Here is a 144,179-nt window from a genome sequence, read left to right as displayed (position 1 = left end):
TATACCAGTCATTATGTATTATACCCATCTACATGGCTGTCTACATCCATATTGTCAGGTATGGTACACAAGTTTTGCACTAAGGCCTTATGTGTATAACTCTTGACTGTATAGAGTGTGTTAGAATTTCCACATATATTGGCCAATATCTCTGCTGCAGTCCACATGGGCATTATGTGCTAACAGTGGTACTTTACAGTAATGTCCTTAGGTTGTCTGTCAGTAGCCAACGGAACACATGTTATAAGCAGATATGACCTCCCACACACACCATGTCTGTGAAGACAATCCCAGTGACAGTAGCAATAGTCTAGTAATATACCTGCTATATATACCTGACATCCCCTTGCACTGTGACTTTGGGACTATAGGGGCTGGGGTAGGGCTACACTCCATGTCCAGGACACATGGTGGAAATATATGTACATATACTTATCCAGGTAGCCATAGATATATATATATATATATATATATATATATATATATATATATATATATATATATATATATATATATATATATATATGATTACACATGTGTAGTACTTCCAATTACCACTGCCATGGCAACCACCCACTATAAATCCCTACATCATGTGGGCGTGTTCCCTTTACATTTCCTGTGTGATGGACATCCTTCCTGTGTTTGGACATCAGTGTTACAGACAACAGGAAGCAATACCTCTTGCAGGAAATCCGACACACTCACGGCCGCCACATATTAGTAGGAGGATCAGGAACTACAGACACGCCTCACAGCGAGACCTTCTCCGGTTTGATTCTTGGCTGGGGTGCCTTCTGTGCGGAGTCTGCATGTCCTCTCTGTGGTTGCGTGGGTTTCCTCCGGGTGCTCCGGTTTCCTCCCACATCCCAAAGACATGCAGTAGGTAGATTGGACACTCTAAATTGGCCCTAGGTGTGAGTGTGTGCATGTGTGTGCCTTCTGTGGAAGGTTGGGTGCCGGGCTGGCAACTCAACACCGTAAAACTCCAATGCCAATCATGAGCGGACAGATGATCCGCTGTGGCGACCCCTAACTGGGAAAAGCCGAAAGAAGAAGAAGAAGATCAGGAACTACAGATAGACGGTGAATAGAGTTGTGTTATGCTTTGTATAGTAGTGGTGTTACAGGGTGTGTGTGTGTGTGTGTGTACATACTAGTTTACCTTGGAAGGCATTCTGTCTGCATAGCTCACAACTGCGGGCCTATCCTTTTGCTGCCAGAGGTATGCCTATCATGTTTTGTCTGTCCACCACACAGTTCCTGTGTCAAATATTACACTGGCAGTGTGTGTGTTGAGTGCTATCAGTACAAGGCTACATCCATTTCTGTTTCTAACCTCAGCTCCCTGACTAAGGGCATGTTGCAGACTATCCTGTAACACCAGCAACTTGCTTAGTGTATGGCAACAGTTGTCCACAAATGTGCCTGTGTTCCAGCCTCTGTCCTCCACCTACATAGCAAGCTTTGCACATATGTCATGCTGTTGGAGGTTGTTCTGTAGTGGGCTGTGAGTATATCACACTGCCATTGCTGCCATCAGTCCACTGCTGTTGTATCCCCCACACATATGGTTGGGCTGGGGCCATATATGTGTGGGCATCATCTACACAATACATGTGTGCCCTTATGCACTCCAAAGACCAGTGTATGTAACGGTGGTATATGGCCCTGTATTATTGAGTCTGGGGGGAGCACCATAAATGACCTAGGCTGTTACAAAATGTGGGGGATCGGGGGTGAACTGCCTTAAGGTATATGGATGTACAGTACCGTATACTTCACCTATATTTACATTGCTTACATTAATTGTTGGGAGGGTGGCCTAATGGTTAAGGTGTTTGCCTTAAAAACACACAGCACAGGGTTTGAGTCTCACAGGGGATAATTGACTAGGCTTAAAATGGCTTACAAGGGCAATTAGCCTAGTACTAACCTATGAACCTAATTGGGTTAATGCAAGCCTCCTGCCGTACAGACTGTTCTGTTTGTCGGTGTCAGTTATACCTTGTTACGTAACAGTTACAACCCATGTGGTCACATGACGTCTTTACCACCTACTGCATTTGTACAGAGTGTAGATAGAGGCTGCTGAACTATACACCTGCATTACATACTGTTGATTGTTTGGTATCCTGTGGCCCAGTCTGTCTTCATTATTGAACAATTTGAAGTGCTTGGCCTGGACAACAACAGTTGTGAACCTTTCCAGACTACTGTATTAGTGTAACTGTTTCACAGTTGCATTACTCTGTTTATATGGTTGTCAGTGTCTGAGCAGCTATCTGACATGGCATATCGAACTGTAATAGTACACAATTAAAGGTTTTCCATTTCTGCAAACCTGTGTGTGATGTTTTTCCTATGACCTCTTTGTGGGTATATGTTGCAGGCAACGATTGTCATTTGTATTGGTGGCCCATACAGTGTCCAGTTGTTCAGATGTTAACTGTAGGCATAGTGGCTGTTCCGTATTGTGTGCACCTTCTACATATGTATCTTACTGTACATATATCTGCGTGTGTATGTGTAGTCACACATATATATATATATATATATATATATATATATATATCCTGGGTTTGCATGTATATATGTTCATATATATTGATATATATATGTATATTGTTTTAGAAATATATAGATAGATATGTTGCATCTGTTTAGATATTAATATATTTTCACACATACATCTAGATGTTGGTATACATTCTCTGTACTGTTGCATGACTGGACTGGATGATATGTTTCTGTAAACATTGGATTAATTTGTACCTGGCATAGCTTAGTGGTAAATCAATTTGTCTATGGTGTGCAGGGTCCTGGGTTTGAGCCTTGCAGGAGCTGTTTATTTTGTTTCGGAGCAGAACACAGCCCGTTGGATACAGAGTGATTAAGGTACTTTTGAGCTGTTGTAAGCAGGTTTGCATCGGGGTTAGCACTGCCTACACAGGTTAAGCAATATAGAAGCTAACTGAGTGTAAGAGACTGTAACTGGAAGTTAGCAGTGCTTAGCTCCATGCAAACCCATGCAAACCCGCTTACAACTGCTTTAAAGTGCCTTAATCACTCTGTATCCAACTGCCGGTGTCCAATCCAGCAACAAAATAAGCAGCCTCTGGAATGCTCAAGCCCAGGACCCTGCAAACCATAGACAAAGTAAATTATCACTAAGCTATAGTAGACATACATAAATCTGATGGTTTCAGAAGCATTTCTTCCAGCACAATCATTCAACAGTACAGAAAATGTACTTTAATATCTAGATGTGTGTGTGTGTGTGTGTGTGTGTGTGTGTGTGTGTGTGTGTGTGTGTGTGTGTGTGTTTATGTGTGTATATATATATATATATATATATATATATATATATATATATATATATATATAACTAAATATATATATATACCTCTCTCTCTCCATGCATACATCTACACAAATATGTCTATATATGTATGTCAATATATATATATGTATATATATATATATATATATATATATATATATATACACTATCTCTCTCTCTCTGTATATATATATATATATATATATATATATATATATATATCACTATATATCACTATATATATATATATATATATATGTGTGTGTGTGTGTGTGTGTGTGTGTGTGTGTGTGTGTTAGTGTGTGTGTGTGTGTGTGTGTGTGTGTGTGTGTGTGTGTGTGTGTGTGTGTGTGTGTGTGTATATACAGCTATATATCTATAGATATAATAGAGAACATAACAAAGACATATATAAACACAGCCACTATTAATGGGGGTGAGGGGGCTCAAGCAACATATGTCTTACACATATTGATATCCTCCCCTGCAATACAATACCAACTGTTGCAAATACCATAACCAGGACCTGACAATACATGACCAGAAGATGGTAACAGTAAGCCATCCCACCTGTATTATGTCAGGCAGGTACTGATAACATATCATGCAGTACAGTCTGGCTACCATAGTGAATGTACAATGTGTAAGCAATAAACAGTCCTATGATACCTATACACAGACACATGTATGCAGATACTCATATATATATATATATATATATATATATATATATATATATATATATATATATATATATATATATATATATATATATATATATATATATATATATATATATATATATATATATATATATATATATATATATATGTATATGTATATATATATATATATATATATATATATATATATATATATATATATATATATATATAGATATATACAGACATATATATATAGATATATATGTAACTACACATACACACACAGAGGTATGTCTAGGAAGATACATAATCAGAGGGTGCTTGCCATACTGAACAGCCAGTATCCCTACAGTTGCAACCTCATCCGTTGGACAGTGTATCAGTCGTCCATACCACAGACAATTGTTGCCTGACACATATACCCACAAACAAGTCAACAGATGTAACACAACACACAGGTTTGTATACATAGGAAAGGTTCAGTTGTGTACTTTTACAGTTGTATATGCCATGTCATACAGCTGATTATGCTTTGATATACATGCAAACAGAGTAATGCAACACTCAGATCATTTATTATAGTAATCCAGTAACACCACTTCTGTTGGTGTCCATGCCAAGACCTTCAAGTAGTACAACAGGAAAGACAGACTTGGCCACAGCATAGCAAGCAATCCACAGTATGTAATGCAGATGTATAGCCCAGCTGCCTCTAAATACACTCTGCATACAATCCCTAGTGGTAAAGACCTGGGCTGACACTATGGGTGGTATCTGTCACATAACAATGCATAAGTGAAATCATCACAATCACACTGATGGCAGTAAGCAGTAGGCCAGCACTGCTCACAAGGTGAAATGTATGGTAATGTGCATCTGCATACCTTAAGGCAGCTTACTACTTGTAGTCTTTACATGCTGTAACACCCTGGGATGCTTATGGTGCATACTCCCCATACACTGCCTTACAGGGGCATAGCACACGGTGACATACACTGACCTCTACACTGCAAAGGTGCACACATGTGTTGTGCAAATGAAGCCCACATATGTATGGTGCATATCGTCTGTACACCATTAGTTATTGACATCATACCTGGTAACAAGCCAGTCCGATCACAGACTGCTTGACATGGTGTGTGTAGTAGGGGCTGTTTCTGAGGACATTACTTGGACATTCAGTGTTTTTGTGTACAGTACTGTGGTCTGTGTATGTAGGGCAGGGTTCTGCAGCCTTCACTATCCAAAGAGCCATTCCTGACCCCTCACCCACCGAACTAATTTCATCGGAAGGCACAACAGCAGTCAGACTCCTACAATGAAGATAGCAGAGCATATATGGTTTCATATATAGTTATACTAAATATAATATAACTAAGTGTATAAGAACAATACCTAACATATGTCCATAATTGTGCTCCTGTGTTGGGATTGCTTGATGTGTGTGTGTGTGTGTGTGCGTGTGTGTGTGTGTGTGTGTGTGTGTGTGTGTGTGTGTGTGTGTGTGTGTGTGTGTGTGTGTTGTGCGGTAGAGTGTCCATTAATCCTCAGAGGTACAAGGAGCCTCTACAGCAGGGTTGAAGAGACACATGTAGCTCCAGTGCTGCAGGTTGCAGACCCCTGAGTTAGAATGATTGACGACTGTATGTGTATTGCACTTACGAACCATGAGCTGTGTACAGACTGTGGTAGATGCCATTCTAACTAACTTCTGGTTACAGTGTCTTACACTCAGTCAGCATCTAAATTGCTTAACCTGTGTAGGCAGTGCTTACCCCTGTGCAAACAGGCTTAAGCCTGATTACTGCTGCTTAAAAGTGCTTACTGCCGCTTATCCCTGCACTAATTTCTTTAAAAGAAAAGAAAAAAGGGTTGATAGGAAAGTGTGAAAAAGAGGCACAAAGAGGGAAAGACAATAGGGAAAATAGCTAGGGATGTGCAGGAAGGGTGTAGGGAAAGTCCATAGCTGCCCATTTCATCTACAGCAACAGCTGTGCATATACACTGAATTTGGAGGTAGATTTGGACACTCAAACCCCTGGGAGAGGTGTGAGGACAACATAAATTTGTTGCGATGCCAATTAGACCAGATTACATGTGTCCGGTGGGCATGTGTGTGAAATAGACAGCTATGTATGGGGCGAGATTTTTTGTGGGAACAGATTGCCCTTTTTTTTTCAGGTGGGAGTATGTTGGGGAAGGGTAGTAGGTATATTTGGGGAGGTAGGTTGGGTAGGTTAAGAGACAAGGCACACAAGATGCTTACAGGGGCAGTATATGACACACGTGGGGGGTAAACACCTTGATGGGGAGGGGTGTTGGGATATCAGAAGCCCACAAGCCCCCTAGTGGTAAAAGTGGGACTGAGGTCCCCACCCATGGGACATTACCACTGCACCTTCACAGCCCCGAAGGTGGCTGTGCTGGGGGCTGTGCCGCAGAGCCAAGCTGACTCTCTAATCATGATACACAGCCCTCAAGCTGGTGTAGATGATCACAGACCTGGGCGTTGTTCGCTCTACTCACCACGACCCTGACCTGGTGAAGGGTGACAGGTGCCTGTCTGCACCCACTCCCAGGGGGTGGTGAGCCCCATCCCCTGAGGTGGTTTCACCCATAGGTGGTGCAGGACCAAAGGACAGGGAGGTGTGGGGTTGGACCCCAGACATGCTGGTGCCCGGTGCCTCGGCCAACTGAGGTGGGACAAGTGGGTTCGCTGGGACTGGCCTTCCCAAGTGTGCTATAGTGTTTAGATTTCAACATCATATATGGGTTAGTAATAGTCAACACATTCCAGGGTTAGGTATAACAGCATGCATAAATATTCCAATTAACCCAGACACCAGATACGGAACAGTTGCATAGCAAACAGAACACATGCAGATATGAGACCACAGTAGTAATAAGAACAGCATGCAGGTACGTTGATGGCACCATGCCATCAATACTGGACTAATTCAATATGGCACATGCATAGGAACCATTAGAATATTTATCAAATGACTGGCCATTTTCAGAGTCAATACATACCATTTGGGGTGGGTATGTTGATTATTGTTGGAGATAAGGTGGGGGGAGAGAAGATGTCAATTAACAAGTAGTATATTCCTGTACTCCGCATTGCTTTCCTAGTCAGTGCTGTTATCTGTACCTTACAAGTCTTACTACACTACCGTATAGACCTATATTGGACACTGATATGACTGTCAACATCATTATACATGAACCGGTTTTACCTGTAGTATACACCTCTTATCTGGTATACCTGTGGAGAGAATGTTTGTTAACACTGACTATCTGTTTCTACACATACGGCTGGATTCCAGGTTGATGTTTTGCACTATGCTATCCACCTCTTTCTGCACAGACTCTGGCCATGTGTTGACCGCATGCTGGTATGCCTGGTCATATCTAGAATATTGCCGTCTTCCACCTTTATTGACCTGACACCCACATATATATGCTTTTCTACACAGGTATTTTATGTAGCACAGTGTGGGTGACAGTGACCAGTGATACTTTATTATTCAGAGAAACTGCAACACTCACAATCCCTTACAATACCAGAGTGGGCGATATTAGTTCAGGTTATATTGGTCTGTATTTCACAGCACAGTGTTTGTATCCAACGTACCTGTGGGAGCAATGTTTGTTAGCACTACCTGACTGTTTCCACGTAAGGTTCCAGATTACACATTAGTATTATGCACATACATCTCACTCTGTTACTGTACACACTCTAACCACAGCTTAACAGGTTGGGGTGTAAATGGGACATACATGGCTTCCTAGTCATATAAGGTATTGGGGAGTTGCTAGTGTGCCAGGTTTGTTGTCATAGATGTATGTCAATCAGTTGTATTTCCTGTTTGCTGCCTATAAATCTGGGATCACCCCACTGATTTCCTGGGGGGACAGGTTGATAGGCATTAGATATGGGCCACTTTATTAGACAGTCTGGACATATCTGTACAGTTGTGGTGTATAATTCTGTGTGCAGACTACTACCACTAGCAGGATTCAAACCATGGCTGTGTGTGCTAATAAAACAACAGTTCACATATCAGTTGCATGTGCTATTCAGGTTTTGTTGTCTGTATTTCCCCATTTACTGTCTATGTGTCTTTCAGTTGTACTAAAACTAAATGGCCTCTGGGGATTACACCTGTCATATACAGGCATTCCTGCACATTCACGTTATGGTGCATGGTGTGGATAATAGTGCTTAATATACAGTACTATTACATGATTGCAAATCTACATTACCATGTGATACCAGACTATACACATACAGTCCATCAGTTAGACCTGTTTTGTCAGGGTATTACACTTTTATTGCCATACTAACAATATGAGACTCTTTCTGCCATATTCTCTAGTGTATGAAGTACTTGCCTTGGACAATACAGGTTTTATACTAGCAATTACTTTACTACTACTTTTATTTTTATTTCCTATGACAGTAAAAGCATGAGAATTACTGACCTGTCTCACGTTGCAACCGTGCCATGCAGCAGATGTGGGCCTCCTGGTTCACTTCCTGCTCCATTGCAGCTGTGGGGGACATAAGAGAAATATTTAGCTATACCTATCCATGATATATCTGAGCTGGCAATTATTAAAGAGGTAGTGGCTTGATACTTACACATGGCTGGGACATCCCCTGATGCTCTAGCCTCTTGGAGCCACTCCTCCAAGAGGTCCCCCTTCCACCATTTCAGGTCAGCATAGTGGTGCCTGACGTGCTCACCATTTCGGGGTATGCCAATGGCATTGGTGAGGTCACGGACGAGACGGTCCTAGGCCTCTGCCTTATATTGGGAGCCCTGGTACCGGCTGAGCAGCAGTCTCTGTGTATGGTCTTTAACTAGGAGTTCCGCCATGACATTAGACTCCTGGATGCACCAGTGCTGCACCCAGAAGCACACTCCTTCTCCCCTTATTGACATAGTGCCTGCAAGGGGAAGCTACAACCAGTTATGAGCTGTATTCTTGCCTCTTGAGTTTATGTAGGGTCGATTTCCTGCACTTTTCCATGATTGGCCAGTTTTGAAAAGGCTGAGCTATGGGCAAACCTGCTTACCTAAGGTTGGCATTGTTTAAAGGGGTATACCACTGGGCACAAAGTGTTAGCTGGTGTACACATTGCTCACACTTCCTACGCTGGCCTGTGCAATGTTTGGTGTTGCCTACAGTTCACATTCATTATAATGCCTTTTTGGCATTGTGTTATTATTCATTACACCTTATATGTATGTCTTGTATACCTGATTGATGTGTATGTACACTTTGTGGGGTCTTTGTGTTTTATTAGGGACTTCGACACTCTATTACAAGTACACCTCACTTCTGGGCTTACTGATGTACTCCAGTTCACACATTTATGTTATGTCATCGGTTATGGCACATATGACTTTATACCAATGCCTTTCACAGGTTCAGTTTGGTTATACTATGGTAAGGACATGTTTACTACTTCCTCATTCTTCTGTACTTCTGTGATGCCTTGGTGGATAGCTACTGGGACTATGGTGTATAGGGTCCTGGGTTTGATACCTGCATGGCTGTTTATTTTGTTGCTGGACAGAACAAGGCCCATTGGATGCAGAGTGATTAAGGCACTTTAAAGCAGTTGTAAGCGGGTTTGCACTGGTTTGCGCAGAGGTAAGCATTGCTAACTTCTGATCATAGTTTCTTACACCCAGTTAGCTTCTCCTTTGCTTAATCTGTGTAGGCAGTGCTTACCCCATGCAAATGCACTTAAACATGCTTACTAGTGCTTACATATGCTTACTACTGCTTATCTGTGCTTACACCTGCTCACTACTGCCTTATTCATTATGATACTGACTCTTCACATGTGCATTTCCTGCAGTACTCCACTTCATAAATATATCTTATTTAGTGGGTTTTGCAATAAAAATATTGTTTATACTATGCTTTGCCATGTAAAATAGACTGCACTGCAGTGGGACTCGAACTGGGAATGCCTGCTTGTTAGGCGAATGCTCTACCCACTACACTATTGCTGTGTTGCTTCATTTGCATATATCTTCCTTGTTATCCTCTTCAGCCTTTTAAGCTGCTTTAACCATAGCTAAGCAATGGACACACCCGCACACCTACGGTTAGCTGCACTCGGAGTTTTAAAAAGAATAAAGGGGTTTCTTCTTTTGATTGTTTTGTCCTTTTGCTGTTGTACACATGGGGGACTGTTGGTGGGGATATGTGGATACCTATGAGCCAACTCGCTCATTTATTTCCACTTTGTGCTGTTCTACATTGCAGGGGCGTGTTTATTCTGAGAGCTGTGCACTCGTATACGCTCCATGTAAGCCTAGGAGGTCAGGCAGTGTGCCTTCATTAATATGCATGACGCTCTGCCATCCTCCTCCAACACAGGCACTTCCATGCAGGACTAAGTTAGTTCTGCATGGAGGATTAGTGAATCCAGGGGCTTGTAAGCACTATATTTAGAAATCTGGGCTGAGGAAGCACAGACCTCTCCAAGGAGAAGAGGGAGCATACTCCCTACAAAAAATGCACATACATACACACACACACACACACACACACACACACACACACACACACACACACACATATATATATATATATATATATATATATATATATATATATTGCTTATAGGAATTTATGATTTTTGACATTGCAGTTCTGACAGGTTGCAAGAAAGTGGGCCTATCAGATATTCAAATTGACCAAAAACTATAAATTCCCATAACAGTGAAAACTGAGGGGTTTTACAGTTTTACAGGGTCCTATGATAATAGAGACAGTAAAGTTAGAAGCTGGGATAATATATGAAAAGACAAAACCCCAGTGGGGGGGGGGTGCAAAAGGTTTAGCTATTCTGTATATTTTTTTTAAATCTCCATTGTTCCAGTTATAGGACTTTAGTATTCTGGTTCTCAATTCCAATAGGTTTCAGAAGCTGTCAACATTTTGCATTTGAAATTATCAATACTGAAGAGCTGACATGAAAGGCAAACTATAAATCTTATACAGAGTCTTCAGCAAAGGCACTTGCAGACTTACTCATCTTAGTGATGATAAGCAAGCAGAATATTCACCAGTGCTTCTGGCAAGCCACATTTCAATAGATACAATTTAGACATGGAGGTGGGTAGAAATTCTCTCTCTCTCTAATGGCTTCACACTCTCTCTCTCTCTCTCTCTCTCCCATGTGACAACTCCTATGTTTAAGCCTACAGACCCTTGCATACTGATACCAGTGCTATAACTGAAAGGAAGAAACTTCACATCTTTCAGAAAAGTTGTCGCTAAAGTAGAAGCTGGCTGACTGTCCTGAGTTTTATTCAGTCTCCATTTGGAAAATGATTAGAGGCAGTATAAAATACAAACAGACCTTTAATCAATCTGATATGTTGCCAGGACCCCACCTTTTATGCTGAACAGGAAGCAAATAGACTATTAGTAGATAAGTGGGTTCATAGTAAAGAAAGCTCTTTTGCTGGGGATGTGGATGAATATTAAAGCTGCCTAGATGCTTATCTCTTTCTAGAATGTTTTTTTTTTTCCTTGGGTGTTCCATGCTTTGGGGTTTCATCCAGATGATCCTATATATTTCAAAAGAATCCTTGATAATGTTCTGCTCATGATAACAGTATTCATTCTTTTTTCACTAATGTGTTTTAAAGGCACTATAATTCATACTTGTGGGTTAATTACAGCAGACATTTAGCCATAAGCAACATATGGTATAGATCACTGCATTGTGTGAAGGAGTTGTATACACGTTGTTTTATACACAGACTTAAATTAGGTATCAACACACCTAAACTCAACAACAATATTATAAATAACTTACCTATGGACCTAATGGCTAACCCATGATTTTCTCTAGAAGATTTGACATTCCTGATAAATTAAAAGAACTGGCTCAGAAATTCACTCAGCAGCCTGTATATTATGGCCATGACTATCTTATGATCAGATCTGCTGGCCATATATTAAAATGTTGCAGATAAAGATAAAAGTTACTATAACTTTAGGTGATGATTCAATTTACCGAATATAGTTTGGGGCTATTAAGTGGTCTTGAGTGCAATTATGACATGATGAGTAGACCAGGTCAAAGCTAAGAAGAAATAAAAGTAGTATAGGTTTGCTCATTATGCATGTACCTACTTATGCAACTTCTCTCCATAGGTCCATATTCAATTTTACCGTTCTCATCTCTGAACTCAAACTCTGTTTGAAAATAAAGATTCTGCAAACACCATTTTTAGGAAAAAAATGATTCCAAAATGACTATATGAAAAGATGCAATTCTATGTAATAGAAAAGTGCTCATTCATTAAAGCAGGCTCTGCATCAGTCTCATATTGTCATTTTTATTTACATGCCTCTATAAAGTCATAGTTATCATCTGTGATACCCCAACACACATTCCAGAGATGTCTACTATATTTATTTCCTGTATCTGAGACTATGGTAAACTCATGTACACTAAACTTCAGTGATCTGTGCTATTTCCAGATCCATAAACAGAACACTATAAAACTGGCACTCTGAGGTTATTTGTTTTATTCATTAAAGAAAAGTGTGTGCCTCGGGGAGAAAATTATTTTATTAGTTTATATGATCACAAGTAAAAAATGATCTAGAAGATTAATTACAGTCAAGAAAAATGTCCGACCTAGGTAGCTTTTTAGAAAAATGCATATAAAGACTGTCAAAAACTAAAGCACACAAGTGGAAAGGCATATGAAATGATAACAAAAAACATAAAAAGTCACGGAAAATAATAAAATTACCTCTGACAACTTCTAGCCTGCTGATACTTGCGACAGACTGTGATAAACAAAATAAGCTCACAATGAAAAAATTGGGTAACCCGATTTCAGAAATCTCCAAAAGGATTAAGAATAATAAGAGATGATAGATTAGTTGCTTTCTTGCTACACATGCCAAGAGAAAAATGTATAATATACATATACATATACATATATCTATATATATATATATATATATATATATATATATATATATATATATCTATATATATATACATATATACATACATATATATATATATATATATATATATATATATATATATATATATATATATATAAAAGGTTTACTATCAAAATGTCGATCACCCCTTGCCGACACCACTAACGTGAACTCCGAACTGTGACTGTTGATAATGTCGATATTCCGAAATGCAAAATCTTGCCCCCCTTTTGACCCATTGTAGCACTTGTTTTGTGGTGTGGAGCGGTTGGAAATGTCGACGTTCGGTGTTTTTTCGATATTTCGAGGAATCGGCATTACGGATTTTGCATAAAGGAGTCGACAGTATATACATTCGACGATGGGTGATTGACATTTTGATAGTAAACCTATATAAATATGTGCATATATATATATATATATATTTTTTTTTATATATATATATATATATATATATATATATATATATATATATATATATACATAAATAAAGACATACCAGGACCAGATGACAGATTCTGAAATGTGTTACATAAAATAAAAAAATCACTCTGAGCCCAAGTCAAGTGAAGAATATAAAATATGTAAGTCTGATGCTTTATCCTCTGGGCTACGGCAACATTAGTTAATCAGTTCTAGAAAGAAAGAACTGAAGCAACAGAGGTACATGTAGGCCAAAGTAATAGTTAGAAATGAGGGATAGTATAAGTCAGCACAAAAACACACCGAAGGACACTATTGAGGTAGCTAGGAATATACACACAACCCCACAGCAATCAAACACTGGACTTGTATATGTAAAATATAAGTGTTGCTCACAGAACATTGAAAATGCCGTTGGTAAAGCACCTATATACATAGTGTAAATAGTTATGTTTTCTGGCCTGCCTTTTACTATCTATACTGTAATGTATGCTATCTATATATGTGCCATGTTATAAGAGTTGGAATGTATGTGTTTTATATATATGTAAAATGAAAATAAAAATTATTGAAAAAAAAAGGGACAGTATTCATAAACCCCATGTAAAGTTACATATGTTTGGTACATGGTGAAAAAGAAAATCCTCAGCTCAACACAATGCACAAAAGTTTATTTAGATAGTTAGTTAGTCAGTCAGTTAACACTTGGTCTACAAAAGCCAATTTCAGCTAACAGCATATTTGAAAGAGTCCAGGTACAGAGGATGTAGGCAAATAAAGCATCATCATGCATGAATTATAAATGTACACATTATGAAGTATAATGTGCAAGGGCACACAGAATTTATAGGGGTACAAGTGCAAATTACCTGCACCTACAACATGCCAGACATACCTGATGTCCCAAGAAAACTGATTTTGTATTCAGCAGATCATGACTGAGCAATAACTTCAGCATAGAATTATGAAGGGTCACTTAAAAGTAATAGCAGATGCACTGATGCATCAGAGCTTCTGTCTGTAGGCATATCCGACAAATACATCAGAATCTGCTTGGTTCATAGGGGCACCACTGTTCCTCAACCAATGGAATTAAAGCAGTAAAATATCCACTCATTCATACATTGTGATGATAAAGCAGTCTGTAAGTTTAAAAAACACACATGGCCAAGATGAAGGTGCTAGCAGTATCCTCTTTATCATCACTGTTTACCTGCGCCATACCAAAAGTATACAGTTGTTATAGTGTTATAAATGACTGGCATGGCCACACTTCATTAGTAAAAGAACACAGGTGCATGTAAATGGAGGTCACTGCAGCAGAGACTCCCAGCCAGTTTGCTGCATTGCGAGATACCCTTACTATGATCACACCTCTTAACTGTCCAGAATTTTGCAGAATATCCAGATGTTTGCCTCATGCTTTTGGTGCAGTTTCTTGTAAAATATGAGACTTTCTGGTAAAACATTGAGGATTACAGTCATTAATTAATTGTAGACATTTGAGTTTCAGACTTTATATCTTTCTGAATATACATACAAATCTGAATCTTTTTAAAATACCTTTCTAAGTTTGTAAGAGCAATATTTTAAATCTGTTCATTATTTTCTTCTCTTGTCTCTCTCTTATGTTTGGCTTCATCCAGAATTCCTGAGCAAAGGAAATGAGATGTATACCTATTATCACCATTGACCATTCCCTCCATGGTCATCTGTGGTCCAGCATCAGCCACCAGGAACAGAGTTGGGGGTTGAACAAAAATGGCCTCTCAGATGATCAGATACAACAGCATGGCCAGGTGCAGACTGCTCCTTTTCTTGAAGACATGGTCTCACCTAAATTACCAAAAATGGAATATAATGTATATACCTTTGGGGAAGATATCACTTCCCTCTATCTTATACTGATTATATTGCACCCAAAACAGACACAATTAAGTTAAATTAGGGTACCTATGTTGATAATTTTTTTTCTTTTGATTACCATGTCTCCACTGTGATTAGGAAGTGCTTCTGCATTGTTTAGCTGATATTTATGGGCATGCCCCCTATAGAGTTACAGATAGGTCATATGGCACACTGGACACTTCACAGTTCTCCAGACCGGCACCTCCCTTGCAACCCAAAATTGAGGCCCAAAAAAATGGCTTCTACTCTGAACTGTAACTATAGCAAGCTGCTTGCTGCAACTATTGCACCTACTACAGTTGCTAACATGCTAACATATTGATCTCTTCCTCTAAATGGAAACACAGTGTCAGCATTCATTTAAAATGCCACAATATCATCCATCATTTTGTAAATGAATGTTGGGTATTCCCTTGTACCACATCAACTGTAGATCATGCTAAATATATGCTTACACCCATGGCTTCTGCCCCATTTGCCATGACCTACATATGGATCACCTCCTCTAGGACCAGTCTCAGTCCCTCTATAGACTCCTCAACAAGATCAGCAGCACCAGCTGTCATCATATATTTGTAGTAATCATGTCAATCAGGTGACAATGGCATCACGTGCTGATCCATCTGGCTGAAACAAGTCAAGAATAGTTTTGCTTTTTTTTCAGGGAGCCCTGCACTCCTTGTGTGAGGGGAAGCAGCTCATACCCATAAACATAAATATACCTACTCTAAGGTTGCATGACAGTGGAGCAAAAAGAGAACTACACTGAGTCACCCAAATTTCCTTGATTGTTCTGTACTTGCTGAAAGTGCTGTTGACTGAGTGGCATGCACCTTATTTATAATCTATTATGCATTCCCTGTCTTTGCAATAAACTCCCTCTACATGTCAAATAAAATAACATCGGTTCTACTTTCTATAGCAGATATAATGATGGCTAGGAGACTGTACATTTATACCAGAGGTATGGGTATGAGGAAATAATCTTCTTATCAGGGGCAACCAATACACTCTGTCAATACAAGGGGTGCCGTAGCTAAACCTGTTGTTGGCCCTTCATTCTTAAGTTCAGTATGTGTGTGTGTGTGTGTGTGTAAAATATTATATATATATATATATATATATATATATATATATATATATATAGATTTATATAGACACACACACTACAAACACTAAATATGTATATATAGATATATGGATAGATATAGATAATATAGATATAGATATACAGATTGAAATAGGTGTACAGTTCAAAATAGATATGGATACTGTGTGATATACATATATATATATATATATATATATATATATATATATATATATATATATATACATATATATATATATATATATATATTTATATATATAGGACAGTTGCAGAGGGGAAAATAAGCTTGTCAATGATATGTATACATTCCATATTAAGAAACAAATGAATGGAAACTTGTAATTGGCAAGCAAACTGCAAAGGAGTGTAAGTGAAAAGCCATGGTAATATTATAAAAGAAGGATGAGGAGGTACAGTGTTGCATCAGCCACTAAAATGTAATCACAGTAAACAACTGTTCAAGGCAAACTCACAACAAGCCTATACATATCAGGCAGAATACCCTGAATGCAGATGACAATGGGACTGTATAAGCTAAGCTAATTATTACATACCTCAAAAGAAAGAGAAGACTACATACCCCAAACAAACAGAGGAAGTGAAAATTACAGTTTGTATTTTGGAATGAACAATACTCAATGAATTCTGAGAAATTCATCCTTTATCTCATATTGAGATATATATCTGTGACCTGCTTACAGCGGAGTTGTGGCTCACTGATGAAAATTTCCATGAGAAGGCCCCCTGTTTGTTAGCTTTATATGATCCATGCCAAAGGCAGATCTGCCTCCTGTCATAGAATGATGCCACTGGTGTTTGTATTAATAACCAGGATGAGTGATGCAATGTATAATACCATATAGAGAATACTGGTGAAATCACTGACAGGATGGAATTTCAATCAACATCAACATGTATGATGCCACATTTTGAGAGATTGGTGATTAACGCCATCCTGTCCATCTTCCTCATTTCAGTGCCAAATGGTGACCTGTTTTCCTTTAGTCAGATAATATGAGTAGGTGTAAAAATGTTGACTGCTGCTTCTGGTCATGACATCGCACGGTTCATAACAAAACTCAAACATTCAGTTGCTCATGCTTCTTTATCAGCAGATGACGTTCCTGGTGTTCTTAAACAGCTTAAGATTGATGGGTTAGACAATGTATCCGACCCCTGTGTTGCTCCAGGATCATGACCGTATTCATAGTACAATCCCAAAGTACAGGAATGAATACTTCAACAAACTGGCATCCTCCAAAAATCCCATTTTTATATGGAATATTAGTGAGCTTAATGATGCACGTCTTCCTTGCAGCCAGCATTCAGTGGAGGCTTAGCTCACATGATGAGAAGGATTTTTAGACTATACTATATTAGTGTAAATAAATTACTGGAGTTCATACAATGTGGGGTGGAAATAAACTGATAATGTCTATGAGGGATTTATAAGGTGCATGTCAAGTTCACTGAAAAGCAGGAGTCAGCTGCCGAGGAAGTTTGGGATAAAGGCATTCTTGGAGAAAAAAATAATATTCTATTACCATGTGTGCTGTGGATATTAGCTAAACACATTAATCATATTAGCACATTCCCTTACAAATCCAATTAAGTAACGCTGTCGGATTTTCATATTTTGTTATAGATTCATTTAATGTAGGCACTACTTAAATTCCTCAGCACGTTATGTATTCCATATCCATGTTCATTCTCTACTGTGTGATAATGACAACTGGCAATTGTAATTTTCTCCTATTAAAATAACCATATTGTCAGTGCTAAGAAAATAATGTTCTTAATAATTACTTCTGTGGCATATGATACTAGGTAGACTGTTTTATTTGACAAATGAAAATTTCTGTGACAATGTACAAAAAATGGACTGGAAATCTCAACTGTGTGTAGTCAAAAAGATAGCTACATGGCTGCATGACAAACTAAGGGCTGAACTGGAAGAAATAAGGTGCAAGCAGTCAAACTGGCTACATTTCTTAAAAAGGTTTGTGTCTACTTATACAAGTCATTAATGGGAAAGGAAAACCACAACTGATTTTATGACTTGAAGTGATATAATGGAGGTAAATGACATAAGGACAATGATGCTCTGGATTTTTAATCATATAACCCTGAAGATGATCGTCATTGTTATTCATAATGGGTCAGGATATATAGGCTAACAAGAGAGAAATAAGTAATAGAGTTTATACCAGTCTGTAGTATATTATGTTATCCATATAAGAAACCTTGAGATTTTTAGGATATATATATATATATATATATATATATATATATATATATATATATATATATATATAGATATATATATATATATATATATATCTATATGCTAACTCCAGGATCTCACTACAGTAGGGAAAAGGGCATATACCTTTTACTTGCCCTACAGTACTCTACACGGTGCCAGTACTTCACTTCAGTAATTTGAGCTTTCAGCGATTTGGTCAGGGTGAATTCAAATTCAGTGAAATGATCTTTCAATGAAATAAAGTAGACTCATGTATATATATATATATATATATATATATATATATATATATATATATATATGGGAAGATGTCAGTAGATCGACAAGTTAGACGATCGACATCCACTTCACCGACACATGAAATAATCGACACCACAAATCACGGACATTTAACAGGTAAGAAATTTAAATTTCGCTAATCATGCCTACCATGTTTTAGTAAGTGTGGCAGTGTTATGCATGTGTGGTAGGCATGATTAACGAAATTTAAATTTCTTACCTGTTAAATGTCCGTGATTTGCGGTGTCGATTATTTCATGTGTCGGTGAAGTGGATGTCGATCGTCTAACTTGTCGAGCTACTGACATGTACCCATATATATATATATATATATATATATATATATATATATATATGGATCTACTACTTTTGATTGACAGCACATTTGATCGAAACTTATTTGATCGACAGCACATTTGATCGAAAACCAGTATTCATGGCAATTAACAGGGATTTGTCCCCCTCCCCAAAGTCGTGCGACCCTGGAGTTGATATATAAAGGTGGGGGGCACATTGGGTGGTGTGGGGGGTGAAGCCCCCCACCTAATTTCCTTTAAAAGAAGAAAATAAAAGAAAATTTATATATTTTAAATGAAATATATATTTAAACGAAAATAGGTGGGTGCTTCACCTCCCACACCCCCCAATGTGGGGGGCTGTGCCCCCCCCCACACACCCCTACCTTTATATATCAACTCCAGGGTCACACGACTTTGGGGAGGGGGACAAATCCCTGTTAATTGCCATGAATTCTGTTTTTTGATCAAATGTGCTGTCGATCAAATGAGTTTTGATTAAAAGTGCTGTCGATCAAAAGTAGTAGATCCATATATATATATATATATATATATATATATATGTAAATAGCTAGAGATACAAAAATAGATACAGATATTTTAACCTTCTTTACAAATAGGTCAGTCTGAATCTGATATATGAATAATTATTTTTTGTACTGATGGCATCAGAGAAACACCTTAATAAGCTACTTCAGTAGTAACAGCACCTTACTAAATAATTGTTGTCATCAGCTGTTTATGAATTGTTACACAGTTAGGCAAGCCCTGCAAAAAAACTTATAAATATTGAAAACCTTGCACATTCCGACACAAATACATTAGTGGTACTCTGAGAAGAAGATGTAGCTGTGTTTTATGCTTGACAGTTCTGATGAATATTTTTTTTTGAAAACTGGATACTTCTCTGGAAAGCTTCGCATCAAATAAAGTGCAATGGCCACAATCTCTTTGCCTCTTAGTGTGACAGTGACATGTATTATTCATTCTGAGAAAATATCACCCATTTTTTAGAACTTTATAATTTCAAGTGTTTACAATAAATTACATTGGTTGTACATATTTCCATAAAACAACTGCATCAGTTTGCTACTCAAGACAATTGTGATGGTTATCATATCTTGTTCCGTCATGTCAGAAGTATCTTGTTTTTTCCTTCATAATATAAATTTATCTTGCCTAATTCTACTTCTGACTTTCTTGTACTTGGTCCTTTTTGCAGGATGAAAAAGACATAATTTTCTGCTTTGAGCGAACAGCTTAAAAATAAGTATCTCAATTTTAAAATATAAAATAGGCATTCATGGCTAATGATCCATGACTCCTTCACCCACTGTTTCACTATCTGTGTTGACCTTTAAAATTGTCTATTTAGCTGTGCAAAATTGGGACTCAAAGTAATTTGGAAGAAATCACATTTCTCTGACAAGCTCACGTTTGATGCAGACCATGGTCCAACAATGCAAAAATCAGGAATTTTATGCTTCCAATGCAGCCCATGGCACCTTCTGTTTTAACATTATCTAATTGTATTCACAACTTCAAAAAATTCCAGTAGTAGTTGACATATTAAAGGCAGATGTTGTCCCAATAATGTTAGAGATCTGTACATCCTTGGATGATGTTTTACATAGAATTGAATGTGGCATCATTTTGTCCAGTGGATTTTGTTAAATTGTACACAAGCTATTCTATCTGCACAGCCATTCCTGATTTAGAGACTTCCAAAATGGAAATCATACATTCTATCCATTTCCTTACTTAATTAATTATCAGCTTTCTGTTTTAAACAACAAAATTATCGCCTCTTTAAGTGAAAACAAGGTTACATTTCTTTCTTAATGGATTTTTTTTTTCGTTTGGACAATCTTCATGTATACTTTGAGCATACTTATCTCTGGATGTTGCACAGAACATCACTATGTTATCATCTCTAGAGCCAAATAGTTCCAATAAAAGAACATTTTTGTCTCAACATTAATGTTTTAAAATTCTGTCTACTCCGGTGGCATAGAGAGATAAAGTCCTGACTACTGCTAAGTTGACCTGGGTTCAATTATCAGCTTGGGTAATTGACACAATGACAGAGGAGGGATGAGCATGCCCACCCTGGAGGTTGTGCAGTTCTTGGGAATTATCTGCAGAGATCCCTGCTGGAGGCTGGGGTTGCTGCATTGAGGAAGTGTAGCTCATCTCCAGGGATAGGATGGTGGACATGGCTGAGCTGCCACACAGGCAGAGAGGTATGCTGCATACCCCCCATTACATGCCTGCCCTTTGAGCATCACCACATTATCCCATCCCATTGGGAAGGTAGACAGTGTTGTGTAGGGCATACTGAAAAAAAAATCCTGGTGGAATGCCTTATGTAAAATTTAATGAAACTAATCCGAGATGGCTTTGGTAACCTCAGTTTGATCTTTTTTTCCATAATTAGACTTGTTACACTTTTCATTGCCATATTTATTTACAAAGCAGTACTTTTCTGATTTGAGCATATATTTAGTAAGTAAATGCTATCAGGCAATGCATAATTGTTTTCTCTTCTTACAAAATCATTTAACTAGTACTATTCAGACTATCACCAGTATATAATGTCACTTGCTAACTTATTATAAATTCTTCAGTATAAATATTAGTGTCTAGTTTCCGAATAAATAAGCTTTTTAAAAAAGGCACTTTTACTTCTCATCACTTCAGTGCCATGCCACATTCAGTTTCAATAAATTCCTTAATCCCATTCTCCCATACAATAGCTGGAGGTAGAGTTGAAGTAAATGTTGAAAATATAGCTGCATGATCAAAAATCTTATACATGTTTATTTTTTCACAGGCCATGGTGACTGTAGTTGAAGTAAATGTTGAAAATATAGCTGCATGATCAAAAATCTTATACATGTTTATTTTTTCACAGGCCATGGTGACTGTAGTAGACACTTCACATTTTAAGCCTTCTGGGTTCAAGCATTATGTGCATTCTCAATAAATGGTTTTATCTCACAGATGCAAGGTGCATAGTTAGATTCTGACCTCTGGTTATTGGCTAGGTTTGTAATAGTCTTCAGACTGATAGGCAGGTATTTACCTGTTAAATGAATGAATCTTGTGCAATGTTTCTTTCTGTTTACACCTCAAATAAGCATTTAAATGAAGATGTAATAGTACTATTATGCCATTAAATCATCTGTACAACTTATTTCTGAAGCAGTTCAGGGGATAACAAAATACCAAATGGAAAACAAAATGATCTGTATATTCCTACAGTCATATTAAAGATAGACAGCTTTGCTTTATAGCTAACTTTATCCTAGAATATCATTTACAAAGTGAAATGTTTTGCATTTCAACAATATGAAGTGGATAATGTTCTGTCTTTATAACTGTATTCAGGTCTCTCAGACCAACAGATTGAAATGTTTTTTTTTTTTTTTTTTTTATCTACAGTAACCATACTCTTCAATAGGCCCAGTCCATTTTCTTACTGACATCCACGTCCTTCATGCTGTCCACGTCTCTTCTTTTTTTTTTTTTTTTTTTGTTTTTTTAATCTTAGTACTGCTAAAACTTTATCAGAATATTTATGACTGGCAATATGACAAAATCGATCTAAATAGAATGTGTCCTGGCAAACATCTTAAATAGTAAATAAATGTTCGTAATTTTAAAGTAAGTCATTACACTTCAGATTCATGTCATAATTTTTTTTTTATTTCATTATTTTCATCATTCTTTTTGGCATAAAAAGGACTCAATACTGAATCTGAATCTTGCATTTCTTATTCTTATAATCACAAGTAATTAATTTCTGATCCAATGATAGCAACTTTTATACTCAGTAAATAGACAACTTACACATCGAAGATTTCAATTTGTTTATTTCAGCCTCAGTAATTCTGGCATTTGACAATGTATTAAGTTATACACCACACCACAGTTGAGTTTAAACATCTCACTCTGAGTATCATGAGTTTATTTTATTTTTCTTAAAATTTTATTATGTTTTTGGACTTTTATTAGCGCATGCATGAACTTGTCAACTAGGGTGCCTTTTCAGTTGTGTTCTGCTTAGAAAATAAAAAAAAGGATGGGAAAATATGAAATGCACTGAGAAACAAGGTAAAATACATAATAAATATAGCTGACAAGCAAGTTGAACTGAACAAATAAAATATGCAATTAATGGTATTATACAAAAAGTTGGCACAACTATTTATGTGGAATGTTAGTATTGCTCAGTAGAGATATGCTCCAGGTAATACTGAATGGCAGAGGGATAACAGTAAAGGAGTAAAGGGGTTTAATATGATAAATAACTAAAGAGCAGGTAGGAAAATTTAGAATTCAGACAAATCACAGCTACATCCACTCTGTTACTGAAGGGAAGACTCAAGGAGCAAGGTAAGGAGTTCTAAATGGAGGTCCAAGTTGGAAGAAAGCTCTATCTGTATGGATAAGGGAATGAAAGAAGAAATAAGTATTAGAGCAGAGGCAACAGAAAATGAGAGAGAATAAAATGCTGTCTGATAGAGACAAGCCATTCTGAGGCTGTACACTGGCCAAATGGAAAACCATGTAAGCGAATGTGCTAATAAGGAGGGTGTCTTTGGGGGAAATGGAAACAAGCTGTTCACCTTCATGGCAGTGGCATAGCTTTATTCCTAAACTAATGATATAATGACAGCAGTAACTCCTCATTGTTTGCAATTTCTGAGAATTTCTGGAGGAGATGGAACCTAGGATAGAAAGGAGTATTTGTCAATGAACAATGGTAGTCCTTTGCCAATAAGTATGACCTAATTACTAGACTGGATACTGACTGGCATTTGTAGAACATTAATGTAATTTTTTTATGCGTGATGTGGATATGCATGGTGAAGTGAAATAATGAGTCTAGCCTGAACCCATAATATTTTATTTCATCAATTATTTTCAGAGTCTTACCACCAGTGCATTAGGGTTCCAACTGTCATGGTATGAAATGAGGCCTTTTGACTGCCAAATACCAAAGCAGTGGTTTTACTTGGGTTGATATTAAACTCTGTAATTCACAGGATTACATAGCACAGACACTGTAGCATTAAGAGTTGTACATATTTTAACAAAAAAAAAAATAGCAGACTCCCAGGACACAATGCCATCAGCATAAATTAAGATGATATGGTTTTTAAGGGACAAAATGAGGACATTAATGTAAATTTTATACAGAAACAACCCAAACAGAGCACTGGGCAGCACTAAGCACACACACAACAAGAGTCTTAAAGCATATACCATTCAGATAGTCAGAAAAACAATTTAATGAGATAGTCTGGAGACTATAGAGGGAGAGAGAGAAAGCTGTGTGATATGAGATGAATAAGCCACCAATTCAAAGGCCTCAGAGGGGTTAGTGAAAATGGCTGTTGTGAGGATTCCTGCATTCATTGAGGAATTTATCTGTCCAGACCTCTAAAGGACCAGTTCAGAGTTTCACATTCTTATGTACTATGCAGGCTTTCCATACCTTACAGTGACCACAAATAAATAATTTCCATGGTGTTAGTCCACTAAAGGAATTTTTGTTTGCAAACATGTCCTGACTGAAATTATATCCTTGGCCACAACTTTTATTTAATTTAACCAATGCAAGGCATTCCCTTTTTAAGTTTGTGACACATGATACAAAAAAATCCATCAGAGACACATTTAACATGCTTCTCATTAATCATTTTCACTATGTTCTTAACACATTTATTTTCTTTGCCTTCATGTGCAGTTTTATCTAATTGTAAGCAGTCTTTCAGCTTCTCCCATTAGGGGTCACCATAAATGATCACCAGTCTGCAGATTGACTGACAGTGGAGTTTTTATGGTGTTGAGTTGATAGCCCGGCGAGTTGATAGCCCAGCACCCAGCCTACACACACACACACACACACACACACACACACACACACACACACACACACACGCACACACGCACACACACACACACACACACACACACACACACACACACACACATACACACACACACTGCATGGCTTTAAAGCTCATGCAGCCACAGAGAGGACATGCAGACTCTGCACAGAAGGCACTCCAGCTGAGAATCGAAATGGAGAACTTCTTGCTGTGAGCTGACAACACTAACTGCTGCACCACCACCGTCTAATTCTATATTTTTATTAGCTCCTTAACTTGATTTGAAGTAACTTTGCTGGTTCTGAATATATCTACTTCTCTGTCTCACATTAAATCTGGTTCTCACAATAGTCTGTCTCTTGTTTCATCATGTTACATGCCACACATAGTTATATCTCCTAATAATGCATCATGCAATTTTACAAACATGCAGTCTTTGATTCAGTTCATTATTTCCTCACAACAGACATCAATACACTGTACTTCACACCCTTGTGAAGAACATGCAGTGGATATGCATATCTGGTTGTCTGATCAAGTCTCTGCAAAACATAGCAGGATGAACTTCGAGTCACCAAAGTGATACTTGTTGAAACCTCTTTTTTTCTTACCCATATTGCTATCTCAAATTAGTTATTTTAGTTGAGGGTTTCAACATGCCAAATCAGAGGTTATTTGAGTGCATGGAGGTGTGATATTTCTTTGCTCCCCTGTAAAAACATTTAATGAATGCTGCTTCACTAAATCAGTTTATTCCAATTAGGTTTCTCCGAAGTAGTTTCTAATGTTGTAAACCATATTTAGCGATATAAGGCAGATTTTTTTTCTTTCTCATGTCACAATAATTCTGAAATTTCTCTTTTACCACAGTTATTCTGCCTTTCTAAATGAAGCCCAAATGCATTCTACATTTTAATTGCTTTTTCCCTTGCTACATTTATTAATGGGGTACAGTGCGCATTCACAAACTTTTTGGCTATTCCCATTCAGAAATGAATCAAATTTCTAGATACACAGTATGAAGTTTTAGGTTAAACTACCTTGCAGGGAGCAATTTCTCCACAGTTGCAGCTGCATTGAATTTCCTATGAATAAGTGATTTGCCCTGCTTCATTTCTGATACCATGTACCATTTTGTCTCTATTGTAAGACAGACATGGACATGAGGTGATGCTGACAGTTCTATGACTTTACTTTCCAGGCAGTAATAATATAGTGAAACAAAACAGCATAACACAATGCATCCCAGCACTGGGATAGCTAGAAAAGTTCTAACCTTTTAAAGAAACATAATCCTATTTTACACAGATTCATGGCTCATTGCAGAAACCTAGAAGGACAGATCTCCAAATGTCAGAACAGAATATTGAATTTCACTCTATAGAAAGCACAGAAAACAAATCAAAACAACAGTTTGTTAAAACCATGCTAATGAAGTAGAGTGTAAGTAATACTTCTGTTAAGGCTTTACATTTAAGTGAAGTGTAATTCTAAGTTGGATCTCTACTACAAAAACAAAGAAATGTAGTATGCACCGACTTGTACCCAAACAGTCTTAAGCAAACGAAAGTGCTAATCATGTTTGAAAGGAAATAGAAAATGGAAGTTAAAAAAAAATAAATTTACCTTATGAATATAAAGCCAAGTAATCATATGTTGTATACCTCATATGTTGTATACCAGATAGATGGTCTCAGAAAATTAACTGTGTCTATATTTGGCTGTGGCACAGATAGAGATAAAGCCCAGACTGGGGTATAGTGTGTGGCTCTGGCACTGAGGGACCTGATGGAGCTGGAGTTGAGTGGCCAATGTAGGATCTCCCGTCCAGTGAGAAACAATGTCCAGCATGTAGCAACAGCAGGGAATGTCTGATGTGCAGGTTCAAAAATATAATTGCACTGAAGGGAAGTCTTGCAGGACCACACAGTAATGTGCTTGCAATTATCACCATGACTGAGAGTATGGCTAACTAGAAAATGCTCCTTATCAATAATAAATAAATAATATTCTTGCTAATCCTAAGAAACCCTTCATTTCTGGTGTTGATGGACTCTGTTGTACAGATTTTTAATTAACTGTTTAGTGCACAAATTGGAGGGAATAATAGAAGGGATACTGTGGTCAGAGTTCAACAGAAATTTGAGATGAAAATAGGTATTAGAAACTGGACAAAGTTTTTGATGATAACTGGAATACTGTTGTTGGAATGTTTGTATATATATATATATATATATATATATATATATATATATATATATATATATTGTACATTTATAAAATACCCATTGCCATTTTAAGACTGATGTATGGTGCTGCCCTTAGAAGAAATACATACCATAAAATCTATTGCAGATCTTATGTTTTAGTCAGTTGGTGCAAGATACTTAAAATGTCAACATCCTTTCTGCTGTGCTGCCATGTGGCTATGAATAAAAGGTACCTGTCTGACTATATGGACTGTGCATTCTGACATTTCTAACACAACCAACTAATATTACTGATAACTATTGGGGCACATTCTGATTTGGTCTCAGAAATGGGATCTTCTTAAAGAACAAAAAAAAATGCCTTACCATTTAAAAACATGACAAACCACCCTGAGTGAATCTGTGAGCTCTGAGTTTAATTTTATTACAGAATAAAATCAGTTTGACCTCATAAAGTCCTTATTTTACAAAATTCAAACCGTTAAGCCCACAAAAAAATTCAAAAATTACGATGTTTAACTCACCAGATCAATTTAACTTCTTAAAACATTTTTGATAGGTCTAGAGATAAATGTTCACACGATCTCAAGTGGTGACATAAATGAATACAGAAATAGAGGAAATCCAGGAAAATGCACTTCTCTATGCTATGGGCTATGAAATGGAGGCCATGTACAGCTCCTTTTCATTCACAGAGGTATATAGTATTACATATGAGCCAGTAATTAACAAGCTCAATGAGCATTTTGTGCCAAAAATAAATATAATACACAAAATGTTCAGTTTCCACAGATGTGTACATGTAAAATGTGAATGTGCTGAACTGCATATAAGGGGGATATATGAACCAGCAGAAAATTGTAGGGGCACAAAAACAGAAACAAGTATTGGGTATAATTACATAATTGAAATGGGTGATGTAGACGTATATCAGAAGTTTCAACTTAAAATCAATTTAACCTTAGGAAAAGCAATACAGGGGCCATGACCAAGATGGCTAACTGACAGTAACACTTTCACAGAGCTCTGCAGTATTTAAGGGGAAAAATTGATATAGAACTTTTTGTTTTTTGATAATGCTTCTTTATTATCTGGACTAACTGATTGCTAAAAAGTTTGGAAAACTTCAAATTTTTACGGTCACAATTTTCTGATGGAGACTTATCTACCAAACAATAGAGATGGATTCCTTCAACATGCACACTCAGATGTTTCCTCTATAAACAAAGACCTAAAGCAAGTAATATCTTGCATACATGGTCATTAGTTGAAGATGGGTGGAGGATTGGATTCCAGTAGAACCCAGCAAACATAAAAGAAAATGTTTTAAAACTGAACTTTTAAAAGAAATGATAACTAAACAATAAAGCAGGATCTCAGACATAGAAACAGTTTTTTCTCATATGGAGAAAGGATTAAAGGCAGAAGAACAAATCTTCTAAACCAGAGCACATGGCTACTTATTAACTGGAAGATTTAGAGACTATACATAGAAAGATTTCTGGCCACCCCTAAAAACTGAACATGATAATATGATTTCTCTCCTTTCTAGCTGGACTGCCAAATTTCTGAGTCTACAGGAAAACCTTTATTGTGGTATAGAAAGGTCACAGTGTTACTTTGTTAAGACCATTTCAGCTAATCTTCAGTCTAACCCAAGATCTATAGCAATATTTTCCTTTCTTATGTAAAGAACTAGATCTATGAACAGCCTGATCTAAATCTTCTTCAAAATATGGTCAATATTGATGATATGATAACGGTTACACTATCAAAACTATAGAAAAGAGAAAACATGTTGGTCAATAATAACCTTACTTAAACAAAATAACATTAGAACACAAATTATCTATTCTGTTATGATAAATATACTTCTTCAGAATGGTCCAGATACATTTAACAATCTTGAGGAAACTACTACATTTGATAAAAATAGTGGTATTGTTACACTTACTGAAGACATGGACTGGAATTCTGCATCTTTAAAAAGATATGCAGCTAAATCTTCCTACACTGAGACATCCAAGAAAGAACAAAGGACTAGCCAGCCTTAGGACTTGGTAACAAAAAATGCAAAGAAAACTTGAACTGAGCTTGAACTGAACTTAACAAAATTCTTATTTGGGAGCACTATTTTAATCTTTACCTGTTGGTATTTTATCCTTACTTGCCCTATTTAGGAAACATTTCAGATTCATTTACACATAAAGGCATTCAATGACTAATTTGAATAAGGTAAGCCGAATATAAATGGTCTGTATCCACTTATTTAACTCTGCTTTCAAAGGCATCTATACATTTAGTATGATTTTTCACATATACAAAATTCTAAATATTTCCCTTTTTTGTTTCTGATCTTTAAAATGGATAGAATTGGGATTTTTTTCCTTATCATTTTTTCTTTAATAAATGAGTAGTAACTATGGAAAAGAAAGAAAAGAAGAAAAGTAAAATGTAGGGAGTTCTACCATCTTGAAGTTTAAAGATTATTTGATCATCCACTTGTCATGGCATGCTTAGTTCTTTGCGCTCTGAATTCAAAGATGTTCTCAGTTACATGTTCTAGCTGCAGCTTTCTCGTGCTTGTTTATAATCAACAACTTGTGCATACCTTAATACTTGTGACTCTAAAATGTAGCTATATGAATGTAGGTTAGGACAGTGGCTTCCACAGTAAACTTAATTTAGTCATGTGTTTTCTTCCTGATAAATGATTCACTGTTGTGAATATTTTTAGCTTAGCAATTAGTTTTCAAATATTTTTGTATTTCCTACCTGGAGCTCAAGCATATAAACACCTTAACTTTTGTTGTGTATGTTATCTCAAAATAACAAAACATACACGTATGATTCTGTATACACAGCGGCATTTCAAAAGGATGGCGAAATGTCCTGCAGGAATTGGATTTTTCTAAATTTTAATATAATTTATTCCCAAAGATATGTACTTGGTGTTGTGTTCTGATAATTACTAACACACATGGCAACTTTAAACTAATGTTTTGGCCTCAATTTTTGTTGTCATTGTTTTGTTATAATGGCTCACAACTGCACAATTAACCTGCTTAATTCTATACTTTTGACAACTGTGTTCCTTCCTTTGCAGTAGTATGTGAAGGAAACTGGAGTTCCCCAGCTACATGCTTGTTACCGAATCTAATTGGCTAAAATATAGATCTTACCAGATAAACATTTAAATCATACTAGCAGTTTATATAAGCAATAGATTGTTATGAAAACTGAATGTCATATTAGTCTTTTAAACTACTGATGGGATAGATTTAAGTCAAAACTTATATTAGTGTCAATTTATTTCTCATTTCCTTTTAGTCATAAAAAACAAAATGTTTTCCAGAATAACACCAAATTTATGGCAACGAGTTAAGTTTAGATGCTGGAGGGTAAATGCAGGCACCTAATCACATATAATCCAGTGTAAAAGAAAGAAAATTTAGAAAGAAATGAAAAAGAGATGATGATATTTCTCAAGTTTTATGAAAAATATAATTCAAAATTCAGTCCTGCTTGTTATATTAAGAACAGCAGAGAATTTCTCATTGACAGACATATACGTTTGTCTGAATTAGTTTCAGATATAGTATATCTTGCATACTTATCTCTTTATTCTATGTAATCTATTTCAGCTATAAATATACTTTAATCACAGCTTTGCAAAAATATATATTTTCTAAATTTCTAACTCAATGTTAATGATAGGATATCAGCTTTTATGCCTAAAAAGAAAAGATGATACCTTAATAGAGTTTAAATCATGCCTATCTGCACTGAATTTTATTTCTCATTTTTTCTCATTGTAATATTTGCCTTATATTAAATCCTATTTATAAAAAAGAATGAGATGGTAATGTTCAGCACTATAAATAATGATATTATTTATGTTGAGAATTTATCACCTTTTTAATAGTTCTTTACTTTGTTAATCAGTATTAATATAATGCTTGGTTTTCATCTGCTTTTCTTCTTCATCTAGTGATTTGAGTTAGTGACTTCTTCAGAAAGATAACCTAGTTTTTGTCTACTTCTAGGTTAGAATTGTTTTAATTCCTTGCTTACTGTTATAATAATTACATATTAACACAAGTAACAGTATTTATTTTTTTATTCTTGTTTATGCATGTCAAGAACTTCAACTTATAACTTTTATCAACAGCTTAAGGGTGCTATTCAAAACAACTTACTGATTATTATACACACTGTACTAAACATCTAATTATCCTTTTCTACATTGTGTTATGGAATTATCACTTATCTCCTGGAATATTAATGACCTGAATAATGCAAAATTAATGGGATGCCTAGCAAACTATCTTAACATGCATATGTGCCCAGATAGTTTTCCTTCAAGATACCTATATTAAGCACTTTGATAAAAATGCATGGAATCTTTATCAATGTGAGATATTGTGTCAGTTAAGTTAGAAAGAGAGGTGACATGATCTTATGAAAAAGATTATTCTTATGCCTCAATTAATATATTGAGACAAAGACGATTTGCTCTCACTAGTAGTAACAAATGTTAAGAACAAAATATGGTCACTTGTCAAGCTGTACTAGTTTTGTGGGATGAAAGTCAGCTGAACTAAGAAGCATATGGGCATTATTTTGAGCACTAGTAAAAGGACACTAATAATGGGGAGGGACATATTTTGAGCACTAGTAAAAGGACACTAATAATGGGGAGGGACATTTGTTTACTAAATTACTTAAATTCAAGTTTTCCTATAAAATAAGATTAATCCCAGTAGCTAAACTTTAGAAAACTGGATTGATCTTAAAATATCTCACTCTTGGAGATATTCACTAATTACACAATTCTTAAAGAAAATAAAGACCCTCAATTCTGGTCTGCATATAACCCTATCTCACTACTAAATTATAATACAATATTTATGTGTATTTTCTCAGAAACTAAAAGAGATTTTTACCTTCCATAATTAACTCACAACAATCAAGTTTCATTTACAGAAAACAAACACAGGACAATATCAAAATAACTTTACCCTGATAGAAAACATAAGCAGTAAAATATAAAAGAAATCACCTTTTTATAAGCTTGGATATTGACAAAGCTTTTTATTCCTTAAACTGAGAACATTTACTTAAAGCACTGGAGCTGTTTGATTTCTCTTCTTTGTTTATCTCTTTGGGCCAGTTTCATTAACAAAAAGAATCAAAAAAGTTTGTCAAATGTCACGAGTTTTACTTTTGTCAGCAAAAAATGCTGGCAATCACAGATCAAATTTATTCATAAAAGGATTAGAGACTAATGAAGAACATGATTTCATGAGTATGTTCTTTGCAGATGATATTTTTCTTGTCCTATTAAACTTGGAAAACTCACTAAATGAATTAGTTACACCATTTAAGACATTTGAAAAAAAATATCTGGCTTATATTTTAATAATTCTAAATCTACATTTCTCCTGTTAAAAAGAAAACTCCTCAATATCACAATTAATCTTCTTTAGAGTAGAATCTTCATATAAAACATATTTAAGTGTGACTACTAAAATCAGTTGAATAAATCAGAGATGTCTATTTTCAAATAATAATGAATGACTTTTCTAAAATGATAACTGTGGGATAAATTATCCTTATCATTTGGAGATAGACTTAAATTAATAAAGGTGGTTCTATTTCAAAAGATTTTATATATTTTCCAAGTTTGGCTTTATCTCCAAACAAAGAACAATTAAAACAGCTCAATAAAATAGTTATAAATATTTTGTAGCTTCCCAATAAACCAAGATTAGCCTTCACTCACTATTTTAGATCACTGGAATTAGCAGCATCATCTTCCCAAACATACCAATTTATGCCAAAGCAGCTTCTCTTGAAGATGTTTTCAGCTAGTTAGACAATGTATATGTATAGACTTCCAACTGGAAAAAATGACATGTCTCTTTTTAATAAAATAAAGGTAATAATAATAATAATAATAATAATAATAATTTTCCTTTGAGGTGATTGAAAATGTGTATATCTTTATGCAGTTATATTCAGTATAACATTTAATCCTTAGCACAAATTATACTAACACTATTTAAAAAAATAAAACTACCATTTTTGGAAACAACTCAAAATTTGATTTGAAATTCTAATTCCATTTGTACTGTCTAGTTATTTTTAATGTCTTATTGTTGAAACTATCCCATTGGAACAATAGGAACTTTATAGGTTGGCTTAATTGTTTTGAAGAAATTAATTTAAAATCAGTCCAAATGCTGATTTTAAAATTTATCCTGGATTCACATGACTGGATACTTTTGCAAAATGTTACAAGTCATGCACAAGAAAAATAATCCATAAATCAAACCAATCTCTATATAAACAAATTCCTAAGCTAATGTTATTTGTACCTAACTTCTGCAATAAAGATATGAGCCCAAACTTTATAATCAATGCCTTGTATAAAATTCTTAGTTCTTATAATAATTTGAACAATAACTTCTAGAATTTTGTTATACCAGAAGTTAACTTAGAGCTATCTGAAAGTAACACACTTTGTTTACTAAAACCAATGCAAAATACTTTACTTATTTATTTTTATGAGTATATTCTTACATGGATATGCTTACATTGAGCCTTTTTAACTTGTTATAGATTATTAAATTTTAATAAAGTTAAACACATAGAATTTTTGGAGATGTAAGCAAGTGTCTAATACTGGCTGTTGTCATATGCTATCTGATTGCCCTTCTCTAAGTACTTTTTGATATAACATTTCTGATTTCTTTCAAGCATTTTGGACAGATACATTTTCACTAAATAGAGCTTTGATTGCATACAATATTACTATATCCTTTATATGAGCTCTAAAATAAATATCTGCTTTGGACAATACTGACAGTGGCTAGGAAAAATATTACAAGATACTGGAAGAAATATTCATCTACATTATTTGAATAATTTGTGTCTTTATTGGGGAATGCCATCTATAAACAGAAAAAATATAAAGAGAATGAGAACATCTTCAAGTAATCCTATCAAGAATCCATGGACTGAAGCTGTTTATTTCATAGTTTCATAGTTTCATAGTTTAGTACTAGGCTAGCTGCCCTGGGGCATTTGTAAGCCTAGTCATAGTAATGTGGCTTTTGCCACCCCATAACATGGTACAAAAATGCACAGAATAGATTTAGAATACTGTGCCTCTGTCTAGTAGTGACACAGTGAAGGTCCCCTTATATAATAGAATTAGTTTACTGTGCCCCTGTCTAGTAGTGACACAGATGTGACCCCTGGGGTAAACTTACAATCTCCCATCCACTCATCAAGATTTCTCTTGAAGAGAGTCAGTGAGGGGCTCTGCCTAACATGAACTGGGATCTTGTTCCAGAGCACGGGAAGCCTCTGGGTTATGAATCTATCCCTCCAGCATGTCCTATTCATACTTGTGCCGAGGTTTAAGTCTTTAGCTCTCATGGTTCTGATGGATTTGGATTTTTTGAGGTGGAGCATGTCCATCAGTTCCTGATTGGACATGGCCTTGTACGTCAGGCAGAGATCACCTCTGAGCAAGCAGTATGCTACTGAATAGAGCTGGAGTTTCTTTAGTCTGGCAGAATAAGACATATGTTGGAGACCATTGATCCTCTTGGTGAGGTACTTTTGTGGTCTCTCCAGCTGTTGCAAATGCCGGGTGAGGTACATACCAAATGGGGCATTGTACTCAATCATGGGTCTGATGAGGGAGGAGTATAGGGGTACAATGGCATCCTTGGATCTGGATGTGAATCCCTTCATGATAAGGTGTGCAAGGTAGAATGTTTTTCTAACCACTTTGGCAACGTGGGTGTCAAATGAGAGGTCACTGTCGACTTGGGTCCCTAGGTCTCTGATTACTTTTTCCATACTCAGTGGGTTGTTGTCTATGTGATAATTTGTGGGTACTTTGTTTTTCCCAAAGGGGATGACTATACATTTTTTGGCATTTAGTTTAAGGTATGACTCTGGCACCAGTTGTCCGTTTCTGTGAGGCCTTTTTGTAGGATGTATGTGTCCGCTGGTGTATCGACTATGGTGCCCAGTTTGCAGTCATCTGCAAACTTTGTCAGCCACAACCCTCCCATGTTTGCTTTAACATCTGAGAAATAAATGCCGAACAAGAGGGGTCCCAGGACAGATCCCTGTGGGACACCACTTGTGACTGGCTTTGAGTCTGACATTGCTCCAGCAATTTTAACTTTATGGGTTCTGTCCTTTAGCCAGTTTGCAACCCATCTAGTGACCTAAGGGTTTACATTTAAGCTGTTGAGCTTATCTATGATGCCTGAGTGGGGTATTGTGTCGAAGGCCTTAGCCAAGTCCAGGTAGGCTGTATGGACTGCTTTGCCCTCAACAATGGCTCTAGTGACTGTTTTGAAAAAGTCAACCAGGTTCAAAAGGCAGGATCTGCCCTTTACAAAGCCGAACTGGGTGGGGTCAAGTGTCTGTCGGTCCCCAATGTCTCTGTTTATGAGTTCCATAATGATTCTTTCCATAGCTTTGCAGACCAGGCTGTTTTAGCTTATGGGGCGGTAGTTCCCAGGGTCTGTAGAGGTGCCCCCTTTGTGGAGTGGGACTACTGTTGCTGTACGCCAGTGTTCAGGTACATATCCTGTAGTAAGGCTAAGGTTAAATAGCATTTTTATGTGCGGGTTTAACTCCTCTTGGAGTTCACATAGCACGCAACCCGGGATACCGTCAGGTCCCATTGATGCTGTTTTTTTTTATTTTTGCTGTGGGTGGCTCTCACCTGGACATCTGAGATGACAGGGAGATTACATTCAGCTGGGATAAGTATTTCTTCTTTTGGGGGTCAGGGAGGGGAGAAAATTGCACTGAACCTGTCAGCCAGAATGTTGGCAATATCTGTGGGTTCAGTGTATTTTTTGTTGTTGTGAACTAACTCTGAGCATATCTGAGGGTTTCCGCCCAGGTTTCTAACATAGCTGAAGAAGGCTTTGTGGTTATCTTTAGTGTCCTTAGCGATTTTTCTCTCAAAGTTGGCCTTGGATGTTTTTATGAGAGAACGTATTTTTCTGCTAGTGTTGATCAGAGATGTCTTCCCTTTATGGGATTTTGCTCTGTCATGCAGTAGCTTCCTTCTTTTGTTATTCAATTTGTGAAGGGCTGAGGTCCACCAGACAGGACGCTTGCCTTTGGTGGAGAGGGACTTGGATTTATTAGAGATTGCATGATCCATGCATTCTTGGAGATGTCCATAGAAAGCATTTGTGAAGGATTCAGCATTGTGGGATGTGGTATCCACTGGCCCAGTGGGCTTAAAGGATACCATTTCAGTCTTAAGAAGAGTGCAGTCTGCTTTTGAGAAGTTTTTCACTGTGGTCTTTTATGCTGGGGGTGGAGATGGGATATGTATATCCAGGGTGATTAGTTTGTGGTCAGATCTCAGTAGTGACGGGTATACCTCCGGTGTGGAGCATTTTGTCCCCTTGTTTGTGATGATCAGGTCTAGTATATTATCTCCCCTAGTGGGAGAGGTGACTAGTTGTTCCGGTGCATTTGAATTTATGAATTCCAGGAACCTTTGGGCTAGGGTGCTAGGGCTAGAATAATGTATCCAATCTATGTTAGGGTAGTTGAAGTCTCCCAGTATGATGGTATTTTGTGATACATTCATATCCTCCAATGTCTTCAGGAAGGCTGAGTGGGGTTCCAGAGATTGTGAGGGTGGTCTGTAACATGCTACCAGTTGTATAGCAGTTTTGCCTATGGTTAGTTGCACCTGTATGGTCTCCGATGCTTCATGTGTTGCTACTAACCTGGAGGTGTGGGTGTCCTTGATGAATATGGACACTCCCCCTCCCTTTGTGGCTCGGCCCGGGTTTTGGGGCCGAAAAGCATGATACGAGGTATAGCCTGGTAGTGCTGCGGTGCTCTCAGGAGCCTTGAACCAGGTTTCAGTTACTGCACAGAAGTCGATGTTCTCCATACTGAGGAGTGCATCGAGTGCCTGCATCTTGAGATTTAGACTTCTGGCGTTGAGCAGCATTACCCTTAGTTTTTTTCCATTTTTGTTTTCTAAGGAGGTGGGTTTGTCTTTTGAGCCTTGCCTAAAAAAGGCACTATGGGGGTGGCAAGAGCCTTAGCCAATATCCGGAAGCCCAGTGGAGACAGGTGCAATCCGTCCCTTGCGAAGCAGCGTGGCTTGTCCAACATGTCATCCCAGGCAGACAGACAATGGATCCCCTTAGAATGACACCAGTACTTGAGCCAATTATTAAAGCTGATCATCTTGTTTTTGTATTGTGGCATCATTCTTGGTGAGGGCAAGATGCTGCTCAAGGTCAGGGTCATACCAGCCTGGGCTACATAATCAGAGAGCTCCTCTATGTCTCTTTTCATGTAGCCCAGGGAGGTACGTCTCAGGTCATTCACGCCAGCATGGACAATGACGGAGTCATATTTGTACTTGCTTTGGAGTGACCTGAGTGCGTGTGTTATGTGGCGGATCCCAGCTCCCGATAGGCAGCTCACAGTCACCCTCTCCTTGTTCAGCTTGGTAAGCGGGATATCAGTGTGTCTGACTATAGAGTCACCTATTACTAGTGTTATCAGGCATGGTGCTTGGCCTTAAGGGCTGTGATTGATTGACACACTGATTTATTGAAGTATGTGTTGCATGTGTTTTGTTTTGAGGTGGTGGATTTTTGAATATCTGCTTTGGGAGCCTCTGTCGTTTTGGTAAGTTTTTTATTAGAGCCTCCGAGTATGTCTTTGTGTTTTTATGTGTTTGGTTTGCAGTTGTGGTAGGTCTATGTGGGACTGGGTTTGTTGTGTGTGTGGTTACCATCTCCTCCTGTCTGGTCATGCCAGCCCTGAGTTGAGAGAGTTCAGCCTCTAGTTTGGCTATATAGTTGCATCTCTCACATGTATTTGTGTTTGTTGGGAGGAGAAGAGGGTTGTCTGTGTACATGAGACAATTGTAGCATTGTCTCAAGATACTGTGAAATAAGTGCCAGGAAACGTTGATGCTCAGTCCATGCAGTTTATTCCACAAATAGTTAAAAACAAGTGAGACCAAAAGCAAACGTCAACTAAAATACTTGTATAACTTGTATTAACGCTCTTCAGTAACAGTTCAGTATGCGTTTTCGTCCTAATAATTGTCATAATTAAATAAAGTTGATTTACTATATAATGAAAGGAATTAAACATGGAGCTTTGTCTGATGAAGTCCTATTGTGAAGGACGAAAACGCATACTGAACTGTTACTGAAGAGCGTTAATACAAGTTATACAAGTATTTTAGTTGACGTTTGCTTTTGGTCTCACTTGTTTTTAACTATTTGTGGAATAAACTGCATGGACTGAGCATCAACGTTTCCTGGCACTTATTTCACAGTTTATTGGTTTCCAGAAGTGCTAGTGCCTTTTTTCTGTTATTGTCTCAAGATACCCAGATTAACCAGCTGAACTGGAGAGGACGCCAGTAATCTACCACTCGACATGCTAGAACAGTATAAGGGAGTGCTGTGCCTTTAAGGGAAGTGGATATTCACAGGGGTGGTAGGTGGATGTAGTGCTTACTTAGTATGAGAGTGCTTACTTAGTAGAGAAGTTTTGAGAACAAGTGCTAGGCTTATAATATAGCGAGTAGTCTGATTATACTAAGAGTAGAGCTTCCTTAAGGGAAAATTTGAAGAGCAGACTTGGAGGAGCCAGAAGAAGTTTAACTAATAAAAAATGAATTTTATTTAGAAAGCCTTCATATATGCAAAATGAGTAGATTTCATGTTACATTTGATAATTGTTTATCTGTTGTTTTTTTTTTTTATTTATTTACTGACATTTGTTTACCAGGAAAGTCAAAATAGGTAAGTACCCATTTTCGGCTGAGGCCCTAGGAGAAAAGCTTCAAAGCATTATGAAAACATTTTAAGAACAATACGTTTACAATCTTAAAAAAATAATACAAAAATGTCTACAGTTTAAATAAGTATACCAAATTAAACATAATATGAAAACATTGGTTAAGAATAAATACAACTTACATGAGAATGGTTTAATATTAAGAGAAATTTTACCCAGTTTAGACAAATGATAGATAAGTTAACATAACACACACAGGAATTAAAATATGAAATGAAAGAAAAAAAACAGGGTTATGGCATATTTAGATAGAGAATCAGGAGAAAGAGACTGATAGAAACAATGACCTGAGTGAAGAAGTGTGAATAAGGAGGTGTAAGGTATGAATAGGTATCCTTGCATATTTAGGGATATAGTTTTTCCTGAGGTGGGGCAAGAAATTAACCATATAGTTTATCCTGAAGATGAGCAAGAACAGAGATAGATTTTGGCTAGGAAGTCTCTCAGATTGGGTTTAAAGGACTGGTGGGAGGGTATTTACCTGGTGAATACAGGTTATGAGCTCTAAGTGTTAGCAACTTGGTATAAGTACAGACCATGCCCAGGAAGTTTGATATGCTTTTGTACACAGATGAGATTTTATTAATTAGATCATAATGACTGAGTGGGAGCATGATTAAGTAGAATGGTATCTAGTTCTAGACAAGGAGATGGCTGCTGGATAATTTTATAGGTGGTAAGAAGCTGCATATATGTTTGTTGAAGGGTAGTTCTAACCGATTTAAGCTTTTTAGTGCCATACAGTGGTGGGTTTATAAAGGTGTATTTGTTGCAGATTTCACCACTTTATTTTAGCATTGTTTAATCTGTTAATAAATGTTATTAACCCTTTTTATTTCTATTAATTTCTATTAATATTTTTCAAATTTTTATTTGTGAATTCATTTCTAAGCATGCAGTGTATATGTTTTAACTGCAATTTTTCCTTGTCTCTGTTTTTTACAGTGTTATATTTAAGCAATAACCAATGGTGTTGGTGTGGTATATTAATATTTACCTATGGTTGGTGTGGTTTAATCATGAGGGTGAAGCCTGAGTGATTAAATAAAGCCAACCGTGGTTAAATCTTAATATACCACACCATGAAGTCGGTTATTGCTATTATACAATGACATTATTTAAGAAAGTAATACTTACTTTTCTTAAATAATGTCTTTGTTTAATGGTGCCGTGCTGTCCTGTGCTGTGACTGGTATATATCCTGTTGGGTTTTTTTTAATATACTGAGCTTGCATATGGGGCTTGGGTTCCCATGCATACCCAGTGCATCAGTGCTTTGGAAAGAAAGCAATGGAGAAAAGAAGGTCTCTGTTGCTCCATTTTTGTTTTCTTTTTTTTTCTTTTTTTTTTTATTAAAAAAAAAAAGTTTCGGACAGTTTAGGGGTAGGAGACAGACAGGATGGAGGAAATACAAGGAAAATCAGGTACGTGTGTTTAGTTTTGAATAACATACCTGATTTTCCTGGTATTTTCTCTGTCCATTCTCTCTGCTATGTCCAGAGTCCGGATTACATGTCTTTTTTTTTTTTTTTCTTTTTTTAAATAAATAAAAGTTACAGTATATAGCAATGGAAAAAAGTTAGGGTGACCTGACCTTTTTCCATTGGCATATGCTAGGATTTACAATGGGCATGCTGATTAGATTGACCAATAAGTGTGTTTGTTTTGGAATATTAATGACCAGTCATTGTATAATTAAGCAATAACTGATGATGTGGTGTGGTATAGTGAAGATTTACCCATGGTTGGCATGGTTTAATCATGAGGGTGAAGTCCGAGTGATTAAATAAAGCCAACCGTGCATAAATTTCAATATACTACAAACATGGAGTTGGTTATTACTATTATACTATGACATTATTTAAGAAAAAAATACTTACTTTTCTTAAATAATTTCTTTGTATAATGGCACATTACTGTTCTTCCACCAGTGGTGGTATACTGCCTCCTTGTATTGATGTACTGCGCATGCTTATGAGATTTGCATTCCTATGCATACACAGTACATCAATGCTTTGAAATTGAAGCAACAGAGAAAAGAACGTCTCCGTTTTCTTTCTTTTTTCTTTTATTTATTTAAAAAAAAAAAAAAATGTTTTGGACACTTTATGCTAATGGAAAAAAGTCCGGGTGACCGGACCTTTTTCCATTGGTATATTGTGGGATTTACAACACGTATGCTAGCCAATCAGCATGCATGTTTTGAAATATTAATGGGGGGGTCATTGTATAATTCAAAATTGGATATATTTAGTATTCTAATAGCCTTGAACCAGGTTTCAGTTACTGCACAGACGTCGATGTTCTCCATACTGAGGAGTGCATCAAGTGCCTGCATCTTGAGATTTAGACTTCTGGCGTTGAGCAGCATTACCCTTAGTTTTTTTTCCATTTTTGTTTTCTAATGAGGTGGGTTTGTCTTTTGAACCTTGCCTAAAAAAGGCACTATGGGGGTGCCAAGAGCCTTAGCCAATATCCGGAAGCCCAGTGGTGACAGGTGCAAGCCGTCCCTTGCGAAGCAGCGTGGCTTGTCCAACATGTCATCCCAGGCAGACAGACAATGGATCCCCTTAGAATGACACCAGTACTTGAGCCAGTTATTAAAGCTGATCATCTTGTCTTTGTATTGTGGCATCATTCTTGGTGAGGGCAAGATGCTGCTCAGGGTCAGGGTCATACCAGCCTGGGCTACATAATCAGAGAGCTCCTCTATGTCTCTTTTCATGTAGTCCAGGGAGGTACGTCTCAGGTCATTCATGCCAGGATGGACAATGACGGAGTCATATTTGTACTTGCTTTGGAGTGACCTGAGTGCGTGTGTTATGTGGCGGATCCTAGCTCCCGATAGGCAGCTCACAGTCACCCTCTCCTTGTTCAGCCTGGTAAGCGGGACATCAGTGTGTCTGACTATAGAGTCACCTATTACTAGTGTTATCAGGCATGGTGCTTGGCCTTAAGGGCTGTGATTGATTGACACACTGATTTATTGAAGTATGTGTTGCATGTGTTTTGTTTTGAGGTGGTGGATTTTTGAATATCTGCTTTGGGAGCCTCTGTCGTTTTGGTAAGTTTTTTATTAGAGCCTCCGAGTATGTCTTTGTGTTTTTATGTGTTTGGTTTGCAGTTGCGGTAGGTCTATGTGGGACTGGGTTTGTTGTGTGTGTAGTTACCATCTCCTCCTGTCTGGTCATACCAGCCCTGAGTTGAGAGAGTTCAGCCTCCAGTTTGGCTATATAGTTGCATCTCTCACATGTATTTGTGTTTGTTGGGAGGAGAAGAGGGTTGTCTGTGTACATGAGACAATTGTAGCATTGTCTCAAGATACCCAGATTAACCAGCTGAACTGGAGAGGACACCAGTAATCTACCACTCGACATGCTAGAACAGTATAAGGGAGTGTTGTGCCTTTAAGGGAAGTGGAGATTCACAGGGGTGGTAGGTGGATGTAGTGCTTACTTAGTATGAGAGTGCTTACTTAGTTGAGAAGTTTTGAGAACAAGTGCTAGGCTTATAATATAGCGAGTAGTCTGATTATACTAAGAGTAGAGCTTCCTTAAGGGAAAATTTGAAGAGCAGACTTGGAGGAGCCAGAAGAAGTTTAACTAATAAAAAAAGAATTTTATTTAGAAAGCCTTCATATATGCAAAATGAGTAGATTTCATGTTACATTTGGTAATTGTTTATCTGTTGTTTTTTTTTTTAATTTATTTACTGACATTTGTTTACCAGGAAAATCAAAATAGGTAAGTACCCATTTTCGGCTGAGGCCCAAGGAGAAAAGCTTCAAACCATTATGAAAACATTTTAAGAACAATACGTTTACAATCTTAAAAAATAATACAAAAATGTCTACAGTTTAAATAAGTATACCAAATTAAATATAATATGAAAACATTGGTTAAGAATAAATACAACTTACATGAGAATGGTTTAATATTTAGAGAAATTTTACCCAGTTTAGACAAATGATAGATAAGTTAACATAACACACACAGGAATTAAAATATGAAATGAAAGAAAAAAAACAGGGTTATGGCATATTTAGATAGAGAATCAGGAGAAAGAGACTGATAGAAACAATGACCTGAGTGAAGAAGTGTGAATAAGGAGGTGTAAGGTATGAATAGGTATCCTTGCATATTTAGGGATATAGTTTTTCCTGAGGTGGGGCAAGAAATTAACCATATAGTTTATCCTGAAGATGAGCAAGAACAGAGATAGATTTTGGCTAGGATGTCTCTCAGATTGGGTTTAAAGGACTGGTGGGAGGGTATTTACCTGGTGGATACAGGTTATGAGCTCTAAGTGTTAGCAACTTGGTATGAGTACAGACCATGCCCAGGAAGTTTGATATGATTTTGTACACAGATGAGATTTTATTAATTAGATCATAATGACTGAGTGGGAGCATGATTGAGTAGAATGGCATCTAGTTCTAGACAAGGAGATGGCTGCTGGATAATTTTATAGGTGGTAAGAAGCTGCATACATGTTTGTTGAAGGGTAGTTCTAACCGATTTAAGCTTTTTAGTGCCATACAGTGGTGGGTTTATAAAGGTGTATTTATTGCAGATTTCACCAATTTATTTTAGCATTGTTTAATCTGTTAATAAATGTTATTAACCCTTTTTATTTCTATTAATTTCTATTAATATTTTTCAAATTTTTATTTGTGAATTCATTTCTAAGCATGCAGTGTATATGTTTTAACTGCAATTTTTCCTTGTCTCTGTTTTTTACAGTTATATTTAAGCAATAACCAATGGTGTTGGTGTGGTATATTAATATTTACCTATGGTTGGTGTGGTTTAATCATGAGGGTGAAGCCTGAGTGATTAAATAAAGCCGACCGTGGTTAAATCTTAATATACCACACCATGAAGTCGGTTATTGCTATTATACAATGACATTATTTAAGAAAGTAATACTTACTTTTCTTAAATAATGTCTTTGTTTAATGGTGCCGTGCTGTCCTGTGCTGTGACTGGTATATATCCTGTTGGTTTTTTTTTAATATACTGAGCTTGCATATGGGGCTTGGGTTCCCATGCATACCCAGTGCATCAGTGCTTTGGAAAGGAAGCAATGAAGAAAAGAAAGTCTCTGTTGCTCCACTTTTGTGTTCTTTTTTTTTTTTTTTTTTTATAAAAAAAAGTTTCGGACAGTTTAGGGGTAGGAGACAGACAGGATGGAGGAAATACAAGGAAAATCAGGTACGTGTGTTTAGTTTTGAATAACATACCTGATTTTCCTGGTATTTTCTCTGTCCAGTCTCTCTGCTATGTCCAGAGTCTGGATTACAGGTCTTTTTTTTTTTTTTAAATAAATAAAAGTTACAGTATATAGCAATGGAAAAAAGTTAGGGTGACCTGACCTTTTTCTATTGGCATATGCTAGGATTTACAATGGGCATGCTGATTAGATTGACCAATAAGTGTGTTTGTTTTGGAATATTAATGACCAGTCATTGTATAATTAAGCAATAACTGATGATGTGGTGTGGTATAGTGAAGATTTACCCATGGTTGGCATGGTTTAATCATGAGGGTGAAGTCCGAGTGATTAAATAAAGCCAACCGTGCGTAAATTTCAATATACTACAAACATGGAGTTGGTTATTACTATTATACTATGACATTATTTAAGAAAAAAATACTTACTTTTCTTAAATAATTTCTTTGTATAATGGCACATTGCTGTTCTTCCACCAGTGGTGGTATACTGCTTCCTTGTATTGATGTACTGCGCATGCTTATGGGATTTGCATTCCTATGCATACACAGTACATCAATGCTTTGAAATTGAAGCAATGGAGAAAAGAAAGTCTCCATTTTTTTTCTTTTTTCTTTTATTTATTTAAAAAAAAAAAATGTTTTAGACACTTTATGCTAATGGAAAAAAGTCTGGGTGACCGGACCTTTTTCCATTGGTATATTGTGGGATTTACAACACGTATGCTAGCCAATCAGCATGCATGTTTTGAAATATTAATGGGGGGGGGGGTCATTGTATAATTAAAAATTGGATATATTTAGTATTCTAATAGGACTGTATTTATATTATATACATTGCTGAACCTCACTAAAATAATGCAGACAAATCTATGCATATCACAGACTGGCATAATACATGGCAAAATGGCAAAATGCTAATTCAGACATTGGAATGATGAGTTGTTGTTTGTCTTTCATCTTTTCCCGGGGTTTCCACAGTGGAACTCTGGTCCACTAATGATTGGCAGTAGATTTTTACGGTGCTGAGTTGCCAGCTCGACACCCAACCTTTAACGAAGGCACACCCATTCATGCATGTCTTTTGGAATGCTACTTGACCGCAGGGAGGACATGCAGACTCCACACAGAAGGCACTCCCTGCACTCCAGCCAACATTGGAATAATGAGTATAAGGTGAAATTCAGACTTAATGGCAGGTTTCACAAGAGACTTAATACTGGCCAAATTAAATACATTTTCAAGAAGCAGAGAGAGATTAAACCTAACAAATGCAAAAGATGTAAATAAAAGCACTGTGCTACATGTGGCAGAAGTTGTAAGAGATGTAAGAGACTGGGTCATTTTGCTGTTGTTTGTTAAACAAAGCTATTTAAGGTGGTTGCTTCTGAAAATGAGATTTAAAATTATATGTATAATGCAGTTTTCCTGAACTGTGTCAGTTCCATGTCTGATGTAGAAACAGACTGTCAAGTTAAAATTCCTTTTCATGGAACTTCTGTGAGTTTCAAGATGTTAATACGATTGCATATGCTACATATCAAGGCTTTCCAATGTGTCAGCAGTTGCATGACATTATTACCTTAGTGTCAAAGTACCAATACTGCATCATGTTTAACCTATCACAGAAGTAAGAAGCACTTATGCCACCACCATTACCACAAGATCCAAAACAAATGGCTTATGTGAGTTTGAAGGGGAAAACTACATCATTGTCTTTGACTATTTCTCCACAGAAATAATACATTTACCAGTGACAATAATCCAACAAATAATAGCCAGATTCAAGACAACAGTTTATAGGTTCATAGGAGATTACTAGGCTAATGGCTTAAGGGCGCTTACAAGCCTACCCAATATAACCCTATTTTACCTAATATATGGCCACTAGGGCAACAGGATGGCATAGATTTGTGCCTGTGCACTGAGTATGTTACAGATTGCCTCTGGTCATAAGGGACTACTCCAGGTGCAACTTTGTGATTCCCCATCCATTGATCCAAATTGCATTCATAGAGGGCCAGGAAAGGGCTCTGCTTAATGTGAATAGGAAGCCTATTCCAAAGAAAGGACAGTCTCTGAGACACATATCTGTGTCTCCAACATTTTTTGTGTGAGTTGCTAAATTTATATCCCTAGACTGGGTGGCCCTTGTGCTGTCTGACTTGTGGATATGTAGCAGCACCATTAGGGCTGGATTTGTGAATGCCTTGTAGGTCAGGCATAGGTAACCCCTTAATAGTCAGTAGGAGACAGAGTAAATGAATAGGGCTTTAAGTTTATCTAAATAGTTTATATTGTTTACACCATGTATTTTCTTTGTGAGATACCTCTGAGTTCACTCCAGCTGCTGTAAGTGCCTAGTCAAGTACATGCCAGATGGTGAAATGTACTCTATTATTGGTCTAATAAGGGCTGAGTACAGCAGGAATATAATTTTCTTGGGTCTGGATGCCATAACTTTACTTATAAGTTGTGCTACATAAAAGGATTTCCTCACTCTGTAAGTGCCTAGTCAAGTACATGCCAAATGGTGAAAATGTACTCTATTATTGGTCTAAGGTCTGAGTACAGTGGGACTATAATTTCCTTGGATCTGGATGCTATACTTTTACTTATAATTTGTGCCACATAAAAGGATTTCCTCACCACTGTGTACACATGGCGGTCAAAGTTCATGCTACTATCTGTGTACCTAGATCTCTCACCTCTAAGTCTACTCTAAGGGTTGTGTTACTGATGTTGTAATTTGCAGGGGTAATTGACTTCCCAAAGGGTATGATAATGCATTTGTTTGCATTTAGTTTTAGGCCATGGTTCTGGCACCAATCATCCGTCTGATCTACACTCTGCCAAAATATATCTACATCACTGGGGGATTCAGTGTTTGCCCCCAGCTTGCAGTAGTTAGCAAACTTTGTCATCCAGAAGCCTTTCATAATTACTTCGACTTCAAAGTGAGAAATTGTGTCAAAAGCCTTGGCCAGGTTGAGGTAGACAGTATGTACTGTTTTATCGTCATCCATGGCCTTAGTGATATGCTCAAATAAATTCACCGCAGTCAGTAGGCATGACCTGCTCTTGACAAAGGCAAATTAGATTGAGTCCAGTGTTTTTAGGTCTCCTATGTCATTATTTATCAGGTACATGATTATTCTTTACATGACCTTACAAATAAGACTAGTCAAACTTGTGATTCTGTGTAATTTCATGAGTCAGTAGATGGTCCTCCTTTATGCAACGAGATGACTGTTTCTGTCATCCGCTGTATCAGGACAAAGCCAGTCCAGATGCTTTGGATAAATATAGATCCTAATGGGCCTGTTAAGTTCTGATTTAACCTGTTTAAGAGGTAACCAGGTATATTGTCAGGCCCCATTGTGTTTTCAGTTTTAGAGAGTTCAATGGTAACCTCTTCTTTAGCGATAATTGGCGGTGAAGTGGTGGAGGTATTTCTTGGGAGAGAACAAGGGGTGATGGGGAGTTGAAATTAAGATGAATTTGTCAGCCAGCAGATTTGCTATATCTTCTGACTGACTATAGCTGATGCCATCTGCAACTAATTCTGCACATTGTTGGGCATTGCCCTCAATATTGCAGACATAACTGAAAAATGGCTTATGGTTATCTTTAGCTTTGGAGGCTATTTTTACCTCAAAGTCTGCTTTCAGAGACTTGACTAGTTTCCTAATTTGCTTGTTTAGACTTATGTGGGACTTATTGCTCTGCTGTTGACACTCCCTCATATTGCAACAAGATTTTATTTCTTTAGTTGTACAACGTATTAAAACCAGGGGTCTACCAGGCTGCCCTGTTTTTGCAGTTTAACCTGGATTTATTTTGGTTTGGCAGTGCCATTTCTATGTAGTTCTTTATATGGTCATACATGACTTTTGTGTATGCCTCTGCATAGGTTTCTGTATTTCTGGATTTGCGGGACCTTGGAAATTAACTATACTATCCTTTAATAGGTGGTAATTTACCTTAGAGAAGTTCTTAAAGATGTTTGTGTTAGGTGGAGGTATTAGTTTTACCTTTATTTCGAGGGAGACCACTTTATCATATGATCTTACCAGTGAGGGCATAACACTAGAGGGGATGAAGCACTCTCCCCTATTTTTTATTTCATGGAGTTGGAAGTTGTAATGGAAAGTTTGAGAGGCAGAGACTTTAATAACAGAACTGAATCCATTGAAACTAGATGGATACTGGATTTACAGGCTGACAAACAACAATGATTAAATGAAATAGTACATTTAAAACTTCTTCTGAAAGGACAAAAATGAAGAAGATGATGTGGTCAGTTGTTTTTAATTTAATTACCTTTAAAGACCAGGGTTTTAAGTGTTTTGGAAGATCTGATGAAGCCATATAGATGAAAGCACTTATCTTCCGTATTTTATGATGATATGATTTTACAGACATTGTGCTTGATTTAGTAAAGTTTCAGTTTTTATGTTTTCCTTTTAAAATGGTGGTACAGTTTGACTTTGGAACCTTTGAATATCTGTGAGTACCACATCTAGGATATTCGTTCCCCTAGTGGGAGACCATACTTGCTGCTCCAAGGCATTTGAATTTACATAGTCAAGAATGCATGTTAGTGGTCATGTATGCTTCCCAATTAATGGAGGGGTAGTTAAATTCAGCCATGAATATAGTATTGGGTTGGATGGTGAGTGATTCTAGTAACTTCAGGTATGATGTATGGGTTTTCTGGTTCATAGCAGAATATAGTAATGGATTATTGACATGGTTAGTTGGACATGGAGTAGCTCAAGCATGTCATATTTTTTGATCAGCCTTGAGATGTGCTTATCCTTTATGTAGATAGATACACCTCCACCTTTTGCTCTTTCTTTTTCAGTGGGTGATCAGAATGTATAAAAAGCATTATTGCCATATACTGCTGGAGTGCTTTCCATGGCTTTGAGCCATGGTTCAATTACTGCAAATATATTAGCATTCTTCAGGGTGAGGAGAGCTTCCACGGAGGGAAGATTTTTGTTGTGGCTCGGCTCTTAGCATTGACCAGTGATACTTTTAGCTTGTCCTGAGCAGCTTTTGTTATGCTGGAAGATTTATCTGTTTGGCAATCCCTAAAAAAGGCACTATAGGGTTGGATAATGTTTTGGTCAATATCCAAAAACCTAGAGGTGACAGATGAAGACCATCCCTAGCAAAGCAATGTGCCCTATCAACCATGTCATTCCAAGATGACAAGTATTGGACCCCTTTGGAATGACACTAGTTACTAAGCCAATTGTTAAAATCGATAATTTTCTGCTTGTGATGTGGCATCATCTTTGGAGATGATAGAATGTTGCTAAGTCTCATATCTGCCTGCGTTACATATTCTGAGAGCTGAATCATGTCTCTCTTCATATAGTCCAAGGAGGTGCATCTGAAGTCTTTCACACCCACTTGGACTATGACTGAGTCATACTGATACTTAGAGGTAAGTGACCTCAATGTTTATGTGATCTGGTGAATCATAGCCCCTGACAGGCAACTGACTGGAACTTTCCCCTTATCCAACCTGATAAGAGGGCATAATTGTGTCCCACAATGGAGTCTCCCATGACCAGAATATTGATTTCTGGAGTGTTTCACATTATGGGCTTGGTAGCTGAGGCACAATAAGATGTGGCTTTATGTGTTGTAATGGGAATTGTCTTGTGTACATGCAGATTTTCTGAGGACTGCAGCTGAGAGGCTTTTGCGGTTTGGGTAAGTTACATGTGAGCACCTCTGCATAGCTGGGTCTATGTGTGTGGTCCTTAGTGAGTGCAATGAGTGATGTGAGTGAGTCGCTGACAGCCTTCTTGTTGCTTTTTGTGTCTGCATGTTTGAGTTTAGTCCCCAAAGTCAATGTGTAAATACATATCTCACATATTGTTTGAGAATTAAGTAGTAGTGTACATAAGGCAACTGTTACATTGCTTCAGGATATCCAAGTCCACCAATCTGGATGTAGAGCTAGAAGGAAAGTGCCCATCCTGGTTGCAGGTCCTAATGTATACTTGAAAGGAATAGGAGAGGAGGGTATTTGTAAATGGATGAGGGAAGGATCCTTATGTGGTATAATCTGCAGCTAACCTAACCAGTGATGCTGCCCAGCATCAAAATCAGATATTCTCTGAGTAGCGGTAGTCTTGGGTACTATAATAAGGTAACTAGCACATTAAACTTTCATGGTATAATGAAAATAAGCAACGTTTCCAGATGCTTGCTTCTGTGCAGGGCACTGGCACAGAAAGCAGCTCAGTTTAAATTTGCCAAATTTATACCAGCACTGGAAATACAGAAAACTGACTGAACCCTCTGGCCAATACAGCAACTACACTGAGAGACCTTTTGTGTGCTTCCCAACTCAGTTAGACCAGATAAACACCTACCGCCACTAGATGAGTAATCCCAGTCCTCCTAATGTAAAAGCATAGTAGAAGAATGTCCATAGTGAAATGCTACCAAAAACAAACTTAAAGCTTATAAAAGTTTGACTACTCAATAAACGTACTTCACTTTCTAGAAGTGAGTCAAGAGCCACTCAGCTATACAGAATTTATAAAGGCTATAAAAACAAAATAAGCTGATTAATAAGTCCTACTGCCAATAGAAGAACAGCATGCATGCCCAACCTATACAGACCAGGCTACCACCCAGCACCACTAGATGTAAAATCCGCTGATCTCATGATAAATAAACACAGAAATGTGATTGATAGAGTGTAAAAATGCACTGCTTTATCCAAAAGCTAGCAAGATATTGAATTCAGACCAAGTAAATGAGTAGAACATACGAGTGGCAGAAATGCACTTTTTTCACAACAAGCACAAGGAAAGGCAAATAAACAATGTGAGATATAAACAGCAGTGTAGAAAAGGAGGAGCTTGTAAAGCTCAATTTTCAGTAAGGGTGGACAGCTTAAAATCACCAAGTTTAAACAGCAGATTAAACAATAGGAGGACAGGTGGGAAAATAAATAGCATGTAGTCACCAACAGTGCTTGTAGTTTATGCAGGCTTTGAGTCTTATCAAAAAAAAAAAGACCAAGAAATTCCCTGTGTATTTGAGTATCACTCAAGAAACAAATTAACCAATGAAAAACCATGTGAAATGTGTAGCCTAGATAATTTAAGTGTCTATCTCCCACATAGAACAACAACACTAGATCAAGCAGATTTCTTAAAACAAAAAACAAAATGGAGTAGGTGAAAGAGAAAGGAGCTCTATCAGTTTAAGCAACTCACAGACAAAAAATATATGTTCATGTTCCACACCCAGCAGGGAGCCACCAGCAGTTCTTGTAGTTTTTGCAGGTTTAAAGTCTTATCAGGAAAGACAAAGACCCAGAAATGCCCTGTGTATTTAAGTATCTCTTAAGAAACAAATTAACCAATGGAAAAAAAAATGTGAAATGTTCAGCCTAGATAACTTAAGTGTCTATCTCCTACATATTACAAAAACACTAGGCCAAACAGATTTCTTAAAACAGAAAACAAAATGGAGCTGGTAATTTTAAATATATGGTTTACCTACTGAATGGGTTACAGAAGATGATATACAGTTTATGTCAAATGAGTTACAACAGATTGTTTCTAATTCCGGTTTCACCCATATTACAAGTCCTCATTATCTGCAATAAAATGTTAAAGCTGAAAAGCAGTACATACTAACTATGAAAAGGATAGTAAGACAGGCATATCCTCACAGAGCCTTCATGGCATATTCAATTAATCCATACTGTGCCACAGGAGTGAACCCTTCATAGCTAATACTTTGAAGACAAATACAAAATAATGCCTGTCAAAAACATATGAATGAAATGTTCCTTCTGTTGGATCTCAGTCTGTTAGCAGGTCTAGTATAAATGGTCCGCAATTTAAAAAGAGTAGTCAAGACATTTACATCCCAGAGCACTTTCAGAATTATGTCAGAGTCATTGGATGGTTAACTACATGCTAATAATGTATTTCTAAATATAAAGAATTGTGCTTATTTTATGTCTTAACCTAATGCTTTTGCATGATCATCCTCAAGTGGTAAATGCATGATTCACTGGTTGTGCATCATAATACTTTGCAATTTAAAAAATGATTTTTTTTTTCTCTTAAAGGGGGATACATGATAAGTGGAACAGAACAGCCAATTATTTCAATATAGTGTGCAGTTCATATGTAAATGTGTGTGCGTATGCATGTGTTTGTGCTGTGTATGCGTGTGTGTGTGTGTGTGTGTGTGTGTGTGTGTGTGTGTGTGTGTGTGAAGACTGAAAGTTCAAAAGGATGAAAATCAAAATATCTAAATCTCAAAATCTCAAAAATATTTTTAATATTTGGGGCAAGCCACTCCACACCCCTCATGTGGGGGGGGCTGCACCCCTTAACCCCCCTGCTAATTATTTATACCAACTTCAAGATTGCACAACAATGGAGAAAGGATAAATTCCACTTTCAATATTTTGAGATTTAGATATTTTGATTTTCAGTCTTTTGACCTTTCGATTTTCTGAAGGGGATCCGTGTGTGCGTGTGAGTGTTCATATATATATATATATATATATATATATATATATATATATATATATACATATATATATATATATATATATATATATATATATATATATATATATATATATATATATATATATATATATATATATATATATATATATATATATATATATATATATATATATATATATATATATATATATATATATGTATATATATATATATATATATATATATATATATATATATATATATATATATATATATATATAGATATCTATACATACACATACATATATATATGTATATCTATATATATATATATATATATATATATATAGATATATATATATATATATATATATAGGTTTACTATCAAAATGTTGAAATTCACATGGTCGACGTTCATAATGTCGAAACTCATTACACTGAATGTTCAAAATACCGAAAAAACATTTTTAAATTTAAATGGTTGAAAAACACCTGCAAACTAACACTAGTGTTTTTTGCAGGGGGGCTGTGACCCCTAGCATGTCCCACACCCCCTGCTACTTATATATTACAACTCTGAGATTGCACAACAGTGCAGACAATGGAAAATTCTTGCCCTGTTTGCAACATGTCGACAGGTAATTTGCATGCACTTTCTGTCGACCAAATGAACTATTTAATATTCATATGTCGACCATATGGGTCAATCATATGAACATTAGACCAAATGAATTTCAACATTTTTGGTAGTAAACTATACATATATATATATATATATATATATATATATATATATATATATATATATATATATATATATGTATATATGTATATATATATATATATATATATATATATATATATATATATATATATACACATACACACACACATACACACACACACACACACACACACACACACACACACACACACACACACACACACATAGGTTCATAGGTTCATAGGTTCATAGGTTCGTATTAGGCTATCTGCCCTAGGGCATTTATAAGCCTAGCCAGAGTGTATGTGGCTTATACTACCCCTTAGGATGAGAATACTACGCCCTTTTAGGGTTTAGTTTACTATGCCTCTGTCTAGTAGTGACACAGAGATGACCCCCAGGGTAAACCTACGATCTCCCATCCACTCGTCGAGATTTCTCTTGAATAGAGTCAGTGAGGGGCTCTGCCTAACATGGACTGGGATTCTGTTCCAGAGTGTAGGGAGCCTCTGGGTTATGAATCTGTCCCTCCAGCACATTCTATTTATTTCTGTGTTGAGGTTTAAGTCACTTGTTCTCGTGGCTCTGATGGATTTGGATTTTCTGAGGTGGAACATGTCCATTAATTCAGGATTGGACATGGCCTTGTACGTCAGGCACATATCACCTCTGAGTAGGCGGTATGCGACTGAATAGAGCTGGAGTTTTTTCAGTCGGGCAGCATATGACATATGTTTAAGACCCTTTATCCTCTTGGTGAGGAACTTTTGGGGTCTTTCCAACTGCTGCAGGTGTCAGGTGAGATACATCCCAAATGGGGCATTGTACTCAATCATTGGCCTGATAAGAGAAGAGTACAGGGGCACAATGACCTCTCTTGATCTAGATGTGAAACCCTTCATGATGAGGTGGGCAATATAGAAGGTCTTCCTAACCACTTTGGCAATGTGAGTGTCAAATGAGAGGTTACTGTCAACCTGGGTCCCTAGGTCCCTGATTACCTCTTCCATACTTAATGGATTACCGCCTATGTGGTAATTTGTCGGTACCTTGTTTTTCCCAAAGGGTATGACTATACATTTTTTGGCGTTCAGCTTAAGGCCATGGCTCTGGCACCAATTATCTGTTTCTATGAGGCCTCTCTGAAGGATGCTTGTGTCCGCTGGAGTATCAATTATGGCGCCCAGTTTGCAGTCATCTGCGAACTTTGTCAGCCACAATCCTCCTATGTTTGCCTGTACCTCAGAAAAATAAATGCCGAACAAGAGGGGTCCCAGGACTGAGCCCTGTGGGACACCGCTTGTGACTGGCTTAGAGTCTGACATAGCTCCAGCAACTCTGACCCTGTGGGTTCTGTCCTTGAGCCAGTTTGCAACCCATCTTGTGACATATGGGTTTACATTTAAGCTGGTGAGTTTGTCTATGATGCCCAAGTGGGGTATTGTGTCAAAGGCTTTTGCAAGGTCAAGGTAGGCTGTGTGAACTGCCTTACCCTCATCAATGGCCTTAGTGACTCTTTCAAAAAAGTCGACCAAGTTCAAAAGGCAGGATCTGCCCTTGACAAAGCCAAATTGTGTAGGATCCAATGTCTGTAGGTCCCCAATGTCTTTGTTTATGAGTTCCATAATGATCCTCTCCATAGCTTTGCAGACCAGGATCGTCAAGCTTATGGGGCGGTAATTTCCAGGGTCCATAGAAGCACCGCCTTTGTGAAGTGGGACCACTGTTGCCATACGCCACTCTTTGGGTACGTATCCTGTGGTAAGGCTAAGATTAAACAGCAGCCTTATGTGTGGGTTTAATTCCTCTTGGAGTTCATGTAGCACACAGCCCGGGACACCATCCGGTCCCATTGATGCTGTGTTTTTAGCTTTAGAGAGGGCGGCTCTCACCTGGGCATCTGAGATGTTAGGGAGGCTACACTCTGCTGGGATAATTATTTCTCCTTTTGGGGGGGAGGGAGGAGAAATTTGCACTGAACCTGTCTGCCAGAATGTTGGCAATGTCAGTGGGTTCAGTGTATTTTGTGTCATTTTGGACTAACTCTGAGCATATCTGGGAGTTTCCACCCAGGTTTCTAACATAGCTAAAGAAGGCCTTGTGATTGTCTTTTGTGTCATTTGCGATTTTTCTCTCAAAGTTGGCCTTGGATGATTTTATGAGTGATCGTAGTTTTTTGCTAGTACTGATCAGAGATGCCTTCCCTTTTAGGGATTTTGCTCTGTCATGTAGTAGCTTCCTCCTTCTGTTGTACAGTTTGTTTATGGCTGGGGTCCACCAGACCGGTCGCCTGCCTTTGGGGGAATGGGTCTTGGTTTTATTTGGGATTGCATGATCTATGCATTCTTGAAGGTGCCCATAGAAGGCATGTGCAAAGGATTCAGCAGTGTGGGTTGTGGTTTCCACTGGCCCAGGGGCCTTGAAAGATACCACTTCAGTCTTAAGAAGTGTGAAGTTTGCTTTTGAGAAGTTCTTCACTGTGGTCTTTTGTGCAGGGGGTGGGGGCGGGATGTGGATTTCCAGTGAGATTAATTTATGGTCTGATCTTACCAAAGAGGGATGTACTTCCGGTGTGGAGCATTTTGTCCCCATGTTTGTACATACATATGTACATAGATATAGATGCATATATTTTGTCCTCATGTTTGTACATACATATGTACATAGATATAGATGCATATATCTATATATACATCTATTTATAGATATATATAGACATAGATATATATTTAATAACCATTGCCATTTTAAGACTGATTTACGGTGGTGTCCTTTTCAGAATGTACATATCCCACAACGTATTAAAAATCCTAAGCTATAGCCAGTTGGTGCAAAATGCTTGAGGTATTAACACTGATTCTGTTGATCTGTCATGTTGTTATGAATAAAAGGTACCAGACTGACTAAACTTATGGTGCATTCTGACATTTCCCACCTAACCAATGAATATTACTAGGCAACCACGGGCACATGATCTGACATCAGTTATACTCTTAAATGAAGATATTAAGTTGCCAAAACAAACACGTATTCTTTAGAATATATGATGGAAAATTTTATTTATTTCCTAACTGACGAGAAAGGAAGTTGGGCTAATCTGAATACCCTTTTCAATCAAGGCCCAAGAAAAGATAAAACATAATATCAATATTTTCAGAACATTGATAGAATGATTAATTATAAAATATGTGAATATAGTATGTGCAGTATGCAGTGCACAGTGAATACAAGACAGAGAGTTACAGAATACAATGCAATCATGCCCAGCAAATATACTGAAGATATAAGCAGGGATACATTTGAAAAAGATCAAAAGCATACTGTTGAGATTACATATTGAAAGAAGCTGTCAATAATAATAAACTAGACTCAAGCAGTAATTACGACTAAACCTGACACAATAAATTAAACAAGTACTGGAGTACAAACTGTAACAGGCCTAGTTATCAACTAAAATCAACAATTAACAACTCTTAGAACTGCAGGATGAAGTCAGAATAAGGAAAAAAAGAAGTTATATATTTTTATATAATCCGGTGCACTTCTCAAAGGTGTATGAGTAGCCAGATTTTGTAAGCTTTCAGAATCCACCATCACCAAATATCCTACTGCTCTGCAACTGCTTGTTTTTGTCTACATTGCTACTTTCCTGCTACCTGACATCTATAAAATACAGTGCTACTCTTCAGCTTATCTTATAGTCATCTCCTCCTACTGCGTCATCTTTCATCCTACCATGACTCAGTAATATGTCTCAACATCTCTCCAACTCTGTCCCAACCACCTATCCATACTTCTTCCTCTTGACAATCTCCAAACATTGCATCAAACATATTTAATATTGCCTCTCACCTTTTTACCAAATATAGACTGATTAACTACACTTCATCTCAAACCAAAACAGAAGCAAGTGCAAGAATCCTGTCCAAAATACAAGTATGCATAATTCCCTAATATGCTAACATCCTTCTAGGAGGAGATATGCACCCTAATCCTGGCCCCACCTATCACAATGAACACAAAGATAATTCTCTCCCACACTCTTTTCTAACTCAACAACAGCCAACCTGCTGATCTAATTTTTATTACTATAAATGTTTTCTCCTGCCAGTCTGGTTAAAGTCTATGGACCTATACCTAAAGTGACTTCACAAAGGGATTCATTAAATTTATTTGGGCCATGGTTTAATGAAAAGTTTACCAAGTTTTCATTTAAAAAAATAGCACAAATAAATAAATGAGTACGTCTAATGCATCATGGTACTTTACTCACCAGATGCCACGATGCACCTATAAATCCTGAAAATACACTTTAACTGAAACATAACATTTAGGAAAACATTTGTCAACAGCAGCTAACAATTAGCACATATTTAAGCAATAACCTACGCCTGGGTAATGCTGGATTTACCCACGGTTGGCGTGGTTTGGTCATGAGAATGAAGCCCGAGTGGCCAAACAAAGACAACCGTGGGTAAATCCAGCATTACCCACACCCAGGCATGGGTTATTGCTATTATACAATGACATTATTTAAGAAAAAAAATACTTCGTTTTCTTAAATAATGGCATTGTATAATACCTCTGTGCTGCCCTTCCGCAGCTGTCTGGTATCCAGGAGAAGTTCTGATGTACTGCGCATGCAAATGCTACGCAGTACATCAGAGTTGTGTGTAAAGGAAGCAATGGAGAAAAGAAGATCTCCGTTGCTTTTTTAAAGTTGTCTCGCTATGTTAAACAATTTTAACATAGCGAGACAGCTTTAAAAAAAGGAATGGAGAAAGGAAGATCTCCATTGCTTTTTTTTAAGATATCTCACTATGTTAAACTCATTTAACATAGTGAGATTACAGCAACAGAGCTCTTCCATTCTCCCTTGCTGCCTAACACAAAAAAAAGTAAAAACTTATACTAATGGAAAAAGTACGGGCGACCGGACCTTTTTCCATTAGTATAAGTTGGATTTACAATGGACACGCTGACCAATCAGCATGCACATTTTAGAATATTAATGGGGGGTCATTGTATAATTAATATTTTCCAACACCTGCCACATTTGCCTTTACAGCAAACCAATACCAAAATTCAGTTCAGCAGAGCTTCTTATTGCTTTCCTCAAAATAATCAATTATAAACAAATATGCATTACTGTCCTTTACATCCCTCCTGGTGACAATACAGCTATACTACTAGGTGATGGGAATGTCATCTGGTTGGACATAAACTCTAACTTCCCTACATCTTGCATGAACTTCTATGGTTTCACACAACTAATTAATATCCCCACACATTATTGCAAGACATCAAATTCCCTATTAGACGGGATACTAGTATCAGACCCTGGCAAATACACTACCACAGCTGCAATGTCAGACTTTCTTAGAGATTATTTCCCAAGCTATATATCCAGACATCTCACACATCCAGTGAAACAGCATATTTATAAAACAACATGCAACCTTTCCAAGTTTAAGCCAGAAATGCTCATTACTACACTATCATCTATTAACTGGAACTTCCTAAAAATCCTCCCCTTAGAGGAAGGATGCTTTAAATTAATTCAATATAACTTTTCTAAATATCCTAAATAGCCTTCGACCTCATAGAAGTAATAGACTAAAAACAAATAATGCAATTTGGCTATCTGAAAAGAGTAGAATGCTAATGCAGGATAGAGAAAAAGCATGGAAAGAATGGAAAAAATATAAAACACTTCAATATCTTGAAAACTTTAGAATGCTTTACAATTGTACTAAATAATATCTTTCAGCTTTTCCTGATTAGTGGTCGCCACAGCGTAACTCTGGCCTGCTAATGATTGGCAGTGGATTTTTACGGTGCCGAGTTGCCAGCCCGATGTCCAACCTTCAAGGAAGGCATATCCATTCACGCTTGCACCTACCTGCATGCCTTTAACATCACTCCACCGCGAGGGAGGACATTTAGACTCCTCACAGAAGGTGCTCCAGTGGAGAATCGAACAGGAGAACCTCTTGCTGTGAGGCAACAACGCTAACTGCTGCACCACCATGGACATAATGCTTTCCAAATGCTTTACAATTGTACTAAAAGCAAATAAATTAAGATAAAAAGTGTACTATAATAACTTTCAGAATAATACTAAATACAACCCAAAAAATTTTGGACATCCATTAAAGAAATCTTACATCCCAGCCAAAAATTTACCCCAAACCCCTCTCCTGATAACTCCACGTTCAAAACTGCAATACAGTTCAATGCTTATTTTATACATAGTATAGCACCTCTAAACAAGGATTCCTCAACATTTAATCCCAACCCTGCCCCATCAGCCACATATCACCACATCTACTTTCACCTTCAAATAGGGTTGCCAACTTTTCATGTCAAAAATTCTGGACATGTATTGAAAGCAAAATGTATGTAACTTTGGTACCAGACATGCAGGAATTTTTGTTTAAAAATGTTTGGATTAAACAGAGATGTTCAAGCTGCAGCGGTCACAAAAATAGGTAGTGAGATAACATTAAAGAGCATCATCATGGAGGTTAGAAAACCTCTTTATAGAGCTCCCTGCACAACTCCAACTGATGACATCTTTCAGCATACTAAAGGAGGTATGGTTTACAGCAAGAAAAAGACATGCAGCATAACACAACATGTCATATCTTGTCTGGACTGGTCCTACTCCATGAAGCAGCATGATTAATATGCACTCGTTTAGCCACCAGGTCTCCCCTAGAGAGAAACCATCCATATGCAGATTATATTTAGGCAGATGTCATAACCATGAGAACCAGTCAATAACAGGAAGTGCAAAGAAGTTGACCACAGGGGCCTTAATATATATAGATATAGTTTTATATATATATATATATATATATATATATATATATATATATATATATATAAATCTCTCTCTCTCTCTCTCTATATATATATATATATATATATATATATATATATATATATATATATATACACACATACACAAATATATACATACATATATATATATATATATATATAAACCACACATAACACAAACCACACAACCACAACAACGACAACCCACATTTGACGGTCCATAAACGAAACCACCACAAACAAACACACAAAATACACAACGGAAACACACAAACCACAAACCACAAACAACACACAACACCCACACAACAATTAAAATTAAAACAAACACACAACACACACACACACACACACAACACAACACAACCAAAACAAAACAAACCCACACTAAACTCCACCTAACCCTAAGAGGTCCGTCACTGTCAGCTTACCACTTACCTCCCCCCCTAACCTAACTAACCCGCCCGCCCCTACCCTAACCCTAACTCACTTAACCCCCACCCCTATCGCTCCTACCTAACTCCCTTAACCCCCTAACCTCGCTCCTAACCCTAACTATTAACCCCCTCCCCTAACTCCTCCCTAACCCTAACTCCCACCACCACCCCAGACCCACAATCTCCCACACACTTACCTAGACCGCACCCCACAACGCCGCACTACACATACTACTCACACAGCCTTTCCCCCCTTCCCCATTCTCGGGGCGTTGGTGTGTTCATCTCCGGTGTCGGTCTTCTGCATTGTCGATTGTCTTCTGCCTCGCGATCGTCGTTGGTCTTCTTTCTTTCGGTCTGGAGCTCCGAATTCCGTTGTCGGCCTTCTGCGCTGTCGACGAAGTCAGGTAGAACCATATATATATATACCCACATATATATATATATATGTGTATATATATATATATATATATATATATATATATATATATATATATATATATATCAAAGCCCATAATATCGACTTTCACACTCTTGAGATGAGAAAGTCAAAAACTGAGAATCACAAATGTCCCAAATCTCCCTGGGCAAGTCAACGATTGCCCAGCATGTAGATTACCCTTTCATCCCACTGTAGTGCAATCCTGTAGTTGGTATATTTATAGTTTATTTATTTACTGACATTTGTTGACCGGGAAAGTCCACTGGGCCACTGATCCATTTTCAGTGGAGGCCCGGGGAGAAAAGCTCCACGGTAATACATTCAAAAATATAGAACAAAAAAAAAAACATTTGCACATTATATACCATTGTGGTAGTACATTCAACATAGAACATTTAAAATGAACATATTTATAATTCCTTATTCAGAAAAAAATTCTCAGTAGGTTTGGAAGCAAGAAAGAGAATAAAGTCAAGCAGTAATGGGCAGATTTATGTAATGAGTTAATATGTGAGTGTCAGGATAGTTTAGCATGATGTAGGGGAAGGAGACAAAAGTCAGGCAGTAAAGGGCAGAAGAATATAATGAGGTAAATGTTGAGTGTCACTTTGGATAGTTTAGCATGAGGTAGGGAAGCTATGGGGGTCTGACTGTTGTGCAGTGACAGGATAAGTTTTTTTGGTAATGTAGCTTGAGTGATAATTTAAAGAGTTTTGAAGATTCCATTAGAGTTATATGGGAGGGTAATGTGTCCCAATGTTTGGCTATATTACAGGAGTACAGACTTTGTCCAGTTCTTTTGCTTGGTTTTGTAACCTTTATTAGTTGTTTCTGAGATGATCTAAGCGTCCGAGTAGGAATGTAAGTTTGCAGGACTGAGTGAAGTGCTGGGCAGAGGTGGGGTTTGAAAATTAGTTTATGTGCTAGTTCTAGTTGGCTATAAGAAAGATGGCTCGAGAATTCAAGCCAGTTGAGTTCTGCAATTGTTTCACAGTGGTGTGTGCGGTTAGGTTTTCCTGAGGCAAATGTAGCTATTTTATAATAGCATGATTGCAGTTCATTACTAAGGGATTAAAGTAGGTTGGTAAAGATAGCACTTCCATATAGATGGGAAGGGGGGAGCAGGGTATTTGTTAGTTTAGCTTTGGTTTGCTTGTTGAGGTATAATTTGTGCCTATATATTTTGCCTAATTTAAAGTGTACTTTTTTTATAACATTATGAATATGTGCCTCAAAGGTAAGTTTGTCATCTATAGTCATACCTAGTAGTTTAGCAGTTTTAGCTAGTTCTATTTCAGTTCCATCTTTAGAAAAAAATCTTAAAGTTTATGCTTGGTGGTTTTGAAGTGAATAGGAGTAGTTTTGTTTTTTTGGCGTTTAACAACAGTTGAGAATTATTTAGCCAGGTTTCTATAGAAGTAAAAGCTTTTTGGGTAATTTTGAGAAGGTCAGAGAAATTGTTGGTGGAAGATATAATTGTCGAATTGTCAGGGTACTGGATCAAGTTTCCTATTTGAGAGACTTTGTGAAGGTCATTGATAAAAGTATTGAATAGTAGTGGCCCTGGAATGGAGCCCTGAGGGACTCCTATGTTGTTTTGTTGATAGTTAGATTGCACATTTTGCCATTTTACTGGTTGCTCTCTGTTATTGAGATAGGAGGTAAACCATTTGACAGAATTGGTGGAACATCCTAGTTTTGATATTTGGTGTAGTAGTTTGTTATGTGATACTGTGTCGAAAGCCTTAGACAGATCTAAAAGGATTACTGAGGTATAGTGACCAGCGTCAAGGGCTTTGTTTTTGATAGTGGTGAAAGTATTGAGATAGGGTGGCAGTTTGACAGGTCATGGGAAGTTCCACCTTTATGTAGTGGGGTGATGACAGATTTTTTTCCATAAGTTTGGGACATAACATTCAGAAAGAGAGACCAATTTATTAGAATACTGACTGGGTATGCAATTGCACTTGATGCTAGCTTTAAATATTTGGGGGGGGGGGGGTTGTCAGCAGAGAGAGAGCAGGGTTTAAGTTTTTTTAGAAGTTTGCATATTTGTGAGGTTAGGATTGGTTGGATGGAGAATGAAGGTGCTGTTAGATTATCAATGCAGGACTCTAGAGTAGGGGAAGTTTTATTAATATTTGAAGAATTTGTTGTAGGGTCTTTGATTAGGTTTTGAATAGTAGTAACAAAATGGGTGTTAAAATCATAAGAGGTTTGCTGTGGGCTTTTATCAGGTGTGGGGGATGGATTTTGTAAAGTGCCAGGATGAAGTAATGTGGAGACTGATTTCCAAAACTTTTTTGGATTGTTGTTTGCGGTGGATAGCTGCAAGGTAAAGTAGTTTTTCTTATCCTGTATGACTAGTTTTTTTGGAATTATTTTGGAGTTGCTTATAAGTAAGTTTGGTTTGTTTAGTTTTTCATTTTTGCCACTGTTTCCATGCTTTATCTCTATGGAGGAGGCTTTGTTTTGTTGATTTGGTTAGCCAAGGGGCATGGTTGGCTTTGGTATGTTTGGTTTATGTAGAGGCTAAGCTGTTTAGTGTGTCCAGAAAAAGTTTGTTGAAATAGTTAAGAGCTTCATCTAGGGGGAGAGTTTTTAGTGGGAGCCAATTTGGGGTTTTTAGGATGCTTGCAAATTTGTCTGGGTCAAAGTGGGTGAGATTTCTGGATGTTTTGTAGGTGTGTGTTTTTGATATTTGAGGGTGGGACCTATGGGTGACTGCTGGGAGATGATCACTTAGTATGTTAGGTAAGTTGCCTGAGTTGGAATTATTTTGTGGGTGAGATATTAATATCCAGTCAAGGGTGGATTCTGATCTAGTGGATAGGCCATGGGTAGGAGTTGTAATAAGCTGTGTAAAACTGTGTAGGTTTATGTTGTTGACTGGAGAGTTGGTTGTTAGGTTTAGCCAATTAATATTTGTATCTCCTAGAATAATGGTTTCCTGTGTGAGATGTTCTGGTTTGCCCAAGATAAAAAAATCCTCTAGGAGGGGGTAGTTTGCCCTGGTGGGATGTAGATTACTGCTATAATTATTTGTTTGTTATTGTTTGTGTGAAGGGAAGTTAGTAAGATTTTTAGATTGTGAAAAGTGGGGAGTTGTTTGGTATAGATTACTAAGTTAAGGCTGTTTTTGTAGATTAGTGCTACGCCACCACCTTTTTTGTGGAGTCTATCAGCATGAATAATGTTGTACCCTGGAGGAACAATTTCAGTATCAGCAATATGAGGTTTTAGCCAAGTTTCTGTTACTGTTACAACATTTGTGGTGTGAGTAGATAGCCATGCGTGGAACTCAAAAATGTTGTTACATATGCTATGTGTGTTTATTATTACAAGTTGAAGCTGTAGGCTTTTTGAGTTAGTTGAAGATTTAGGGCCAGGGTTGGGGTGGATGTCACAACATTGTGTGAGAGAGAGAGGAGAAGATGAATAATAGCATTGGTGTCATTTTTATGTGAAATTGGCTTGGGAAGATAAAAATTGCTTATTTTGAGTTTGGAATGGGTAGGGAAAAGTTTTGTTTTATCTAGGTTATAAGTTTTGTGTAGGAATAAGGAGGGTGAGATGTTTGAATAACTATTTCTGCTAAGAGGCAATGGAAGGGTTTGTGTACTAAAAGTTTGAGTTAATGAGAGAAAGGTGGAATATGTAGTGGTAGTTAGGGTTAATATAGTTAGAGATATAAAGAGACTAGGAATGAGAATAATGTATGTTGTGTGACTATGTGTGTTTGTGTGGGAGGGCATCTTACTATGGAGAGTAGGTATCAATTAAATGCGATTTGAAATTGGGGTAGAGTTTGAGAGTGTAAGCTGATTAGTTTGTAGTTAATGAGGCAGTTTTGGGAGGGGTTTATGGATGCAAAAATCTAATTAGATGGGGTGGGTGGGAATGGGGGTAGGGTAGGGGAGCAGAATGAGCATGATCGAAGGGAAGGGTGAACGGAGTGGGTTGCACCAGTTACATGTGACAGAGCAAAGCTAGAATTCCACAAAAAATATCAGTAGGAGGAATTCCATCTGCAGGTCAGTGAAAGCCTGTAATTAAGTTTAAAATAGAGAACAGTGTGGGTCCTACACCTAAATGTTAAGACCATAGTATGGCAGCTAACATCCCCTAAGCATCTTTATGTCTTTTTGCCCTTAAATATAAGTATTGCAGAATGGTCAGTATTAAGGGTGGGCTACCTAATTGTATGTGGCTGGTGGTTTACCACTACAAGCTGTTAAACACAAATAGAGGTCTTCAATTACTGGTTAAAGGAACACTCTATCTCTTAGGTTAGAAAGGGGGAGAAAGAGCTAAAAAAGTATCCGCTCTCTCCAGTTAGTGTGCACACCACAAGGTTAACTCAAGCTTCACAAAACTTAGTGAATAAAAATGTAGCACATGGAATAAACATAAATTACATTAGACATACTCTGCAGTCACTTCTTTGTTTTGCAGAAACGGGGCTGGTGTTTGTTTAATTTGCTGGTTGAGCTGGTGTAGTTCAGGCTAGTAGGGGATGCTGTGGTTAAGGCTGATTGAACTGTAAGAAAAATGTAGGAGATATAGGTTCAGGGGACACAGAATGTTAACAAGAAAACTTACAAAGAAAAAAACATCATATTAGGTATAAAATACTGCCTAGCAGCCTAACGAGCAACAACATTACTGTGAGACCAATAACATATAGTACAGATGGCATTTTGCCAAAGCAAAGCCCAGTTTTCAGTTACAGTACAATTTGTGACTATATGTTATTTTGTCTTTTGTTGGGCTACGACTAAACTCTACAGATCACTTACTATAAAGCAGTAGTATATGCACACAGATGTGGGTGTCTCTAGGCTGCATTCTACTTAGTGAAATAAATTGCTGCATGCTTTGTACAGAGTCAAAATTATCATGTACTAAATAGACACAAACTGGCACGCTTTATAAGCTAGGCCAATTATACCAAGCACCGTCCTATCAGGATATCTGTTAACAGTTACAGCTATTACACTCCAGTCATCAATGATGTATTTAATACACTAGAATAGAACAACCCAACTAGTGGAGCACTCTACACTGCTGTAGAAGTATGCAAGTTTGAGCGCATAACGTGGCTGTCTATTCCTTTATACTATTACAGCTTAGGCTCAGGCAGGTTACAATGCTAAACAAGATAATGTCATGAGATACATAAAATACAAAGCATGTAACTTCAATTCAATCAGAATACTGCCTGATAATAAACAATCTCTCCTTAGTTCCAAGTAAGTTACAAATGTAAAACAAAATACTGTTAGGGGATGTGGGTTTCATAGTCCCTCACCTAGGTGGATGTTTGTTTGGCCAGTGTGTTTTCATTTGCTGTTGGACAAGCATCGAGAATGTGAAAGTTGGTATTAGGAGCTCTGAGATTACAAAGTGGACCGATATATATATATATATATATATATATATATATATATATATATATATATATATATATGGGTTCATATGAATCCATCGACATGTTAAAACATCGACATCCACATCATCCAGCCGAAATAACCGACAACTGAAATAATCGAAATTTCACATTACCGACAGTGACATCTCCGACAAATACGCACTGACGAATGGAATGCTCCCAAGAGCTTCAGAAAACTCCTTCCCGTACTCAACCATGTTTAACATGTATATGTAAAAGAAAACCCTGTAGCAGTAATATATCTTCAATAAAATCCCCAGGTTGTCAGCAAATTGAAACGTAGTCTACTAGGTGAACAGTCGTGTTACTAACACCGTTTGCCTTTCATAGTACGTTGTGATAAGATATTTGTTCCATGCAGAGAGCATATCGCTATAACTAACGCGACTATTTATCCAGTGTAATTACTTTACATTTCCTAAGTAACTGGACGTGTTTATTCACGATTTACTAATTTAACATAGTTTTATTTTATGCTTATGCACTTTGCTTTCGGTACTACAAGTGACTTTGTACTATTTAAAGCCACAGAAAGCAAAGTGCATACGTACAAAATAAAACTATGTTAAATTAGTAAATCGTGAATAAACACGTCCAGTTACTTAGGAAATGTAAAGTAATTACACTGGATAAATAGTCGCGTTAGTTATAGCGATATGCTCTCTGCATGGAACAAATATCTTATCGCAACGTACTATGAAAGGCAAACGGTGTTAGTAACGCGACTGTTCACCTAGTAGACTACGTTTCAATTTGCTGACAACCTGGGGATTTTATTGAAGATATATTACTGCTACAGGGTTTTACATACATGTTAAACATGGTTGAGTATGGGAAGGAGTTTTCTGAAGCTCTTGGGAGCATTCCATTTGTCAGTGCGTATTTGTCGGAAATGTCACTGTCGGTAATGTGAACTGTCGGTTATTTCACTATTCGGTTATTTGGAGTCGACGATGTGGATGTCGATCTTTAACATGTTGACAGATTCATATGAACCCATATATATATATATATATATATATATATATATATATATATATATATATATATATATATATATATTATTTTTGTTGGACAATACACTGTCCAGAAAAAGCAGTCTCCATTTTCCGGACAGCATCTTTTAATTCCAGACAGTCCAGAGGAATTCTGGAGGGTTGGCAAACCTACCTTCAAACCTGTGCCCACATCCTATATAAAACTACTCTTAAACAAGCAAACTGTTCTCTTCTTCAGCTGATGAACTTCCATGCGAGTATCTAAAAATAGCAGCCAATCCTTATGAAGAGGTCAATCCAGGAATCCCATATTCCTTCTCTGGAAAAAGTCACACATTATCCCTCTGCACAAAGGAGGAAATTCAACAGACAATAACTTTAGACGTATAGCAATCTTATCTCCCCTCGACAAAATACTTGAAAAATGTATTCAAAAACAATTGATAGACTATCTCTTACAGGAGGAACTCCTATCCCCTACACAACATGGCTTCCATCCTTCCCATAGTATTAGCACTGTCATTCTAATCTATATAGATACTGTCAATATAACTAAAGATAATGGCAAACTAGTCTCTTCCTTATTTCTAGATTTGTCTAAACCTTTTAACACGGTTTTTCAAAGCAAACTTGTACTTCAAATGTATTCCCTAGTCTCTCTCAGTCCATCCTTCTGTGGTTCAAAAGCTACCTGTCCAATAGGTATCTGTCAGTAAAATGGCACTCCATGCTCTCTTCTTACCTCCCAGTCACCTCTGGTGTACTACAAGGCTCTTTCCTTGGTCCGGTCATCACCAACACCCTCTATACATCCATTAAACCGGGCACCCTAATACAATATGCAACTGATTCCACCCTCCTTTGAACATCTGATAACATGGTACACCTCCAGAAAACTACTCAGGAACCTTTAACAGTCAGTGAAACATGCCTTCTTAACTCACAGCTATTGTTCAACCCAAAAAAGACCAAAATACTACTCCCCCCCCCCCATATCCCTCTCACATGAAAAAACAAAATTTAAAGTTCTCTCACTCTTGATAGTGCAACCATTGAATTTACCTCTCATAGCAAATTATTAGGGGTAATAGTAGATGATAAGCTTACATTCTACCTGCATATACAAGATTGCATAAATGCTTTACACAGCAAAAACCTTTTCTCACCGACACAATTAAAACTACACTTGCCACTACTTTTCTCCTCCCCACACCTCTTTACAGTGCTCCTATCCTTAATAACCTCCAGACTTAACAAAAATTAAAACTTGATCAATGCTATAACAAAGTTGCTAAATTTGCAGCAAATACCCCTTTCAGAACCCACCACTGTATAGCACTAAAAAGCCTAAATTGGTTAGAACTGCCTCATCAGATATCATATACACAGCTTCTTACCACCTACAAAATTATCCAGCATCTATCTGCCTTTCTAGCACTAAAAACATTCTACACAACTATACACCCAGTTACTGTGATCCAGTGACCAAAAGCTGCTGTCTGTCTACAAACCTAGCAAATCTGCTAGGCATTGTCTGTACTCGTACAAGGTTGTTAAGGCATGGAACTCCTTACCTGTATCCATCAGGTCAATACTAGCCCTCCCATCATTCAAAATCACTCTGGCTTTGTTCTTGTTCAAAACCAGGATAAACTATATCCCTAAATGTGAACACATACCTTTTCATTCCTTACACCTCCTCACTCTCCATTCTTCACTAACTTCCTTACTTCTATCAAATTCTCTTCCCTGACTTTTTCTCTAATTATACCATAAGCCTGTTTTTCCCTCACTTCATATCGCAATTCCTGTTTGAATTAAACTAACTTACCTTTAATTTCTCTATAAATATTAAATGGTTGTCATATAACTTTAATCAATTCTTAACCAATGTTTTATATTATCACTAATTTGTTATAATTAATTATTCTGCAGATTGTTTTGAAGATTATAAAATGATTGTTCATAAAATGTTTTGTAATAATTTGGAGCTTTTCTCCCCAGACCTCTGGTGAAAATAGGCTTCTACCCAGTTGGACTTTCCTGGTAATCAAATGTCAGCAAATAAATAAATAAATAAATAAATAGATAATCTCTAGCCAGTGAGCTGAAGGCAAGTATGCTCATGTATGGCCACTAAATAATCTTTGAGATTAAAATAAAAGCTGGAGAAACTTTGCAAGTTGTATAACTAGAAAAGTTGTTGATTCTAGCAGGCTGGGAATATTTTCGAAAAGGCTTCCTCACTTACCACGAGAATAAAAGAAGACCCTATTGGTCGAATGCCTCTTGATGTGATTTGTAAAAGTGGCTTATGGTTTTAAGTCAACTGACCACTCGAGGGCAGAACTCATAGAAATAACTTGTAATTTACAGAGACAAGTGGGAAGGTGGTTCTCCCACGAAAAGACAGACACCTACTTTTTCTAACCAGTGCACGACACTTTCTGGAGTGAACTAGCAGGATGTATGACAAATGCTTATTTATAGCTGCATGATACAGGTTAGTATTCTGCTGCATTATGGTGTGCAAGATGCCACATGATTATGTAACAATATTATGTATTGGTCACACCAGATTAATTTATGGTTTAAAGAGTTTCACTTATAGGTTGTTTGTGGTATTTGATGTTCAATAAGCCTTTGATAGTATTATATGTTACGCATAGTATGCTTTTTTAGTGGTACATAGATTGCCTGATGGTTTTATTAATCAAGTGAAGTGGGTTAGTGTGAGGGTGGCATGTTTTGTATAATTCATCATATCATAAGTATGGCATATAAAACCATAAAGAAATAGAGTAAACAGCATAGTAATGCCTTCAAGATATAGAGGCCACAAGATATGTACAACTCTTTAGGCCAATTCCTTGACAAGGATCTATTTCTAGTATTGACTAAAAATAAAAGTTACTCATCTAAAAACACTTTTTTTATGGCTGCAGAGGACAACACTAGAGGCTTGTGCTTTCATTTATTGAGTGCACAGATGACAACATTTGGAGATATGCATCTTTTTTCCTGGTGCCTGCTGACCATCAGGATACATTTGGATTTGTCCTCCTTCACCCTGTGGGTGAGAACAGATTTTTTTAAAGCTGTCATGTATGCAGCCATTAGAGCTTTTTCTGGAACAGCCCTAATCCTGCCAATAGTTGCACCCTTGTCCAAGAAGGGGTGGCCTACACTCTTCACTGCTTATACACACATGCCACATGAGAACTTCCATCACTGGGCCTGGACTCACCATACCCATATCCCCCAGTCCTATAGTCATTGTGAATGTGCAAACTTTCTGCTTCCAGTAGGAGCAATCAACTGACTTGGACAACAATTTTCCCTCACTTCAGTTTGGTAAGATGATGCAAACTGCTTACTCTCATTCTCTGCATTTTGACTGAGATGGTGGGGGGGGCAGCAACATGAAGTCATGAACACAAATGGAAGATTCTCATCCAATTCCTATGTTAGAGTCAGACACTGACAGAAAATGAATGATAGCTATGGAAAGTAAAGTCCTTGGCATATCAGCTTATATAGATGGTTATTGGTATTAAAGTCTGTAGCATAGCTTATGCAGATTATTGTAGATATTAAATTCTGTTGCATATCATCCTTTGGAGATATTTGTGGATATTAAATTATTTGACATATATGGTTATAGATATTAAAGTCCATGGCATATCAGCTTATGTAAATTCTTATGGATATTAAACTCTTTTGCATACAGCTTATGCAGATGCTTATGAATGTCAAAGTTCGAGGTATATCACATAATGCAAATTCCATGATTCAATGCTCAGTGACTCAGTGAAATGTATTTCAAGCCCAGAACCCATGAATGTCAATAAAGAGTTTGTTTTAATTTAGACTGTTGCATGTAACAGATTTTTAAACCAGAATGCTGATAAAGATTTATACATTAATATACTGCTTGCACTGAACTATTGAACTGAAACGGAACCCAATAAAAGCCAGCCAAAAAAAGTTAGTGCTATTTATTATAAATCACACTTTCAGCTAGGACAGTGCCTAGCCTTCTTCAGACAAACAGTTAAAATATGGTAAACCAATGCTTTTTGTCTAACCAAGTCAGTGATGTCATCAATTAAGCAATGTTGTTAGTAACCATAACAACATGTTATCGCAGCCTACTTTTGTGTAACAAGTTATGACTCATTGACTTGTAATACAGGAAATAAACAAAACAATACGTAATCCTATCTCATCTTGTGTTAAAAACACACTTTTATGTGTATACATGTTAAAAACTAAACTATACAAATTTAATAACAACATACTCTACTTAAAACAATTAATCAGATTCATACTAACTAAATAAAATTTGTAAAAATACTGATGAATTCCCTGGTTCTCCATTATGTGAATATGAAGACTAAAAAATACCTAGTTAAACAAACGCTGCACTAACCAACCTCTAATTCCTGGTTAAACTGCCATGTGCAAAAACTTTGTATAATTGCATTGTGTTCAATTTTTATCTGTTCAAAGTTAGAAGTTTCAACAGACTTTTAATGGAAATACTATCATTTATCCCTGGGGGGATATGAGCCCTCGTTCGCACTTGCCACTTCAGTTCATCTATTTCGAGCAAAATTTGCCAAGGACCCCCTCGGATGTTTTCAATTCTCTGTTGTAAAACTGTGAACCTAAAGGTGTGTACGGGAAATTCAGAGTAAACCTATGGTTAGTATGGTGAAAACTTTGAGGGTCTCTAGTGTGTTTAATCCTCCACTTCACCCAGGTTTAAACATTTTTGAGAAAATGTGCGAAATTGATTTTTGGGCCATCAAAGAAAAGCGAATATACACGTCCCGTCCAGTTCAGTCTAACATGTCTATGACGGAACGTGGATTTATTCAATTACTTAAAGATTGTAACACAAGAGTCATGAAGCCTGATAAGGGGGGTGGCTTAGTTTTTATGGATCATTGTTTATATGTGGACAAATTGATGGAACATTTAGATACTCCCAACTACACTCAGGTAACAATCAATGAGGTTAATGTAGCTTACAAGAAGGTAAGGTCAGCCTTGGATGACTTATTTGTGGAGGGTCCCATAGACATTGACCTTTACCAATATTTAAATATGATAGCTCCTAAAACACCAGTACTTTTTGGGTGTCCGAAGATCCACAAAGACATAAAGTCCCCTCCTTTCAGACCAATAGTTGATGGCCGTGGCTCAATCACATACGCTTGTGCCAAATATGTTGACAGTTTGTTGAAGCCTTTTATTGAAACTGAACCACAGATTTGCAAAGACTCGTGGAGTTTTCTTACAAATATTAGTTCTTTAGAATATCAACCTGAGGTGTATTTTTTAACTATAGATGTTAAAGATCTATACACAGTGATCCCTCAGGATTTAGGCACACAATGGGTAAGGGAATTTCTGCACAGTAAAAAAGCAAATGATAACATCATTTACATAATTGAGACTTTGCTTGAAATGGTCTTGAAGAATAATTTTATGTTGTTCGAGGATATGTTTTACCTGCAAAAAACTGTTGTGGCCATGGGTTCTCCATGTGGCGCTAGTTTCGCCAATGCGACTATGGCTTATTGGGAAAACAATTTGGTGTTTAAAGATCAACTATTTCAAAACAATGTCACCTGGTATACTAGATACCAGGATGACATGTTTTGTATTTGGAATGGAGAACTGTCCATGATACCAGTCTTTATCGACAACATTAATAGGACCACAAGTTTTCTAAAATTTACTTATAATATAGGTGTAACTGCGATCAACTATTTGGACATTTGGTTAGTTAATGACAAGTCTAATAGTAGATATAAAAGTTCTATATACAGGAAACCGACGTACTCAAATTGTTTTCTTCATTTTACTAGCAACCACCCTTACCAACAAAAGAAAGCGGTGGTTAAAGGCCAGATGGTGAGGGTCGCCCATATGATTTCGGACGAAGTAGACTTTGAGACTGAATGTGACCATCTTTGTAACATGTTTATTAAAAGAGGCTATCCTAGTCAACTTGTTTACAACACAAAAAAAAGAAGTAGTTTTCAAGCATAATGTTGGTTATTTTATTCCTTTATTAAAAGGATAATCAAGCTCATCTTCTCACTTAGTCCTTAATGGATTGGCTAGTCTATCTTATGAATTCTTAAACAAAAAAGCTGGTAATGTAAGTTATCAAACCAGCTTTTTGTACACATTCTCTTTAGATTTCTGGTCTATTAGAGAGGTATTAAATAAAAATTGGGACCTCATTAAAAATGATGATTCCCTTTCTAGAATTCTTGGTTCTAGTCCTAGAATAGTATACAGACATGGTCAAAATCTTAAAGCCCTCTTAGAGAGCAACATTAATAGCAGGAATTCTCATGGGAGAATTAATGGGATGTTCAAATGTGGTTCATGTTCACAATGTAAACACATTCTGGTTGGTAACCAGGTGGTTTTGAACCACAACACATATAAAATAAAAGGAAAATTTAACTGTGAATCTAAAGGTGTGATTTACGCTGCTTGTTGTAACTCATGTAACGTGTTTTATATTGGGAAAACGGAGCGACGTTTTAGGCAGCGAATATATGAGCATCGTTATGCAATAAAGAAGAAAGATTTTAACAACGCTTTAGCCAAGCATTGCTCTGAATTTCCCGTACACACCTTTAGGTTCACAGTTTTACAACAGAGAATTGAAAACATCCGAGGGGGTCCTTGGCAAATTTTGCTCAAAATAGACGAACTGAAGTGGCAAGTGCGAACGAGGGCACATATCCCCCCAGGGATAAATGATAGTATTTCCATTAAAAGTCTGTTGAAACTTCTAACTTTGAATAGATAAAAATTGAACACAATGCAATTATACAAAGTTTTTGCACATGGCACTTTAACCAGGAATTAGAGGTTGGTTAGTGCAGCGTTTGTTTAACTAGGTATTTTTTAGTCTTCATATTCACATAATGGAGAACCAGGGAATTCATCAGTATTTTTACGAATTTGATTTATTTAGTATGAATCTGATTAATTGTTCTAAGTAGAGTATGCTGTTATTAAATTTGTATAGTTTAGTTTTTAACATGTATACACATAAAAGTGTGTTTTTAACACAAGATAAGATAGGATTACGTATTGTTTTGTTTATTATTTCCTGTATTACAAGTCAATGAGTCATAACTTGTTACACAAAAGTAGGCTGCGATAACATGTTGTTATGGTTACTAGCAACATTGCTTAATTGATGACATCACTGACTTGGTTAGATAAAAAGCATTGGTTTACCATATTTTAACTGTTTGTCTGAAGAAGGCTAGGTACTGTCCTAGCTGAAAGTGTGATTTATAATAAATAGCACTAACTTTTTTTGGCCGGCTTTTATTGTGTTCTGTTTCAGTTCAATAGTTCGTTGTCTGTGGATTTTTGGTGTTTTGTATACTGCTTGCACTCCAAATATCCAGGTAGTTTTCCACAATTTACCAGCCCCAAATATCTATCTTGAATTAACATGAGGTAAATTAACTAATAAGTTATTATTCCTGGTATTTAGACTGTGGTTAATATAACTAATTCCAAGCATTGCAGAAAACACTTCCTCCTTAGTTTACTTGTACATCAAAATTAAATCAGTCCTTAACAGCCTATAAGCTATAGAATAAAGTGATATTTTTAATTCATTTTACATATGATAAGGATTCACATCCAACTCTATGTTTAGTAAATGTTCTTTGAATATGCTCAATTTTAGCAAGTTGTAAAATCATCAGCACATAAAAAGAACAACATTGGCAGAAAATAACTCTACCATAAATTCTGTCTATAGCTGTAAAAGTGCTGAAAATATTCTTTATTAAGCCACAACATTTTTTAATATCACATTTCACATGAGAGGCAAAAAAAGTGAAATGAATCAATAATTGCACCTAAATCTTTAAGCTGTTAAAGTGAGAGACACAGAGTCACTTCACATGGGGCCACTTTTCTTAGTTTTTGAAAAAAAGAAAAACATTTCAGTAATTACCAGCACAATGAGTTCACATTTTGTAAGTCAACAAAAATCTATTTTTGGACTTACCTTCATCAGGGATGTATCATCCAGCTCATTGATGGAAAATATAGCCGTCTCTGCTCAATGATGAAAACCTGAAGCTGTGTTGGCATTTTCACATAAGAGAATCATAGAGATTTTTCAGATCTTATATGAGTGGCAATAAAATCATCTCACTGTACTTGGCCATAGTCAGATCATATCATAAGTAATCCATGCAGTTCTGGAAGCTAAAGAAGATGATAAACATTGAGCTACTAGTAGGAGTGCAGAGCAGAAACACCACAAGGATTTTGTAGTACAAAAGATCAAAGATACAGATAGGCAGAAAAGATGGGTCTATATTGGATGCTCGAACTTTCCAAAGTTTGAGTGTCATATGATCGAACTTTTGAAAGTTCGAACATTTTAACGGAGATCTCTGTACAGCACAGAATGAGAAGATTTTTCCCTTTACTGCACTGTAGTGCGATCTCAGAATTGGTATATTTAAAGAGTAGGGAGGGGTGCAGGGGTGCTTGCCCCCCTGCTTAAAATGTTCAGGTAGGTTATTTGTGTAGTTTTTTTTTTTTGGATGTTTGAACTTTTAAAACTTCGATCATATGGTGTCGAACATATGACACTCGAACTTTTAATTGATCGATCATCCAATATAGACCTCAAAAGATGGCCAGGCCTGATATCAGCACACATGATCAGTTGTGGGAAATATGATGGGGCCACTCCAAATAGGAAAGATAGATAGGAAGGACAGGTGCAGGCGTCAGGTTCTAAAGGCTAATTACCTCCAGGGTCTCTGAAAGTAACTTCTTCATACAGAAAATTGTAAACACATGCAGTAGGTTACTAGAATGTGTAGTAGAGAAGGAGTACATAAAGGCATTTAAAGAATAATACAGCAGGTGGAAAATAATAAAGGCAAATGTATGGATGAGGATATAATGTAAAGTGCCCCCAAAGTTTGTACTAGATAGACTTACTGCTTCCTTCTAGGAAGTAAATTTAGTGACAGTTTGTTGCAGTTTGGAGTGTGTTAATTATGCTTATCTGACATATTAATGTTTGTAGCCTTTAGTTACTTATGTCTTTTAATTGATATCTGCATCCTTCATGAAGTTTGTTTTTTCTGAATCAAAAAAAACTTCAGCAGATTTTCTTCAATGGTCGCTGTTATATTTAGAAATCATCATCCTGTTTACCATGTTAGCAGATATCATTTCATAATAACCTTTGATCTTCATTTGGACTATTTTAATCCTGTTACTTTATGTTTTCTATCATCTCTTAAGGTAAACTACAGCAACAAATATGTAAGGTACACTCTCCCTCCTTCTTCTGTCTTTAATATGAAGGCACTTGAAATAGAATGGTATTTATTTTCTGCAGCACTATTTCTTTTGCTATATTTGCACTGTGTGCTTTGTAACTATAATGTGAACTCCATAATAATGTGCACATTTTTTCAACATTTGTTTATTACAGTGTTCCCCTGACCTATGTTCTTTGTATGATGGCACAGTATACTGCACTGTAGTTACACAGAGATCATCAGAATAAGTCAGTAATTTTCGTTTCTTTCCACCCCTTGCTGGATGTGATTTTTGAATGATGTATCATCACTGTGGTTAAGAAACAGCTACACTAATAGTCTTAACACATGCTTTATTGAAAAAGTTACTGAAAGACTTTAAGCTATTAGTGAGATTAAAGGATTCTGGCATCCAAATATAGTACTTTTCCTTGAAACTTTCAAATCCATTTGTAATTAAATATAAATGAATGGCCTTTGGGTACATTAACATTTAAAATCAGAGTGACTTAAAATAGCCTATATTTCTCTCCGAGGAAACTGAATACATTATTAAGGCTGGAATTTGGAAGGAAATATTGCTTTCTTTCAAGCATAAATTGATTCTCTAAATTGTGAAATGGCAATTATTAAAATCCTGTTACTTTTGAATAAATTATACGTTGGGTATTTATACCCAGTGAACGTTGGGATAGAAGGAGAAATTTTCCATTTGTATGATTCTTCTCTTTAGATGAAGGCCAACTACTCACCACGTAGAGCTTTTAAAAGTGTGCTTCTCCGGAATAATCTGAGGCATCTAAGATTAATGTCTGACTCATCTTTGGTTTGCTACTGATTTGACAGAGGAGCGGTTCAGGCATAGCTATTTGTTCCATTTTTGTAACTTGTAACTCCTTTGTGATTTATGTTAGAAGAGTCAATTAAAGTATACAGGCTTTTTTAAATAAGTAAGTCTTCCTCATATGATGCATTCCATAGGGAACCATAAGGGTAGAGAAGGGCAGTGGACCCCCCCCCCCAACCCATCTCCAGGAAACTTCATTGAAAGGCTGAAATATTCCCTCACCATTTGAACTCTGTCTTGTGTGAGGGAAGTAATGAAAGCATCTATGTTAAAATGGCCACAAGAAATCTCTTTGCTTGAGAGTGAATTAGATCTAAACTGTATCTGTCTGGAACAATGTCTAGGAGATGTAAACAAAAGAAAGGATGTTGAAAACTGGAGTCCATGGGTTCTGCTTAAATCAATCTGTACTCTAAGAGATGATAAATATACATTGGTATATGGTGGGCAAGTACTTGGTTTACACATCTTGAGAAGATTCTGGACACACTATAATGGTCATAAGTAAGTACAATGATAGCTGTCCTTGTGGACAATTTTAAGCTTAATTAATTTCCCTCTGGTGAGAATCAAATCCTGCACCTCTTGTTTGTGATGTAAACATTTTAACCAGTATACCAACCCCCAACCCCACAAGGCAGCAAAATCAGTATCAGAGTTTTCTGCACAGATCCTTAAGTATTCTTTAAGGGATTTCAAAAAGGGATGGTATATTATGCATCATGTCTGTTTAGTGTCAATAGAAAGTTATCTTACTGCCAAAGAGGTAAGAGGTTCTGCAGAATTAGCATCATGAACATTTTCTTATAAAGCCTATTTACATTTGACAAATTTCAAATAGTGTTTCACTGATTCTGTCTTTTGTACCAGGAATTTGACACAATATCTCACTTGGACATTGCTGACAAACTCAAGAGGTTAGGTTTAAACCCTTATGTCACCCAGTGGATAGCCAAATGGCTCACAGACAGGACCCAGGAAGTTAGAACTGGGGAGTCCACCTCTACAAAGAGGCCAGTCACAAGTGGAGTCCCTCAGGGATAAGTCATTGGACTGCTCCTTTTTGACATTTACTTCTCAAAAGTCAAGGCCAATGCCAGTGGTCTCTGGCTGACTAAATTTGCAAATTATTGCAAATTTGGAGCTGTTATTCAATCTCACACTGACACAGATGTTCTCCAAGAGCAGCTGACACAGACAAAAAAACTGGTGTCAGAGCCATGGACTAAAACTAAATACCAAGAAATGCATAATAGCATCCCTTGGGAAGTCATCCATCCCTGGTAACTATCATATTGACAACACACCCCTTAGAGTTGACCCAGTAGTCAAGGGCTTAGGGACACACAAAGACAGTAATCTAGCTTTTGACCATCACGTGTCTACAGCAGTGAGGAAATTATTCTATGTTGTACACTTATAAACAAAGGTATGGCATCTAAGTCCAAGGAATTCATTGTTCCACTGTATTCGGCATTCATCAAACCTTTTATTGCAATGCACTTTCTGGTATGTACCTAATCAGCCATATCCTACAATTGAAACATCCACAGAGGTTCCTCACTAAAAGAATACAGGACATAAGTAAAATTCCCTATGTAGACTGCCTGAAGGCCCTATCCCTGTATTCTGTCTCCTAAACGCTTTTGAGGGGAGATCTATGCCTGGCATACAGGGCATTGTCAGGTACCACTTTGATGGACCTCCTGCATATCCACAAAACAAACAGCACCAGAATTACCCATTCTAAAGACTTTAAGCTTGCCTGTAATATAAACATGACCTGCTGGAGAGATAGGTATGTATCCCAGGGACTAGCCAGTCTATGGAACAGGCTCACCATCCATGTGAAGCAGAGTTCCTCCCTCACCCAATTAAAGTGCAACTTGGACAATTAGATAGGAAACCAGAAATTCATCTCTGGTTTGGCACCTATGTCTCTAATGGACACAGGTAAAGTGTAAATGGTTCATTTTCCAGGCCCATGCTTGTACTTATCAAGGGGATCAGAGATTTGGGATGCATGGCTAGACAATGAGAGAATGGGTCCAACAATGAGGAAAAATAGTTTAGTGATACCATATACCAACAATAATAAGAGAATTAGAGACATTATCTTTAGGAATTGGCATATGTTGACCCTTGATGATGATGTTGTGAAAGTAGTAGGCAATACCCCTAGTCTTACATAAAAGAATACCAACTCACTGAAATGGTTGATGTGCTATGAGAAACCTGTTAAGAGACAGATAGAATCAGATAGGAATATATATGGAGATTGTAAGACAAGAGATGTCATATATTTAGCTTCATGTCAGAAATGTAGTTCCTTCTATGACGGTAAGACCAATAGAACATTAAGAGAATGAGTAAGGGAGCATATCTATGGCATTAGTAAGGAAGATGAAGGTAATGCATTAGCCATACATATTCTGCATACAGACACTACACAAGGATTTTGTTTCACAGTCCTAGAGTTAATTAATAAGACCATGAGGTTGAGTGACATTAGGAACCACACTGAGAAACAAGAAGCACAATGGATCTTGAGGCTACAAGCTCACAGAATGCATGCTTTAAATGATAGGGTTTCTTTAAAACCCTTTTTAAAGGATAGACCTTTGACTAAGTAGATATGTCTATTTTTAACATCATGCTCTACATGGTTTAAATTTCATGATGCATTTGAGATGTTGTGTGTGTGTGTATATATATATATATATATATATATATATATATATATATATATATATATATATATACATACACAGCACAATATTTTCATAACAAACTTTCTGACAGAGACATTAAAATAGACAATTCTTGTAGACCTTGGTTTTAGTAGTGTTAATACCAGGGGTGTCCAACCTTTTCAGTTGCAAGGGCCGCATTGAGTCAACAGAAATGGTCTGGGGGCCGCATGTAAAATATATCATGTAGACGGCAAGTGAGGACCCAAAAAAAAAAAAAAACAAAACAAAAGGTCTCTCACGTAAACTGAAGAGCAAAAAAAAAGGTCTTTAATACAGAAACATTGCAGTTCCGCATTCAACAGAAGTAGCTCCGTATTTAGTGGTTTTTGATTGGCCCGTATACCGGCATACAAGCCAATCAAAAAGCGCTAAACATGGAGCTACTTCTGTTTAATGCAGAACACAAGAAGCTCCGTGTTTATCGATTTTTTGATTGGCCCGTATGCCAGGTATATGGGCTAATCAAAAAAAAAAAAAAAAAAAAGCTAAGCGGAGGCTGGCCGGGATTTCAACCGGCAGGGCTGGACTCGGGATCAGGCTGCTGATCTTGGGACAGTCCTGCCCAAATAGGGACGTCTGGCAACCCTGCGGACGAACAAAGTCGACCCCCTGGCTGTATTGTAGGTGAATTTGAACAATGAATAAATTAATAAATGCATAATATTTGCCCTAAAATTCAATATCTCATTCTAATTATTAAAATAACAGTTAAATCTAACATCTTAGTTTAACATCAAAGTTTATTTGTAAAAAAAAAAAATTAACAGGTACGAACCCTTCAATTTGTATGAGACCATACCTGTGATTTTGCTGGTTTCCTAAAGATGTCCATGTCTTCCATCATGTCCTTAATGCCCATATGTTGTCCAAAGTGCTCATGTATTCTTGTGTTTCTAGCTTTTGAATCTGTCCCTGAAATTTATTCAAGACATGCTACATCTGGTCAAGCTGGTCTGAAGATGAAAGAAGGTTCTTCAGTGGTATTGTCAAACTGAGCACCCCTTTGGAAAGGCACATTTTTAGCTTTGGAATCTGTCCCTGAAATATGGTACTGGCAATATTTCTTGCTTTTGCACTGCTGTCTGGTCAGGCTGGTCTGAAGATAAAAGAAGGTTCATCAGTGGTATTCTCAAACTGAGCACCCCTTTGGAAAGGCACATTTCTAGCTTTGGAATCTGTCCCTGAAATATGGCACTGGCAATATTTCTTGCTTTTTATTGCATTTTTTTTCATTTAATTATTTGACACAGATTCTATCTTATCCATTTATATTTCCTCATTTAATTCCTTAGCTGTTTATAATTTTATTTACTCTGCATACATCATCAGTGTAAGATATGGCATCCTATGTTTTTCACAAAAGCGTGCACCTTGGTTAGTAATTTTGTATACCACTAACTTTTGTCTCTTAAGTGAATTACACAACCAGATTCACATTCTTTGTTTTTGATACTTTACCCTCAGTAACAGAAGCATATAATTTTCATTGAGCCCTGGTTTCTTGCAAGGAGTAAATGACTAATAAATGATTTTTTTTCTAGGTTAACAATTACTGAATTTCTATTTTGTGGTTGCTATTCTGAGTTTTTCCTCTGTTTGAAAGACAAAAACAATAACTAACTCCAAGACTTCCTCCTCTGCAGCATCTAGAAATGTGGCATACATACCTTTTTAGGCTTTTCATCAATTCCCTTCACAGTGATAAATAAATAAACTAATAAATAAACTAAATTACTGATGAGGAATATCCCCTTTTCTGCCAACTTGCATTGCAGATGGACTTCCTGGTGGTTACTTTAGGTAACATCACCATTCCATGAAGTCAACAAATTATGCGATGGAAAAACAAAATATTAACTTACTCCAAAAAAAAAAAAAAAACATTCTGAACTAAAAATTATATTTCTGCACTTCAGGCTGTTCAATGACTTGAAAACAGTTATGCATTTAACATAGTGGAAGAACTCTTTGCTGCCACCAAAAACTAAATAAAATGCATGGCTTGGTTAGGATTTCAGCTAAACAAAAGTTTCACACTTGGGAGTCCTGTGATATGCACGGCCCATCTAACCAACAAATGCAGCTAAACAAAACAGGATGCAACTCTTAACTTTAAAGCAGGAAACCTCTGTCCCAGATAACGCATTTGGAAAGAACACAACACTTCATGTGAGAATTACAAAACTGATTGGATTCAGATAGTGGGAAATCATGAAAAGGACAACATGGCTAAACCTTATCCACTGACAGCCAATGTCACCTGTGAGGCAGTGGTGACTTGCATTTCCATGTATGAGAAATATGTCACCACTATGCAGATCTCTGAGGCTTCACAGAAGAACGCTACTCCCAGTTATTAAACTTTAAGTTTAAACTAAGCCTCATTTATGCAGATACACGAAGTAGAGAAAAATTAAGTGTTGAAAACAAAGATGGTGCTCTGCCTTACTTTGTTCATATCACACAAGGCCCGCTGATGAAAAATAAGACACTGCATTGCCAAAGCCGTCCTGTGTACATGGAGGAGGAAGCAACTTAATTATATATAAAAGTTTCTGCATGAGACAAGATGTTATCCTGTAACACTCTAGCTGAGCTTATTGTGGTAGCATTAAGAAGTAACCGGCATTTCTATGCACCTAAATCTGGGAAACAACAAGTAGGGATAAAGGACATTACAATCTCACTAAAAATCAAGAATTTTGTTTACAAGGATATGACAAGAATGTCTTATCCCTTGGGAACTGCCTAAAATACTAACACATGTAATCTAATCTGATACTCATGCCAATATCACTGTAACTGTAAACAATAAGTAGTGATTTATACAATAAAAGTAAATGTAAAGGCTTATTTTTTTCTCACAAAAAAAAGCACACAAAACATTCATACGTTCACAGTTAGAACAAACATATGAGTCTGACAATTTAAAATCCTAAACATGAATGTTGCAGAAGCACAGCCTTTTCCCCAAACTTAATCTTCCCATCCTCATCAGAAACAGTTGGATTATAATTAAATAAATGTTTGGCACCAGTAGGATTAACTAAAGCTACAACTGATGGGTCAGATTTTGAGTATAAAAGAATTGACAGACTGATGGACTTTATACATCCCATCTGCATTTTTAGGGGCAGCTGGCTGGGTGTCAGGAAAATGGCAGGCAGTAACATATCCTCCAAAGCTGACAGAACTGGAGGAATGGGTGAAAGTTCTTGAAATTTCCTGTTAACAGCTCATTGTATTTCTTGAGGGACTGGAGAAACCTCAGTGTTCTCTTGCGGAAAACAATGGCACATTCTGGAAATAGTGTGAGAAACAGAACCCCCCCCCCCCACATACACACACACACACACACACACACACACACACACACACAGGAGATTCAGAAACTGGGCCCCAAAGCCTGAATCAGAAATCCGAAGAGAAAATCCATTGCCTGCCCCTTCTTATCTGAATATAGAATCCTGAATCTCTTCAGGAGAAGAGAGACATCCCTCTTTCATTTACCAGAAGCCATCATATAAGGAGGATCAGTAGCCTGAGTAAGATCCCAGTAAACTAATCCTACGGAAATTAGGAGGAGGAGTAGATACATGTTTAGTTTTCTGTTTCTTCTTGACAGGAACAATGATGCCAACAGTGTTATTTAATAGCAGCATCAATTTCCTCAGAGTTGGACACAACATTCTGGCAAAAAAGGGAAGTTATCCCTGTTCCCTCTCCCAGGACCAGGGACTCTCCCTTGCCCGCTGAGGAGACCTCAACAGCCACAGTGGACATGGCTAACACCTGGTCTATCATGGCTGCAGGTGCTATACAAGAGGGACCTGGGGGGTAAAAGAGGAGTTGTCTAAGGTACAACTAATGGCCACAGCAAAGTCACCCACCTGTGGCTGATGTAAATTGCTAGAATGCTGTGGTGACAAATCCGGCTTACTTAACCTTTTCTTTTTGTGGCTTGAAGTACCACCAGTTATGAGACCGACAGTTTACTCCACAGTCATGCAAAAACTGGTGCCTCTGTCCCAGGGAAAACAAGCAACAAGAGCCAGTAAAACTTAAGTCTTTAAAACTCACTTTTTTACACATAAAAGAGTAAAAAGCACTTTAAAAAAACCTGACAGCCCCAAAAAAGTAAAAAACACAATTACTCCACAGAAAAAAAATGTAGATAGAAGTTGTTTAAAATAACTGAAACTGACAGGAAAAACAGCACTCTTGTTTAAAAGTATAGTATGGCCTTATGATAGTCCACTAAAACACAAACTCTTAGCTTTAAAATACATTTCCTGAACAGGAAAGGAGTTATAAAAAAGATTTCAGAAGCAAAAAAATGACAGTGTTATATCATAGATAACATAGTAATTTATGACAGAAGAGAACTTGTAGACCAGATCTTCAGAGACCTGAATACACAATCAGTATGTAACAAATGTGGTTTATAAACAGCTGCCTGCTTCATAGGGGCTGTTCACTTCTTATGTTGCTTGAAAGGTACCAACTTATTTCTTTGTCAGGTTTTTCTAGACATAAGAATGCATGTACAGTTGTCCAAGCTTTTCCTCTGTGGTTAGAAATTTCCTTCTGATAGAATCCTTCTCAGAGTATTACTACACAATTTCAGACCATGCTTCCAGTCTTTATCTGCAGTTCCTGAGCCTCAACATTATCAGCATTGACCCTGGCAGGTATGCATGTGTTGAGATCAGCTGCTTGTTCCCAAGTGGTCTTTTACTGCAGTAATGTGAAATGTTTTCCAATACAAAACCACAATTTACAGTCCCCACAGTACCCACTGATCACTCTCTTAACTCTGCTGTACACTTCTTCATTGTCTTTTTGTTGAGAAGTCATCATTCATATTCAGAATCACACCTAAAGTCACTGATATCACACTTTTACACAGCTCATTCAATAACCACACCAAATTTCAATGATACACACATTTATCCGGCTGATTCAGTAATCTCACCAAATGTCACTGATATTACACTTTTACTGCGCTTGTTTATTGATATTGTACATCCATTTACATAAGCTGATTTATATTCTACTACACAAATTATTTGATTCTTGTTTGCATTTGTCATGTGTTACAGTTATAGAACTGTCTCAAACAGCATCACTAACACTACAACAAAGCCAGATTTGTCATGCAGTCCCATAGAACTCTGCGAGTATAACTTTGTGGTTTTCAACTCTTTAACCTAGTCTCTTTAAACTTTTTTTCCTTGTCCAAAACCCCTTCTTCCTGGGGCACTGCATATCACTCACTCTTAGAGAGCCAGTTTGTGAGATCATGTGGTAACCTGTACCATCTTCTATTGGCAAAGCCAAAAACAATCCCCGCTATTACTTGGGTAGCCCAGTGGCTTGAGTAAATGTCATCTGTCGAGTCAGCCTGTGCAATAACCACACTTTAGGATGGCTCGGTGTATGTCATCTACTGAGAGTAACACTAATATTTTGTAACACCTGCTATTTGTATTCAGAGACAAACAATAATTAGTACCAAACATCTTTCATGTGTCATATATGTCTGTTGGAGCTTTCCTCCCCCAGGATTCCACTGCAAATGGGCTTTTACTCAGTTGAACTTTCCAAGTAAACAAATGCAATAAACCAATAATAACCAATAAATAAATCATCCTTAAAATTAAATGTATTTATTTACTTCTGTTTTTATTTATTTGCCAGCCCAGTCTGAACATAGGCCATCATCATACTTATCAACTGTCCAGATTTTCACAGAATGACCCGATTTTTGCCACATATTTCTTGTCTGTTCCTCACAACATATTTGGAAGTCATTAAATAATGACAGACATTTGCATTTCAGACTTCATATCCTTCAGAAAGTACATAATAGTTATTTATTTATTTATTTATTTATGTAAACAAATGCTAAATAAATAAAAAATAAAAATACATAATAATGCAAAACCTGTTGTCCTAGCAACTTTCTAATTTTATAGGAGCGATATTTAAAATCTTTCCCTCATTTTGGGCCTTTTTACCACATTATTTGAAATAAAATTTAGGATAAGAGCAGATAAAATATTGTTTCCTATCTGTAGGCTGTCATTTTCACAAGTAGTTATGGCAGCAGAGGCAAGAATGTGTACTCAAAAACATCAGTGCATTTAAGAAGATAATATATACTAGTTATTATAATTATTATTATTGAATTTTAGTTTATTTTAAACTGCTGCCTACAATTATCTAAACTTCCTCTTGCCCTTCATCGAAATAATAGGAATGCTTTCATATTTTGGGGCTCTGGAAAGCACATTTCAAACCAGTTTTGAATGCATTATCTTTTAAAATTTAATTTTAAATAATAATTTCAAATTAATATTTCCAGTAAAATCTTTCAGTTCAAAGTCTCTGCTAAATCACCATATGCAAAGAGAACAGATATTAAATCTCTACCTAATAGTTTGATTTCAGTATCCGAGCACAACATTTTTTGTTGCTGGTAGAATGGTTCCTCATTTGGGGTCCATTGTAACTGCTTCAACCTCTTCCATTTTTTTCCTTCCCTTTCTTTGTGACCAGTCTATCACTCAGACTACTATCCTCTCTGCTAGCGATATAGTTAGCTGAGTTGGTTGAGTATCACATTCAGTACTCAGTGCGGACACTACTCTAAATGCTGTCCCATGGTGGATTTGCAGACTACACCAGGAGAAGCCAAGAAAAAAGATGATCAGCCTAAGGAATTAGAAACTGCCACATCAGAGTCGCCTATCTGAGGCTCAGGCAAATTTATATCTTGTTGAACAGGCAAATGCTGTTTGGAAATGTTTCTTCTTTTTGTCTCTGGAAGAAGGAAGAATGACGAATTGGTATGTTGTACCATGCTGAAGCCAAAAATAATGACTGAAGCCTGGGTAAGACTGACAGCAGTGGTCTGTGAAAAAGCCCAGGTTTTTTTTAAACCAATAAAAGTAAAAAGCATTTATACATAAATGTGCTCACTATATACTTAGCTTACCTGGTGTAGTAGTCGGTGTGTAAAAATTACAAATCCCTCTCTCTCTCTCAACTTTTCTTCGGCACGATGCTCTCGTCTTCCCTCAGCTCTTCTTTGCCGCGAATGCAACTATCAGCGTGAAAACTAATGGAAGGGTGCTTTTCGCGCATGCGCAAAGGACGCAAGTCAGCTCTTCCATTCCCACGAATGCATCTATTGGCGCGAAAACTAATGGGAGGGTGCTTTGGCGCATGCACACACCAGCAAAAGGACGCAACCTTAAAAAAAAAGGGAAAAAATGTAAAATTTTAATTTAAGGGTCGCGGGCCGCATGGAAGAGGTCTGAGGGCCGCATGCGGCCCGCAGACCATGGGTTGGACACTATTGCTCTAGGCGTTTCTTATATATATTTATATAATCTATATATCCATGTTTATATTTTTATATACATATATATATATGTATATATATACATACACTTTTTATATGTATTCTTATATGTATTTTCATATGTATATTTATATGTATATTTATTTTTTAATCATGTGAGTTATGTTTTTAATGCGACATTTAGGGACACCATAAAGTATTAATATTTGCAAATGTAAGATTTAGTGAACTGTTAGTTGACATGCATTTTAGGGTTCTATAGCTTTTAATTTACAAAATATGTATTTAATTATTTAATTGATTGACTTTTCTGGTTGGTTCTCTAACAATACGCATGTGTTTAATTGAGAGTAGTTCTTTTGTGCTTAGAAGTCTGATGAAGCGTTGATAATAATGTGAAAGCTCTTACTGGCCTGATTTTATTGTTAGCTTTTGTTCTTTTAATAAAGGTTGGCTCCAATTATTGTTGTGTTGCCTCTGGAGTTTTTCTTTATATATATATATATATATATATATATATATATATATATATATATATATATATATATGGGTCTACATCACATGGTCAACTTTTCACAAAGTCGATTTTCATATGGTAGAGACCACATGATTGACTTTCGGAAAGCTGACCATGTAAAATAAACACAAAAAACACAATGAACACTTACCTAAAAACTGTTAGCAGGGGGGCAAGCCCTCCTGCAAATCCGCCCTGTAATTTAAATATATCAACTCCAAGATCACACTACAGTGTGGAAGAGGGAAAGTTTCCCATTCCGCACTTTACAGAGATACCAATTCCACATGGTTGGCTTTGCAAAAATCGATCATATGGTCTCAGCCATATGAAAGTCGACTTTGTGAAAAGTTGACCATGTAAAGTAGACCCATATGTATGTATGTATATGTATATATATATATATATATATATATATATATATATATATATATACATATATATATATATATATATATATATATATATATATATATATATATATATATGTATATATCTTGTATTAATTGCCACTAGGATCGTCCATGTTATTTCCCTATTATTTATTTATTTTACATTTGTTGACCGGGAAAGTCTGACTGGATGCATGTCCATTTTCAGCGGAGGCCCGGGGAGAAAAGCTCCGCAGTTAAATTTTAAGCAAAATGTAAGGTTTCTACCGAAGCATTCAAATTTACATAGATAGTACCAAACTTAACATTGACTAGTAAAATAGCATTGAAGCTTAGATTTAACATATTTACATTGACTAAACACATCTTTTACAGTTTTAGGTTGAGGCATTACATAATGGTGAACACTGTTAGTAAGGATTGCATTTTTTCCTTTATACAGTTGCCTTGTGAGCAAGTTAGCCACAGTAGGGAATATAGCAACAAAGAGCACAAAGATTACACATAGTAGGGAGTATAGTGGCAGGAGAAGAGATAGAGATGGGAAACTGGATAACAGGTTAAGTAAGAAAAGCAGGAGGAGTAAGCAGATTAAGTGTAGAGTAAGTGTAGAGGTGTAAAGAGAAAAGTATAGTGGAGAGATAACAGAGAGTCCTTGCAGTGACATATGGGTATGGACTAATGGGTTAAAATTAGAGGTGGAACTCGAAAGAAGCTAGAGAATTTGCATTCTTTTGGTGATGAAGCTGAAGTCAGATGGGAAGAGTAAGAGGGGGTCAGCCAGGTGAGGAATATGTGCATATCCATGTGTGCTTTAGGTGTTCTTTCAGGAGTCTTTTAAATGTAATCTTTGAACCTGCTGAGGTAATAGCAGTAAGTAGGGTGTTCCAAATTTTGCCAATGTAGTTAGGAAACAGGGAGTTCCCTGCTGTATTGTTGGTCTTGATGACCTTGATTAATTTTTTTGTCGCTAGAGTGAAGTTGTCTAGTTTTAGCTTGTAGTTATAGTAGATTGGCTAGAGCTGGAGTTTAGTCTGTGAGTAGCAGAAGATTACGGGCGAAGGAAAGTTGATGATAGTTTAGGAGATTAGGGAATTCAAGCCAGACAAGTTGTTTTAGGAAATGGCAGTTTTGGGCTCGGTAGGGGGCACCTATAGCAAATTTTGCAATTTGATTGTAATGGGTCTATATTATATGTTTGAAGAGACTTTTCTTCAAACATATAATCATCGACCCCTACAGAGCAAACGCTGTAAAGCGCGAATGGCCACATCCGCAAATTTTTTTCCTGTGGAAAAATTTCACGGGATTGTACACAAAAAATTCAAACTTCAAAACCCTAATCAAGAGGGGGGCTTCACCCCCCCCCCCACATCCCCAAACTAACTATATCAACTCCAAGATCACTCTACGTTGGAGAAACGGGCAATTCCCAAAAATAGGCAACTGAATTTTTTCCCAGAAGAAAAAAAAAATTGTGGATGTGGCCATTCGCGCTTTAGAGCATTTGCTCTGTAGGAGTCGATGATTATATGTTCGAAGAAAACTCTTCGAACATATGACATAGACCCGATTGTAACAGGTGTTGAGTTTGACAATTTCAGTTTTGGGTAAGTTGGTGAGAATGGATGAGGCATAAAATAGTGTGAAAAGGAAGTGAGTTTGAGCAATTGTTATCCTAGCAAGTTGTGTTAGAAATTGTTTATTTTTATATAGACTGCCCAGTTTTTTGTGGATATTTTTAATGGTTTGATTTATATGTTGATCAAATTTGAGGTTATCAATGGTCACTCCTAACAATTTAGTGTTAGTGTCAGGGGAGATAACAAGCCCATCCCTGGACACAATATTAAATGGGTTGGGTATTGTGGTACATTTGTTAGGTTTAAATAGCAACAGTTTGTTTTTATTTGGGAGTTAGCATTAAGTTTTTGTTAAGAAACCAGTTTTCAGTGGTATGGAAGGTTTTTGGGTTATAGGGGAGTTATTGAGGATCACTGGCTGAACAGACAAGCGTTGAGTTGTCAGCATAGTGTATAACTGTTGCATCATGACAGATGCTGTGGAGGTTATTGGTGAAAATGGAGACTAGGGGGGGACCTAAAATGGAACCTTGTAGAACTCCTGTGTTGATTGGTAGCAGTGTGGATAGGTTGTTGTCCCACCATACTGCTTGTTGTCTTCCTTGTAAATAGTTCTGAAACCAAGCTAATACTTGGTTACTAAGTCCAAGGTCAGTAAGGGCTTATAGTAGTTTAAGATGGTTGACCATATCAGAGGCCTTTGATAGGTCCAAGAATATGGCAGAAGTTAGATTGCGTGTGTGTTTGTTTTGGTTGATGAGGTTTGTAAAAGAGAGTAGGTTGGTGCTTGTGCTATGAGCAGGCTGTAATCCATGTTAGGTAGGAGAGGGAAGTTGGTTGTTAAGCAGGTATGGCATAAGTTGGTGGTATATACATTTCTCAAGTATTTTAGCTAGTGGAGGCAGGATGGCTATGGGGTGATAGTTGGTGAGGTCGCTGGAGGTACCGTCTTTATGGGGGGATAATATAAGAGGTCTTCCAGATGGGTGGTATTGAGGTTTCTGAGATAGATCTGTTTAATAGGATGGGAAAGCGAGTTCATTGGCAGCCAACTGAAGGCATTCAGAAGGTATCCCATTAGCTGCTACTGTAGTAGGTTTGAGTTTGGATAGCAACCTTTTGACATAGTTGGTAGGAATCGGTTGAAACTGGAAGGTTGTTTTGGGTCTATCTACAGATTCTGGGTAATTAGTGGTGGTGGATGTGGACTGTTTTTGAACAAGATTAGAAATAGTATTATTATTATTACTATTTATTTATTTTATTTTACATTTGTTTATCAGGAAAGTCCGACTGGACATGGGTCATTTTTCAGCGGAGGCCCGGGAAGAAAAGGTTCACATTTACTTAATGAATCATAGAACAATGTGCAATAGTATCATGCACAATATAATATAATACAGAGAAATTGCAAGCAATACAAAAACAGCTAGTAAATACAAAATAACAGAAGATAGTACCATGCTAAACAAAGAGAGTGAAAGATTGCAAATTACTTGAAGAGGTGGTAGCATATATGCAATCATCATGTCATGTATAGTCATTACATATATTGGTAAATAACTGTGAGGTTTTAATAATTCTGTACTGTATAAACTAGGATATAAGTAAGCATAAGTCATTATACAGGATAGATAATTGTGTTCAATTATAATACAGTAGCCAGTTCCAGTTTGTGGTCATTGGCTACTGAGGAAGGGAAATTGGGCAATCATGTAGGGTTACTTTATGTAATGATATTTAATGTCTACAGAGATTCTCTTTTCTGCTGATGTCATATTTTCCAATTATATTGGTCTGTCTCAGGTTACAGTGTTTTGCATGTCTTGTAAGCAGGTTGCCTTTTCTTGGTGGTATATCACAGACATGAAGCATAAATGTTTTTTGCTATAGTTTAATGTTAAGATGTGCTTTGCTCATTTGTGTTGTTAGGGATATATCATTTTTTTCTAAATATGCAATAACTGCTCATGCTGATTACCAGAGCTGCTATACACTTATTAGTTCTTGCTGTTTTTAGTGTCTATGCATAATCGTTAAAATTGCCTGCTATTAGGCATTTTCACTGTGCAGTTCCTGCAGAAAGTTCTTAAGGCATTTTGTCTATTCACTGCATACATCATCCCAAGAGAACACAATCCAGTCCTTTCATCAGCACTGTCAAAATGAGAGATGAAGCATGGCAGGTGAGTGAAGCTGATACTGCAGTCTGTCATAATGGCAGAAGGGAAATCCTCATACCTCCCAAAATTATCTCAGACGAGAAACAGAATATTTCTGAATATGAGTGCATGTACAGTACAGTCTCAGGCATCACCTTAAAGCATCCAATCACGCCTCTCATACTTGTGTGATGAATGGCACCACTGTGTCTGTCCTTATTCTTTATTTGTGATCATTGATTAACAGTTTGATCTTGACTTTCATGCCTTCATGTCCCCCTCCCACAGACACTTACGAAAGAAAAATATGCTTCTGTCTTCCAGTCTTCGTGGAACATAGTTATTTTTCTTTTCTTTTTTTTTTTTTTACCTTTACATATATATTTTTTTATATTTTTCAGTGAGTTTTCTATTTAGTAGCACGGTACTCTGTACTGTGCACTTGTTATGTCCCTTGCTTCTAGCAGCATGTGTCTGTTACCAGCACCTTATGTGCTTCAAGTGATTTAACCTTTAGGCCACTTGTGCACCTTAATTCTAATGTATAGTTATCTGTCATATAGCTCTTTGCCAGGGTTATGGTTTGCATCATTCTTTAATATGTAATCCTTGTTAAATTGCTGTATATCATGATCCTCATCACACTTTTTATTATGTGATGCCATAGGACTAGCACGTGTTGTTCTTTGTAATGCCAATAATATGTGAAAATTGCACTAATTATTATTTTTAATTCTGTACTGATATAAAATTAAGACACTCTTACAGAACTGGTGTCATAAGACTAGGCTTTTAAATTAACATTTTGAGTGTAGAAGGATATTTGTTACTTAGAAATACATTTGTTGCTAAATGTTTTATATACACATTCCTTTACTTTACCAAAAGATTCTAGATCTTTCTGTTTATAGAAAAATTATCTGGGAGCAACATGAATATCTTATAAAGGACTTCCATGCTGACATTGTAAAAGTAATGCTGACTTCACTAGCAGACATATTGCTATGAAATCCAGTCTCACTTACTGGGCTTAAGCTACAGAGTCAACAAACATAAAAGATAAATCCAGTTGGAAATAATCTTATTCTTAATTGTGCTTGCTTTCTATGGAGAAAACAATAATGAAATGTCTTACTGCCTATACTGCAGCTGAGATATCATTTATTTTTGCTAAAGGGTTTATGTTAATAACTTTCTAATATAAATGAAATGAATATCAAAGTATTTTTATGAATTCATGAAATAAGCATCATATGAAGAGGCACAGTGGTCTATGTCTTTTAAATGTAAAATAGTTAGCATTACTCATTTTGACTAAATGATGCCAAGTTTTTGTAAAATCAAATTAATAATAATCAGTATAAAGGCATGGTGCATGTGAAAATGCCTTTTTTCTGCTGTCTTATAATGCAGCACAGCACCTTCAATAAATTGCTTTAAATATATCAAGTCCAGGGATTTACATTACCTGTAAAATTCCAGGCTGTTTTGCTAACTGCTTACTTTGGGAAAATGTCATCTCCATAATTATTAGAATTTAGCACTAAGAAGCTAAAAAATAGACTTATTACACCAGAAAAAAGAGAATGCCGAGGCCTGAGACTTTCTGGCATAGGGTCAGGGCTACAAGAGTGCAACGTATTAGTAGTACTAGTAGTTTTATGCTTCACAAGTATCCCCCTTTCATTTCAATTAGCTAGCAGAAAAACATTACCAGAAAGATGGAAAATCGTTAAAAATCAGAACTCACAATATAATCCTTTAAGTCCAAGACTTTAATATTAATAGCTAGTAAAGCAGCAGTAATGGCTTTAAAAAGATGTATTGCCTCATTGAGTTTACAAGTCATTTTTCAGAAGGCCTACTTTTTGAGCATTTCAGAGTGAATGCCACTGTGGTGCACCATGTGCTTCAACTCAGGTTTCTGAAGAGATATCAACAGAAACAGGGTGTCAATTCCTTACCACTTTCAGTTACCAAAGTCTTACTTATTTGATATAAGAGTATTTAATACATATGACCAATGCACTTTTAATTTCTACTTGATATCATTGCAGCTCGGTGTTACTAAAGTATGCATGCACATATACCTCAGTAGTAAGACACTCTCCCAGTCTTAACAAGAGACATCAATACAGAGAGTTTTGTAACCTTAAAAACTACAACCCTGTCACTCTATATGAATTACTGTCCAGTGTAAACTGGTCATTCCCACACACAATTACCCCTTTATAAGGCTGTCCAAAGCTTCAACAATATATTCCTAGACCCCCTATACACCCTGGCTCCCAGTAGAAAAATTAGGCTAAAATGTAATTATGCACCATGGCTAAAACAGGCAACTGGATCACTTATGAATAAAAGAGACAGTGCCTGGAGAGCATGGAAAAAAACAACAACTCAGCTTTCCACCTGAACTTATATAAACAGCTTCACAACTAAACAAAAAAGCAGGTCCTACTGGACAAAGAAAAAATTTCTATCAAAAATCTCTGAGCAACCCACATTCTTCTTCTTCTTTCGGCTTTTTCCCGGTTAGGGGTTGCCACAGTGGATCACCTGTCCGCTCATGATTGGCAGTGGAGTTTTACAGTGTCGAGTTGCCAGCCCGGCACCCAGCCTTTTACAGAAGGCACACACATGCACACACTCACACCTAGGGCCAATTTAGAGTGTCCAATCCACCTACAGCATGCCTTTGGGATGTGGGAGGAAACCGGAGCACCTGGAGGAAACCCACATGACCACAGGGAGGACATGCAGACTCCGCACAGAAGGCACCCCAGCTGAGGATCAAACCGGAGAACCTTTTGCTGTGAGGTGGCAATGCTAACCACTGCACCACCGTGGCTGCCCTGAGCAACCCACATTCTAACCCCATGAAATTCTGGCACTCAGTAAGCAAATTACAGTAAGCTAACTGAAAACAACCTGCTTCCCAACCCCCCAAAAAACAAGCTACTCCTTTTCCTTCCAGAAAACCTCAGTCCAGCTAAAGAAAACTTCACCATCTCATCCTTAGATAATGCAATTATCACTGTCGACTCAAACACCAAATTACTTGGCATTACTATAGACAACCAATTAAAATTTGATGTACATATCTTAAACTGTATCAAAAAGTCCAGTCAAAGACTAGTCCCAGGATTCAGGAAGCTGTCTTTTCCATGCAGAAATAGTGTAGGAGCATCTGCATGGAAAATGACCACTGAACAATTCAGTGCCGTTTTCATATGCATGTGCGGTCCTACACTGTTCTAGCACAGAAAACCGGCAAATATGCAAATCACCTCATTTGCTGGTGAAAACCATGCAAATGAGGTGATTTAGCGATTCACCAAGCTGCCAGGTCTCCGTACTAGAACAGTGTCAGTGCAGAAATGTATTCGGAAAATATCTGAGTACATTTCTGCAACTGATAAAACGGAGGCATGACAGCTTGTGAAAAAGAATGTATTATGTACATTAGACATGCCAATGGCCAAATATAAGGCCATTGGCATTAAAAAAATGATGAATTATTATGAAAATTAAACTTTTTTTTTTTATCTCAGCTGTTTAAGCAAAGGGGATTGTGCTGAAAATAAAAAAGAAATGTGAAAACTCAATTTTAAGTTAATTCTGCAGTTTGCCATTATAGTCAATGGCATGCAGAATGTAAACAATACCAGAGAGCACTGGTTGTCAAGAGGAAAGGGTCCGTTTTAGTGCAGCAACTAACGGCCTACACACTGGGGTATGCAAATGAGGGGAGTTATACTGAATCACATATTTCTTCAAAGTGTCAACTTGTACCTAGCTGTGTAGGTACAGCAATACAACAGTGCAAGTGTAAGAGCTGAATGACTTCATAAGGGGGTGTGTCATGATTGCTGTAAGCTCATTGGAGCTCTGTGGCTCGTGTTTGCCCTTAGCTAAGCACAGCTAAGTAAGGGGGTGTGTCAGATGTGCCTGAGCAGTGTGTACATTGCCTAAACGGGTGTGCATGCCACGCACCGGGTTTTAAACAAACAAACAAAAAAAAAAAAAGAAAAAAAGATGAAATGGCAGCACTGTTTACATTTCATTACTGGGTATGTGCGGCACGCCTTGGGGTTTTTCCCACAAACTCTACACCACCGGTGTACACAGATGGGGGATTTTTAACTGGCAAAACTTACTAAAAATGTTATAGGCTGCTGCTTTACTCCATCAATATGTGCTAGAGACTGAGGGTGGTGAGGAGAATGCTGACAACTGACCTACAGTGAGGAGGAGGAGAAACGTGTACAGACCCAGGGTAACCTACCAGGGCCTACATGAGCTGGAGATAGTGGAGAGCTATAGGGTGGACAGGGACATTCTACAGCAAATCACTGAGCTGTGCCGGCCATGCCTCACACACAGTACTAACAGAGGGGAACCCATCTCAGTGGATACCAAGGTATGTGTAGGCTTAAGAATACTAGCCACAGGGACTTTCCAAAGACCAGTTAGGGATATCATGTTCCTGGATGGCATGACACCACATGCCAATGAGCACATATATCTCCCCACCACCCATGAGGCGTTGACCAGAAGTATGCATCCCTTCCACCATATAGCAGAATACCTTAAGGTAGTTGCTGCTATAGACTGCATGCACATCCATATCAAATCATCATCTGGTGAGCGGGATAAGGGCTACATAAACCACAAGGACTTCCCCTCTATCAACTGCCAGGTCATGTGTGATGCCCAGGGCATTATCATGAATGTGTGTGCTGGCAGCCCTGGAAGCTATCACAACTCCCACATCTGGCATTGCTCACAGCTGTATCAGGTGTTTGCCAGGGGGGACATCCCATCTGGCCATCTAGTAGGGGATGCTATCTATGCACTGGAGCCATGGCTGATGACATCCATCAGAAATGTGCACACACCTGAACAAGAACACCATAATGAAGCACACGCACAAACCAGGATCATTGTAGAGCATGTGTTTGGGATGCTCAAGTCATGGTTCCACTGCCTTGGCATACCTGGTTGAGCCTTGCAGTACTCTCCAGCTACATGTACACAAATGCTCATAGTATGTGCCATGTTACACAATATGATCCTGCGGAAACAGCTGCAGCAGAAACAGCACAGAGCAGGGCCACAACCCCCCCCACCATTGCCAAGGCCAGCACAGGCACAGGGGGACTAGGAGGAGGAACATCCTGAGCCTGCCCCTGTAGGCAAAAGGAGGAGTGCCCAGTATGCCCATGCCTTCGCAAAGAGGGAATGCATAGCACACATACTGACATTGTAGGGAGCTATGGACTGATACCTCTCTCCAACTCACACATACAGTAAAAGGGATGCCAAACATGACACTACCTGTGCTTTACCATGTATAGGGGTGTACTACATGCATCTGACAAAGTCAGCCCTCCAGCACCATCCTCAATACTGGCCCAGCAACAAGGTAAGTTACCCTTCCTATCAATTACTGAATGGAGTAATATGTTCACATAATTGCATGTATGATATGGGTGCAAGCATGCAAGGGTATTGGATAGCTGAATGGGACAGCAGCAGAGAGCTGATAGCTATATGGGACAGCAGGAAATTCATAACAAATATTGGTATCAACATACTAGGCAGTACTACACAAGGTGATAACTCCCACCACAGTATATATGATGGCCCAAATAACTGTGGGTGTCAATAGATCACACACACGGATGTCAATGAGGGTCACATACCCACCACCAGCCTCACCCAGCAGGACAAGTGTAGATGACCATAAAGAAAGGCCGGACTAAGGCCCCTAAATGATGGCAATGGTGAACAGCCCCCCACCAGACCTACACAGACATACTACAACAGGTCTGGCAGTTACATTTTAGTTCTGAAGGGTAAGAAGTCTGAAACTGAAATGTATGCCATTAAGATATAACATGTGTACTCTACTGATATGCCTCCTTTCTGCATGATAGGTCACAATACAATATGAAATGGAAGCCAACAGAATAATTGAAATACCAGTGCAGTCATTGCAAATGTTTAAAGTCTTCAGGTGTGCACGCCCTCCCCCCCCCACAATCCCATGTAGAAATGCAGTAACATGCAAGTTTAAGGAGTAATAACACTGGAGCACAGATTGCCAGAGCTGTCCCAATCTACATTGTTGCACGTGTACAATATGCAGGGGTCAGTGTGTTAAGTTTGTTGTGTGTTTAATATTGCCTGGAAGTGGTCAGCATGTCGGCCTGGATAGTTGTGTCTCAGTGGCCTACATATAGTACAGTGGTCGACAGGGCCATGTTCTAACAACTGCAGTGTCAACCACACTGCTTCTCAGCTACATCCATGTCAGCAGTTGTACATACTCACTGTCCAGATGTCAATATCTGTCAACATCAGAAAGCTGGACATGCCATGAATGGGGGCCCATACATAGAAACAGTACACAGGTGGAAGTAACCTACAAATAGTGCATATAAAATAACTGTCAACTGCATACAAGTTTGAAATTATACGTAGAGGTTAGCATCACATTAGTTGTCCATCTAGTATGGAATACTGGTAGTCTGGCCAATCACTGGCAGACCACAAAAGGCACAATTATAAAGTGATGACAGGCTGCCCATGTCCACACACAAGCCAGCATAAAGGGAAGTTCCTAGGTATATTTGTGAGTCAGGTGCAAGTAGCTTCCATAGCACACATGCACCCAGCTCACCCCACAATCAGCCAGAGGTTTATCACAGGTCATATCCTTGCTGTAGGGAATGAGTATAGCATGAACCCATCTCTGTATAGGAATACATACATGATGATGCATGCCGAATAGGTGTCCAGTGCAGGTGTGTCCCTAGCTGTAAGCAGCAAACTGACCACATCCAGACTCGTGGATCAGTATGAACAGGGAGGATTGACATGAACACCTCAACCACTTACCACTGTCACCCCAGGGTAATCCACTGGCTTGCGGCCTGGGAACGTATGACTGACAGAATGCACTGGCCTGCTACAGATGTCCTGCAGCACTCTCAAATAGCCTATAGTCCTCTGGCAAAGGACCATGCCTCGCCCATAGTGCCAATGTATGGAATGTCAGGGGGTCCTAACTAACAACCTAACATAGTAAACAGAAAACAAATGCAAGGCTATGTTGATAAATGCCAGTAGTATGCTTCCCCATGTCCTACTACAAGGAATGTGGACCAGGCCATAAATACTACTGGGCTAAAGGTCCAACTATAGGGATACCTCTGAGATATTTCTTTCATAATGTTAGGAAGAGGAGAGAATAACAGAGGGGGGTGTAGAAGCATGGATGTCATGGAGTGTGTGAAGTCTGAAACTCTAATGTCCTCCCATACTTCCCTCTGACTGCAAACTCATGAATGAATAGCCACAAAACTGCTTGTAAACTACAATGTAAAGGTAAACTGACCAAATATATGAGTCCTGCCTCTGGATAATCTGGGTGTATCTGTACAACTGAGAGGTATGGCCCCAGCAGGATATGGCCATTTCGTTAAGTTGAGAAAAACACAAGAAGAGGATCCCCAGCTAGCATACTATCAAGGTGCTGGACCATTTACACAGAACCAGCAGTCTATTGTCTGTAGCTACCCCACCACAATGACAGGTGTGTGCCAGAATGTGCAGTCTGTATGCCTCAGAATATTGGTCACAGCTTCATTCATCTTGTATTTCCCGGTAAAGATCTGTGAGCAAAAAATGATAACTGTCAGTAGTTGATGACATGATACATCACAGTGTAAAGCAATACATATGTCAGAAAATCTATGTTACAACCAACCATATTACACAAGCAGCACAGACAGCAATAGTTACAGTATCCCCCATATGTTACCCCCATTGTTTCTCCACATTGGCAACCTATCTACAGATATCCTGCAGAAACAGATTGCTAGGTATAGCTGTAGCATACAAAGCCCTGAACTGGAGTCAAACCTTCCCTGGAATGGATGCACACACTCTATAAAAGGTCATACTGGGCATGCTCCTACACTTTATGAAGCCCATGTCTGACAACACAGTGGACTACAGATATCCGTTATTCGCAGATGTCTCTGCACACACACCAAATTGTACACCATTGATACTTTACATGCACACACAATGGATGGGAATACTCACACATATCTAAGGCCAACATAATATAATATATCAAACATACACACACAGACGTGGGGAAGAGAGAGACAGACAGTGACAGAGAGAATCTCATTATGAGGCCTTTCCCACACAGTACACATCCCATTGGCCTATATCACATGATGTGCTGATGTCATTCACTGTAGAAATTCCTTTGGTTAGCCTTCAGCCCTATAGTCTCAGTGGTGCTCGTGATAGCTGTGTAACACTACAGTACAAATATGTATCCATGTAGCAGTTGTAATTTCAGCCCTGTCAAATTTAAAGTTGTGTGTGAGTGTGTCTGTGTGTGTGTGTGTGTGTGTGTGTGTGTGTGTGTGTGTGTGTGTGTGTGTGTGTGTGTGTGTGTGTGTGTGTGTGTGTGTTTAGATGAATATAGTTCAGGCCATTCACACTCATTATGCTTCCCATTTCCTACTTTAGCACTCCTGCTGATGTCAGTCACCCTGAAATAACCCTTTAGGCAACTTGCAGTTCTATAAGATCTGTGGCACGTGATTAAATACATAAAAATGTAAAAGCAATAATTACATGGGTAGGGGTTTCAATCTCATCCCTGGCAAGTGTACATGTATGTGTCCATACTTTAAAGATTTTGGCCCCATTTACACCCAGTACACTTCTCCGTGGCTGACTTTAGCAGTCCTGCAGATATCATTCACCTTAGAAGTACCTATTGGCAACTGTAAACCACGTAAGTTCAGTGGTGCATGTGGTAAATGTGTAACATAAAGGTCTGAAAACATAGTTAGCTAGTGGTTTGAACCTCACTCCTGGTGTATGTGTGTGTGCAGGGTAAAATATTTTGTGAAATCTCTCACCCACTACGTCACCCAATGCCAGTATTTACAAAGGCTGGTGATGTACCTCACCTTAGAAGTACCTTGGCTCAACATCCATCCTGTAAGCTCTGTGGTGCGTGTGATAAATGCATAATGTTGTAGTAGCAATACGTAGCTAGGTAGGGGTTTGAAATGCAGTACTGGCATATATGTGTGCATTTGTCATCAGTATCCTGGGTGGGCGTTGGCATGATTGTGTAATAACAGGATGAATTTGGGGGTTGGGTTTTGCTAAATTATTATATTGAGGACCTAGTATATGTCCCAAAGTCCACATTACAAGGCCAGCAGTTGTCAAACATCGTAGAGGATGGTGTAGACAATCCACAGCCCTAAATGTGTAGTGCCATGTGCAATGACTATGTGCCACTATGGATTAGTTAGCAATATAAGCAACCCTTCTAATACTCAGAGACCACTCTCTACCCAGGAATCATACACAAACAGGCTTGGCTAGGCAGCAACCATTATATCAGTAGATCTCCTGCAAATTGCCTCACAGATAATACCCACGGTGTGATTGCAGTGGACTCCATGTCAAATTGATGACCAGACATGACTGGTGTCACACAGGGTATAGACCCATGTCCTCTCATGTTTGGGATCTACCTTCTGAGGTGCAGAAGAACACAAAGGCACCCTGGTTGGTAATGTTTGCGGACAACAGTAAGGTGGGTGGTAGGATTCCCAATCCATGTGATGTTGACATTACACCCAAAGTTCCCTTGACACCTATGACTGTGGTCAGAACTGTGGACATTACCTCAATGCCAAGAGATGTGCCACCATGACCTTTGGGAACACCATGGCTCACATGAAGTAATACACTGGTGGTAGTCCACTCAACAGTGATGATATTATAACAGAATGGGGAACACAGGTTGAGAGTCAGCTGCCTGTTGACCACAACAGTGCCACTGACATCAGGACGTACTTTGATGTGTTACATCTCCTGACTGTGTGTTATCCAGCAAGTAAAAGGACATGGCACCCTGTTCCATCCCCTCAGTAGCCCAATCAATGTGTACAGTGGCCCTTTTGCCATGTTCCCCACTGGACATCTGCAACAACTGTAAGGTCTGCAAACATACCCCACAAAGGGAATACCATGTCTTATACACATGCCCTGTATGAACAGACTCCAATAACTCCAATGAATCTCCATATCATACTGTCTATGTAGGTGCAATCACTAACTCAGTTACACAGCCATGTCTCACCAAACAAGGTCAGGAATGCTACTTCTGAAGATAATAATCTGTCCACACAACATGCCCCAGAGAAATCAAGCACACTTCCACACTTAAAAGGACATGCATGTGGGACATGTGCATAACCCAAACACTGTCCATGTTATGGAATATAAATCACATACATGTGAAACAGTGCACATCACTGGCCAACCACAATAGAAATCTGGATAAGTGGATGGCGAATACAATACCCACCCCTGGGGACCACTCCTGTGAATATACTCCTGAGCCACACCGGGGACTATTTTCATGTGGCCTGATGCCAGGTTATTCCCTTGGGCTAGACTTGTAGAGCTTCAGGCCCATTCACCTACTACATACCTATGAAGCAATGAACCTATGGATCTCAGTACTGGCAAGTGTGCGTGCGCGTGTGTGTGTGTGTGTGTGTGTGTGTGTGTGTGTGTGTGCGTGTGTGCGTGTGTGCATGTGTGTGTGTGTGTGTGTGTGTGTGTGTGTGTGTGTGTGTGTGTGTGTGTGTGAATAGTAATCTCAGTGTGTTTGGTTGATGAATATCCTCTGTGGCTGTGGTTATTAGCAATCAAAGGTCTGTCCAAACCACAACATGTACCATTCTCCATTCTACATATACCTATGTACAACCCTCAGCCCTATAATCTGTGAGGCATATGCAATCGCTGTGTTACAGACAGGAGATTTCCATGCACATACAGCTGTACCATGCCTATGACATGGTGCTTGTGTTACCACACTACTATACCCCGTGGACTTGCTGCAGGGCCACATCCTGGTGACACACAGAAGCCTAGAACAGAAACAGGATACAGCATGTAAGAACATATTCACTCAGCACTTCACTTGTGGTGGGGGGGGAGTAAAGCTAGCACTGAATGTGTTGCCAAGACTGTGGCCAATATTTGTTGTCTCAGGATAGGTATTAGCATTGTGCAGTAACTCACAGCACTTATGTTTAATGCTGTGGAGGTTATTGATGTAACTATCAAAGGCTGTTGTGATTGTTGCCATTATCTGTTGCATGTCTGCCATCACAGATTCCTGTAGGGGATTCCACAAGGGATGTAAGTTGTATTTGAGGCTAATAAGTTAGTTCAACAGTCATGAGACACCACCTTTCTCTGCAACAGTCTCCACCTTCTGATGTAATAAGGCTAATAAGTGAGTTCTCAACAGTCATGAGACACCACCTTTCTCTGCAACAGTGTCCACCTTCTGATGTACACTTTAGTAATGGCAGGGCACCATCACATTGTATTCCAGTGTTTGGAGGACAGTGTCTGTGTTCTGTTGGCTCTGGCTAGTACCATGCATTTATGTATCTGTTCTTACAGTGCATTTGTGTATGATTCCACAGTCATCTAGCTATTTTCCATTGCCATGGGTGCAGTGAAGTCCTCCACCCATGTTTTCATGGCTGCAAATTCAGGTTTGGAGAGGTTTTTGCAAGGTGGTTACCTTTGAGGGGGTGTGGCTGACATGTTGTGTTCCATGTTGATTACACCCTGTGTGGATTTCACCATGCAGGAATTGACATCTTTGGATGAGTAACAGTCCCATATTTAAGTAGTCAACACAGGTCAAGGTTTTTGCATCCTCTACCAGGGGTCAGTATGAGCTGGTCTAGGGCACTGGAAACCATGAATCCCAGAAGTGTTGGGCCACTGTACTGGCACTTGACTACTTTCCTCGGGTCATGGAGGGGTAGTTGAAGTCTCATACTATGTCAGCGTTGAGTTGGACCATCATAGATGAAAGGGTGTTCAGGAATGTACATTGACAGTCTAGGGATATAGATGTAAACACATAGCAGGCTATGGTCTGGATTCCACTATTACCCCAAGGCAGTTGTACCGGAAGTATCTACAATGGATTATGCTAGGATACTAGTCTAGAGGTGTTCCTAGCCATAATGAATATGAAGACAACATCACCTGTGGAGGTGTGGTGTGGTCCATGTTTGGTGGCTGACAGCTGTGAAATGTGCCATAGACTGATACTGCAGGTCTGCTGTCTGCTGCTGTGAACCACCTCTCCATTACAGCAGACATATGTCCTCCACTCCAATGAGTGCTTTGAGTGACTGCATCCTGACAGTTAGATGTCTACTGTTAAGCAGCATGACCCTCAGATTGCATACATATCTAGCTGTTATGGTGGTAATTACATTAGGAACACTGCCTAATAAGACATCATAGGGGTGGCAAGACACTTAGTCATTACCTGGAAACCTAGAGCTGACAGATGTAGGACATCTGTGGCAAGTCATTGGGTTCTGTCAATCATGTCATTCCAAGCAAAGAGGCACTGGTTCCCCTGAGAATGACACAAAGCATGTAAGCCAATGTTGCAGTCAATCATCTGTTGATAGTACCGCAGTATCATTCTGGGTGACGATGGTACACTGCTCAGGGCTACTGTCATACCTGACTGGACCTCATAATCAGAGAGTTCTACCATGTCTTTTGTCATGTAGTCCACGGAGGTGTGTCCCAAGTTATTCACACCCACTCATAGTTGTTGTGGAGTGCTATGACTGGCTGTGTCATGTGTTGAATGCTGGAATGTGATAGATATTTGGCTGTTACTTGTTCCATATTCAACTTAGTGAATGGGATATGTGTGTACCTCAGTATTGAGTTATCCATGATCACTTTATTGTGCAAGGTGGTTAGCCTTAGGAGCTTAGATTGAGGAGCAGACTGTGTAGGTTAAATATGTGTCTCTTGGCATGTGCCATTTCCTGGTGTCTGAGTGGGTGTCTGTTTTGCTGGTCTGTGCTGCTTGGGTAAATGTCCATTGAGTGCCTCTGGGAAGGTAGGTGTGTGGCTTTTCAGTGTATGTCATGGCTGTCAAAGTGGTTGCCACAGTGAGCTATGTGTTCTACATGGTGTGGTGCAGGTGTTGATCTTATCCTCTTGACCTGCTAGTCCAGTTTTTGCTGGAGAGTGCATACGTCCACATTGTGTGATATATGGGTAACTCTCACAGGTCTGAGTGTTTGAAGTTTAGAGGGGAGTGTTGTCTGTGTAGATGAGGCAGTTGCAACAGTGCCTCAGAATGGACAAATGCACCAGGTTAATGGGTGAAAGCACAGAAAACTGCCCATCAAACATGCCAGGATGGGTGGACATAACTAGTAAGAACTGGGGCTACATCTGTCATAAAGGAGTACTGCTGATGGCTCCCAGGTCTTCTTGATACAATAACCTGGTGAAGTAGCAAGCCATAATACAAGCTGAAGTGCAAGACAGAAAGAACTAGCACGATATATGGGTGGAAAATAAGGCAGACTGTCTGCCACCTGTAATACTTTACTACAGCTGTGCAGTTATCAGCAGCTTTGGCCACGTGGAAGTTCAATAAGCTCTGTAGCGCATGAGGTAACTGCGTAACACTATAGTAGACATAGATTGACAGGAGTTCTAATCCCAATACTGCAAGTGTGTGTGTGTGTGTGTGTGTGTGTGTGTGTGTGTGTGTGTGTGTGTGTGCGTGTGTGTGCGTGTGTGTGCGTGTGTGTGCGTGTGTGTGCGTGTGTGTGTGTGTCATGTACTGGCTGGATTATACCATTTTTGCCTTGTGTATTACCCTTCACACTTCTCCTCGCCCCAGTCTGGTAGTCCTGTTGATGTCATCCACCTTAGAAGTACCTCTGGATGAGGTGGATATGTATCAACTCTGTGGTATGTCATATAACTGTGAAGCACTGTAGTAACAATAACTATATAGGCAGGAGATCTAATCACCCTACTGGCATCTGTTTGGATGTGTGTGTGTTTGTTTCTATGAGAATCATGTACTGTCCGGCTTATACCATTTTTGACTAGTGTACTACCCTTCACACTTCCCCTCACCCCAATCTAGTAGTCCTGTTGATGTCATCCACCTTAGAAGCACCTTTGGAGTAGGTGGAAATGTATCAACTCTGTGATGTGTTTGATAACTGCATAGCACTATAGTAACAATAGCTAGATAGGTAGGAATTCTAATCACCCTAGTGACAAATATTTGGATGTGAGTGTATGTTTATGTGAGAATCATGTATTTTGTGGGTTAGACCATTTTTGACCTGTGTACTACCCTTTACACTTTCCCTCACTCCAGTTTTGTAGTTTTGTTGATGTCATCCACCTTAGAAGTACATTTGGAATAGGTGGAACTGTATAAGCTCTGTGGCATGTATGATAACTGCATAGCAGTATAGTAGAGATACCTAGATAGGCAGGAGTTCTAATCCCAGTGCTGGCAACTGTGTGTGTGTGAGGATCATACCTTGTGTGGCTTATACCATTTTGATGTGTATACCATACACAGCTGGTGACCACCTCCTGCTGCCATTATTTTAAATAGTGTGGTAACAGCATCTGCCTCACATGCAGCAGGTTAAACAATTGTACAGTCCTCTGTACAGATGTGTCTGGAATATCCATATGTTTGGAGCCTATACATGGTCAGAAGTGGTCTGTGTGCCTTAACAATGCCCATGTATGTGATATTGTTGCCAAATAGGCCACAGTGAGTGTACTGATGCATATGGCAGCATGAGGTATCATGCCTGACTGAAACATCATGCCGATACAACATCTGCTGCCCTCACAGGTGGCCAGCCTTGTATGTGCAATACATGAGTCCAGATGCTTGGTTTTACAAGTGAACTGTTCTTGTTATGGGTCACATTAAAGGCTGGAAGAGGTGTGGACTGACATATTCTGGTCCTAATTAGTATGTAACAGGAACACCTTGCATCTTAACAGGGGTGTGTACACAATTTATATCCACTGTATACCACTGATGTGTCAAACATGTCCCTACCTTAGGCCATTTGTCCAGCCCATTTGTCTGGCCACTGTCCAGACATCTTGGCACTGACAAGTTGTGAGGTATGCTACAGGAATGTTGAGTTCACGTTAGATAGGCCCCAGTGGTGACCACTGTGATACAATGCAGTTAACCCCAGCACAAGTGAACATGCACAAAAATCAATATAGCTATTACATAAATCAGTATAGCTATTACTGATGCTTGTGTGCAAGGTACATTGTATGCCCTTCACATGCCTGGGGTGTTGCCTGGCAACAACAGAACAATATCATACTCACCAGCTTCAGGCTGCTGTCCCATATGCAGACCAGAGGGTCCTAGGTAGTTGTGATAGGGAGTTATTGTCAGCAGACTCACATGTGGCCTTGGTACAGGATGGATGCAGCATGTTTGCACATCTACAGTACTAACCCCAATAATACACAATGTCCTGTCCTCACCATAGATGTGCACATCTATGCATTAGAAAACCCCATCCACAACTGCAATTGAACCTGACACATGGATGTAGATACAATACAGATACATGTATGTCTGATACATTAATGTACTAATCCCCACTGGGCCCTTACCTCCACACTTCTCGTCCAGTGTGTGTGTGTATGTGTGTGTGTGTGTGTGTGTGTGTGTGTGTGTGTGTGTGTGTGTGTGTGTGTATGTGTGTGTGTGTGTGTGTGTGCAACCCACCTCCACAATGCTTCACTCAGCTTCATGGCTTGTGCATTAGGTGGGTGTCCAAGTTTGGTGGGGAGCTCCTCGGTGGTTGTCAGTGGGGGGCTGGATGACTGGGTCCCCACCTGTGGCAAGCTGTTCCCTCATTACAGTAGCAGCCCATTGATTGGCATGGCAAATGAGTTCGGTGGCCCGATGCTGCACCTGTTAATAAGTTCTGCAATGTAGGCCGGCAACATTGACCCTGTGGAGCACACTGTTCCACAGGATGGTCCTGTCCCACACATTTTCTGCTCTCCATCCAAATAACAGGGCATAATATCCAATCACATTTTGGGTGATGATGTCAGTTTCCACAACAGAGAATGCTGGTAGGTGAGCCCTCTGCATGTTACCTGGAAGAAATAAACAGGAAAAATGTCACAGGACCTCATACGGTTGTCGAGTTGCACATTAACAGTGGATATTATTTGCAAATAATCCACACTACACCATAACCCTACAAGCTAGCATAGCTATAGCAACTTGCATTACACTCCTGGCCCTGAGCTACCTTATTCCCCCCAGTGTTGGACACTTGATTGCATAGTGCTCTATTCTCCATTCATTTCTGTGTAGAGGGTTGACAGTGGCCATCTTCCATGTGGATGGTGTGTGGATAGTGGCAGGTCTGTGTTTGACTGTGGTGTATGATGGAGCTTTGAGCACATGCCTGAGTTCATTAAGAGGCAGACAGTGATGTTATTATGCCCCATGAAGATATGCTGTTGCTGCCATCAGTAGGCAATATGTACATGCTCACCATTGCTGAGGGGAGGAGTGTGGTTGATGTGCATATCCCCATGTACAACTGGGGTGGAGAGGGTGGTGATGTTCCCATGTAACCTGTGTGATGCAGGTTGCCAGTATCCATGGCATGTATGTATGAGGTGTGTGTTACCCCCAGTACAGGGTGAATTGTGTTGTTTCCTCTGAGACTTACAGCATATGTGGAGACACAGTTGCAATTGTCCTTGGTGGTGCGGATATGTCAGATTTGTAGTCATATTCAGCCTTACAGGAAGTCACCTGTGAACTTACATGCTTGCTCAGATATAGGTGGACTTGCTTCCAAGTTGTTGCCTGCACCTATGTGTCCCTGTACAACCTATGAAGCAACCTATTATGTGGTTTGTGTATTGCTGCTGTCCACCAAAGGTGATTACTCTACTTTGGTGGAGGCTGGTTATACAGGTCAGGTACTGCTGAGTCTATATAACTACTGTGGATATAAAGGGTACACAACCCTGTTACAATGCCTGGTATTTGTGCAATTGGAACATGACACCACAATAACTCATTTCAAAACAATTCCCCCCTGTAATGTGACCTAAAGCCTGTACAAAATCAATTGAAAACATAACAATCTAGTCTGTGAAACCATATGAAAATAATAATCAGTACAATAAGCCAGTTGAATGAGTGTGCACACCCATAAACTGATATGCTGTGTATGAACCTCTTGAGATGGTTACAGCATATATTTGCCTTGGTTTGGACTCTAACATTATGGCATAGCTTCACTTGGCAATAGTTGCTCACCTTCCTAGAAAGACCTTTGATTGTATTCCAATGGAATTGTACAGGTTAGGGGTCACATTCAAGATGAGAAACATTATGAAATGAGCTTCTGTGGTCTGATTGTCATACAGCACACAGACATGGCATTCTGACAAGGGTGTGTACACTTGCGATATCCACTGTGTATAGGCATTGATATAGCTAGTAGTGGTAGGCATGGACAGAGGGTCATAACAGAGTCGGACACTTCTCCAATTAATACCTGATAATCATGCCTGCTCTAGTACCCATATCAGTGTCAGGACAATGCAACAACCAGTAGCTGTACACATTTATGTCTGTTGTATGCACTGACACTGATATTACACACATGTGCAACATGCACAACCTATGTACTTGACTGCTTAAAATCCATGTGATTAGTTTTCTGCCTTCCAGCTGAACATATGCATACAAACATACATGTGCTCGTGAGATACCTGGTATACAGTTCTGTTCTATGTTAGTATGGCACACTGTATTTGCAGTCGTGCTGCTCAATCATACTTCTCAACCTGTTATAGCAGTGCATCTAGACAATGGCACACATAAATGGGTGACAAAAGGGACATCAGTATTGATACTGTATTAATATAGCTGCACCATACATTAGTAACTTGATTGCACAGTAGGCTTTGACATCACTGTGATAACCTGGAAGATGCCCAGCAGTCATAAGTAGGCTTATGTTGCAATGTCATTGCTCACAGACCTGCCGATGGTTTGGCTGACATAACACAGGTATACGTGTATGTGACTACAGATATCAGTCACAAATGTGCTTATTGTCCAGCAGAACACTGTACAGGTGAATGTTATTAATTCAATAAATCGCATGCAGTTCAACACATGTCTGCAACAGTACTTTACTATGTACATGCCCTATATAGGTCTCTTAGCTTTACAAGACAAACATGTCATACTCATATTCACAGGTAACATGAATATGGACACCATCCAATTAACTGGACTAGCAGTGGCACAGTCACAACTGTTTGACAGACACCCCAGTGGTTGTCATATATGAGCTGTCCTTTCCCAGGGTGAGTCAGGCTCCTGAGCTGTGATCTTACCTCGCAACCTCTCAGAGCATCACATCTGGACAAAGCCTAAAATGATGGGGAGATAAATATTGACAGACTTTAAATATTCCTGTTACAAACATAGGAAGTTTGTAGAATGATACATTTTACATTACCGTGAATATTCTTAAGGATGTGGAGTCTTAAACTCAAGTGTTTGTCATTACTTGATGACTTCAATCCTCAGCTATTTGCCAGAAAAGTACAGATTTCAGGATGAATGGACAAAAAACTATGATGGGAAAATCTGGACATTCTGTGAAGATCTGTACAGTTGAGAGGGATGCCTGTGATCTCTTCCACTGCAGAGAGGGTCAGATGCTATGGCCATAGCAGCTGTTCACCAGGACATTAGTGCAGCAAGTCTTGTTGGGACATATATTCCTCAAAATCATATTTCCCATTATTACAGACCAAGTACTACATTCAGCTACATGCTTACATGTTCCACTTATCTTTTTTTTTTCTTTCTTCTCTTTTCCAGTTTATGTCTTATTTGTTTTCTCTCTCTCGCTCTCTCTACACTACAGGGATAGAGCTGGTTTGAATAGGTGGCAGCATGGCCTTTGTAGGTGATGCTTATGACCAAGTGATGGCCTGTGCAACTATTGGGGTTCCCCACTTGCTAACTGCATGCAGAGAAGCTGTGTAGTTCTTCCAATAGCCAATGTCATGTCAATACACTCCTATAATTGTGTACTCCATGTGGGTGTTGGCCCTTTCCCTTACTTGTGAGGAAGACATCCTGGAGTTGTGTGAGCTACTACCTCTTACAACAAGACTTGTGGAGACAAGCCAACTAAATGGTGGAGAAGGTTCAAGACTTGGGAAGAATGTGAGTATTGCTGTTATATGTTTGGAATACAAACAGGGTTTGTCTGCACATGCTACTTCTGCATGGGTTTCAGTCTGGCAAAGTTCTGTCTCTGCATAGCTCTCAACTGTAGGGCAATCCACATAATGGCCACAGGTTAGCCTGTTATGTTTGGTCTGTTCCCCAGACAGGGGTTGTCGTTGGCAAATCAGTAGCATACTGTGGTGATTGCATTATGTAAATGGTAACATTAATTTCTTTTTCTGACTTTATATCCTTCAGAAAGATATGTTACAACAAACCCTGTAACACCAGCAACTTTCTCAGTGTATAACAGCAATATTTCAAGTATGGCCATGTATTTGGGGTCTCTGTCCACCAATTATGTCAGGCTTTGTCTAGATGTTATACAGTAGGAGGTTGCTAGGTATATTGGTCTATCATTCTTTAGTCCTGTCATTTCTGCTGAGGGGAAAGGCTGGGAAACATGTTGAAGTCTGTACATTCAAGAGACTGGTGTATAGTGAATGCTCTTAGATGCCCTTGTAATATATTGTATGTGGGGGACAGTAACACATATTTTAAAACTAGGCTGTTAGAACATGTGAGGCATATTACTGATAATAAAGATGACAGTTCTATAGCCGCACATTTGAATAAATCTCACCATGGTGACAGTAGTGGGTCCCAAGGTATGGTTTTTGAAAAAGTCTGTTCCTCGGTTTGATGAAACTTTCACAAAAGGACAATTGTTATGTACAGACTCAATGTATTAATATTAATTGTGATACTTTATCCCATAGGGTGTTAAATGAGGAGTGTAAATGTAGGGTGTGTATTTAATTATGTAATTAAGTGTTAATTGCTTCTTGTGATTAAGACAAGTATTTCTGGTAATGTTTTACTCCTTGAAGGCTTTAGCCAAGACATCAGACTATAATAAACATGTGTGAATTACTGGCTGGTTGTATTTCTCTTTGCTATGTCTAGTCATTTTATTTGTTTTGCTAAGATGTTGTTGTATGTCTGGCCATTGTGTATGGGCTATCATGATTTTGTAGCAGTGTACTGTTCACTTATTTATTTGGACTGGGGGGGGGGGGCAGGTGTGAGTGCCATGACTGCTTTTGTATCCAACTGTGCATGCTGCCCCAGTTATGGGTGGTCTATCAGCAGCATATGTTTGTATGGGCATTTTGGGACATGTATGCATGTATGTATATAGATATATATCTGTGTGTGTGTGTGTGTGTGTGTGTGTGTGTGTGTGTGTGTGTGTGTGTGTGTGTGTGTGTGTGTGTGTGTGGATATATATATATATATATATATATATATATATATATATATATATATATATATATATATATATATATTTGTACACCTCAGTATTTATTGGTAATATATCTGTATATTGTTGTACACATATATGGATCTCCCTACATATCTGTCTGTCTCTCTCTCTCTCTTTCTCTCTCTCTCTCTATGTATGTTTCTATTCATATATATATATATATATATATATATATATATATATATATATATATATATATATATGTATATAAATATAGATACCAATCCTTCCTAATTGTACAGTGTCTCTTCTCTATTGTAAACTGACTGTAATGAAGGGTTTATTTGAGAAAACATCCTAAAACCGTACAGCTGAGATGGCTTACTGGTAAATTGCTTTGACTATGGTGTGAAGGAACCTGGACTCAAGGGCTGTTTATTTTGCTGCTAGGCAGAACAAGGACTTTTGGATACAGAGTGATTAAGGCAGTTTTAAGCAGCTTTAAGCGTGTTTGCATGGGTTTGCATGACAGTAAGCAGTGCTAACATACTGTTAAAAGAATAGGTGCTTACACAGTGTAGGCTTCGCTTACCACTGCGCAAATCTACTTAACATTTAAATTTAAGCATAGCTCAGCCCTGGTAACCAGTGATCACATTCCAGTCTGATAAAATAGCAGGGTAATGATATCTTTAATAAGTGTATTTAATTTCCTGTACATAACATGATTCTATGTGCTGTCATTACAGTAGCAAGGTGTGTGACTATACAGTATGGGACACCTAGGTATACATGGGTTGTACCACAATCTGTTCTCTTTGTGTTTGTTTCATACATGGGTAGTATTCCAGGTTATATGCAGTCACACTTGCATGTTACACCAGCTGCAGTGCACTGGTTGACAAAAATAGTTTAACACATATTGTATCATTATGTTAGTACTTTTAACAGTGCTTTTCTAAGTAAGAGTAGATTGCAGATTGTAGTACTAGAACCATACACCCCTGCATGCAAAGATGGGTATCTGAGTACTGACTATCTTGTTCTTGGTGTTTGAGCTGTATGTTTTTATGTATCTCCTATTGGTTGTTGATCTGATATGTTGATATTAACTGTAGACTACTATGTTTTCTGGACATATCATTGAGGACTGCTGTCATGTAGTAATGGCATACCTTTCAGTTTCAGACGTGTATCTTTCAAAACATTTGTCCTAATGCATAACCTGCTGGCTATCTACTTTCTGTCTGTCCTCTGTACACATGTGCAGATGCCAGGTATTGCTAAGGCCTTACCACTATGCAGGTGCCCGCATTGTATTGTGCTGTAGGCCTGGACACTGATGCTAGTTCCAACATATGGGACATTCCTTAATGTGGGCCTTGCTCCTTTTCCTTGCCTGTGTGAGGGACATTACAGAGGTGGTGGCCTACAGATTCACGTACAGTAGGTGACAATACATCACAGGACAGGACATGTGGAGACAGCTAAACAACATGGGGGACATATCCCCAGATTTGTGAACAGATTCAATGTCATCAGTGCTGTTATACACATGGTGGATTGATAGATTGACAGGGTTTGTGTGCACATGCATTCAGTGAGTGACCACAACTGACAGTGATATGTCTCTGACATACCTCTCCACTGGCACGCTGTCCATAGACTGGCCATATGTCTGCTTGTTATGTTTTGTCTGTCCCCCAGATAGTTGGTGTCCTTGGTAAATCAGTCATGGACTCTGGGGAATGCAGTCAGTAAATACTCACATCTATTGGTATTATCAACGTCATGTTCCTCATAAAGGATGTTACAGCAAACCCAGTAATATCTGCAACTGTCTCAATGTATGACAGCAATATGTCCAAGCTACCCCTGTGTTTGTGCCTCTGCCCCCAATTGATGTCAGGTTTTGTCCAGATGTCAACGAGGTGCAGACATATTTATTATCATTATATCTTGACTTCTTTCCTGCTACCATCCCAGTTAGGTAGTAGACCCACAAACATGTCAGGGAGGAAGCCATAGATATGAGTCCTAAGCCTGTACATTCTGAGGTGAACTGTACATGTGTGAGGCCTGTGTATGTCTGGCCATTGTTAACAGACTGTCATGACTGTGTACACATGTCATGTGTATATGTTATTTGGGCTTTGTATGGAGGGGGTGGATGTAAGTGTTATGGCTCTTTCTTTATCTGACTGTGCATGCTGCTCCAGTTTCTGCTGATCTATTGGCTGTATGTGTTTGTAGGGGCATTCTGAGATATGTCCTGTACCAAGGTCAGGGTTCAGATTACACTGAGACTTGGGACTGTATATGTAGGGCTAGTGTGTGAGAGGCAAACTGATGTATTTGTTCACACAGTCCGTATACTCTACTGTTCACTTGACTTACTGGTATGTGACTGTGACTGTGGTAATGTTGGTTGTGAGTATGCACTTTCACACTGGTGTCTGTTTGTCACTCCTGTTACATCCCCGTAGCACCTGATATATTTGCAAATACATGTGTAATTGCACATAGCAGATGTCCTAATTCAATTACTTGTGCTATTTCAGTAAATGTATGTTAGAGCACACAGGAGGGTATTACTATAGCAACTGTGTTAGCTTATCTATGCCAGTACTTCAGATGCATCCTCATTTTTATGGCTTCCACCCACCACTTTGACAGCCTTGGTCCAGATTCATTGCAGAATGGGGTTCTGAACATACCTGTCAACTGGCTGGATTGTTTCAGGATGTCCAGGTTTATTGCTCATATTTCTGGTCTGTTTTACAGATTATTATCATTTATCTGGTAAATCACTGTAATGATATGATTGTTGTCAGAAAATGAGGACATGCATTTCATTTACCTACCTCACATCCATCAGAATATGTATGCTGAAAGAAACTGTGTCACTCTGTCAAGAAGAGTACAGAGGGACAATGACCTCTTCCTTCCTGGATGCTAATACGTTAGTAGTGAGATGTGCCACATAGAAGGATTTTGTGACCACAGTAGCAATGTGGTGGTCGAGAGACATTGCTGTCAACCTGTGTATCCAGATCTCTTATAATGCCTTCTTTGTTCAGGGGACTACCATCAATGCGGTAAATCATGGAAACAGGGTTTTCCACAAAGGGGATGACAACACATCTTCTGACATTGAGCTTAAGGCCTTGGCTCTGAAACCAGTCATTGGTCTCAGTGAAGCCTTTCAGTAGGATGCCAACATCACTTGGGGTAGTTAATAATAGCTCCCAACTTGAAATTGTCTGCAAACTTTGTCAGCCAGAGCCCCTTCATGTTGGCATGGACTTCAGAGAAGTTGATACCAAACATGAGAGGACCCAGGACAGAACCCTGTGGTACTCTACTTATGACTACTCAGAAGTATGACTTGGAGTCAGTTATTTCCATACTATGAGTCCTATCTGTGACCCAGTTTGTAACCCACCTAGTGATATAGGGGTTGATGCCCAGCTTAGTGAGTTTTTATATGATTCCTGAGTGGGGAATGTTACCAAACGCTTTGGCCAGATCAAGGTAGGCTGTGTATGCCACCTTCCCTTCTTCAACAGCTCAGGTGACTGACGCCAAGGAGTTGACCAGGTGGATTGAGAAGGTATCATCTACCTTTCACAAAAGTAAACTGTGTGGGATCCTGAGTCTGCAGATTCCCATATCCCTGTTTATTAGGTGCATGATGATGCATTCCATAGCTTTGCATAACAAACTTGTCAGGCATTTGGGACGGTATTTCCCAGGGTCTGTAGTCGCACCTTGTTTGTGGAGAGGGATGACTATAGCAGTGCCCAATTCAGTAGGGACAAAGCCTGACGTGAGGCTGTGCTTGAACAGGGAACACAGGTGAGGTGCCAGGTCACTCTGTAGTTCATGTAGAACACAGCCAGGGATATTGTCAGGTCCCATAGAAGCTGTATTCTTGGCCTTGGACAGTGGTGTTTTAACCTGTGCAGCAGTAATACTGGGTGCCTGGAAGCATACTGCTATTGTGATTGGTCTTTTAAGGTGGGAGAGAGGGGTAAAGTATGCACTCAATATTTCAGCCAGTATATTGGCAATATTTGTTGGCTCAGTCTAGGAGGTACCATTGTCTAGTAGCTCAGAACAAATCTTGGTATTGCCATGGAGATTTTTTACATAACTGTAGGAGACCTTGTGGTTGTCTTTACTATGTTCTCTAGTTCTGTTTTCACAGCTAATTTGTAGTATTTGATGAGGGATCTCAACTTTTAATTGAGGTTGATGAGTGTATTTTTCCAGTCTTGGAACTTCATCTTATTCCATATTGGTTCCCTCCTTCTGTTGTACAGTTTCTTTATGGCTGGGACCACAAGAACAGCTTTCTTTTTTTGGAGGTAAGGGTCCTGGTTCCATTGGGTATGGCAGTATCCATGCATGTCTTCATTGTGCATTGTTGTTTGATTCAGCAGTTCTGCAACTAGTTTCCATTTGCATGGCTGCCTTGAGGTTAGCCACCTCTGTTGTTATAAGACCATAGTTAGCTTTGGATGGGCTCTTCATGGTGGTTATCTATGGGGTGGGGGGGCTGTGGATTTCCAAAGGTGATTAATTTGTGTTAAGATATAACAAGGGAGAAGTTGACTACTGGTGTAGAGCAACAGTTGCCTATGTTAGCAAGGACCAGGTCGATGTGATGGGCATGTGCATCGGTACATGAGTAGCTTTCCCAGGTAATGGTGGGGTAGTTGAAGTCAACCATTATGAGAGTGTTAGGTTGGACAATAATATGCTCCTGGGTGATTAGGGACATGCAATGTGAGTCTTGGGACATGTTTGGGGACCTATAGCAGGCTACAACCTGAACCACTGTCCTACCCAATGTTAGCTACACCTGCAGGATCTGTAATGCATAATGTTGTTCTAACACTCTGGAGATGTGTGCATCCTTAATGAATATGGAAATACCATCAACTTTGGTGCTTCAGTCCAAGTTCTGCAGCCAAAAATTGTGAAATGAGTTATAGGATGGTAGTGCAGGGGTCCTTCCTGCTGCCTGTAACCAGATCTCTGCTACAACACAGATGTCATTGTTCCCCATTTTAAGGAATACTTCCAGTGAGTGTATTTTCAGATTTTTACTTCTAGTGTGCAGCAGCATGACCCTCAGATTGCATGTGTTTGTAGCTATCATATGTCTCTGTATATATATATATATATATATATATATATATATATATATATATATAGATATATATATATATATTTATATATATACATATATATATATATATATATATATATATACATATATATATATATATATATATATATGTGTGTGTGTGTGTGTGTGTGTGTGTGTGTGTGTGTGTATTTATTCACCTTTTTATATATATGTATGCATATATGTAGATATAAATGTGGATGTGTAGCTCTGTATATATGTATGTATTATGTATAGATTTGTCCACAATATATGCATCTCCATACACATATGCATGTATATATAGAGAATCTGACTGATTCTATAGACTCATTTCTCAACTGTTGAATGACTGTACTAACCGATATGTTAGGAATTTCATCACTGTATTATCGGGCTCAGATGGTGTAATGATACATTGCTTTGATTGTAGTTTACAGGGCCCTGGGTTCAAGTCTTAGCAGGCCTTGCTATTTTGTTGCAAGGCAGAACAGTTCCACTGGAGAGGAAGGGATAAGGGCAATAATTAAAAGAGGTCCCTAGTTTGGGCCCCTTCACCCTCATTTATACAGCCTTTGGACATATTTGTTGCAGTAAGAGGTTCAGAGAGTGGATCTGATGTCTGACTGCACTACATACATGTATATATTTATATATATATCCAAGAAAATACTAGACAGGAAACAGCTAGGATAAATACTCCACCAAGGTACAATAAAGTCACAAAAATCCACAAAGAAATGGTGAAGTAACCAAGACACAGAATGTCCTAGTTTAAACACAGTCCAAGAATAAATATAACGTAGGTAAAATCCAAGGTAAATTTATTCACTCAGGTAAGCACTTTCATGATACACATATCACTTCTTCAGACCTTCAAACAAACACTTCCTACCAAACTTTATATAAACAGTGTTAAAACCAGTCAAATCAAACCAATTAATGCTTGAAGTAATTAGTACTTAAAGTAAAACCAGTCATTTTGCAATATGTACAAAGACATACTGGAAAAACCTCTATCCACCTAGTTTCAGAGGTCTCTGTATGGTACCTTATATCATCACCTCTCTCATTAGGAATAATTCTCTCAATAACTGAGAACATAAAATTATGGTGGTGATATAAGGAACCATACAGAGACCTCTGAAACTAGGTGGATTATCAGATTAAGAGCTAATAAAGGAAAGGACCTTAATGATAGAATGCCATTAAAACCAGTTCTGAAGAACAGGAGGTTGTTCAAATGAAATTAAATTATTTTAATGAAAGACAGAGAAACATAGTAAATATATATTTTAATTGTTTTTAACTAATGCATTGTATGTTACAATGTTTGTTACGTATCTATACTTGAAATGTTTTTCCAGTATGACTTTGTACATATTGCGGAATGACTGGTTTTGCTTTAAATACTAATTACTTCAAGCATTAATTGGTTTGATTTGATTGGTTTGAATACTGTTTAAATATAGTCGGGTAGGAAGTGTTTGTTTGAAGGTCTGAAGAGGTGATAACATTTGTAGAACAATAGGATACATGTCCCAACAGTAGGTTTGGTGGAACACATCTCCATTCATTTATGTATTTAGATTATTGGGGAAGATAAGGTGGGAGAGAGAGAGAGAGAGACCTATGGCCTTGGGTTGGGCAGTGGTATGTTTGTACACAGTGTATAATTACAGCCTTCTTATAGCTACTTTATACCTTCTCTTATCTGGAAGACCTGTGGAGGGAATTTATGTTGACACTACCTGACTGTTTCCACACATATTCCCAAAATCCTAGTTGAAATTATGCATACAGCTTACTACCACTCCTGGGATTTGAACTGGGGCTGTTTCTGCTAAAAATACAACTTTGTGTCTCATCAGAATGAGCTAATGAGAAACGACTGTTGCTTTCTTGAATGTTTTCTGCCTAATTCTCTCTTGGTTGTACAATCTGACCTTGTGATTACAACATTCTTATATATACATCCCTATACATACCTTTTGACATAGCACAGTGTGGAAAACAGAGGTTAACACAACATTACTATTCTGATATCAGATATTGGTGCATGAAACATTTCAAGTCATACAATATCAGACTAAACACAACCAGTCTGGGGTTTTCACTTTTATTGACAAGTAATTACACTTTTATTAATATATAAAACCAGTATGTCATTATTACTCTCCTACTGGCTTCTTCAGTCATTAAAAAACATACTCATTTTTAAATACTGCAAGGTGACATTCTACTACTTTTTATTTATTTGCCCTACATAATACCAGCTAGATTGTTACTGACCAGCCTCACGACGCAGCCATAGCAGCCTGCTAGTGTGGACTTCCATGTTTACAGTCCTCTCATCTGCAGCTGTACAGGAGATAAGAGAAAACATTTATGTATACCTATCCATTACATACACAGGCTGGACTTTGGAGAACACTTATTTTGACTAATACTTACACATGGCTGGAGCATTCACCGCCCGGGCATCTTGGACCTACTTGTCCAAAAGGTGCCTCTTCCTCCGCTTCAAGTTGGCAAGGTGGTTCCAGACCTGCTCACAAGTCCGAGGGATGTCAGTGGCAGTGGTGAGATCTCAGGCAAGATGGCCCCAGGCCTCTGCTTTGTATTGGGAGCCCTTGTACTGGTCCTGCAGCAGTCACCCCTCATGGTCTTTAATGAGTAGCCTGACAATGACCCTGGACTCCTGAATGCCCCAGGGCTGCACCCAAAAGTGCACACTTTCACCTACACCAGCCATAGTGCCTACAGTGGGGAGCTATAATTGGTTATGAGTTGTAGTCCCACCTGTGAGGTTTAAATAGGGCTAATTTCCCACCTTTTAGCATGATCAAACAGTTTCAAAATTGCTGAGCTAAGCTAAGCACCTGGCAAACCCACTTAACAAAGATAGCAATTATTTAAAGGGGTAGATGCTAAGCCCTGCCTACTAGTGTGCAAATCCACTTAGCTATGCTAAATCTTGCTTAAAGTTTAAATTTCACTGACACCTCACATTTGGGGCTGCTACTCTCCCCTGGTTAACATATACATAATAATATTCACTACCTATTTATGAAAAATACATTTTAGTTGTGTTTCCCATATGAAAATGTATAGACTGCTGGGGGGGTTGAACTGTGATTGATTGTATGCTAGGCAAATGCTCTAACCACTGTACTATTCCAGCTTTGTTAATTGCATGGTGTATATTTCTATTTAACTTCTTTCGATGTTTAAACTCTGCTATGCATAGCTGCGCAGTGGGCAAACCCATGCAGCTATGCTTAAACTTTATTGCACACAGAAAAAAAAATAAGGAATATATTTTAAATATTGCTGTTAGAAACTTAGAACATTGATAAAATGAGAGGTAGGCTGTCTGTTATTTTCTCCACAGACACTGAAGTGTGCATGGAAACTTTCTTCTAAAGGGCAGGGGGCATGTGTATTGTGAGAACACTGCTCTCAGACACACCCCCTGCACATGTTCACACAGACCATGTCCATTTAAGAGTAGAGCAGCGCACCTTCATGAATATGCAAGGTGAGCTGCTTTTCTACATGGAGATGGTCGGTTCCATTCAAGAATAACTTATTCTTGCACAGAACCTTTGTGAATCTTGGGGTAGGTCTTCTATACCACAACAACAAATATATATCTAACAAATCTAGGCCTATACTGGCTCAAACATTTATTCTACCATCCTCGCTGTATGTTGCACCCATACCTTCTAACCTCCAGAATAATCTCTTATGCAAACTAGAAACCACCAATAACAAGATAGCCAGATTTCCAGCCAGTAATAACTACAAATCCCATCATTGTATATCCCTGAAAAGCTTAAGATGGTCTGAGCTCCCCCACATACTTCAAATATCATAACTACAAATTGCACATAGAGTCCTAAATAGCCTCACTCTTGCCCTGCTCTTGCATCCATAATTACACTCTGCACACCCAATTGTGACCTCAGAAGCACACAACAATACCTACTTCAGGTGACCAATCCAAACAAAAATATTGGAAAAATACTTTGTAGTCATTGCATATTCATGGAACAAACCTCCATTGTCCCTTCACTTCACTAAGAAAACTGGCAAATTCAAAAATCAACTAGAAATTAATTTCCAACATGTATGGATCTGTACTTGTCAGGAAATAACCTAATGAATTTTTCTTCTTCTCTCAATTAACATATCTGCCTGGTATCTGCTATCTGAACTGTCTACACATATTACTGTCTCTGCAGTTTGTACCTATGCTATTAAATGTATTTATACTATGTCATGATGTTACTCTGAATTGTATATATTTTTATTTTAGGCATTGCTATATTCCTCGTATATAACTTAATGCCAAACACATTTCTCAAACATATTGCTATTGCATTCTCAAAATACTGTACTTTTGCCTTGTAAATATTCATGTTGTATATTTCTCTTTCTCTGTGTTGTACTGTTAAGTATCTTGCAGCTTGAATTTGAATTGTTCATTTTTTTTCCCCTTAATTTATAATTACTTTCCTGAAGCTTTTCTCTTTGGGTCTCCACAGAAAAAGGGTTTTCTGGGCCCAGTCAGACTATCTCAGTTAATAAATAAAAAAATAAAATGTCTGAAATAGTAAACAATCAGCCTAACAAGTACAGACACCACAGGATTTGCTGGTGATTAAAGCTTGCTTGACCCACATGTCCTGCCTGTTATCCTACCTAACAGAGGAATCTGCAATTCCTTGTTGTTAAAGTGATTTTTTTTTTTAACCTTACCTTTGCGCGATAGTATGAGGTGCAAAACCTGCCAAATAGCACCTCTGACCATAAGGGAGCATTTCCAATGGCAATTAGAAGGACAAATGCACTTTTAAAAAGTCTTCTTTTCATACACTGATATCACCAAGAAAACAGTGAGCTTTAACCTTGCTGGCATTAGTGTAAGAAAAAATATGTTGTGTCCATAGACTTTAATGGGGCACCACAGCGCATGCAGAAAGGTGCCCATTAAAGTGTCCGGACACAATACATGTTACCCCAAGAGTAAAGTTGGATTAAGAAATCTAAGTTTATTTCAGATTTGGTTTAGTAAAATGTTTACAAGGCTACAAGGCTTTCTATTGACAAATAGGTTTATAGGTTCATAGTCCTGAAATACATTACTACAGACAAGTGGAAAATGTATTGTGGCACTTGACTCATCAAATGCCACAATGCATTTATGAAAATCATAAAATCACCTTAAATGATACTCATCTTCTGGTCACTTCTGTCTACAACTCTTTCTTGTTTCCCAAGTATTCATAAAGGCTCCCTATTGGAATGTCACACTTGAAATGTCAAGTGCCGACCCCCCCCCCCCCACAAAAAAGGCTGAAATTACAGGGGAAGATCAAATCTTGAAAATGACTCTTATCTCATAACCCCCCCTTGCACCCTCCAATGTGGGGGCAAGCCACCCCCAAATTGATATATACCAATGCTCTGATGACCTTACCTTGGAGAATAGGGAGTATTCCCAGAAATAGCCATCTTGGATTTAGTATATGTAAATCTGCTTTTTTGGCCATTTAGTCTAAGTGTTTGGGGACTCCCTCTAGCAGTTCCTGATATTTCAAATAGCTTACATTCAAATAAATTCTAATCTGTTTTAAATTTTACTGCATACTCATGAATTTTACTAAAGACAATGTATTACAATCTCTTTCAAATAAATAGCTCCTTACACCAGCTTTGACTCATCTTTTCTTCATCATCAAGTTGTGGCACTGTGATTGTGATCTTACTCACTTTCTTCTCAAAAATGTAATCCTCTCTTGGCTAGTTTACCTGTGGTGTGTAAATGTTATCATTTTTCAGAAGTATACTTGCTTAGTCCCCCTCTTATTTACCCATATTTATTCTACTTATAAAACTAGTGTTTACACATTGAAGTGTCAGACCTTTTCAGTAACTGCCTGTATTGTACCATAATTTTTATTCCTGCCAGTTTATGGTTTTATGAATAAATCACATGTCCTGGAAAGAGTAGAAGCTCTGACTTGCTTAGTAATATGGCTTTAATACCCCATCCCCACACCACGTATTGCAAATTAATAAAAGATGCTATCTGTCTGTATTGTAGTATCCATGTAAAAAAAACATGATGAACCTTTAAGAATTATATGTGATGCCAGTAAATCATTTGTAGTATATGAAAAGACAACAGCCAAATGGATTAAAATAACTTCTGGCAGTGTAATGCTTATGATACTACTCTGAATGTGCAGCTCAGTTCCCTTCTTTGTTCACCTCCACTTCCAGACATTTGGTAGAGTGTGCATTATATATAACAGCAAAGCACGAATCAGATTAACAAGTGATAATAAATTATACAAAGCCATTGTCAGGTCATTTTTCAGTAACCAAACAATTATCCAGATATGTTACTTTTATGTCAATGCAAGTCTAAAGAATCACTGAGTTCATTATAAATAATGGATTGTTTAGGGAAATTTGTCAGCAAATCTGTGTAGTTCTATTGCAGAAGTATTTCCCACAACTACATGGCAAATTTGTAAATATTGCTTATTATTTAAAAATATACTAGTACCTATTAACTGGATTAATATGTGCAAAAAAAAGCTATTAGACTTCCAGCAGGAACTCACACTTGTAAATGCCTGGTGCATTAAAATGGGCTTAAATTCAATGCTATACAAATAGCATCTTGTCACACTTGGCAGACAAAATTGAACAGAACAACATCTCCTTTCTGTATACAAGCAAAAGATCAATATTGGCAAGCCCCTTTACAGCTATTCCCCAGCTGAGAGCTGGAATAAACTTCCGCTGGACATTAGAAATATTAAGCTTTAATACCAGTTTGGAAATGCTGTAAAAAAAGCACCTAAGCAATACAAGACTGTCAGTGTAATCATGCCCCTGATTGACCTTACTCCTCTCTGCTAACTTGCCTCCCTCCCTTCTCCCATACCTGTGCCACCCTACTTCCTTTCTCTTCCACTATGTTTCTCTACATTACTCCTACTTGTTATAGGTTCTCTACCATGTACCTGCATATTAACTATAGATTCAAACAGAATTTATTGTGCCTCAACTAGTTTTACCGACTGTGGCTATTCAGCTGAACTGATGATGAAGAATGTAAATGTTTCTGTTTGTTTTCTTTTACTCTGTGCTGTACCAGGTATACTTTGCTGAGTTTTAGAATCTATTTGTCACTCATTTTAAACTCAGTTTAATTTTTTTCTATTGGTAACTATTGTTTATATAGATATGTATTATGTCAGTGTAGTTATGTAATTAAGTGTCTATGTTCTCCACTGAAAAAAGGCTCTGACCCAGCTGGACTAACTTGGTCAACAAATGTCAAATAAATAAACAAATAAACCATTATCAGCAGCACATAGCATCGACAATACTATATTCCAAATTGAAAATGTAGTTAGAGACCTGCTAAAGTTTCATAATTCCATCTCCTTTCATTACCATATAGCATTAGTTGTCGGCAAATCCTTCTTCTTGTCACAAATCGTTGCCAAGGGGATAGCATCTAGATCCAATACGTTATTGTACCCTTGTATTCAGCACTGATTAGACGATGTATAGCATACAATGCCTGCTTTGGGATGTTCCTCACCAGTCATATTAAAACTTTTTGGGAATAGGAAATTTACACCAGGCCTGGCACCCATGTTCCTAATGGACAGGGGTTGCTTATAAATGCCTGGCACATAATGTCCTATTTGGATACAGGACATTATTACTCTTTCAGAAAAACTTGGCTGGGCTTAGAAAGCTCCCCCACCCCCACCCTCAGTCATTAGCCTAATAACAATCTATGAATCTGTGATCCAATTTGGAAATTCCCCACAGGCTTCTTACAAACAGTATCAGAGGTTTAAAATTCCTAAGCTATAAAAAAAGACCAAATGCACTGTCCCTCTTTTCGGTGTCTTATAGGCATCTCAGAGGATACTTCCCAGTACCCCAGGATTCTTGTACCCTCATAATTCAAACAGTTTAAAAAATACCAGACCAAGAGATCTAAACCTGCTTCTACAGATCAATAAAGTGAGTTGGACAAAGAGATTGTTACTTCATCTCCCTCACATTTGGAATAGAATTCCCCTGAGATAAAGCAGTTTGAAACATCATCTTTCTTCAGATAGGACCTGCATAATTTTAAAGGTATTCATAAATTCATCCCAGGCTTCACTGAGCTACCTTGAGAGGTGAGGTGCAATCTAGGGTGGAAACTGGATAGGCATAATGGTTATCTGACTCAGTAGCCTTGAACATCCTATAATGATTCATATGATTTCTATGATTAAGAGTGTGATCATAATCATTACTCTTGTTTAACTAATCCTTAAAGACTTCTGGATCATGATGCCATTGAATGTTAGTCTATGATGCCTTAACATCCATGATAGCTACATAACAATTTGGATGAACTAGATTAAATATATAAGCCTTGATCTGTCTATTGGTCATTATTGTTAGAAGCAAAGACCAAAAAATGTGAATGCTCACTCAGTGGGTCACCCTGCTAGCAACAACCCATCTCTGCACAGAATGCAAATTATTTACATATTTCTATCTATCTGTTTGTCTAGCTATTATAGGATCATAGGCTCATAGGAAGTTACTAGGCTAATGGCCCTAGGGCCCTTACAAACCTAGCCAAGTTTGTACCCTTATTTCCGTAATCAGCACCTATTGCCCCTGTCCAAGAAAGACACAGGTGGAATCCCTGGAGTAAATTTATGGTCACCCATCCAATCATCCAGATTGTGTTTCAAGAGGGCTAATGAGTTGCTCTGTTTGGCATGAAGTGGGAGTCTGCTCCAAAGGTGTGGTAACCTCTGGAAGACAAATCTGTTCCTCAAGATGGTTCTATAAACCGAGTAATGTACGTACCATTTGACATATGGAGATACAGCATTTCCGATAAAGTAGGGTCAGAGATTGCCTTTTATGCAAGGCCGAAATTGCCTTTGAGTGTTCTGTATGAAACAGAATAAAATAACAGTGATTTCAGATGATCCACATAGGATAGATGCTGAAGACCTAGAATTTTCCTTTTGAGGAATCTTTGTGGTCTCTCCAATTGCTCCAGGTTCTTGGAAAGGTACATACCAAAAGGGGAGTTGTACTCAATTACTGGCCTGATGAGAGAAGAGTACAGGGAGGTTATAGCTTCTTTTTTATGGAGGCAATTCCCTTACTTATGAGATGGGCAATATAGAAATGGCTTTCTTACCACTGTGGAGATATGGAGGTCAAAGGTAAGGCTGCTGTCAACCTGTGTGCCCAGATCACTCACTACTGACTGCGTACTTAAGGTGTTGCTATTGATGTAGTAGGTAGCAGCAACATCACACTTACCAAAAATGATGATAATACATCTTTTGCACTGAGTTTAAGGCCATGACTTTGGCACCAATCATTTGTTTATGTAAGACCCTCTTGTAAGATGTTGACAACATTTTGAGATTGTATGACCACTCCCAGTTTGCAGTTATCAGCAAACTTTGTCAGCCACAGACCTTTAGTTTTTGCTTGTACTTCGGAGAAATAGATTCCAAATAGTAGAGTCCCAGGACTGATCCCTGTAGAACACCACTGGTTACAGTTCTGCTGTCGGAGGTGGATTCCCCTATTTTGACTATATGGGTTCTATCAGTGAGCCACTTAGCTACCCATATAATGATATGATGGTTGATACCTAGCTGGGTGAGTTTGTCAATGATTCCGGAGTAGAGGATAGTTTCAAATGCCTTGGCTAAATCTAGGTAGGCTGTATGCACAGATTTCCCCTTGTCCTGGGCCTTGGTGACTGCTTCAAAGAAGTCCACCAGGTTTAACAGGAATGATCTCCCTTTGACAAATCCAAACTGAATAGAGTCAAGTGTTTGGAAATTACCTATATATTTGCTGATAAGGTCAATGATGATCCACTCCATGGCCTTCCAGATAAGGCTAGTTAGGCTAATAGATCTATAGCTCCTGGAGTCAGTGGAAGCACCACCTTTGTGCAAGGGAATAATGGGCCATTTTCCAATCAGCAGGGATGAAGCCACTGCTTAGACTATGATTGAAAAGCGTACCCGATGATGTTGCTAATTCTTCTTGGTGCCCATTTAGCATGCAGCCTGGGATGTTATCAGATCCCATAGATGCTGTACTCCTGGCCTTAGAGAGGGTGTTAACAACCTAGCTTTTAGAGATACAAGGTAGGGGACAGGTGGTAGGGATGTCATGTGGTACATGTGGTGGGGACAGGGGAGTAAAGTTTTCACAAAACCTGTCAGCTAACAGGTTAGCTATATACACAGGCTCAGTGAATGTGGTATCATTAACTACCAGTTTGGCACATATCTGAGCCTTTCCTTTTAGGTTAACAAATCTGGGCCTTTCCTTTTAGGTTATGGATGTAACTAAAGAAGGCCTTATGGTTGTCTTTAGTTGAGAAAGCTAATTTGGATTCATAGTTTGCTTTGGAGGACTTGACAAGAAGTCTTATTTGCTTGTTTAAGCTAATGAGGGAGTGTTTTCAGTTTAGGGATCCCTCCCTCTTACTCATAGGTAGCAATTTCTTCCTCTTATTGTAAAACTGTCAGTTGTCCATCAGGCAGGTTTGCTCTTCCTTGAGGAGCTTGTTTTGGTCCTATCGGGTATGGCTGAGTCAATGCATTTATGCAGGTGTTTATATAAAGCATTGGTGTAGAACTCGGCATAGTTGCCAGTTCCATCTGAGATGCAGAGAAGCTATTTAAACCAACCTGTAGGAGGTTATAATCTGCTTTGGAGAAATTTTTTAATTTAGTTTCTGTTGAGTGGGTTAGGTGTGATAATTACTTCAAATGAAACTGATTTGTGGTCAGATCTCACTAGGGAAGCCTTCACAGTGGGGGTGCTACAGTGGTCCCCTATACTGCTAAGCACCAGATCCTGGATGTTGGCATCCCTTGTGGTGGTGTCAACCATACTTCCCTACCTCTTACAGCATGGAGTCTGGACAAAGCCATACATAAAAGTGGGACAGATCCCCAAAATAGGGACATTTTTTAAATATTGCTATTACAACCTTAGAAAATTGATAGAATAACCAGGTTTTGCATTAGCATGAGTTTTCTGAAGGGTATGAAGTCTGAAATGTCTGTCATTATTTTCTAACTTTAGTCTTTAATGATTTGCCACTAATTTGCCAGAAAAATATTATTTTATGAAAAATAGACCAAAAATATGAGGCAAAACTCTGGACAGTCTGCAAAAATCTGTACAGTTGAGAGCAGCACAGTTGTCAACCAGCTGGTCCAAGGCATTGGAGTTAACAAAGTTGAGGAACTTTTGGGCAAGTGACTTTGAGCATGAGCTGAGTAATTTACTCAGTCAGTGGATGGGTAGTTAAAATTACACAAAAACCATGGTATTCAGCTGTATCTTGATAGACTCAATTAGATGCAAATAGGCAGAGTCGGTGTCCTGATTCATGGAGGGGGTCCTGTAGCTGGCAATGACTTGAATAGGTGTCCTACCAACAGTTAATTACATCTGAAGTATCTCTAGGCCAATATGCTGTTTGACCAATCTGGAGGTATATTTATATTTAATGAAAACTGATACACCACCTCATTTAGTTTTTACTCCTTCAGTATGTGGTCTGAATTTGTGGAAGGAGGTGTAACCCGGTATGGCTGGGGTGCTCTCCACAGCCATGAACCAGGTCTCCTTGACTGCACAACTTCTGCATCTTCCAGTGAGTGCATTTTCATGTTAAGACTCCTAGCATTTAGCAGCATAACCTTTAGGTTTTTTTAGATGGAGTTTTTACATTGGGAATTTTATCCTTGAGACACTGCCTAAAAAAGGCACTATGGAGTGGAAACAGCTTTAGCCAGTAGCCAAAATCCCAGGGGTGCCAGATGAATACCATTGCTGGCAAAGCACTGAAGTCTGTCGATCATGTCATACCAGGTTGACAGATACCGGATCCCCTTAGAATGACGCCAGAAACTAAGACAATTACTGAAGTCAATAATTTTCTGTTTGTAGTCAGACATCGTCCTAGGTGAAGGTAAAATGCTGCTTAAGGCTAGGGACATACCTGCCGAAGACACATAGTCTGAGAGCTCAGTCATTTCTCTTTTCATCTAGACCAGAGAGGTATGTCTTAAGTCATTCACACCAATATGGATTATGACAGAGTCATAACGGTACCTGTTGTTAAGAGACTTAAGTGCATGTGTGATATGGTGTATCCTGGCACCTGACAGACAGCTGACCATGACCTTTTTCTTATCCAGCCTGGTGAGAAGTACATCTGTGTGTCTCATGATGGGATCAGCTATGACTAATATGTTTGGTTTTGTGGTTTGCCTTAAGGTTTGCCTTAAGGACTTGGCAGGTAAGACACTGGTACGTGAGCTACTATGTGTATTTATTTTGTAACTGACTGTATATCTCAATATCCTAGTTAACTCTCTCCAAACACTGGAAATAAACCCCCACCCCTCAAAGCACACACTAGGTGTACTAAAGCATCTACAATTAACTTTGTAAATTATTTCTCCCTTTATTTTTCTCACAATAACAACCTGTTTAACTTACCTTCAAAACGGCAGTTGCTGATACTTTTTCCTGCTGATTTCTCCTTTTGCTCTATCCCTCTCCGTTCGCCCTATGGACACACTCCGCTCCCCTACCCTACCCCCAAATCTCACCCACCCCTAGTGCACCTACACTTATACTTCCACAAACCACACCCCTCATCACCTGCACCATTCACACTCACCAACTACCTAACTCCTCCCACTTCCATAATCACATTAATCTCACACAAACGCCCACCCTCTCTTATACATACACCACACCTCACACACCCATACTACAATGCTTACCATTCCACAACAAACTCTACTACTATCTACCCTTCTAGTATCCCTAACCTATATTACCCAACTTAGCCTCCAGACTAACTCATACCTACCTCTAACCACTCACACCACTACCTCAGACCCCTCAAATACATCCCACTCATATTCACAGATCTCCCCAGAACTCTACTCCTACAACCCATCCAATCTTTTCAAACCCTCCTTACTCCATACACCACCATCTCCTCACCCTATTCTAACAACTATCTCAAAGAAAAGCCTTTCCCAACAATACCATACTTCTATTTACCCTCTACTTCTCCTCAGACATCTCCTCCAACGTATCTCACTCTCTCTCTCGGGTGGCATCCACCCTAATCCAGGCCCAACCCCCACCTTTACCCACCCTAACCTAAGTACCAATCCACAAAAACACAAGGCTATCTACCTCATGACCCTAAATGCACAAAGCCTCCGTAATAAAATCCCCAACCTACATGCCCGGCTCTCTTACAATCAGCCAGACACAACCGCAGTATCTGAGACCTGGCTCAAACCCTCCATCAGAGATAATGAAATCCTCCCCCCAGGCTACCATATCATATGCAATGATAGGCCTCACAGAAAAGGAGGCGGTGTAGCAATAATCTACCCCTCCGCTCTCACTTTTACCCCAGCCACCAACCTCATCCCAACTTTTGCCAATGCAGAAATGACTGTGGGCTTTTTAAAACTTAATAACTACAAATCCATCTGTATCTGCTCCATCTACATACCACCTGGAGATAATACCAAAACTCTAGAAGACATCTTCTCTTGGTTTAGCTCAAACATCATAAATGAAACCTACATTCTTTGTGATGTAAATATTAACTGGGCCTCCTTCCTCATAGATACCCCAACTCACTCTATCAACCTCTACAACTTCACCCAACTAATTGACCTCCCTACCAGGCCAAACAGAGATGATTCCTCTGGTACCATCTTAGATTGGATACTAACAACACACCCCAACCATATCTCCAAATTCGGTATAATACCTGAACCCCTAGGCGACCACTTACCAGTCTTCACAGACCGCCTACCCTCCCACATTGAAAAACAACACATATTCAAGCAATCCCAAAACCTATCTTCCTTCAACCCCAAAATCTTCTCTGAATGCCTCAAGGTTACTAATTGGTCTCCACTGAAAAGCCTTCCACTAGATAATGCTGTCACATACTTTAACCAAACTTTCCTTACTTTACTTGATAAAGTAGCCCCTTTACAAACCAAATGTATCAAAACTAATTCCTGCCCCTGGCTATCCCAAGAAACTAAACTTATAATGAATCAAAGAAACAAAAAGTGAAAACTGTACCAAAAACAAAAAAAAAACAGCACCCTCCAAGAATATAAACATCTTCGTAACCTGGCCAAACAATCAATAAGAAAAGATCACAAAAACTACTACAGCAACCTGCAATACAAACACTCAAACAATCCAAAGAAATTCTGGACATCCATCTCCTCAATACTCAACCCTGGTAATAATTCCAACCCCTGCCCCAATCCTAACCTCTCAAGTCTAGAAATAGCCACTAACTTCAACACATTTTTCATAGACTGCATAGCTACATTATCCTCCACTTTCCCCAATCCACCCACCAACACTAACCCTTCACCCTGTCCCTCAAACCCCCTCTCTCACCCCCCTCCTCTACCCCTGTTCTCCCTTAAACCTGTCTCCACCAATACTATAAAAAGACTACTTCAAAAGCTAAAACCATGCCGCAATGCCCCTGACAACCTTCCAGCAAATTTTCTTCAAATATCAGCCAAATCTATAGCCTATCCCATTTCCATCCTCATAAATAGATCCATTCAGGAATCCTATGTACCAACAATCTGGCATCATGCATTCATAATTCCTCTCCACAAAGGCGGTAAAAACACAGACACAACCAACTTCAGACCCATAGCTATACTCTCTCCCCTCTCTAAAATTCTAGAGAAAACCATCCACTCTCAGCTCATGCCCTACCTAATCCAGCGCAAACTCATCTCTCCCACCCAGCACGGCTTCCGCTTTGGCCACAGCACCATGACAGCCCTCCTTTCCTTCCTTGAAACAGTCAACCTAGCAAGTGAAAGTGGCAAATATGTATCTTCTCTATTTCTTGACCTCTCAAAGGCATTTGACACAATCTCCCATTCCCTTCTCCTGTCCCAGCTCTCACAGCTGCATCTATCTCCCTCAACCCTTGACTGGTTCACCAGCTACCTTTCCATGTGCCAACAGGCTGTACAATGGAAATAATCAACCTCCCCTTTCTTACCTACACCCATAGGAGTTCTACAAGGATCAGTAGTTGGCCCCCTCCTCTTCAACGTATTCATTAACAACTTCCACCTCTCTATCCCTGAAGCCTCAATCATCCAATATGCAGATGAATCCACTATCATCTGCCCAGCCTCCTGCCCCTCCAAACTTCTACTCTATACCCAAACAGCTTTCTCTAAAACTGAAACATGGATGCAATCTCATAACCTGGCCCTAAATGCCGAAAAAACAAAACTTGTGATATTCACTCCCACCAAAACCTCCCAGTTCCACAAGGCCCAATTTTCAAACAAAAGTCACAATAACACCCCTCTAGAAATAGTTCCTAGTACCAACATCCTCCCAACCATCAAAAAAACCCAGCAGAAAATCGGTCTCCTCTACAGACATAACTACTACCTTACTCCATCCTCTCGACATACCCTTGCATCTACCTTCCTTCTCCCCTCTCTCTTGTAGGGTGCTTCCCTATTCTCCAACCTACAACTTGGCCTTCTTTCTAAACTTGAATCCTGTTACAACAAAATCTTCAAATTTGCAACCAATTCTAAGAACTCTTCCCATCACTGTCACTCCCTACACACCCTAAACTGGCTAGAACTCCACAACCACCTAAAGTGCTTACAACAGCCCACAAACTCATCTTTAAACCACCAGAATGCCCCTTTCTTGCTAAATCTCTACACCCTATATACCTACCCGCACCCTGAGATCCAAAGACCAAAACCTCCTACATATATACAAACCCATCCACCCTCCTGGCAAACTATTGCTATTCCACATCGTAGCCAAGCTATGGAACAGTCTCCCCACACCACTACATAATCTACCTAACCAGAACAACTTCAAATCCATGCTTCTCTCCCATCTCTCCTCCAAATGGGAATGACCTTCACATGCTCCCACCTAAAACACCCACACTACTAACTCCACACCTAAAATCATCACTTCTTTACCATCTTTAACAAACCTCATAGATCTTGCTCAGAACATCTTTCCAAAAATCTTTTGCATACGTGCCTCTGGCCTACCTTACTCATATTCTCAAACTGAAAAGCTCTAAATTGCAAATCAGTGTGTATATATTACTTGTAAAATTGTTACTCCTGTACAGACTAATATTACTCATGCTACTCACTTTATGTATTATAAAATTTGGCAAGTCTCTGTAATTCTGCCTTTGTAAACTCACAACTGTTTGAACTTACATCATATAATGATGCATATTCTTTATACTTAGATATACTATAATGATGTAAACCTATTTACTTTATATTGTATATACTTTATATATGTATTGGAGCTTTTCTCCTCGGGTCTCCACTGAAAATGGGCCACTAGCCCAGCTGGATTAACCCGGTTAACAAACAATAAATAAATAAATAATAAATAAATATTGTGTTCTGCAGAGCAAGTATTATGTGTAGTGTGCTTCTGTTTGTGTTTGGAAGGTCTAAGTATGTTTCTGGTGAGGACCTCCACATATGCAGGTATTTGTGATGTAGGTTTGGGTGGAGAAGGAGGTGAAGTGTGCATGCTAGCAACCCGCTCATTGTCATATGTACTAACTGGTGTGTGAGAGAGCATGGATTCAAGGTTCTTAATATAGTTCACATGCTGAGTTTGTGTGGACTAGGAGTAGAGGGTTGTCTGTGAACATGAGGCAGTTGCTACACTGCCCCAGGATGCCCATGTCAACAAAGCTGGCTGGAGAAACTGTGGGGAATTTTCTGTCCATAGTGTATGGTAAATTCTTATGGTCAGGAAAAGAGGTCACACTTAGGAATGGCTAGTGGGTGAGAGGTGTGTTGGTACCTCTGAGGCTAGGCATGATATTCCACATGATAATAGACCAGGGCCATGAAAAACCTCTGGAGGACCACAAAGCTAAGTGCTAGGGGAAAATTTAGCAAGTAAATGTTTGCATGTAAACCACCAGCAGTAACCAGAGCTATGCAGCAGTGCATGATGGTGTGCTACACGGAGACAAGTGCAAATGCAGGCTTTAAACAAAACAAGAGATAACCCTTTTAACTCAGACTAGTTAATAAGGATGCTGTTTCTGAGCACTACTCCAATTACACTCAATAAGATGGGACCCAGCCATCACTCTCCTCCCACAAGGGTGCATAAAGGCCTTCACCTACAAGGATGGCTTGAATTTGATGCTCAGAAGTTAAAAAAACAGACCCAGAAACAGCAAACCTGGAAATGGGATATGCTACAGCTGAACTAGTACAGTATACAGTAAAATGAGGCAAAAAAGATTTCAGACAATTCAAGCAGACAGTAGAATGCAAATACAAATTAAATGTGCAATACAAGAGCAAAACCATGCACTTATAGTTAGTTGGAAGCGATGGATGCCTCAGATCATTCAGTATCTCAGTGAAGAGCTGGTTTTAGTACTCAAGTGATACCAAAAATTCTAGATTCAGAAAATCTGAATCTAGACTATTCTATAAAATGCAGAAGTACTAGAAATTCAAAGTGCGTAAAATCAAAGTTTGTTGCGTATTTTGCCTATTCATCAATCTAGCTATCTGGTTTTATATATTTATAAATATATATATATATATATATATATATATATATATATATATATATATATATATATATCTTCTGTCTTTTTCCTTATTTACTTATTATTTCTTACCCATGTGCACAGGATGGTCTAAGGGTGTCTTTCAACATCAGTGGTTACCCATGGCATGCTGTATACCTGTATTATTTACATATTTTGTCTTTCTATCTATTTAGCTAGATATCTATGTGTATATCTATTTTATGTCAGTACCCTTATTTACTTATTATTTGCTACCCACATAGGTAGAATGGTCAAAGGATGTGTTTCAGCAAAATTTCTTAGGTATTGCATACTATTTTATTTTTTACTTATTTCCATATTTCAGCTACCTTGCTTCTATCTATCTATCTATCTATCTATCTATCTATCTATCTATCTATCTATCTATCTATCTATCTATCTATCTATCTATCTATCTATCTATCTCTCTGTCTATCTATCTATCTATCTATCTATCTATCTATCTATCTATCTATCTATCTATCTATTTATCTATCTATCTATCTATCTATCTATCTATCTATCTATCTATCTATCTTTCTATCTATCTATCTGTTTTGGGTATCCCTGTGTCTATGTATCTTGCTTTGGCTTTGTTATTTACTAATTATTTGTTACCTTTGTTGGCAAGCTGGTCTAAGGATGTCTTTTAACAGTAATGCTTCCTTATAGCATGTTGGAAGAAGCTGTGCAGAAGTAGGATAACCACAATTATGCCAATAAAGGCAAATTTGTTTAGCTTCGGAGGTAAAAATGGAAGGTGCACACAATCTAAATAGGGTTAGTCATAGAGTCTGTGGCTTATGGTTAGTCATAGGGTTTGAGGGTTTGTGCTAGCGATGGGGTTTTAGGGTTAGGGAAGGAGGTTTTATGATTAAGGTTAGGGATAGAGTTTTAGAGTAAGGGAGGGATATTTAGGATTATACCTAAGGATGAAGTTTTATCGTTAGGGTGAAGGCTTTAGGATTAGAGATAGGGATGGGGTTTTAAAGTTAAGACCTATCTTGGAAGCTCATATGTGTTGGGAGGGTGTGGGGAGGCGCTGACCACTACTGAAGATTTATTTATTTATTTATTTTTTTTGTTCACGTCTATTTTTAAAGTTCTACATAAAAGGTAAATAGTCATATAAACATATCCCAAAACAGTAATAATCTGCAAACCAGTTTGGCTTCATCTTGCTCAGGCTGTCTTAAGCAAGTTCCTCCTATGGTGAAACACAAAACTAATATAATCACAGAAACAGAATAAGGTAGTATAACAACCGGAAAATAGGATAACAAAAACTCATTGAAACGTGTATTTTAAACACATTTGTGTTGTTATTTTATTTTTAATTAACTTTGCTGCACAGCAGCAAATTTTAGTGAAAGTTACACTTAATAGCAATTACAAAATGATACCTTCTGAAATAATTGCAGAATATAAAGTTACAGGATAGCTGGGTCAAATATTAAGAAAACAGAGTGTAAGGGATGAGGAGATGGGGAGATGGACACTAATAGAAGCAGTCATAACTTGTGTTTGCATTCCGTGCCCTTTCTGCTATGAACTGGGTTAAAGACAACATGAATAACTGTTCAAAACAGTAGTCATTTTTAATTTTGTTACTTTTATCATTTAATTTTTTAATTTGTTCATTTTTCAAATGAGTTAAGTGAGCTTCAGGTATACTCCAGTGCAACAAATTCAAAGGCAAATGCAATAAATGTGGGCACTTTAGAATACCTACTCAGCCAGTATGCATTTTGTGAGGTAGGGAAAAAAAACAAGAGTACGTACAGAAAAAAAAAAATTGGGAAAAAATATACAAACTCCATACAGGTAATGATCATAGATAATTATTGAACCTTAGACACTGGTTCTGCAAATCAAAGATCTTAACAGTGAGCCACCATGCCTAGTGTGCAGTACATGTACAAAGTGAGCAGAACAGGTTGACTGTAAACTAATAGTATTTATTTATCTACTTATTAGAGTTCTAATAACTAGGAAATGAGCTGCTACAGGACCCTTTTCAGCCACTACCTGAGTGTATCTCTCTCTCTCTCTATATATGTATATATACATATATATATATATATATATATATATATATATATATATATATATATATATATGTATATGGGTCTAGGACATTTCACTGAATGCACATTATAGGAAGTACTTGGGAATTGATGAAGGATCAGCAATAAAACATGAACAAATGTGAATAAAACTCAGTAAGGAATACTTTAGAATACTTAAATGAATCCTGAGAACAGCATTGATATCTAGGAACAAGTTCCAAGCGGTAAATCAAGTTGCTCTTCCTGTTCTAATGTACAGTTTTGGAGTCAATGATTTGCCCCAAAAAGTGTTGGATAGATGAGATTAAAACAAGAAGGATGCTTCATGTTCACCAAATGATTTATAAAAATCAGTGTTTACCAAGATTATATATTCCCCATTTTGAAGCGGGATGGGCCTCCTTGAAATTGATTACATCTATAGATCTGCAATTATGAGACTCCACACATATCTACTGACCTCTAAGATGACTTCTCTGCTTAATTTAGCAGAAGCATATTGATGTCAAGCAGGAATGGAAATCACACCAGAAGTAGATAAAAACAGGCAGCAACTGAGTGTGCCAAAAGCAAAAGAAAGAATAAAAGGTGAATGGCCAGATAAGAAGGCAAGAAATGTGGAAAAAAAAAAACATAAATATAGTTGCAAGTACAGAAAACTTATGGAAGAGCCTCATGTTGATCAAGAACGAATGCAATAATGGTTAAGAAGAGGAGAATTCGAATCAAGAAAGGAATAGTTAGTACTGGTAGCCCAAGACAGTGGGCTAAGTACACGCTGGTTTACAAAGTACATTGAACATGTGGGAGAAACAGACAAATGTAGGTTTTGTAAAACCGAATTGGAAACAGTCACAAACCTTGTTGCTGGTTGCAACACACTAATGGCAGAAGGATTGTATACTGAAAGGCATAATAATGTGGCAAGACTGTTGCACTGGGAATTGTGCAAACATTATGTTATCGAAGTGGCTGAAAAACACTGGAAACATGAAACACAAACCATCATAGAAAATTATGACATTTATATCACATGGGATCACCCATTACCAACAGTTCAATAGACAGATGCTAGAAAACTGGATATAGTGGTCAAAGAAAAGAAGACAAAAGTAGCATTGATCATTGAAATTGCCACACCCAGTGAATATAGTGTCTTGCGCACAGACACAGTCATAAAATACCAGGATCTGCAGGCAGAAATGAGAGCAATGTGGAAGAAAGATACTCAGACAGTTCCAATAGTAGTATGAGCAACGAATCTTATAAAAAATAATTTACAATCATATTTAGATATGTGCCCAATCCATGTAATCCTGTACAAATTGCAGAATGAGTCATTACTGGGGCATATTGTGGGTGCTGCAAAGAGCACTTTTGGCTGACATCAGATTGAAACAATACGAATTTCATGAACTTTAATCATACTTTGACTTTGGAATGGGGTCCACTACTGGCATGGTATTAGAAACCCAAAAGATTTGGAGAAATTAGAAGAAGGATGACAGGTACACATACAGTATTTCCAAATGCAACTCACTGCATCAAGTGAAATTTCCCTTAAGGGCACACAGAGACCACTGTCATTCAAGGGCTGGTTTCACCCTATTTCTCCAGATCCCCTTTAAGACTCCCCACTGGCACAGCTATAGAGCTGAGATCTTAGCTGAGTGGCCAAGCCAAGACCTCCAACACTGTCTCTGTCCACCCAGTGCTTCGTGTCCCTGCCCATGTAGCTGACATGCACACTCTTTGTGCTTTGGTTTACACACAAACACACACACACACACACACACACACACACACACACACACACACACACACCTGGGAAAGGCTGGCACAGGTTTACTTGCTATGCCTCCTTTTGCCCAGACTATAACGTAGTTATCACTGCCACCAGCCACATCCTTATCAGCTACTTTAAGGCCCTTAACAAAGGGTGTCCAGTCTTACTGTGTAATGTCACTATCAATACAAATGGTAGTTTGACCAAGAGCAAGGCTATTATGAGTGGCCTACACAGTTTCACCAAATAAATATGCAGGTACTCTCAGGGTTTAAATATGTCTCTACACAGATCAGCCATGATGAAAGGTTTAAATATATTTCATAATAAATAATAAAATAACAAGACAATGCTAAATATATAAGTACAATGACATCAGTGCTAGTAAGGACAGCTATGAAGAGGATGAAGAATAGAAAGGCTGTTGGTCCAGATGACATACCTGTTGAAGCATGGAGGTGTTTAGGAGAGATGCCAGTGAAGCTTTTAACCAGATTGTTTATTGAAATCTTGGAAAGGGAGAGGATGCCTGTGGAGTGAAGAAGTGTTTTGGTAGTGATTTCTAAGAATAAGGGTGATGTGCATAGCTGTAGTAACTACAGAGAGATAAAATTGATCAGTAACAGAATGAAGTTATGGGAAAGAGTAGTGGAGGCTAGGTTAAGAAGGAAGGTGATGATTAATGATCAGCAGTATGGTTTCATGCTGGGAAAGAGCACTACAGATGTGATGTTTGTTCTGTGTTTGTTGATGGAGAAGTATAGAGAGGGTCAGAGGGAGTTACAGTGTGTCTTTGTGGACTTAGAGAAAGCATATGACAGAGTGCCTAGAGAGGAGTTGTGGTATTGTATGAAAAATTCAGGAGTGGCAGAGAAGTATGTAAGAGTGGTACAGGATATGTACGAGGGTAGTGTGACAGTGTTGAGATCTGCGGTAGGAGTGACAGATGCGTTTAAGGTGGAGATGTGATTACATCAAGGATCAGCTCTGAGCCCTTTCTTATTTGCAATGATGATGAAGAGGTAGACAAATGAAATCAGGCAGGAGTCATCGTGGACTGTGATGTTTGCAGATGACATTGTGATTTGTAGTGAGAGTAGGGAACAGGTTGAGGAGACATTGGAGAGGTGGAGATATGCTCTAGGGAGGTCAGCAGGACTAATACAGAATATATGTGTGTGAATGAGAGGGAGGATAGAGGAATTTTGAGGATGCAGGGAGTAAAGCTGGTGAAGGTGGATGAGTTTAAATACTTGGGATCAACAATAGTAAAAGCAAATGATGGCAGCGAGGTAACCAGGCACAACTCCTTCTGCTATGCAAATAAAACTGTATTTATTGTAAAAATAAACAAAAGGTAAGCGCTTTCACTAAAATAGCTTCATCAGACCTTTAAACAAATAAAAACTAAATAATACATTTATAGTACTGGTCATAAACCCTTGGCCAACCCAAGTCAGTCATCAATTCAAATTTAAAATCCTGTGATGTTACAAAGTATCAAAGCATTTAAAGTGATAGCTCCAATGTTACAAGTTCACTTGTAAAGCAACCCAAAATCTTCACCTTGAAGCTGAGCTTTATGTCTATATAATAAAAATACACATCCAAATAATCGATGTTACTATCTCATTAGGTATATATACAGCTTGAATGGTGATAAGAACATTGTTTATCTATAACACTTCAAATCTAAAAACATTGAAGTGTCAAAATGACTCATGTCTTCAAAGACAAAACACAAGTTCAATGTTTACTAATTATACATGCTTTAAGCAAGGGCTTGATGGATGCCCTTTCATTTAACCCTCTCTCTCGGTCTTCTCTAAGAATAATGATCCAGTGGGTTTCCCTGTTCTCGGTATGGTTCCTAAGGTCCCTGTTGCGAATGTGTGGAGTCACAACTTCAATCACCCTGAACCCAAACCAAGAACAGGGAAACCCACTGGATCATTACTCTTAGAGCATCATTTGCTTTTACTATTGACTTTTATTCACTGGCCACAAGGTACTTATCCCTTGGTGTACAGACCTCTCTTGTTTACTTGGGATCAACAGTTCAGAGTAATGGTAAATGTGGAAGAGAGGTAAAGAAGAGAGTACAGGCAGGATGGAGTGGGTGGAGAAGAGTGTCAGGAGTAATTTGTGACAGACAGGTACCAGTAAGAGTGAAAGATAAGATCTACAAGAGGGTAGTGAGACCAGCTATGTTATATGGGTTGGAAACCGTGGTACTGACAAAAAGGCAGGAGTCAGAGCTGGAGGTGGCAGACTTAAAAGATGTTAAGATTTGCAGTGGGTGAGATGAGGATGGACTAGACTAGGAATCAGTATATTAGAGGGTCATATCAGGTTGGACAGTTTGGAGACAAAGCCAAAGAGTCAAGGTTGCCTTGGTTTGGACATGTGCTGAGGAGGGATTCTGGATATATTGGGAAAAGTATGCTAAGGATGGAGTTGCCAGGCAAGAGGAAAAAAGGAAGGCCTAAGATAAGGTTTGTGGATGTGGTGAGAGAGGACATGCAGGTGGTTGGTGTGACAGAGCAAGATGCAGAGGACAGGAAGAAATGGAAACAGATGATCTGCAGTGGTGACCCCTAATGGCAACAGCTGAAAGAAGAAGAAGAAGAAGAAGTTATATAATAGTTCAAAATCACAGGAAATATTCAACACAACATTGCAGGACAGTCTCAAATAAATAAAGAAAATATCTAAGCTAAGCTTTGTTATATTCCAGACTATATCTAAAAGAATCATATATTACCCTAGACTTACTTACTCATAGCAGCAAGGCAAATGTGGTGAATGGGTCTTCTTGTCAGATCAAAGACAAAATACAGAATACTCAGTCTCTCTCATACTGTTCTTAAATTAATATCTTAAATATTACTGTTGGGATAGCTTGCAGGATGACATCACGTCTTGTCATCTGACTGTATCCCAGGCAAAACCACCATTGATGCAGCTGGTAGCATTTAGCATCTATCTGTGAAAATACATAGACAAGGTTTACTTAGATCTAAGGCAGATCCTGGAAGTCATAAAACTATAAAAAACACTTCCAAGACAATACAGTGAACCTGTAGCTCTAAACATTGTGTCTGTTACTGCACTGAAACTGAAAGATAACAGCCTTTTATTATGTGGCCATAAAGTAATTTAGTTTCAGCTATTTTTCTGAAGTTAACCTCTGGTGTTCCAGTTTCCATTGTTAAAATATATACATTTAAACAGTTACAATAATGCAGGTACATTTCTCTTCTAATCCAGTAGGGTACACTGTGGTTACATTTTTAAGCTCGGTACTTTACAAGCCCTTTTCAACACACACTTTTGTACCAGCAGTTTGATATACACATAACATGCAGTTCTAATTTGTAACAGAAGCATATGAATCTTTGTTGATATTCATAAATGACATATAATTGTTTACAAAATTCCAGATAGCTGGGCTGGCAGTATCTCCTTTCATGACAAAGAGCTTTCCATTTTCTTCTTCTCATGAACAAATCTTTTAAAGTTAGTGACAGATATGATTGCACTTTGGTAAATATAGTCCACGTGGTTACGTTCTTAATGGCAAAATCTATGTCTTCAAAACAATACAAGAGCTGTCACAGCAAGTTTATGAATACGCTTATACAATCAACAAAAAGGAAACAAATTACGCATTGTATAAACATACCAACAAAATTAAAAATGGAAGAAATTTATTTTCTGTACCATTGAAAAAGTTAAGATGGACAAAAGTGAAAGAGATATGAGCAGCCTACTTGAAAATTAAGAATGTGACTGGCAGATAAAATTATTTTCTAGGGGTGTCCCATGACTTAATTATTTATAACAGTTTGGTGTTGGGTAACAAGTTCAAAATAACTTTGATATTTAGCTATTTTTTACTGATTGGTTGATTTTTAAGTCATGCAACATGTTTGATTCTTATTTAAATGCTTGTTTTG

This window comes from Protopterus annectens, chromosome 6.part0 (genome assembly GCF_019279795.1).
Source record: "Protopterus annectens isolate FY-2018-M chromosome 6.part0, PAN1.0, whole genome shotgun sequence".
Taxonomy (NCBI): domain Eukaryota; kingdom Metazoa; phylum Chordata; order Ceratodontiformes; family Protopteridae; genus Protopterus; species Protopterus annectens.
The sequence above is the reverse complement of the archived record's forward strand: the minus strand, read 5'-3'. Positions refer to the sequence as shown.